This window comes from Cavia porcellus, unplaced genomic scaffold (genome assembly GCF_034190915.1).
Source record: "Cavia porcellus strain 051 isolate PalLab524CR breed Dunkin Hartley unplaced genomic scaffold, mCavPor4.1 scaffold_23, whole genome shotgun sequence".
NCBI lineage: Eukaryota > Metazoa > Chordata > Mammalia > Rodentia > Caviidae > Cavia > Cavia porcellus.
In genome coordinates, this window is record NW_026947506.1 from 46,287,660 (window position 1) to 46,426,622 (window position 138,963).

Consider the following 138,963-nt stretch of genomic DNA (forward strand, 5'->3'; position numbering starts at 1 on the left):
ATTGGGCAGCCACAGCGGAGCTACTGAAGACACTCGGGAGCTGGGGTGGGTGTGCTTGGAGCCAGGGGAGGGTTCTCAGGGGCATTCATGACAATGTGTCATGCTTTTTTTTCTTTTCTTTTCTTTTAGAGACAGGGTCTTGCTATGCATTTGAGGCCGGCCTTGAGCTCACTTTGTAGCCCAGGTTGGTCTTGAACTTGTGATGATCCTCCTACCTCAGCCTCCCTAGTGTTGGGATTATAGGTGTGTGCCACCATGCCTGGCTGACAATGTGTCTTTACTGTAATGAATTTTAAAAAATTTAAACATTCACTATAATTTTCTTTTCTTCATTTTTGTGTGGGGAATTGAACTCAGGACCTTGCGCTTTCCAGGTGGGCGCTGTGCCGAGTGAAGCCAGCAATGGGGGTGCTGTTGGGAAGCCCTGTCACCTGGTTGGTGCATCACCTGCAGAGTGTGCCTGGGGTGCTGTGCAGGCAGAGGGACTTCTGCCTCAGATCCAACGTTGAGCGTTGCCAGCTCTAAGCACCACCTGGACAGAGGGACACTGCTGGCAGGTGACTCAGTGCTCCTTGAGCCTGCCACACTGGGCTTCTCCTGACCAGCAACCAGGACCAGGGCTTCCTGTTAGGATGGAAGGGCTCTGTCAGGCCCTGGGATGTGGCTCAGTGGTACAGTGCTCGCCTAGCATGCCCAGGGCCCTGGGTTCCATTCCAGCACCCCACATGCACACACACACGTGCACACATGCACACACAAATTCACTCACTCTGCATGCTGCACGGCTGCTGAGAACTCCTGTGTGCCTGGGGCTAAACTTTCCCTCACATCATGAGGTGAAGTGTAAGCAGTGACCTGTGACTGGTGGTGTCATGCTGCACAGAGTGTGTGCACTGAGGTGCATACCATCTTCACGGTCATCCTGGATGCCTTCCCAGCAAGCTGCTCGGTGACTCAGGGCCCACCTTGCCCTCCCAGCAGCAATGTGTGTGCCAGGTCTCACAGCTTCTGCAGGTGTGTGTGTCGAGCACACAGGGCGGTTCCCGGATGTCTGCAGGGATTGGTTTATAGGGCCCCCCATGGGTACCCAAGCCAGTGGACGCCCCACCTGGGGTACACATTGAAATCCCTCATGCAAAACACTGGGTCAGCACAGAACTTGCATGATCCTGTGTACTTTAAATCATCCCTAGGTGACCCCTGAATCCTAGTGTGACACCACTTACTAGAGAGGGCCCCCTCCTCCAGTGTGTGCTTCTGGCCCCTGTGTTGAAGACCACACAGCTGAATGTGCCTGGGGCTGTTTCTGCATCCTCCGTCCTGTTCCATTCAACAGTCTGTTTTGTGTCAGTTCCATGCTGCTTTATGACTGTAGCTTTGTAATATAACTTCAAGTCTAGGAATTAAGATGTGCTATGCACACGCACCAACCCCACACAATGAACGTAAGCATTACACACTGCAAATGTGTCCTGATAAAAAGTGACGGAGAATACCACCATGGGGTGAATGCTGAGGAAGTGTTTGACTTGTCTGGCTGAGCATAGAGGTGACCAGAAGGCCCAGCTGTATTGGCAGTGGGGAAACAGCTCCCCACTCAGTGAGACCCACTGGTGGGAAACGTGGGGACACAGGACCACCTGCTAGCACACTAGGGTTTTCCGTGTTGAAGAGAACCAACCATAACATTGATTGCAAATGACAAACCTTCTGTCACCCAAAATGCCACATGGCTGAGTCACAAGAGAACAAACAAAAACTGTTCTGCTGTCAGTGAGGCAGCTGCTGGTTCAGGGGCCCCCAGGACAGCGTGTGACAGTGGGACCCAGAGGGGCAAGCCTGTGCACTTGACATGGCCTGTGTCAGGCTGGCTTTCTGCCGTCACCCCATCCTCCTGTCCCGTGTCCCCCTCTGCTGGGTCTCCGGCCTGGGGAGCAGCGCCATCCCCTACATGCTGGTTGGAGGCAGGATGTGGAGTGTGGCCTGGCAAGAGCAGGGTTTTCCTTGTTTCCTGTCCAGCTGTGAACACCGCCTGACCTCCAAAACAAGTCTGCTCTTCCATCGAGAACGGGATGCTGTGCCCGACCTTACACTTAGCAGTTATCACTTAAGACCCAGGTCCTGCCTGGGATTGAGGCTATAGGCCGGGCTCCCACCGTGCTCTGAGGGTCCGCTTTGCAGAGTTGCCCTGCATGGGAGGGACAGTCGGTGCACCCTGGAGAGTGGCCCAGGTACCTCTTGCTCTGGCTCTGCTGGCTCCAGAGAGGCTGCCCAGCACAGGGGACTGTGATACACCCTTGTTTTGCCACAAAGTCCGGCTGTCTTTTTAGGGGCAGCTGTAAGAACTCAAGGACTCAGATTTTAAAAACACATGACAGGAGTGCCCAAACACAGGTGTCTAGTGTCACAGCTGGTGTGTGGGGACGCACTCTGGCTCTCTGGCTGAGGGGTGGGCAGGGAGCAGGTGGGTGCATGAGGTCCCCCAGGTATGGACGACAGGGGCGCCCACCCTCACCATCATGGATTTGATTTTGGGTGGTGGCACTGGGGGCCAAGCCCAGGGCCTTCACCCTGAGCTACCCCAACCCCTTCCTTGGTTTTTGAGACATGGTCTCACTAGTTAACTTGCCCCAGCTGGGTTTGGACTTGTGTTCCTCCTGCTCAGCCTTCCCGAGTGCTGGGATCACATGTGTGTACCATCATCCCCAGTTCGTTTCTCATCTGACCAGAAAATTCAGGTTCTTTATACTTCCAATGTGCCATTTCAGGGGGGAAATGTCACTGGTTTTATCAGGCAGCAGTGTCGTTTCCTACACCCGAACCACGGTGGGTGAGTGACTCAGAAACCTAGAAAGGCCTGGGCTCACTCTTGTGGGAGCGGAGGGGATCGGACGGGCCAGCTGAAAGGGCCCTTGTGGGCTGCACTCCTGCCCCTCAGTTGCTGGGCCACCAAGCCAGCTTGCTGGTGTTCAGGAGATGTGCTGTTGTGGGTTTTGCTTTTTTTGTGCGCGCATGTTTTGTTTTTTTTTTTTTTTTTTCCCAGACAGGGTCTCACTCTGCATTTTGGGCTGGCCTTGAACTCACTTTGTAGCCCACGCTGGCCTCCACTTTGCAGTGATCCTCCTGCCTCAGCCTCCCAAGTGCTGGGATGACAGGCGTGCGCCACCACGCCCGGCGCCAAGCGGTGTTTTTAATGTGGCTGAGCTGGTGAGGATGTTTCTAAATACAGACACAGACGGGCCAAGCAGTAGAAAATGAAGAACACCGTAATCATGTTTATTTCTGGTTACAAGAAACAGAACATCAGTCCCTTATTTGTACAAAAATACCTGAAAGTGTACAATTAGGTTCCACGAGCCAAAGAGCTATGTACAGAATGAGGCAAAGCACACGGAGTCTAGGTTTTGTCTCAGAATCCACGCCATCTGCACCCCCTGAAAACTCGGACACGTCAGCCACTGTGGCTCTCACTAGGACATCACAAATCTACAGTGAACTTGCCCACCCCCATGGGTGCAGCGGACGGTCGAGGTCAGGCGTGAAGTGCAGAGAGGAGACAAAACAGCTAAGCTGAGGCACATGGTTCTTCAAGGTTTAGCAGACAGAGCTTGTCTGGAATTCTAACACCTACTGACGGGGCTGCCCCACAGCCGCCAACACCCAGAGCCCTGGGTGATGTCCTTCTCTACTCCGTCCCGGTTGCTACACGGAGTTCCCCTTCAGAAAAAGCACAGGCAGAGATCCCAAAGTCAACAGGCTCCCAAACAACCCTGAGCTGTCCCCTTTACATTCAGGTCAATTAGGTATAAAAATAAAAGTCTGATGTCCGCTGTCCCTGCCAGGGGGCTGGACACATGCCCACAGCCCAAGGGACAAGCCATTGTGGCATGGAATTCCCAGCCACCCTGCAAGCAGGCCGGCGAGAAGGGGTGCAGGACTTTACTTTGGCTGGGGTCTGAGAGACTACATCAACCAGCGACACACAAACCTGTGAATCCCAACCAAGCTACCCTGAAACGCACACTCAGAGACACAAGCACTGTGATCCCAGCCGTCTATGCAGCAGTGTGCTGGGGGAACTGGGCTACGTAAACAGAACAAGCCCCTCGGGTTACTTTTTGTTTGTGTGTTTTTAAAGATTTTACCTCCATCCAGTGACATAGGGTGGAAAGGCAGCACTGCCACCCCCGCCCCCAGCACCCAGACTGGTGGAGGGATGCAGGCTGCCAGGCACGGACTCGAGGACCAGCTCAGGGTCAGCAGCAGCGGCGATGATCACCGGGCCACGGCAGGAAGGAGACGCCATGGAGCACAGATGGGCAAAAGCACGCTTCGCAAAAAGAATTCTTCACTTGTATACAGAGACGTTTCACAGACACAACTGGAGTATGGGCTGTAAACTAAGGTACAGTGTTACTACGCCAGAGATTCACTGGCGGGAGTCTGTCACGGGTCCTGAACTACGCACAGCACCATCACTGTTACCAGGAGGGCAGGGAAGCGGAGTGGGGAGCGGGTCAGGGGCAGGGCTGGGCTGGGTGATCCAGTGCTGGCTGTCACAAGCACCAGTCAGGCACAGCCATGGGGAAGGACTGAGATTTGCCGGGCACAGTGGTCCTCTGCTCGTGCAGGGGTCCTGTCCCTTGCCCTCATACCTGGTGACTCAGCTTGAGGGACATGACACAGGAGCCCTAGAGTTCTCAGCCCCTGCCTGGCACCCATGAGCCGAAGCCTGCAGAGGACCTGGGCCACCACGCAGGGGCCGCCAAGCAGAGGCCTGTGCCCCAGCCTGTTCCATGGCAACCCACAGGCTGCAGCACCTAGCCAACCAGGTGCCAGCTTCTTCTCAGATCCTCAAGTTCCCCAGGAGACCTTGAGAAACGATGAGGGGTAGGGGCCACAGGGATGGGACTGGGCCATGTGGGGACCACGCGTTTCCCGATGTGCTAATTCTCCAGCACCACAGAGAATGACACACCTCATGACACAAGGACCAAGACCGGCAGCGAGACTGCGTCCACACAAAAGGCCGAGGGCTGACCGCGGCTGACACCTTTTATTAAAAAAAAGCTTTTCAAGTATATTGGGAAGGGCAAGGATGGTCTGCAGTGGGGGAGCCGAATCCACACGGTTACAACCCGCAGGGGTGGGGGCCACCCCCGGGACCTCGGGGACCCTGTTCAGCCTGAAGCTTGCTAAATGGAAATGCCTGCTGTCTCACACGCGTTGAAAAGCCACATCCCCTCCACCAGAGGCTGAGTACAATACCGACAATACGAGGAGGAGTGCAAAAGTGATTGATACAAAAAAGTAAACATAGCAGATTGAATTGTCAAGATTATCCCAGGGCAAGAGTTCGCTTCCGCTTCCTCCGCTCTGTGGCTTCCGAAGGGGCCCAGCCAAGTTGCTCATTCCAGTTTCTTCCGGGCTTGCGCGGGACCCCTTGAGCCTTTCCCGACGCAGCGGGGCGTCGGGGTCCGCAGCCAGCAAGTCGCCGTGAAGCCCATCAAACTAGTCGCTCTTGGTCTTGGCACTGCATGAACTTGTGTCGCCGCGCAAGTCCCAGGGTGTGGGGTGGGGGGGTCCTCCGCTCCTCCATCCAGTGTTGGCTTGCTGCGGTGTCGCCGGGCAGGCTTCTGAGGTCATAAGGCCACGCGGATGCAGTGATGCTTCAGTTTGCAAGGCAGCACACCCTTGTTGAGCTGGTAGAAGTCGACCAGCTGGATCAGGTCGGAGAACCTGGTGTTCCCGTCGTCCAGGGTGAAGAAGATCTGCCCGTCATCCTCGAACTGTGGAGGCACAGGGGACACACGCCTGGTTAGAGCTTGACCCCTAGGGAAGGGAGGGCGCCCCAGTCCCAGGGCCTGGGCAGGGAGGTGCACAGTCTCCCCCGGGCTCCAGACCTTGGTCTGCTCCAGGAGGGGCTGACATGTCCTGGGGTGGGGGTGAGGGGAACCTGTTCCCAGCTTTCTTAGGACTGTGTGGTGGCTGTGTTTGTTAGAATAGGAACTCCACACTGTCTCCCAGATGGAGCTACACTCATTTTATTGGCACTGGAAATCGAATCCAGAGTGCAACAGTAACTGCAGTGAAAGTATGGTCTCTGATCTAACCGGGCAGGAGGACACCACTTCTCACCGGGGCCCACGGGTGAGTCTGCACTGTGTTCTGGATGCTTGGGAGTGGCTGTCACTCTTTATGTCCTCCCGATCCCCTCAACCTGGGTCCTCCTGAGTGGAGGACATCCCTGTCACCCCCAAGAGTTGAATTATGGGCTCAGAGCCCAGGCCCAGAAGCCTTTGGCACGGCATCGCCACACTCAGCAGCATTTCCACGGAGATGCTGACCCTCAGTTCAAAGAACAACTCTTTGAGCTCCTGAAAACATCTGTTTATCTATAAGCTCACACTGCCCATGGGGTCACTTGCAGAAACCGCATTGAAACCGAGGTGGGGGTGCTGGGGCTGTGGTACTCACAGGTAAGATCTGGAAATTTTTAATCTTCTGGTGATGACACAGTGTGAGGACAAAGGCCTTTGGATTACTCTGACTGTCACGGAGGAGAAAGAGCCTGGGGACAGAAAACCAGCAATGGGGCGTTAACACTTCTTACAGCACAGGTGTAGTGACACACATGCTTCCTAACCCTGCCTGACACGTCAGGACATAGGGCAACCAAAATGCACTGACCCCCTCGAAGCCCTCCCCGTGCTCTGAACACAGCCCTGCATCCCGGCCACTTTCTGCAGCAGCTCTGGAGTCCTGGTTCCTGAGTGTCTCATGAGGTATGATCAGAAATATGTTGAATGCCACCCCCCAGTGCCATCCAACAGAGGGTAGCTCACGCGACAGGACACGTCCTCATCTACCTATGACCAGATCGCAATGAGTGACCCTGGCTCCTTCTCAAAGCCTAAGTGACCGTGGAAGGCCAGTGTTTTGAATCGATTCAGGACACGGTAGTGCAGCTGAAGACCCTCAGGAAAGAGGGCTCCAGAGCTGCTCTGGAAAAGCAGCAGAGACAGGAATTGTGTTGGAAGCAGGGTGGGGGATTCTGAGGGGGACTCACAGCAATGTGACTCTTACTGTGATAAATTAAAGAATTTTAAGCATCCGCCTGGGTGTCCGACCACGCCTCATGCTCTGGTGCTGCAGCATCTGCGTGACTTCAATGGCAACAGCAGACGCACCCATGCCATCAGTCTGAGGTGTCTCTCCCCACCAGAGGGAACTAGGGACCCTAGGTTATGGCTGACTGAGGGATAAAACAGGAAGTCACACAGGGAGGCTGGGATGCTGGGTCCAGAAGCCTCTGGGAAGTGGGCAGTGTGGCCCTCGAAGCAGCTGGGTTCAATTAGGGAATCAAAATGGATCACAGAGGAAGTACAGCAGGACCTGAGGTATCCACACAGTGCCAGAAGAAGAGCACATAAAGGAGCAAAGGAGAAAAATCCCAGCCACATAACTCAATCACGGACACATGTGTACCTCACTTGGCCATTGAGTCTTCTGGAATACCAGCAAGCAGAATTTTGACAGAATCTGACACCAGAATGAGGGTATAAAAGATGGCAAGCACAGACCTTGTGGCCACTGTGAGCTTTTGCACCCTGTCCTCCACCTTTAATGGCTCTACACACACACTGCAGAGTGCGCTTCTTCCCAACTTTAATTTCTTTAATAAATGGAAAGTCTTATTTTGTATCTGACTCTTTATCCAGGACAACAAAAGCCTGGAAAAGCCCTCTGGGAAGAGCACGACCCCCCAAAACCGTGGCAGCGGTGGTGCACAACCAGCCTCTTCTGTCCACCTCTGTCATATCCCAGCGTTCCATCATCCCCAGAAAAACAGGGTTCTCACAGAAGAATAGGATTTTGCAGGCCTCTGTCTAACCAGAGGGGAGAATGACTGTCCCCCTCTCTGTAACTCAACTCCCCGCTCTTTCCTTTTGTAGAGAGAATCAAGGTGCACACAGGAACACAGCCCGGGTCCTGCCCCAGGCTCCAGACCCCATCTTTTGCCTTCCAGTTTTAGGACACCAGAGGCAGAGGGAGCAGCCACGCATCTGGGTTTGGGCAACATCTCCCAAGCCAATCCTGCCTCAGCCGCTGTCATTTAATTAGTGTGACCCTGGGACACACACACTTCGGAAAGGCTGAGACTCAGGATGACTCAGCAATCTGTTAATCACTCCCGTCAATCTTCCCAGGACCCAGGAGAGGAGCCCTGGAAATCTGGAAGCCTGCATTTAGCTGTGTGCTTTTATTACAGACAGTGAAGTTAGATCAAAGTGAACAGGCAGTCTGAGCGGGACCAGACCCTCAAAGAATGAGACGCATCAGCACTGTAGCTGGAGACAAACCGAGAGACCCAGGCCCATAAGCCTCCCTAGAGAGATGCCATCGTGAGATTGCACTGTTATCAGTGAACCCAGATAAGCGACAGATGCCTGCATGGGGGCCAGAACACCCTGACCCAGGCTCCCATCCCTCAGTGAGAAGCCTCTCTGATCTCTAAGCCAGAAGTGACAGATAAGCTGAAGTTGTCTCCTACACCCTCACTAGTATTGCACTTCCCGCTGGATCTGTGAGTTAAGGGACTCTACTTGTCACCTACATGCTGGCCTCGGATGGCCCAGGGTGGCCTGAGATGCACTCGTTTTTATTTTTATGCATAAAAATCCAGTCTCAGCAGCAACCGCTTTCTCCTCCACCGTCAGTCTCTCAACGGTTTCTGTCACACTCTCCTGCTCTTAATGCCCCTGGACCTTGAACCCATTTCTCAGTTGTCAAGACACAAGAACTTGGCACCTCTGATTTCTAACACAGGGAGCCACTTCCCTGTTTGCTTTTCCTGCCATCTGGGCACCATTTAATTTTTCTGGCCAAGATCTGCCCCAAGCACCTTTTCCTTTATCTTCAATACACATGGTCGGTTCTCTGTCACCCCTGCATGTATGCAGGCAATTCCTTGCTGGTATACACAAGAGCCTGGAACCCATCTGCTGGGTCTATCTGGCAGTCACAGTAGGACAGAAGAAATAAAAATGGGTAAGAAAGGTGACATGATAAAGTGAAGTCTTAAACACGTACTTTCAAGACAAGCTACAGCTGAAGAACATAGAAGTCACTTAAGCCTTTTTCCTACCCAGGGAATGTACAGAAAATTATTTGTAAGAGTCATAAGGACATGATAAGCCTGTAAACTGGGCTCTGGGTGGTGTTTTCCCCTGCACATTACGCTTCGTCTCACAGATCTCTGCCTTCAAAGCGGCACTGTTAACGGGCTTCTCACACATGTCAGTGGCTTGTGTTGTGGCCCAGCTTCTGGCTAATGTGACCCCAAGAACACAAATCCCAGGGTACCCATCTTGAGGAGAACTCCTCCACTCTAGGTCTGTCTCAGTCTGTCTTTTCCATCTTTCAACCCTGACCCATCTCTTTGAAGGTATATGTTAAATTTCTGCCTAGTAAGTCCCCTTCTTTCTCTCATTCGAGTCAGCAAACCTGCGACTTAATTCTATGAGACGCGTAGGGTTAGGAAGCTTCTAGGACCCTGCCTGGTGACAGGTGATGGTGGGTAAGTCCCAGCGCTGCCCAGGGCTCTGACTGTACGGACTGGGCCTGCGCCTGTCCACCTGGTAGGACCACTAGGCCAGGACTACACGAGAGCCCGATCAGCTGTGTAAGTGGCTTCCTACATGTAGTTTAGGCTGGCCCTAAACTCACTCAGTAGACCAAGATAAGATAGTTTGGAGGTTGTGGAGATCTTCCTGCTTCAGCTGCCCCAGTGCTGGGACTGTAAGTGTGCACTACCACTCATCACAGCCTGCATTGCTTCCAGCAGCCGGAGGTGACAACCTGTGGGACCACACAGAAGCCAGGGAAGATAGAGGAAAGCCCGCTTATGATGGAGACACATGCCACCGGAAAGGCTGACTCAGGGGATGGCGGGTCACGGAGAAGAGGAGCCTAGGTCTGCACAGGTAGAAGGATGGAGCCTTGCTGGCTGGGACTCTACCAGGGTGAGCTGGAAGACAGGATGGCTGGGAAAGGGGCCGACAGGGTCCCCTGGCAGAGTTTTCCAGCATGCAGGATGGCTTTGTCTCCAGCAGAATCCCCAGAAGCTTCTTTAGCACGTGAATCTGGCCCTCCTCCCTGAGCTCCCATAGCCTGTGCCTCGAACACAGGCGTCCGTCACTGCCCAGGTCAGGGCACTTGGAGGCCACAGCTCTGTGATGTCACCTACGAGGGACCAGCATGCCTTCCTAAGGAGTTCCACAGAGATGGGGGTCCACAGTGACCCCCACAGATCACTCTAGGCCCACTTCTGATGGGGTTCACACTGTGAACAGGTCTAGGAAAACACATCCCTAAGTTTAAAAATGTCACAGAACCAAATCTCAAGAGTTTGTCTGTTCTCTCCTTTGACAAGACAGGAACCTCAGAGAGAATGATCTTTCTCCACAGCTTGGGGAGGAGTCTTCTGGGATGGTTTGAAAGAGACAGCACCATGATACCAGTGACAGTGCAGGCCAGCAAATCTGTAACAATTTTATAGCCACAGGGGAAACAAGTAAGACCCATTCTTCACCCAGCAGATGGGGGAAGTACGCTCTGATGTATCTCAGGATGACACACAGAATAAAGAATCAGGAGGGAAAGAAGCAAGGACAGAAGAGAGAAGAGGAAAGAAGCAAGGACTCCACGTGCTACAAGGTAACATGAATCAACTGCATGACTGAGGAGCAGGAAGCACAAAAGCATCTGCGGTGCCTAAAAACTGCTAAGAACCGCAACAAGAAAAATCTGAGCACCTCGCGCACACAGGACGGTCTGGGTTCTTCCAGACAAAGAACACATGCGACAGCCTCGCTGTGGGATGGAAGCAGCTATGGGAAAACTGTTGCAGACCACTGTGGGGTGACCAGGACACAAACCATGCAGAGGGGAGCCAGGGACTATTTCATGGCATTAGATGAGCATTTACCCCCCAGTAATCCCACTTGAAGGACTGCTCCTCAGAGAGACAGCACAAAAACATGAAACCATGGAGCCTGCTTGGCATAACTTAAAGGACAAGTTCTACTCCCATAAAAGAGAAGTTGAAGGAGGGAAGGGAACGTGGAAGCTTGTCATACACCGCGAGGGGCAGTCCTTGGGACAGGGCGAAACGTGTGACCCCATACTTTACCTTCACTAACCCATTTAGGGAAAGAAACTCCTTGTGTTTATAATTTTAAAAAGAAATGAGAGGAAGAGACACACTAATAAAACGATTACCTAATGTGTTGGGGTAGAGTTGATAGGCCATATGTCTTATTTTATAGTTCTGACTTTAAAGCCAGGTGAATGTTTTACCTAATTTTAAAAGTACCAATCAAAAATAATTCAGAATTCCTCAAGACATCGGACATGAGCTGGACCAACAGATCTGACCAAGTTTGGTGGCAGAGCCACAAGCAAGAGCAACGTCAGTAACTTGAAGAACGCTGCTGTAATGTAACCTGTCCAGAATGTCCTGCAGCGGGTGGAAGCCTGCCAAGAACCTCAGCGGAGAACTCGTACTAAGTTACTTCCTGAATTAGTATTTTCAAGATGATCCGTCCATCTGTCTATTAAATAAGGTAATGCCCACCAAGATCTTCAGAGTAAAAGAGAAACAGTAATCCCACCACTCTGGAAGGCTGAGGCAGCAGGATCACAAATTTGACCCAGCCTGGGGAACTTAGACCTTGTCTCAGAATTGAAAAGGGTGTGTGTGTGTATGAATGCGCACACACGTGTGTAAAGGTCAATGCAAAGGGCCTGGCTTCAGTCTGCAGTCACACACACAGACATGGGAGAAACTCAACAAAATTAGAGAAATATTGAACTGGTAGTCTCAGTAGGAATCCACAATTAACTCTGTGCTTTTTACAAAGCCCAGGGCTGGATGGAGGACAGCTGGGTGGCAGGGCCTTTCCTAGGCTGTGAGACCCTGGGCCACAGCTCTGACCTGAAGCCTGTAGCCCCTGGAAAACCTCTCCACTGGGAAGGATTAGGGCTTCCACAAGGACTGTGTCAATGAGTCCCACTCCTCTCATCTCACCTGAAATTAAACCCTGGGAGTGTTGGATGGGGGTCCAGTAGCCAGTGTGGGGCAAACTGAGCTTGAAGAAATTTTTGCTGAAATAAACTAAATGCATGAAGGTCTAAACCATAGTGACTCCTAACACACACACACCCCAGCAGAGACGGCCAAGCAGCAGCAGCTTATGCCTCTGCAAACTGACCAGCAAAGGGGACAGGAAGTACTTAATTACTCTGTCCAGGACACTGAGTATCTGAAAAGTGACCCAGCTAATAACAATGAGGGCACTGCATGAGGAAAAGGACCATTTTAAGCCACCAGGTAGACCCTGAGCAGTAAGTACTGGTGAAGTCTCAGCTGATGGTGTGTGAAGCAACTTTGCAGCCGTGAAGTGACCTGGGGGGCAGCCTGACCTCACGTGCTCGTCCGAGAGCCAGACTGGGCACAGCACTGAACTTCTAAGCCTAGGATTCCTCTCTAATGAGGCTAAAACCACTTCCTGGCCCAGGAGGACATCGGAGGGATGAGGCAACTGCACCTGCACAGTGCCAACGGGGGGTCCTTACCCGTCCACGAGACCCTGCTGCTTGATCAGCCTGTGTGATTCCTCTCTGGTGATCTTGCCATGGAACCAGTGCTGGGTCTTGTGAATCACTGCAGAGAGGAAGGGGGATGGTGCTGCACCACCTGGCTTCCTTGCCCCGGGCCTCGGTCCCCCAGCCTGGGCAGCACTGTGAAGCTCAGGGAGGGCAGGAAGGTTTCCCTGTCTCTATGTCCAGCAAGGTCAGGCAGCTGGCATGTTTACCTGTGTTCAGGCTGGAAAGATGAAGAGGACTTTGGCTTCCCAGAACATTCATCCGAGTGCTTCTCTTCTGCAAAAGAAAGACCCATGTCAGAACACTCAGAGTGAAGCGCTGGGCTCGTGGTGGCTAAAGACAGCTCAGGGCGCCTGTGCGTCTGCAGCCACCCGGTGGAGAGGCAGAGGCTCACTCCTCTCACACTGGAAGGCCATGGGTCAGGGAGAGCTTTCCCAGCCAGAGCCCGGGTCTCGGGAAGATGTGCAAGATAGGATCCTCCATCTGGAGGCGCCGGCCCTGTGCCTGCTGTGGACAGCCATGGACAGGTCATCAGCGAGGGCATCTCTGCCCCTGAGCCAGAGCAGAGAGGGCCCTGCTCCCCTCTTGCCCATCTGCAGGGCCAGCAATGGACGCCTGGTGCCGACATGGAGAGATCCACAGGCCAGCTGCTGCAGCAGCCCCTATTCTGACCCTCCCCACAGCTGTTCTGGGAGGAGACCAAGCTGGCCTAGCACCTGCCATGCGGCCTGTCCAAGCAGTGCTGGGCTACAGTCTTACCCGCCAGGCATGGCCCTCTTCCAGGGCAGCACTCTGGGCTTCAGCTGGGTTATCGATCACTCTTCCTGTCTGCCCAGAAAAATCCATTGCCACCAGGGAGTTCTCAGAGACACTGCGCTAGAAAGGAAAGGCCACAAGTTCTTGAGGTACAAGAGTCAGCCGTGCAGCACACAGGCGACTTGGGGGGACCCCCCCATCCCGTTTGCTAAGATTCAGGTTTCAAAGTTACTGGTTCAGCTTGAAAATTCAGTGGTGAGAGGGCCACTGTGCTCAAAATGGTTTCGGGTTTTATGAGGAAAAAGCAGGAATTCTTCCCGTCTTATCATGGTGTTCAAAGGTGGCTTGCGGGACCCTTTGGTGCCAGTAGATTTGGCTGTGTGCTCCTTCCCTGGCTACTAAGCCTGTCTGGGACACGGGGACAGCAGGAAGCCTCACTGTCCCCTATACATCATGCCCTCAGCTGTGCAAGCTCCCGTCTCCAAGGTGGGACCCTGCCTGTAGCATCGAATACCAGGGACACACTGAGGCCCCACAGTGGCCAGCCCTTGAGGGCCCCTGGCCTAAGGACCAAAGCCAGAGGCAGGAAAGGTGGAAGGCAGAGCTGTGCTGGACATTTCTGAGCATGTGAGGAGCCACGTCTCTCAGTAACTATGTACGTGGGCTGGGAGACACCACTGGAGAGGTCCCCCTGCATGTCCTCGGTCAGCACGCAGCCTACGTGTCTGGGAGCTGGGAGCCCCCAGTCCAGCTGGCTTCCCCGGACTGTGTACCCCTTTTCCCAAGCCCCTCTTGGCCACCACATGTGAGACGGAACACAGTGCCACAGCAGCGGGAAGGCACCCGGCCCTACTTACCACCGGTGTAGAGAAGGGAGACAGCGCTTTTCTCTCCACAGGGACACAATAGTTCTGGTACAGGAGCACTCCGTACTGTGGGGGGAAAGGCAATCAGCACAGCAAGCAAGGGACACGGCAGGTGCCAAGGCTGGCACAGGACAGGGAACAGCGTGGGCAGCAGCCGCCATGAACCGAGGCAGGTTCAGGACAGTGCACTTGTCCACGTTCTGCTCACTTCTTTGGAAAGGCAGGAAAGAAATCATCAGGCCAGGAAGAGCTCCCTGCAGTGAGCACCGCTACAGGCCCTCAGTGGTTATGACACCCACCTAATCCTCGCCCACCAAGGAGCTGCGTCCTAGGATTGTCCCCATTTTACAGAGAGCAGACGGAAAGCACAGAGTAAAGCAAGGATCCCGGGGATACCGGAAAGGAAAGACTGGGCCTCCAACATGTGCACCTGTTCCCACAGAGTGTCCCCACTATGATTTAGACCTAAAGTGTCCCCCAGAGCCTCGTGTGTGGAAGGTGACTGTGTCACAGGAGAGGTCAGGGCCAGCTGTGCTGCTGGAAGGCGGGGCCTAGCTGGAGGTGGGCATGGGCTGTGAGCTGGAAGGGTGGGTGTGTTCTTGTCCCCAGGTCCCCTTCTCTCTCTGCCTTGGCTGCCACAGGTTGAGCACCCCATTCCCACACCTTCTGCTGTACAATTCCTGGCTTTGAGCCCCCTGGCTCAAACTAAACCTCCAGTTTCAGCCGCAGGTGCCACCAATTTTGTTATAGCAACGGGCGAGAAACGAAGAAATCCTGCAGGCACCAGGCCTACTGCTCTGCCAGCTTGGCAGCTGGTGTGTCACTCGTCTCGGCCGACCCTCCCCAAGTCCCACCACAAACCAGGTGCTCAGAAATGAAATTTTAAAAGTTCCTGAAGAGGAAACACAGTTACGAGGTGGGGTGCATCTTCCCTTGACCTTGCTCCAGGGGACATAAGCTCTGCTCTGGCTAGAGGCCTCACAGCCACATACCACGTCTAAAATAAAAGCTTGCGGAATGAGGTGAAAGGGCAATGCTGCTCCCCAGGGAGGAGGAGGGGAGGAGAAATGTTTACAGGGCATGGCCACTTAAAAAGACATCAGGCTCCAGTTGCAGGAGGAGGATGACAGATCAAAGGCAGCACACCATGGGAAGACTCAAGCAACAGGACAGAGGGACATCAAGAGCAACCACAGAAGAAGTTCTGTTATCTTCACAGAGGCAGCTGGGGACGGGCGGCCGACATCTTCCCACAGATGACGAGACCCAGAGGCGATGGAGCGGCTGAGGCTGCAGAAGAAAACCAGTTACGCCAGCGAGAAGCTCCTGCCTGTCCGGGTCCCACTGCACCAACGCCACGTTCGGGCCTGGCCTGGCCTCCGCGAAGACGTATCCTGCTGCTGTTGGCATCTGTGGATCACTGGGTCACAGTGTTCCCTGCGAAGTGTCCAGGGCACAGCAACTACAGCAGAAGTGGCTCTCAACTCCCCGGCTGCTGCCACAGTCTGGCAGCTGCGCCTGGGTCTCAGTGCTGCCATCTGTGAATCGGACGGTGACACGGTGCACAGCGCGGAGCTGCCACGGGAGGCGATAGGTGACAAGTGTGCAGAGCAGGAGCGCCCCCAGCACTAGCACTGAGCAGGGGTCACTGGGTTCAGGCCACCATCAGCACAGCATGCAAGCCAGCGTGCTCCACAGTGACGTACAGGCCGCCCACTTCCTGTCCTGTGACTAGTTCCGGCACAGGATAGCAGGGCCGAGAGGGGACCTGGCTGCTGTGCTGCTCACGAAGTGAAGAACGCGCTGAGTGGACCGCGTGTCACCCAACGCAACAGAAAGTACAGCTTAACAGGGTGCAGTGTCACTCTCCTTGCTTTTAGAAAATGAATTATTCATCGGCAGCTTTAAAAAATGAGCTATCTGCACAAATGTAAAACTTTCTCTCTGCCCTATCTTTATCCTTCCCTAAGTTGTCTTATTTCTTGTAGAACTCACCCTTCTTTCCACTCGCTCTTTCTTTTCTTTGTTCTCGCCTTTCCTTTCTCACTGGGGATTGAATCCAGCCAGAATCTTCTGACTGAGCTGGTTTCTTGTCAATTTTTTATTTTTACGTTTACAGATAAGGTCTCACTTGTTAAGTTGCCCAGGCAGGACCTGAACTTGTGACCCTCCTCCCTCGGCTCCCAGAGCACCAGGAGCACAGGGTTGCGCCCTGCAGTCTCACATAGTGTTTCCACACACATTGCAGTGGAGATAGACACTCTGATCCTTCCCACGGTGACGCACTCTCCCCCGGCATACCCCTCCCTGCTTCTCAGCCGGTCACAGTTCTCCCACAGCACAAAGGCCAACCTCATTTTTCCAACAGCTGCAGAGAATTCCCTAGCGCCTGCCATTCTGTCATGTGACCTGCTCTCCACTAGGGACAGACATAGACTGGCTGAGAAGCCAGGAACGTGCTAGGAGCTCAGATATCCTGACTGACACCAGCAAAAGAGAACAGTGATGTAAGGCTGAAGGACAGCCCCAGGCCCTCTGAGGACCTCGATCACCTCCTGCCTCCCCCCGAACTGGCTTCACTGAAGGAGTGGAGTTTCCGTAAAGTAACCCCTAGAACACAGCGTCCATCGCCTCAGGAGACTAAAAAATGTCTCCTCCAGGGACCCCAGGCCCTCAGCCACATCCATCTTAGCCAGCACATGGCTCCAGGGGACCCATGCTGCCTACTGACCCCAGCCTTCCCAGTGCACTCATGGCGCTGTGTGGAGCTGTGCTGCAGAAGGCCATGACACAGCTGTCTGGGCATTGCCCCGTGGGGCCCCATACGGTAATACTGTCCCGGCCTCACGGCCAGGGGACGCTGCTCTGGAAAGCCCCCGTCCGCTGTGTCTTCACAGGGTTACAAGTCTGGGACCTCCCTTAAAGCTCTCTAGCGTGACTGTGGTCCGTCCCTGAGCTTGGTGCTTGGGACCTGGTCCCCTGGGAGAGGAGGGACATAAGTGAGCAGGCACAACCTTGCAGGAGGACTGTGGTCACTGGGGCCTGCCCTCCAGGACAGGGCAGCCCTGGGCTTTCTGCCTTCCCGTCTGGAAATGCAACTTCCTCCAGCCACATGTGCCCCCGGCACTGTCACCTGTGATTGCCTGACAGCAAGCACCACTGCACGGAGGCCAGTTTCGGACCTGGGGACCACTAGCCTGGGCAGCGAACATCACCCCTTTATAAGGAAGCTTGTCTCGGGTAACAAAATTCAGAGAGACCCAAATATGGTGGTTGGGAGGCTGAGGAAGGATGATTGCATGCTCTGCCCCAGCCTGGGCAATTTACTGAGACCCTGTCTCAAAATAAAAAGTAAAATTGGCTGCAGAAGTAGCTCAGTATGAAGGCCCTGGGTTTAACCTTCCTGCCACAAACAACGAGAAGCAGTAATACAGCTACTGTTTCCTGTGCCCTAGGCTTCTCAGCCAGGGGCAGCACCTCAGCTCCCCACACCCACAGGACACGCAGCGGTGTCTGGAGGCATCTGTGGGTGTTACAAGGCCCCCCGCAGTGAAGCCACTTCCCCCAAGAGCCGCTGAGGTTGGAGGTCAGGCTCTGCCTTTCCAACACGAGGGCCTTTGGCCGCTCCCCAGCGCTTGCTGCGAGGGATGCGTCCCCTGAGTGACGGAGCAGGGGAGAGTTATGGCAATGTCCACAGGGCCCTGCCAGCCCCGGCCCTAACCCTAACCTCTACCCCGCACACTACCTTGAGGAGCCTGAAGGCCATCAGCCAGCATGCATGGCTCTGCTCATCCTCGGCACACAGCAGCCGCAGCTCCTTGGGTTCGTTCTTGACCCTGTTTGGCTGGAGGTCAGGAAGTCCAGTTAGCACAGCCCGGGGGCGGGGAATATACCACACAGGGCTCTCAGCCGTGTGTGACACGCCTGGTGGTGGCTGCTATCCCAGCTGAGGCTTGAGACACCCTGGCTGGAAGGAGCAGCAAAAGCCTGTTTCCTGGAAGGTGGCGGCTTTGGGAGTGACAGAAGAAAAGGTCCCCAAGTCACCTTGGGGAGGTCAGCGAGGGGCACCTCAGAGGGCTCCAGGGTGCCCCTAGCAGGGTAGGGTGAGAGGTGGACACATCCCAGCTCCCGCAGTCACAGAGAGGTGGTGGGTCTTCCCCAAGCAGTTGGGGCCAGGCTGTTAGGGGGACCTCCTGGGCATCCATGTGAACCGGGCCCTATTGGTGCTGTGGAGGGCACCACTTTGGCCCCCACCTCGGACACCCACACGTCCACAGCCTCCCAGGGGTGAGGAGTGCAGCCCTGCCCATGCACTTGTGCAGGTACATGCTGCATGGGACGTGTGTACCACTGTGTGGGAGCACATGTTTATTGTTTTGGCCACATGCACACACACATGTATGTATGTGTGTATATTTGTATGCTTTTGCCCACACACACTGAGGGCAGGCAGTGCTGTGGGCACTCCTGTGTGACTATGCTTGCGACCAGAAACCCACAAAGAAGGTGCCAGCCACACACTACCCTGACCAGCCCTCCCTTCCCACCACTATTACTATGCAGAGGCCACAGCGCAGTCCCCAGGCCATGAGGCACCTGGCCCCACGGCACTCAACGACTGACTTTTGGAAAATACTCATGTTTTTACCGGAACGGAGTAAGTCCGGTGTGGAACTGCACTTCTGTTAAAAGATGAAACGGAAGAGTAGAGGGTGTGTGCTCATCACCCCAGCACTGGCAGGTTAGGGGGGCCCTGGGACCACATCCGATATAAAAAGGGCCGGGTTGCAGCTCTGGGCAAAGCATTCAATCCCAGGGGCTGAACATAAAAAACAACAAAGAACAGCAGCTGCCCGGCGCCAAGGAGGCCAGGCGGGACCCTGCCGCCCCAACCCATGTCCACGTTGGGTGCGTGTGCGTACCTTGATGCAGAGCCCGTGGTCTGTGGGCGCGTTGTACTGCTTCTTCCCGGTGATGAGCGAGAAGACAGTGCTGTCCTCCAGGTCAGCCAGCAGCTGCAGGTGACGAGGTTCCTGCAGAAACAAAGCCAGTGTTGGCGCAGGGGTGTCCCCAGCACAGTAGAGCGCAAGGCTCCGCCGCCACGGTGTCTTCAAACCACCTTCCTCCTGCCAGTTCCCAGGCTGGGCCCCAGGTATGAGGTCAGGGCTAAATCGGACCTACACCCGCGCAAACCCTGGCTCCCAGTTCCTAGGAGTCAGCAGCTGGGACACAGCCCACACGTAGCCGCCCTCGCGGATGGTGATGGTTGTGGCGCGCCGCGGCGCATCCGTAGGTCATCCATGGATGAGCTCCTGGCTGTGCGCACAGCTGGAGGCAGTCGCTGGGTGTGACCGGAGGCTGGGTCCCCAGCTCCTCCCTTCTCTTCCTTTCTGGCTGCCCAGGGTGGAGCGCCTTTCTCTCTCCTCTGCCTCCTGTTCCTGACCATGAACTAAACTCTTGAGCCAAGATAAACCTGTGCTCTGGGTCGTGGTGTTAGGTGTGCTTTTCAGACACGCCACCTTCCCGACCGCTGCAGCCAAGGCTGCTTCCTGTTCGGGCCACAAACTGTTCCTGGCTCCGGCTGGGACGGGATGCCGAAGAAGCCAAGCCGTAAAGCAGAGAGGGAAGGCCGGAAAGCTCCTTGCTCCGCCCCCTCTCGGGATGCCGCCCCTTCTCTCTGGCGTCTAACCCAGAGGCTTCAAAGGCAAAAGCTCTGCCAGCGCGCATGTAGTGGCCACAAGAAAAGCGTTTGTACCAAGGGCAGGGAGCCACCATGAAGAACCTGGTGAGGCCTCAACGTCCCCAGTTCGTACCTACCCTCCCCCTGGGCTCTGCTGCGGGTCTCTATAGCAACATAAGTGGCCTGGGGGAGCCACACCCCTGCTGACAGCCTTACAGCCCGCTGATCCCCCAACTCTCAAATCCGAAAACCAAGTCTGTCTCAGTAGTGGATGAGGGAGACGCGGCCCAAGGTCCCAGTCTGCATGGGGGAGACCAGCAGCTGCTGCCTGTGCTCAACTCCTCCACACCAGCCCCACAGGAAGCCCTCAAGAGCGGGCAGGAAACCCACCTTGGAGGTTCCTTTGGTGGAGAAGTACAGGCCGGATCTCCGCAGGCACACATAGAGCTTCTTCCACGACTTTCTCCCCAGATCCTTCACATGCATAAAGCCTTGGATTTCAGGGCAGCTATTGGAATTCAGGAAGTTCTATGGAAGGGCAAATGAAAAAAATCAAGCACAAAACAATTAAACATGGTGTCACACATAGCTGGTATTTTCCAATTCATTAAAATACCCTCTCTTCTCTCTGCCTCAGTCAGCGCGTCCTCACTTTCCAAAGTTGACCCCACTTAGACCGCTTTGCTGGGGACATGGACAGTCCCGAGACACAGGCAAGCGGCTGGCACCCATTGTCATCAGTGAAAACACACCTTTCCTTATGTGAGAGGACAGCGTGGATTCCACACCTTATTTCACACTGCTGGGAAATATCTCATGTTGGGCCAGCGTGAGTGGAGAGAGTTGGGCCAGTGGACAGAGCAGAGCTCTGTGGCTGAGCAGCTCACTGCCCACATACCTGACCCAGAGGCTGGCCAGCGTACCAGTCCTTACAGGAAGGGCACCTTGGTGACACTACCATCAAGCAGCAGTGTGAATAAAGGTTTAAAAAACCCCACGTGTATATAGGAAAGAGAAGCCAAGGACCAGGCACAAAGGAGTCCGGGCAGTGACCTTGGTGTGTCCTCTGCTGGCTGGGAGCACACAGCTCCCTCCCTGCAGAGGGGCTGGCCTCTGGGAGCCTCCAGGGGTCAGTGGCTGCCCTCACATGCACAGAAATCACCTCACAGTCAATGCAATGCAAAGGACATGGTCAGGAGGGTCTAGAGGGGGGATTCCTTTCTTCCAGCAGTCAGGGAGGCTGAGGTGGCTGATAGCACTTAGATCTCCTCTCAGAGTACACACAACAAGGGCTGGGAAAAAGCTCAGTCCAAAGGTTCTGGGTTTAACCCCAGCACTGAGAGAATAAAGTGGGTGGCAGCTCACTGAGGATGGCTGCACAGCTGAATGCCGTGCTGGGGGTAGGGCGGGCGAGTGGGGTCTGAGAGACCCCAAGAGTGCAGCTCCTGATGCGCTTAGCACTAGATGTTAAAAAGTAGGCGGGGGGCAACTACGTGGGAAAGGAAGAGTCTGGGCAAAATTTACAGGAGTGAGTTTCCGGATTTTCTCTCACGTGATGTAGTTTGGCAGCCAGGCCTCTGGTGTGTCAGGGGTGGCTTCCTGTCTTCCTTAAGTTGCACAGGGACTCAAGTGTGGGGGTGGCAGTGAAACTCCCTCTTCCCCTCCTTATCCCCTAGAAGGGACTCAGTGAGTTAGCATTGACCCCAGTCCTCTGTCCCTGTCCTGGCAGACAGGTGGAAAAGACCAGTATTCCCAAACTTCAGACAGCAGCAAGACAGTTCAAGCTGCTTTCCTAAATTTGAAGGCGCACTAAGTTACTGCTCAAAGGACTGCAGAAACACAGTCCTTTCTATGAAGAGGGCTCCGCTTTTTCGCAGCGGTTCCCCAGCGGCGGCAGCGCCTGTGGGAGGAGCCAGGCTCAGGGCAGGATCACAGCGCTGCATCCCGCCCGGGGGCAATGCAACAGGCGGTGGCACCACTCGGGTGGTCGCTGTAATGAGCCCAGGTGCTGCCTCAGAGGGGCCTGGCTGCGCACAGATGTCCAAAGCACACCCCAAAACCCGCGAGGCGCCAGGGGGAATGGAGGCGCGGCTTCTTTGGGTCTCTGGAGCTGCCACGCAGCTGCAAGGGTTCCACCTGGCGGCCGCTGTGCGGAAGCGCCTGTGTTTGCACAGTACCTGTAAGAGCTGAGCCTGATTTCCATTGGACTGCTGGCACCAGGTGACCATCTGTTCTGGGAAGAAGGTCTATGGAAAGGGAAAAACCGAAACGTGCACAGTTAGCACCCCTGTGTGCAAGGCTGGGGCGTGGCAGCTGAAGGGTTAACGGTTCCAAGCCAGGCACAGGTGTGCACGTTTAAGCCAGACCTCTCGGTTCTCTCCCACGCCAGGGACACGTCCGGAGCACCCGTGCCCAGCTGCGTCATGTTTTGGATGCGCTTTGGGGACCTCTCTATGGAATTCATGCTTCCCAACAAGGGCTGTGGTGGAGAGCGCAGCAGAGACTTCATCTGGTGGCAGGGGATAGAATTCCTGAGCCACCAGGTGAGCACTGCTGTGTAGAAAGCCCATTCTGCCACACGACCCGGAGGGACCCATCAGGTGTCTTCGTCAGGGAGGAAGCAGCTAACTTAGGGTCTTCTTTCCCAAGCTGCTGCCACTTGGCTGCGTGACTCAGGCTAGAAGCAAGTGCTCCGCACTTAGGAGGGTCACAGGACAAGCAGCTACACAGGAGGCAAGAAAAGCCAAGGAGGTGGCAGCTGCACCCTGCTCAGTGAGATTCATCCACATGGAGCCATGAGATGCATTTGCAGAGAATAAAGAGTATTTGTTTCCTCGTTATTTGACCAATTTGTTTCATTTAACTAAGAACTTTTCAAATAAAAACAGGTGACTGTGTAAAGAAATTGCGGTATCTGTACACCATGGAGTACTACCCAGCTACGAAAAAGGGTACACTTGAGTCCTCTATAGGAAGATGGATGCACCTTGGGGTCATAACGTTAGAGGAAATAAGTCAGGCACACAAGCTTAACTGTCACATGATTCTCTCTTACATGAGAAACCCAGATTATAAATACATTAAAGAGCAAAATGAATGGCAGGGAACAGGAAACAGAGAGATAGGTCTTTTGCATAGGGAAAGAATCTAGAGTCGGAGGTGGGAGGAAGGAGAGTGAGCACCAGATGGGAGCACCTGCGCCACCGCCACGCAAGGAATGTGGTCATATGTGTAGCACACACTGAGTAATGAAAGGTTTTTAAAAAGAGCGTTCCAAAGAACCTGGGAGCCTGGCCCTTCTCTATTCTGTGACTTAGTGACCAGCACCCTCCCTGTCGATGCTGCTTGAGGAAGGACGGCCCCCTTTAAGGTAGCCTCAGCGATGCTCAGGTAAGGGTCCTTCCTCCTCCAGCAGCAGCCCAGGCCGGTCGGCCGCCCCGTGCACCTGGTTAGTTATGTCACGATCCAGTTCTCTTACTGTCAAACACAAGAACCCCAAGCCCAAGTGCAGAGAGCGCACACTCACCATCGGATTCCTGAAAAACTCATATTTCCCATAATTCTTCCTGAAGAGGAACTTGCTGTCACTCGGCATGGTTCCCTCCACCTGGACCACGAGCTCGTGGTCCTCCAAGCACCGCTCTGCGGGGGAAAAGTGACATATGAGGTGAGGACGGAGGGCAGTGTCCAGGCAGCTTCTCTAACCAGTGACGAACCCGCCCTGACTCCCTGGCCTGCGGCAGGCAAAGGCAAGCTTGGGAACTAAGCTGGGTTTCCATACCACCCAGTGCCTCAGAGATCTTAAAATATAGCAGTTCCTGAATTCGACTGTACAGACTTCCACAGTCCCCTTTTCACCCCACAAATGGTTCCACGGTGCTTGGCAGCCTAAGTGCCCGGGGCACGTGACTTGCCCGCAGGCCCATGAGGGCCAGCACCAGCTGCGCCATGCAGCGTCCACACTGGACCAGTGCAGTGTGGTCAGACACACAGCAAGCACTGCAGCAAAAGGGGAGTGGGCACAGCCCCCCAATCCCTCCCACTTGCTTCAGATGCACTCATCGTTTGTCCCCGACACTTTCCGAAGCAGCTCTGGAGTCCTCTTTCCTGTGAGTCTTTACAACAAAACACAGTGAGTGCTGCTGCCCCTGCTGCAGGGTGGGCAGGCACCACAGCCCTCCAGCCAGAGCCACCAGCCCTGTCTCCGTGAGAAATCCTGATGTGTACCTGCCTGAGAGTCCCCACCTTCTGCCCGGCAAGGTTCAGGGAGCCCAATGTGGCACCAGAGGACCCAGGCACATCTGAGACAGGTCCCCCCAGAGTGGCCCCCACTCCCACAGCAGGGTGAGGCTGGGACAGCCAGGCCTGTCTGTAGCAGATCCGTGGTGCCCATGGCTTCCCTGATGTGGAACACACACTAAGGAACCCCAGAAGAGGACCTCCCTGTTTGCAGCACGGCTACAAATAGCAGTCATCTAGTGGCTTGGATCACACTCATACACATGCACACACACTCTCGTACACAGATGGAGCGTCCTGGGGCCTGTTCCCTACAGAGGTCCTGGCCCCCTCTGAAACACAGCCCAGGGGACAATAGGCTCACTGGAGCCCAGCCGGGATGGAACTGGTTTCGGGGCCTTCAGCTACTTCCAGGTTCCAGCCGCCTGATACTTGTTAATTCCTTCTTATCAAAATTGACCCAAGAAGGGCTGGAGATTTAGCTCAGTAGCATAAGCACCTACCTGGCAAGCACAAGGTCATAAGTTCAATCCCCAGTACCAAAAGAAAAAAAAAAAAAAAAAAGACCCAATTTGAGTCTGTTTTCTCCTTTCTCCACTTTCCCCCTTTAAATTCTAAAAAAAGCAGCATCTCCTTTACAGTGTGCCAAACCCGCCTGTGGGTGGGGAAGGAACATGCCCAGAAGCCTCTGCCCCACCCAGCTCTGTGGGCCTGGACTGGACAGGCACTTCCACCTCAAGGAGTGACCATCATCTCTGCAACGCCATAGTTACTTACTAGGCCATACTGTGGGAAGCAAGGGCTGGAATCAGCCCTTGTGAGTCACTTTCTGAAACATGCCTGGTATGCATGTGTACCCATTTTCTACACATAGTAAGTGTGCACACTTACACATGAAGTAACTGCAGAAGTTGCCTGGGGACATAGTTCTGTGGCAGAGAGTTCATCTAACAAGTGCAAAGCCCGGGGTTCGATTTCTAGCACCAAGAAAAAAATCTGGGGTCTTTGCAGTGAGCTCTGTCCTCAGCCCATTTTAAGAAGTTTTTTATTTTGAGCCAAGAGCTTGCCAAGTTGCACCGGTTAAACTTCAACCTGTGGCTCTCCAGCCTCAGCCTCTTGCTATGCTAGGATTCTAAGCATGCCTCTACACTGCCAGCATGTTAGATTTCTGCAGGGCCGTTCCAGAATAGTTCCTGTGTTTGGATCCAGCCTCACAGACCCACACTGACAGTGAGCTCCCTCCACGCATCCTTCCTCTCAGACCGAAAGAGCATTCACGCTTTTGAACAGCTTCCCATGTTTGTGCTACTTGTGTACAACTCTGCAGACTCGTTCTTACACCAGTCTCTCCGGACAATTTACACACACACACACACACACACACACACTCACGGATACACCCCTGCAGGCTCACACAACTGTGTCACAGAAGCACTTCAGGATCTGCCCCTGGTGTTCCAAGCTGCCATGTGTCTGTCTCCTTGATAACAGACATCCCAGGCGCTTACTGTGAAACAGGTGAGTGAGCCTAGCAGGGAAGGGCGGTCAGTGATAATGGAGAAGGCTCTGCTGATGCACAAACAGGTTGGTGACTGAGGAATACGTAAAGGAAGCCCGAGTAAGTCTGTCCACTCACTCTAAAGGTGTAAGGGGCAGGGGTGGGGCTGGGGTAGTTGTTTCCAGCACTTGCCACCACCTATGACTCCGCTTCTGCAAGCACCAGCTTCATCCAGCAAGATTTTAAACCTTGTTTGGCAAAGCTGAGATGCTTCTGTACCAGACACAGACCCTTTGAGCAAGACCAGCAGCACACTTCCACTCTAGCAGGAGTATGTCTTTTCGAACAATCAGTGACGTAAAGTATTGTCCTGCTCTCTGGGCGTGATATGCATGCCACCCAGGCTTCAGTGACCAGTTCAGAGACAGCCACAGAGCACTGACCTCGGGAGTAATTGCCCTTATTAGCTCCAGTCCCCGGGGACTCCCCCTCTCTTGCCTCTTGCCCTTGGTACCTGGGCTCCTTTCTCCCATCCTCAGGATGAGCCACACCCTGGTGCCCGGGGTGCCTGCCCCTCCACTGCAGCCCACAGTGGTGCCGGATGCACCTTGGGCTCTGACAACTGACAACCAAGAGCAGCGGGACCACGGGACCTCCTCACAATCTGAGCCCGTAGGACAGGGCAGGACTCCCGAGGCACCAGCAAGGAGAGGCCAGGCAGGAGTGAAACTCAGTAGAAAGAAGAGGCAGGAGGCATCAGGGCAGCAAGGAAACCACCTGCCAGCGGTCGGGGACAGCGTGTGCCCCTGGCAGCAGCAGCAGCAGCATTAACAGCCTCGGGCAGCTCCCTACCTAATCCCAGCTGTGGGTGGTACTCCACAATTGTCCAGCTGTTGTCATCCACAGAGTGACTTCTATAAACCAGCAGCTGGCACAGGTCCCTGGCCGTCATGTCGGTTAGGATCTCCACCACTTTGCTTGACCCATCTTCGGAAAAGATTTTAATTTCCTGCAACACACAAAGGAGAGATGTGTGGAGGAGTGATACTGCAGTCCTGAGAAATAAAAACAGAGGCAAAATACCACAGAAAAGGTAAAAGCAGCAGTGCCCCACCTCACAGGAAACCATTCTATGCAACCCCAGGAAAAGGGTCCCTCAGCACTCCTCTCCGGCCAGCCGGCCGTCCTTCCCTGCCCTACATCGGACAGGCGGGCAGGCAGACAGGGTGACGCCACAACCTTCTTTAAACCCCCACAGTCACCTCGAGGGAGCATGGGCCGCACAGCCAAGCACCCCCCCATCCCATCTCAGGGAGCACGGGGTCCACTGAGGTCACAGCTGGTCTCGGCAGGGGATGTGTGGCACTTGAAGCCAGCACGGCAGCAGAAAGCCCAGCTGCCAGAACTCCTCTTCCTATGTATAGGCGCCTCTACTGGCTGGGCCTCGGGACAAAGTGGGATAAAGGAACTCAGAGGTGCCAGCATGGCAGCCAACCGAAGTGGCTTCGGGAGAACATGGTCGGAAAGGGCTCAGTCTGCTCCCCTCGCTGCCTCTCTCTTGCCCTGTCAGACCCTGGAACTAGATAGCTCCAAGCTAGGATCCACAACACAGCCTCGCCCAGCTTTGTCACCGGTGGTGGTGATGGGACTGTGTCTTAGAAGTCAAACTCTTACCTCAACCGCATGAAAAAAGCAGTCGCAAAGACAGGACGGCATTTTAAACTGTGTCTGCTGTGAAGAAGTCTGTTCTGACCGCTGCCTACTGACCCAGCAGGCTGGGCTCCCCGTCCCGGACTCAGCTGCCAACCTAGGCTGGCTGTGCTCTGACCGCCCGGCCGCCTTTGCACCCGCTGGGCTGCCCCACACTTGCCCCTCAGGTCATAAATCAGATGGCTCCAGTAGCACAATCCTGTCCTCCTGGCTGATGCAATGGGCCTGAGGCCCGTATGCTCCTCCACACAGACCCGGGGCCAGGCCGAGCACAGTGGCGGCGGCAGCATACAGTCAGCTGACCGGCTGAGGAATCCTGGCTCCTGGTTTGCTCCGTGCAGTAAGAACCCAGTGGGCAGCTCAGGGCCAGAGCACTTGTGGCCTTGGGGTTCCCCCCCGAACCTCCTACTCATCTGTGTCCCCTAGGCGCTGACTTCCAAGCAGTGGCAGAGCTGGTGCCCCAGCTGAGCCATGCAGCGCACAGTGCCCCATCCTCCCCTCCCCTGCCATGAGCCCAGGTTTCCTAGAGGGACGTCAGACAGCAGTAGGTCCCCACTGGAAAGCCACCGCTGCCCAGGGGTGAGCTGGGCAGGAATTGGCACGCACATCCACGGTCACCCTGGGTGGAAGGAGGTCTCTTCCCTGAGCAGCAGGACTGGCCAGGGACACCAGTGCTCTGCAGGGGCCTTGCCGTCCCGTGGGACTTGCTTCCAACCCCTGTTCACTCCTAAGGGAACCTCCCACCTCTGCAGGATCTGAGCCCTCATCCAGTGATGTTCGCCGCCACCTAACAAGTCAGCTGTTCCAAGGTGGCCAACACACAAGGTCAGTCTGTGATGGCAGAACACCAGGGGAACCCACAGAGTGTGCCTCTGCTCTCCTGGTAAGAATGGTCCCTGTTAGAATGCTCTGACACAAATGTGACATGGAAGTCCGGAGGACACAAATGCCTTCAAACCACCCTGTACAGGCGCCGTGTGACAGCACCTCCTGTGCTGGCGCCTGCTGTCGCCCCGAGTTCCTCTGTGGCTGATGGCAGCCCGCCCCCTCAGAGAGCGCCACTGTGCTAAGTTTCAGGTCCAGAGCAGAGCGAGATGCCAGGTACCACATGTGTGCTGTGGGCCTCTCACAGGTACCTACAGCCTTGGACTTGCTGTCCCATCTGTACTGAGGGCAGTTGGGGGAACCTGTGCTCCTCCCTGGGGAGGCTGTGCTCAGCATGGGGTGATTCTGAGCAATCAGTTTGGGACTCTGGGTGACATGGGGCCTCAGTCGCCCATCTGTAAGGTGGGTACCCTTAAGCGGCCTCGTGGTGCAGGTATGTCCTGGCCTCATGAGACAGGTCCTTGGATAGCCCCCCGGCCACCTGTGCCTGCCCACTCTGGGGTACATGTGGATCTATGGGATCCAGGACAAGCCAGGCTACAGCCCAGTAGGACCCTGGCCCCCTCTGACCTGGGCCAGCAGCACTGAGACAGCAGAGCCCTCAAGAGGAGGTGGGAAGGGCTTCATCAGGAAAGCCGCATCCAACAGCCTCAGTCTCCCTTTCTCCATTACAAAAACAAAGACGAAAGCAACAAACAGTTAATTGCATTTAAAAAATAAAACACAGAAAGCATAAAACTCCTCTGGAGGGGCTGGGGATTTAGCTCAGTGGCATAAGCACCTGCCTTGCAAGCAGACGGTCGTGAATTCAATCCCTGGTACCAATAAAAATGAAAAAGACCAAATAAATAAATAAAGCTCTTCTAGATTTAGCAGAGGACACTGGGCCGCCACCCCCAGGAAGGTGAAGGCAGGTACTTCACCTGCTTCTCAGTCCGGGAGGGTAACAGGATATCTGTCCTGTCGCTCCCGATTCTGTTCCTATACACCCTCCACATGGGGCTTAAAGTAAGCCCTTCACTCGCCTCGAACACAAAGCCAGGACATGGGAACAGCTGGAGCTGAGGGGATGCCGGTCCTTTGGTCCCTGGGATACCTGACTTCCTGCGATACTGGGGATAAACCCAGGGCCTTTGCACGGAGCTACCTACCCAGCCCTTTCAAAGTTTGTTTACTATTATTGTCTTGTTGTCACGGTTGGGTTTGATCTGAGACACATGACCCTCCTGCCTCGCCTCCCAGAGTGCCGGGCTTCTGGTGTGCTCCACTTCGGTGGCTCTGGTGCTCTGCAGTGGTCTCAGTGGGACCTCACTCTGGCTGCATGAAGCAAGCACACGAGCCTCCCCGCTGCTGTCCAGACAGGCTCAGGAACTGTGTCCCCAAATCCCAGAGACTGCCTGACTCGGCATCGAGCTCCACCAAGGGCTCAGTGACAATCACCTTGTAAAAATAGAACAAGGCCTGTTTTCGGCCTCCCCACCCCCGGCTGTCTGCATAGCAAGAAGTTCCTGGGCAGGCAGCCTGGTCCCTGAGGTGCCCAGTCTGACCCTGAGTCCCCTCCCAGACACCTGCCTGGAAACTGGGTCCCCAGACCGTGTGCTAGAAGCTCCTGGGCACAGTGACATCTTTTCCCAGTAACTTCCTGGGACAAATGCTCCCGTAAAAAGCACATGGCTGGGATTCTACAACTCCAGGAGCCTCTTGTAAACATGGGTGCAAGCCGGGTTATGACCCCAGGCCCAGGAGGAGGTGTCCTGAGAGAGGGAGAGGGACAGGTGCCCACAGGACACAGCTCCAAGGAAAGGCCTGTGAGCTGTGACTACCTAGAGGACAGTTCCTGTCTCTGCCATGGGCCCTGTATCACCAGGAAGTTCTGACTCAGGCTAGCTGACAGCCTCCAGTAGGGATCTGCGAATCTACCTGTCTTCCTGTCAGCCTTGCTGCAAGACCAGCCCTGTGGGGACACTTCGGCCTCTACTTTCACGACAACAGGAGAAGATGTGGTCATTCTCCTCTCTAAATCTCTAAATTTCCAAGTCTCCTCTTTTTCCACCAGTGTCTTAGGCCACATCTCCAGTGTCCTACCCAAGAGTGCGGACTGGCAGACTCCCTAAGTCACAGTCCACTGCCCGGTTCCTGCCCCTGTCACTCACTGCTCAACCTGCACACCGCACCACCTTTCCTGAAGATGGGTGGCAAATTCGTGTGACAGTGACAGCGAGGCCAAGACTCCGGACCCTCCTGTGCTGCCCCAGATCTCTTTCTCTCAGCAGCTGCAGAAAGGCACACTAACCCTAACCCTCCACTCCCCAGAGCTGCTCCACGGGCTCGCTGTGACCCGGCCTCCCCGTGGACACTCAGCGCCTCCTGCTGGTGCCACTGGAAATGGCAGTCACATCCTCTCCTGAGGAGCTGGACTGCAGGTGACACCTTTTTACCATTCCTGTCTGCATGTAGCCCAGCTGTCCCGCTGTCTGCTGGACAGACCGAAACACCATGTATTTCTGTCTCTGAGGGAACCCACGTGGCCATATGGACACAGGCAGAGCAGTATACAGGGGCTGGCGAATTGCTTCTTCCCTTCCTAGAAAAAGTTCAGCTGTGGCCTCCATGGAAACCACAGCACTGTCTGCACTGGGCCAAGTCGCTCTGCTGGTGGCCACTCAAAGCTCCGGCCCACAGCACGGTGCTGTCTGAGTGGCTGCCCTGGCATTAAGGGATTGCAGGCTGGGCTGCACATGCCCGCTGCACAGGGCATCCTGGAAGTCCTGGCTGCGGACAGCACAGACACCAGGGTAGGCAGGGCACTCAGAATGTGAGGAGAGGGTGTATTCAGGGTACAGACAGCGTAAGGCCCCTCACTGTCCATACCCGGTGGTCCCTGCAGCCAGGCACAGCAGAGGGGCACAGCCTCACAATGCAGACTGCCACAGATACCAACTTTGAGTGGCTGGAGAGCCAGGAAGCCGTCCCTGGTGTTGGCTGGGGCTGAGCAGGCATCATGCAGCATGGGGACAGCCCACAGGGCCTGGGACAGAGTGCAGGGAGCTCAGGATGGGATGTGATGGAGCCAGGAGGGGCTGGCGAAGGGCTAGGTAGGAGTCTGCCTCTGCTGCTGATTGGAACGCAAAGGTCTCATGGCAAGAAAATGGGTCTCATGGAGGTCAGGCCAGGGACCACCATGCAAATGGAACACTGTCTGCACCTTGTGAATGTTCCCCTGGTTTTCATGATTGTCCCAGGCTATGAAAGCGAATAACCCAGTTTTCAGGAGCAGACCTACAGCTCAGGGGTGAAGCACTAGTCTCCAGCAGTTCAGAGTAAGCACACTAACACACGCCTGCATCGTGGTACCTTGTACTCTCTGTGCACCAGCTCTGAGATTTGAAACACGTACTAAACAATTTGGGTTGGGAAGGGAACCATGTCACAGGGCCATCGGTGGTGCCCAGGAGCTCTGGCTTGGTCATCCTGTTCCTACGAGTACCAGACAAAACTTTTGAGTCAAAACACATCAAGCACCAAGTTTTACTAGCTTCAGAGCAGTGAGTACCACACTGTGCCTTCAAGGGTAAAAACGCTGGGCACAGTGGTGCATGACTGCAGTCCCAGGCCTGTGGAGGCCGGGGCGGGAGGCCAGCCAGATGAAGCCCGGCCCTAGCATGTTGGCCACAGGGAGAGCCTGGCTCAAAGTCAGAGGCCTGGAGGTCCTGCACCCAACCCCCAGCATTAGAAAGAAATCAACAGATAAATACATAAAATAAAAGCATACAGAAGGGATGACTGTCTTCAGGATGTTCTCCAGCTCTGTAAAAGGAGGACCGTGTTCCAATTCCTAAAGAGAGCAGAGAGCGGCTGTACGCTTACTTAATTACTGCCCTCGAGCAAACATGTTTACAGGTACAGTTTCCATCCTGAAAATCCCAAATCATCTCTAAATTGTACTGTAAATCACAGAGCTCATGCTATTGACTGTCAGTCACAATTGCTTAAATTTTTGAAAAATGAGCCTTTTCACCATTAAAGGGAGATTATAGCCTCATGAAAGATACAATCGGCCAGTGTGCATCACACCAAGCTTCTCTGAAGAAGCTGGACATGGGCACGGGTACCAGGCGCCCTTGCGAGCCCATGAACAACAGCACCCACAGTCACTGCTCCCTGCAGGAAGCAGCCAGTCCCAGAGGGCAGCGTGTGCACAGTGCCTCTGAGGCCGGGAACCCAGAAGGTTCCCACGTGGGCTTCACGGGCCCAACACACAGGAATTGGTACCCACGGCCTGAGGGGCACACCTCACCAACCCGCCAGTTGCACACAGGCAGAGCAGTATCAGAGGTTCCCAAGATGGGACAGCAAATGTCATATCCCTCTGGGTTTGTCTCTGCTGCTGGACATGTGCAGCAGACACCTTCTAGTTTCCTGAGCCTCCAGGAAACAGCCAATCTACATGATAAACTGCTTGTGGTTCTGCCCTGACCCTCACTGGGCCACTGTCGCTAGAGTGTCAGTACCACAAAGCTCAGTGGTGATAAGAACTTGTCCAAAGCCAAAATACAACCATTGACTACCAGGGCTGCCATCCCATCCAGTTAAATGCCTTGTTGTTTTATCACAAAGTGCATAAAGCACTTCACAGTATATATCAAATGGATGCTCCTACTTATTGACACCACTACAACAATCACCCTTCTGGGATCCATGCATCCATCTCTCCATCCATCCATCCATCCATCCAGCGGTCCATCATTCTGTCCACTCATCCATCACTCCATCTATCCATCCACCATCAGTCACTCATCTTTCTATCTATCCATCCATCCATCCCCTCATCCATCACTCCATCCATCCATCCACTCATCTTTCCATTCATCCATCCATCCACTCATCTTTCCATCCATTCATCCATCCATCATTCCATCTATCCACTCATCCATCTATCCACCCACTCATCTTTCCATTCATCCATCACTCCATCTATCCATCCATCCATCCATCCATCTGTCCATCATTCTATCCACTCATCCATCTATCCATCCACTCATCTTTCCATTCATCCATCACTCCATCTATCCATCCACTCATCTTTCCATTCATCCATCACTCCATCCATCCATCCATCCATCCATCCGCCCATCATTCTATCCACTCATCCATCCATCCATCTGTCCATCATTCTATCCACTCATTCATCCATCCATCCATCCATCTCTCCATCCTTCCATCTGTCCATCATTCTATCCATTCATCCATCCATCCATCATTCTATCCACTCATTCATCCATCCATCATTCTACTCATCCATCCATCCATCTCTCCATTCATCCATCCATCCATCTCTCCAACCATCTATCTGTCCATCATTCTATCCACTCATCCATTACTTCAACCATCCATCCATCCATCTACCACTCCATCCATCCATCTATCTTTCCATCTATCCATTCATCTCTCCAAGCATCTACCTGTCCATCATTCTATCCACTCATCCATCACTCCATCACTCCATCCACCCACCCACCGATCCCTTAGGTGACCAAAGACCTGTGTCTCGGAACATTCCCTCCAGCTCTTTGATAATATAAAGGAATTGCAGCCACAGAGGACTTGGCTAAGTAAACCTGGATCCCTCCAAGCAATGGAACAACCATGAGCCCCCAGGGATAATATGACAGTAGACACTCTATAAAAAAAAAGACACCAAGAGTGCTGCTCGCATTGTTACTGCCAGGAAATGGGGACTAAGGAGAGGTTTGTATCACACATGTTCTCATGATGTCAGCTTCCCTTCCAGCTGCTATCAGGGATATTTCCTGGTCTCCTGGCTGGACACAGATGGCTCAGCCGTGAATTGTGGCTAACTAATTCTGACTATGAACCCTGCTTCCACTGCTCACATTCACCAGCCTCCCATGGCCGAGCTCCCTGGGATGACCAGGCTTTCCGGGAGGCACCAGGTGGTGGAAGGCAGAAGTTTCTGCGTGAACGAAGGTGGGAAGGGCTGGGTGCTTACGCATTCCACTCCTCAGAGGCCTCTGCCCCCAGCAAGCAGGTGGCTGTTGGATCAACTAGTACAGAGATCTGATACCAACTCTAGATGTCATCACAGGGATGGGCCGACTCCCGCTGCCATGGGGACACTGCCACCCAACAGGACAGAAGGGACAGGGGAGGAATTCTGCAGTAGAAGCAAGCTCAGGGCTTCTCCACTAGGCCTGGTCACAAAGCCAGCCACCAGGCCTCTCCACATGGGCCGCAGTGCTCTCTAACTCCAAACACACTGGGCTGGGAGCACAGTGAACCGCTCTTGGGCGGTATAATTGTCGCACAGTTGTCTTAGCCAAGCAGGACAAAATCCATTTACGATCTCTCAGCTTCTGTGCTGAAAGTGTGCTTAGGACACTGCACTACCTGCTAGGCATGGCAGTGCGCACCCTGGATCCCTGCTCTCTGTGAGACTGATGGGTGTGCTCCCAGTGAGAGTGCATTTGGGGAGCGTTAACGGCAACATTTCTTTTGCTGTTGCACGTTTTTACTTATCACACACTCCTGTCCCCATATGATGCACTTGCCCATGCTCCCAAGAAAGTGGTCATCTGATCTTGCACAGGAACACAGGCCTTTATAATTTTATACTTTGAGACAGGGTCTCATTAAGTTACTAAATTATCCAGGCTGGGCTCTAACTTGCAACGCTCCTGCTTCAGCCTCCCTAGAGTGCTGGGATCACAGGCTTGCACTATCATACTTTGTTAAAATACTGCTCTAGAAACATAAAAGCACCCAGCCACGAACTTTTGGCTCTTTCCGTGCAGGAAAGTAAGAGCCAGCACAGGGTGTGCGCTCGGCAACCTCCTGAACGGGTCACCATCTGCGTCCTCTTCCTAGAAGTGTGGAGACTTGGCAGTGCGAGGCGGGAGGCTGTTTACCACATTCTCTCTTCCAGACACCCGTGCCCGGATTCCTCCAGGGAGTCCTTTTTTTACTTTCTACATTTTTACGACTCAAGTTACTTTTCCTCAGGCTAGTTAAGAGACTGAGGTATGCCTAAGAAGGAGAACAGAAAAAGTCTAGTGCAGGACGGGAGGCGGCCACCATGCTGGGTCAGAGGTGGCTGTGCCCACAGTGGGCGGAGGAGACTAGGCCTGGCAGGACCCCCGGGCTGGCACACCTGCTGGTCATCGTCCTCCATGACAGTGCCGGGCACGGTGTGAACACTGAGGGAGAGGGGCAAAGACCTCATCACAACATGCAACGCCTCCACCAGGCACAGAGCTCTGACCCATTTCAGTCCAGTAATTTCGCAGAACGAGGACTGACCACAGGCCCAGGCTGAGGGCTCCTCACCCAGATTGCTGGACTCGGTATTGTTTTGGGTTTTAGACTTTGTACATGATGAGTCTGTATGCAGGATGGGACCCAAGCATGAGCATGAACATGACTTATGTTTTATTCACATAGTCTTCACTGAGTCTTAAGGGTATTTTAGACCTCTTCAGGAATCCTGGTTAGGAAGCGCAGTCCTGTGGCGTGCAGTCTCCTCCTGAGGCACTGTGTCTGCCCTTGAAAGGTGTCAGATTTGGGAGCATCCTAATGTCCATGCTGTGGTCAGGGATGCCCCATTCGTGTGACGCCAGCACCAGTGTGGAGGTGCTGTGGGCATCATCGGCCACCTCTCCACGTGGTCATGCACAGGCTCCCTCACAGATGCAAATTGAAGAGGGCGAGGTATTTGATCACACGCACCAGGGAAAAAGTGCTAGTGAAATGGCCGTGCTCCAGTGATCTGCTGTCTTTCTATGAAACCTCAAATGAGCACACTGAGCTGGACTGCACATCAGATTGGTGGGCCATGGCAGGATCGGGGGGTCAGGTGGCTCAGTTTGGAGGGCGCCAGACCCCAGAGCTGGGCAGTGACCCTGCAGCCCACCTGGACTCTGCCTCTACAGATGCTGCCTGTCACACTGGCTGCACATGGACAGGACTCACTTCTGGGAAGAGCACAGCCAGACTGCCTGCAGAGACACAGAGGCTTCACTGACTCCTATTTTCAGTGCTCCAGAGAGTCAGAGACATCTCCGGCTGTAATAAAGGATCCGTAGAAGTCTAGAGAATCTGTGTCTCAGGAGATATTTATAGTCCAGAGAAACATCAGTGGGTGGGATTTCACATGAAGCTCCTGGACCATTTCCTGTCTCGAATTTATCCAACACACAGCCTGTTCCAGGTTACAACTCGAAGCTGCAATTGCACCATTTCTTCAGAGGCAAATGCAGAAGTTCGGGGATTCCTCTCTGTCCAGTGGGCTTGGAGCGCTCAGCAGCACTGCCTCAGAAGGTGTGGTGGCCAGTGATGCCTGAGCCACTTTTAGCACCTTGCCCAAAGTGGGGTCGGGAGACCCCGCCGCTATGGATACAGGGGGTTTCAGAGGGGACACGTGAAGAGCTGGAGGGTAACTGGGGCTGACAGCCTATGCGTTGCCATCTTCTGGTCTCCGAGGACACACAGAGTGCAGGGGCCAAGAGCAACACAGCGACCCGGAAACCTGCCACATCCTGAGAGCAAGGAGCTCGGGGACACACCTGCCTAGGGACTTGCCTGGGGCTGCCAGGACTGGTCTGTCTCAGAGCATGTTCCTCTCTTTGCAGTCAGAGCCGGGGACCCGTCTGCTCCTTATTCAGTGTGATTGTGGAGCCCACATGAGCCTGGTCCCTCACAGGGCAGGGCTGTACCTCCACAGACAGCAGAGACGCCCTTCCCTGCATGCAGGCGGCTGCCTCCGCCACTTCCCTTCCCCCTCACCTCTTTCCGGCTGTCGGGAGCTTTGGTCCCCAGGCCCTTCTCCTGACTTGAGCAGAATTACTATTATTGCTATTGTTTCTCGCAGTTTTCGGAATTGATCCCGAGGCCTTTACACTGAGCTGTATCCTCGGGCCATTTCTGTTTTATGAGACAGGGTCTCACTAAGTTGCTGAGTTGCCTGGGCCAGTCTCAACCCTGCCTACCGCAGTCTCAGCCTCCCAAACAGGTGGGATTCTAGGTGTACAGCACCACCCGAGCTTGAGAATTTCTGCTCCATGCAGCCCGAGATGGACTCTCACAGGAGGCAGCAGCCACAGCGCCCAGCTCTCTGGGGACCTTATCCTGCTGCCCGGACAGAAAACCACCACCCCTTCTGGACACCACTGCCCCTGTGAGTGCCGTGTGGGGTCCTAGGCTCCCCGGCTGAGAGCCCTGAGTCTGTGCCTCTGAGGGAACCCGGCACTGTCCTGGGACAGTGGAAGTCCACACAATGGTTTCAGAAAACAAAGCCACACTTCAGATCGTTAGTGTGAACTCTGACCCTCTGGGTCCTCCACAGACCTGGCCACTGGGTCCCCAGATGGACGGGGCTTGTGCAGCCTGAGGTCCTGACATTTGTCCTTGCGGCTTGAGCTGTCCCTCAGCTGAGTTCTTAGGGCTTCTGTCATCTGTGGTCACAACTGCAAAGCACACAGCAGGCGCTGAGAGCAGCAGTTAAGACCAGCTCATGGCCCAGCAGCAAGTGCCTGCTGGCTCTGGAGTCTGGGCCAAGAAGCCCTGAGGGTCTCACTCAAAGGGGACCCTTGTGACCTGGGTTCACTGAGGCACAGAGAAGCCCAGGACACCCCACAATGGAGGATGGTAAGCCCCGCCTTCCTAGCCAGCAGAACCAGGGGCATTATGACAGGAATCTGTGGTCTCCTTCCAGAGTCTGTCATTTCCAAGCAGGCCACGGAGCTGTGGAAAATGTCCTATCTAGCCTGAGGCTGGTGACACTCGCCTGCAACTCTAATGCTCTGGGAGGCTGAAGCAGGAGGACTACAAAGTTTGAGGCCAGCCCTAGTGACCCTGCCAGATTCTGACTCAAAATGAAAATAGAGCTAGGGACATTAGCTCACTGTTAAGGCCATGGATTTGATCCCAGGTATCTCACACAAACACACAGACATGCACAGGGACACAAAACAACCCCTCACACAAGCCGAAAACACTAGGTTAAAACTAAGAGCAAAGACCAGTAGCTTCATACAACCTGTACCGAAGAAGACCCACTGCCCACTCCTGCCAGCCCCAGCCAGCGTGACAAAGACCAGAGAGACCGCAGCACAACATCTTCCCATGGCACAACTCGGGCACCAAGAGGAAACCAGCTCAGCAGGGTTCCTGGGTTGCTCTGCTCTGTGGCATTGGCCAAACCATGGGGCAGAGGCTGTATCCCCTACCATTTACATATAACACTGAGGGTTGGGGACTCTTTGACCACCCGTCCCATGACAGGGGCCCAGGCTGGCTGTTATGCTTTAGATCTAAAATGCCCTCCCCAGATTTGTTCCTGTGTGGAAGGTGAGGGGTCCTGGGGTGCTGGGACTCATCAGAGGATTCATCATGGTGGGTTTCAGGCTGACTGGGCAGCAGAGCCTGGCTGGAGGTCACTGGGGTGTGACCAGAAAGGATCCCCAGTGCCGCCTTCTGTCTGCTTCCTGGCCCCTCTGCCATGCTTTTCCCACCTTGAAGCCAGCGAACCACAGACTGAAATCCTGAGCCAAAGCAGCCTCTCCTCCTTGAATCGTGGGTGTTGGGCACTTCTGTCCCTGTGCTGAGAAAGTTAACTGATGCCTGAGCCCAGACTAGAGTGTGACCTGGCCACAGCATTTCTTTTAAAGAACCAACATGCATCTTTAATCACTAAATCATTATTTTTAAACAATCACGGCTATGAGACTCTTTCACAAACAACAAAGTCTTGGGAAGTAAACATTGAAAGTCTCACACGACAGCAACCCAGCAGCCACAGGGAAGGACGCACGGAGAAGGTCTCCAGTTCCCCCACTGTTGGCAGCACCATGCCTACGTGTTTGCCCAGATCCAGGCCGAGCACCCATGGGCCAGACAGGGTGTGCTCACCTGCTTCATGATGACCTGGGTCGGAGGTAGAGAGCCAGGTGCACTCAGAGGGGGGCTCCGAGTCCTGCTGAGCTCAGGAAACGGGTTGGGGATGGCCGGCAGAGACGAGGTTCGGAACTGCTGGTCTTCCTCCTGAAGGCGCCTGTGAGGACAGAGTCCACAGGGTTAAAACCTGCCATTCCTGGCACAGCCCCGGGGTGGGAGTGACCTGAGGTCCCAAAGGCCCCTCCACCTCCCAGCACCCAGGGCACTGGACAAGAAAGGATGTCTCAGAAGCTTCTGAAAATGAGGGGACAGAGACCCACAGAGACACAGTGTGAGCAAGAGACAGTGACAAGCCATTGATGCCCAGCAAGGCCCCCATAGCCTTGCAGGTCTCCAATGAGGGGTGGCATCCCTTGCCAGGGACCGTGCATGGCCAGTGCCACAGAGCTCACTCCTGGACTCCCCAGAAGGCTGAGACAAAGCCAGCGTCACTGCACGTTGTTCCTGTCCCTTGCCTGCCACCAGCACAGGCACCAGGAAGCGGCTTGTCCTCAGCTCTTTCCTATCTGGACACCACGGTCCCCTGGTCCTCTGCAGCTTTTTGGCCTGGGGACACTTGACAGCAAGGGTGCCTTGTGCCCTGCAGTTCCCCATAGCATCCTCTGGAGGACACACCAGTGCTCAGCACCCGGGGGAGGACGCATTGGCCCTCAGCGCCTGGGCAGGACACACAGGCCTTCTGTGCCAGCCCCTCACACTGAGCTGGCCCTCCTTTGTCACCATGTGCTCCACAGCCCCCACCTTTCCCCACCTTCCCAGCCATCCTCTCCAGAATCCCTGCTTCCAGCAACCCCTCCACTGTTATTCCACAGGGACTAAGTCCAGAACTCCCCAAGGTGGGGTTTCACCAACCTCTGGGGCAACTCTGTCACTGCCCATGGCCTCATTCTGGGCAGTGCAGTCCTGGGGCACTTAGTTACCTACCTCAGAAGTTACATCACATCTGCCCGCATACCCCTGCACCTCACATGTAGCAGGTACTATAGAAGAGGTTGGGCACCATGCTTAGCCCTGAGCACCCTGCAGTGGGCCCACCCACACATCTGCACACACACCGATATCCACCTGCAGTCGCTGCAGCCCCTTCCCACCCAGTACCGCTGGCACCTTGGTGTCACTCACCTGACCGGAAGGATGTGCACTGGCTGGGAGCGCTGCACCCTTGGCAGGGGCGAGGGAGGTGGCTGCAGAGGCCTCGGGGCCGGGACCGGCGGCTGCAGAGGTCTCGGAGCCAGGGCCGGCGGCTGCAGAGGTCTCGGGGCCGGGACCGGCGGCTGCAGAGGTCTCGGGGCCGGGACCGGCGGCTGCAGAGGCCTCGGGGCCGGGGCCGGAGGCTGCAGAGGCCTCGGGGCCGGGGCCGGAGGCTGCAGAGGCCTCGGGGCCGGGGCCGGAGGCTCCAGAGGCCTCGGGGCCAGGGCAGGCGGCTGGCTTGGAGCAGGCGGCTGGCTCTCGGCCGGGGCCGGCGGCTGGCTCGGGGCCGGTGGCTGGCTGCGGCCAGTCTGGCTGCGGCTAGGCTGGCCATTCTGCAGGAGAGGCACCGTGTCCGAGTGCATGTTGCCTATGTACAGGCCCTCCAGGGATGCCTTCATGTCATCCACCAGCGACGCGAAGTCGTCATCCTCTGTAGGGGGCAGGGCGAGAGCAGAGAGGGGTGTCAGCAGCAGGCGTGTACCATGGGGATGGATCCCCAGACTGACACTGAGGCTCAGTAACAACTGACACCCGAGATGCAACTCAGAAGGCACAATCCCCCTGTCCCATCACCCCGGGGCAGGCACCCTACTGGGCGCTGTCCCATGTGGACAAAGAGCTAGAAGTAGGCCAGTTGATCTTCCTGCTGAGACCCCCAAGTATGACAGAGACAGTGAAGGAACACAGCCTAGCCCAACCTCGTCCCCGTCAGACCCCACAGGGACACAGCCCTGGCGTAGCATGACTGCATACTGCTGCTGACATAGGTGCCCTTGGGCCTCACAGCAGTGGTGAGGGCACAATGCTCGCCTAATGCAAGGTTGACCAGATGCTGCTCCACAAGCAGGCCAGAGATGCGACCAGTTCAATCACCTTGTAGGAATCAGGCCACTCTCTAACTGGGGTGGGCCTCATCTGATCGGGTGAAGGCCAAAACCAGCCTGGACTCTGGCTGCCGAAATGACATACCATGGCTGTGGCCCATCCTGGAGGCCAGGGCTCTGTCACACCCTGGTGACCACAGGGGCTGTTGCTAACCTTCACCTACTTTCCAGATCCTGTTGGCTCTGTCTCCCCTGAAAGCCAGGACTCACAAGCTTTGGGATGGGGCTCAGTGCACACAGACGTGGAAGGGCTGGGCTGGGCCACAGAGCAGACTCCTCACTCCAGGCCATAGACGGTGCCCATTGAGATCTGTTAGGAGCCAGAGCGGCACTGCAGGGGAGCGGGAGTCCTTGTCTCTGGCCGCTCCCCAAGGCTTCAGCCTACCAGGTGTCAGAAAAGGGGCATCCGACCGCCTGGCACAGGGCACAGCCCCACGGTGAGCTGCATGTGCGATGGACCTGGGTCCCACTGTCATACTCTATGAGAAGCCAATGATCGCGCGGTGGTGGTGGTGCCCTGAGACACAGTAGACCTCAGCACTGAGGTCTTGCTGCTCTGAGGCTGAGGTGAAGCCACTGCTGGCAGACTCAGGTTGAGACCCTTCCAGGGAGCAGAGGGCAGTTAGGGATGGGCCAGCTACACCTGCTGCAGGCCAAGAGGAGATCACAGAGCAGACTGGCACCAGTGGCACACTTCACCATTGCCCTCACTGTCACCATCACCAGCTACAGAAAGCAAGCTGGGCCGGGGATTCTGCACACTGGTGAACTATGCGACTGTATCTTTGTAGATCACAATGCAGCAATGATAGAAATAAAACATGCAGCACACAAACTGTGCTTGAGCCGGTCCCAAATACCACCATGGCCCACGGAGTCCTTGGAACAGTCTATGTCAGATGTCCCCCAAAGCCTCATGCGAGGGGCAGGGGGGCTCTAGGGAGGCCGCTGGTCATGGTCATGGATCCTGACAAGCCAGGTCCCCATGTGTGCTGGCCTGGACACAGCAGCCTCAGAAGGCATGTAGGGACACAAGGCAGAGGTAGAGGGCTGGCCTGGCATGCACAAGGCTTTAGGTCTGGTCTCCAACATGGCCAGACAAGTTTCCCATGGCATCTGCCTTGGCTTCCTTGCCTCTCACATCTAAGGGGCATCATGAGATACAACTAACCCTCAAAAACAGCCTGCAGAAGGCCTGGCACAGAGCGTGACTGAGGGAAGAGGGGATAGGGGACCCAGTGGTCAGCGTCTGGGGGTGTTGGGAGCTGGGAGAGGCAGAGCCCATGGGCCAGGGTCTCCAGCTTGGCATTTATCCGCCAGCAGTGCTGTCCCGGCAGGGGCCTGATAGAGGCCTGGCAGGAAAGGAATACAGGCAGGCTTCAGGCAGACTTGCCCAAGGTCAAAGAGGACAGCCAGACAGCTGGCCACTCAAACAGCCACCAGAAGGCCAGGGCGTCTGCCTGGCACAGGTTCTACTGGGGACAGACTGAGCAGGGAGGGCTGAGTGGTACAGGGGCACACAGGCATGGAGGTGGCCCCAGGCGCCGAGGCCCAGCGGGCAAGGAGAGAACTGGTGGAGGAGAAGCTCAGGAATGAGTGCCGAATATTTATCCTGGGTCCAGAGAGTAAAAGGCTGAAGTGCTGAGCCAGTAACTAGCAATTCCTGTCAAATCATGATGAGTGCACCGAAAGTCAGCAAGCAGGACTGTTACGCATGGCTAGGGTGAGGGGACAAGCAGAGGAAAGCTTAGGGACAGATCTTCAGGACACATGCAGGGTCCTGTGGCTGTACCATGGCCAGCTGTGTGGCTGAGGAACCCTGGGGACACCAGAAAGGAATGGAGGCCGGGCGATGGCCAAAGCTCTGGGTCCTGCACGTACGAGGACCTCAGCATGGGCCCTGCTGGACAGCAAAGGTCGCAGGTCCCGTGCAGTGCACCAAACTGGAGCTCTGAAGGCCTGGACCACTCACTGTCCCTGAGCGCACTTGCCCCGGCTGTTGCTCTGTTAGCAGCAGCTCAGTCTCAGGCCCATAAAACAATGAACAGCATGGCCATGCTCAGCTCCCCTGTAGATGACACTGCAATTCTCCCTCAGTGGACCATAGAAGAAGAGTGGACCCTGGGTGAAGGGCAGAGTGCACATAACCACACAGCAGTGGTCTGGGGACACACAATGCCGGACCCCAGGCAACAGGGGTGGAGCTGCCTGGGCAGGGAGGATGCTGAGGAGAAGCCCAGTGGCACACAGAGATTGCTGCCCCATCGCTGCTTCCCACTGCCAGGCGGGTCCTCCCTGGCTGCCCTCTGCTGTCAGGTCAAGTGCAACGCCATTTTGGTTTTGTCTTTAGTAGTTCTGGGGAGTGAAGCCTAGGCCTCTGCGCTGAGCCACCTGCCAGCCACCCCTCTCTCTTTTTTTTTTTTCTTGCTCAGTAGCCCAGCTAGGCTGAACTTGCTGTCTCCTCTTGCTTCAGCCTCCCAGGGTTCTAGGATTACCAAAGTGTACCACCCGCCCTGCTAAACCAAATCAATAGACACAGGTCCTCATAATGACGCTTCTCTGGGTAGGGTTGTAGATACAGCTGCTTTTGCTCTAATCATTTAATCAGGTATCTTTTAAACCAAGCTAGTTAATCTGCTATCAATCACAGAGCAGGATATAATTTTCAGGAATCATATCCAACCAGCGTATCTGGGTACCTCAAATAATCCCTTCCATAGCTGCTAGAAGAAAAGGAAACCTTTCTAAAGGGTCTGGAAATGCCCCCTCCAGAATCAGCTTCCAGGTGTCCCCTGGGGAATCAGCATTTCAATGATTTTAATAATAAGATCACTACAGTTATCTCACTGTACTTAAACTTTCTTAGGTTCTAACATGGACCAACAATTAAAAGCCCAAACAGGGATTTCTAAGGGCCAATTCTAGACAAAACAATTCACGTTCTAGACTAAGGTAGTTTTGCTTGCTTGTTTGAAACTCGTTTTTCGCAAACATCATAGCTTCGGTCCCATCACCCAGTCCACCTCCAGGGAACCCCAGGTCTCCCCCTGTGTGACCAGCTGCTGAATTCTTTCCCAGTCCCAGGAATGAGTAGAGATCAAAAATCATCCACTTGTGAGCAGCTTTTCTGCCAGGCAACAGAAGCAGATGAACAGGACACAAGGGTGTTAGTACTAAGTCCCTCCTCCACACTAACCTAGTGCAAAAATCTCTCCCTAGGCTGCCCCTCTGGAGTGAAGACCAGAAGAGAAACTCAAAAGCGGCTTTACATCTGAAATCTCACCGTGCACAGACTAGTGAGAATGTATTTGTTGCCCAAATTCAGGTCAGACGACATGGCTGTCCATCAAGCTGTAAATAGTTATTTTCTTTCTTTAAATAGCCCAGGACAAAGCTGGGCATGGACTCTGCCCCAAATATCTGGGGCGCTCATCGAATCTCAAATTCACATCTCTCGTGTTTCACTGTCCTTAGCAAGTGGAGCCTGGTTTCACCCTGAGACAGATGAGGAATCCAGGAAACGCGTTCAGATCTGGTGTGTAGGATAGCTGACAGGGTCTGCCACGAACCAAGCAAGGTGCGCTGACCAGGAAAAGGTGAAGAGGAAGAAAAGAGACACACAGGGAGCTGGGAACCTGCTCGTCCGCGGGGGAGACGCGTTTCCTAGTCTGCAGCACCATCTAGCGTCCGCTGTGTGTTAATCTGGGATGGAAGGCAATGGTGGGTTGGTGGGTTTATGCCCCTGAAGTGCGCATCTCAGAGGTGCACCGCATTTGAGACACAGCTGCTGGGGAGCCTCTGGTACCCGGCAGCGCTTTACCCGCGTCTTCTCTCAGCGCCTTTCCCGGTGATTCCGAGAAGACACATGGGCGGTCCCACAGCGAAGGGTGCGGGCAAAGCAATACGCTGTGGATGATTAAGAAAGTGCAGTCTGCGAAGAAAACCCACAGAAGTGGGCCGCAGGTGCAAAGGCCGCACCTCCCTCACGTGACCGCTGGCAGGCTGGCCCGACTCCTACTATGGGCAGCGGCGCAGCTCCGTGCAAATGCACGGACGCAGCGGCTCACTGGCGCGGCTTCTCCGCTCAGCGACCTCAGCTGAGCGCTCTGGCTCCTGCACGCAGAGTGTGATGTAAACAGTGAGACGCTCAAGCGGCACCATGAGCATCTCCTCTTCCGTGCTGTCCAGATGCTCAGCTTCTGCGATGTCCAGAAACTCAGCCGATGTAAAAGTGCACTGCTTAACTACAACGCGAGTGAGAACGCACATGCGCCAGCGGGTCCTGGGCATCACTTTCACCGCGGCTGCAAGTGAGGTGGGCGGGGTGAAGGAGCAGCCAGAGACCTGACCCTCCGTAGGGACAGAGCCGCGGAGCCGCAGTGGGGCAGGGTGACTGGTGCTCTGCAAGTGGACGCTGTGGGCAGCTGCACATCCTGGCACTGCGCTTAACGCCAACGAATGGTAAAATGTTTAAAAAGGCTAAGATGGTAAATTTTATGTTGGGTGTGTTTTACTACAATCAGAAATATGTTTTAAAAAATAAAATGATTTTAGATTGCATTTGTCCATATCCTCAAGCATAGTCAATGCCAGTCGTGATCTTGCCAACTTGCTTGGTGCTTTTGGAACCTTCTGCTATCACCTGCCTTGATGGAGCCCCGTGCCCCTGGCTCGGACCCCAAGGACAGGAGCCCGCCCACTGGATGCTGCCTTCACTGTCTCCTCATCCACTGTTGTAGTCACCTTTCTGTCACTAGGCACAATAATCTCAAGACATAGTGGCTCCCAAGTCTTCCTGAGTAATTCAACCTGCTTCTTCTCCACCTTCTGATTTCAATTCCTAACTCTTCCGTTACACCCTAACACAAGCGGAAGGCCGGGCACAAAAAAACTAAATAAATAAGTGTCATTCTGGAAGGTTCCCACTTTCCATCAAAACTAAAAATATGATTCCAAGAATAGCAGCATTGAAAAGGGAAAATTCAGGCCAGGGTCCAGAAGTCTGCCACTCGCTGGCACCCGGCCCTGGGCATTCAGCAGCACCACCCTGAAGATTCCCTGAGCTGCACTCCATAAATTCAAAATCCATCCACTCAACCAACATTTCTCTCCATCTACGCAGCGAGCATCTACTGACACTAACCACATATCCTGTATTGTTCAGGTGCTGACAGACTTCAGCGCAACAGACAAGATTTTCAGCCCCACTCACCAGCCACACAATAATATCGGACCAAGACAGAAAAGTCAGCTAGGTCCTCCAGGCAAAGACGACATGTAAATTCATAAAACACACTGTGTATTTACGTGTTTGCACCACACAGAAATGATCAACATCGCACAATGTATGCGTGCACCAAAATGTTATACCGTATCCCACGCATACACGCTAAGACCATTCTATTCGTGAGGCTTGCAAAACGTAGGATGCACATGTGCGGTGGGGACTGGTGAGCACACACATTGTGTGCCGGCCATTTCCACATCCGGTTCCACCTTCCCATATCCGGTCTATTTCCCTGTTTTCTATCATCTTATTTTTTCTCTTTATTTATAATAGTCAAAAAAAAAAAAAAAAAACCCTTTCGTAATAGTAAAAAAAAAAAAAAAACTTTTGTAATAGTAAAAAAAATTATTTAGAATTTAGAATTTGGGTTACTCATATGAAAGAACTCGTGTGACATTTAACCTGTTTGATTTACTTTGCTGTAATATTTATATGTAAATTTAAAATAATTCCTGCCAGCTAGATGGAATGAAGCCTAGAGCTTGGAAAAGGATTATGGCACTAAATAAAAGTAGCAAGGGAGGATATGAAACTTATTTTGCTGCCTCTGAAAAATAATTCCTTCTCTTACAAGACTTAAAACCAGCCCCAGTTAGGTAAGGACTAACAGGGGAATCCCCTGGAAATAAGACATGGGGCTCCCGATGGTGAGGTAGGGGGCACAAGCTTCGGGGAGGATCCTGGATCCAGGGCAGTGGGAAGGGAAGGACGTGAGCCCTGTCTGTGTCCTCAGACCAGGCGGCCCTTGGCAGAGTGACCACAGCGTCGGGTCTAGACTGGCTCCCGGCGGCCAGGAATTCTCCTAGCATGGTTATGCTCGCCGCCAGCCAGGCAGGGTTTAAAACTCGAGTTCTGTTTATGGAAGCCGTCACCGGGAGCACTTGCAGCTCTCAGAAGAGCCAAAATTCCAAGGCACGGGAGGCAGAGTCACCCCAGAACTCCCCACTGGGGCGACTCTGGGAAACGGCCCAGGCCCCAGAGGGGGAAGCCCGGGACACAGCAGCAGATGGGAAAGTGGTGTGGCCAAGGCAGGATGCTAAGGGTGGCCAGCCCTGTCTGCTGCCCATGCCTGCCAGTGGGCACCCCGGGCCTGCTGTGAGTGTGAACTGGTTCTTGGAAGGCGCAGGTCTGGCCCATGTCTATGAGCTGGCTCAGGGAATGAACATGGTTTCCACAGTGGTTTGATATCAGTGGGCCCCACAAGCATGTGATGAAACCTCACTGCCAAAGGGAATACAAAGGGGGTGGCACTCAGAGAAGAGGGTGGGGCCACTACACAGGGATTAGTGCCCTGCCCTATATGGGGGGCAGCTGGGTGCTTTGGACCCTGCCACCTGGTGAAGCCCAGGAGAAGGTGTCTCTGAGGAAGCAGATCCTCCCCGAGCACTGCCCTTGCGGGCCTGAGTCTCAGACCTCTGGTTCCAGATGTGACCGTAAATGCCATTATTCACCCATGGTATTATGGTATAACAATTCAAAGGACTAAGACCACTCCTAGTTGAATGCTTGTGATGCTCCTGTTAACATATGTCAATTATGAGAAATGATTCCAGCCCTGGCAGAAGGGAAGGAGCCCTCAGAACTGGGGTTCACATGCAGCCAGCCTGGGGCAGATGGCGCAGGCTACATGCACCACGCATGATGCAGCTCCCTATGCGTAATGACACGGTTACAGATGACTATAGTACACAGAGCTGTCCTTTTTCAGTTCCAAAAGATGCCACATCCTACATTGGGCGCCTCTCACTACTCAAGCTGCTTCCCAAGCCATCGCTCATCTCCCTACTGGAGCAGCCAAGCAGGAATCTTTCCAGACCTCAGGTGGAGAAACTGAGACACAGAATCATCAGCCTCCAAGCTGTGGTGGGGAGAGCCCATGAGGTCCAAGGTGGATGCCTCACCTCACCTCACATGCATGCACAGTGCCTTCGGTCTTGTTCTCACCAAACCTATCTCCCATGTCATTCACTGAATGTGCTGCAAGGCTGCGACCCTAGGTTCTTTCCCTTCTGCCCCGTTACCTAACAGTACAGGGGAAGCACCCAATGCATGCTGTGGCTAAGTGGGGAATGGCTGTGCTAAGCTCCACCTGCAGTTGTGTCTGCATGTTCTCCCCAGCCCGGCAGAGCTGCCGAGCTCCTGGAGCCTGATGGGCCCCAGTCTGCACATCCCCGGTGAGGCCACCAGGTTGCCAAATTCCATGTCCGAAAACAGAACCCCCGTCACAGGGGTCTCCTCCGCAGCTTGGGCCCAACCACTGCAGGCCTCCCTGTCACTCACTGCTCCAGTGTGACACCCAACAAGCCTTGGCCTGAACCCTGGGCTGCCCATCCAGGCCACCTCCATGCTGAAGCAGCAGCTGATGTGTCCCTATCCCGGGCACAGGCCACTAACAGGCCCTGGGCCCCAGCACTGGCCAATTTCAGAAGACAGTCTGGACACGCGACGGACAGCTGCACGTAGCTCCCCACAAGCCAGTGCCCTCGCTCAGGTTTCCAGCCCTTCTGAGAAGTCTCCATGTTGAGATATCTTTCAAGATAGAGTTTAAAATTATCTAAGAAAAACCAGTCACCCCAATACTTTTTTAAAAAAGTTTTTGTTTCCTGGAATTTTTAGACATTGATTCAGTGCTAACTGCAGTTTTTACTTAAAGGTTAATTTAGATACAGTATAATAATGTGGACAAATGATATTAACATTGCATTTTAGGTGAGAAGAGGTGTCGCTTCCTGCCTAGGGGAAGGTTGAAGATACTTTCCTATCACTAACTGTAAAGGAAGGATTCCTTATTTCTGAGTTCTAACCCTGCCACATATAAAAAGGCTTCACCTTGCTCAGATGGAACAGCCCATGTGAGAGGTACCCGCTGAGTTAGACGTGAGGAAGGCCGTGCTGCTGTACGAGCCACAGATACTTGTGTAATGAATGAACAGACAGACCAATGGGTACATGGATAGGCGGATGGACAGATGTCACAGACAGCCAGACAGATGTCACAGAGGAAGGATGGGGGAAGCAAGCAGATGAAAAGCAAGCCCACCAGGAGGACAGAGAGAGCAGCGGATAAAGCCCTCTATTGAGCCTCTAGCATCCTGATGGCTAAAGGAAACAGGGAACAACAATGGAGCCCAATTATCTGCTCAAAGGGACCAGACAAAGGAGTGGCGTGAGCTGTCAGGGCACCGGGAAAGCCAGGCCGGAACAGCCCAGACAAAAAAATGACAAAAGACCTCAATGGCTGTTTCAATTCTGCTCCAAATAAGGATGGGGAAGGGGGCTACCGCTCGCCCGACGCCGCCTTGCGTCTCAATGCGGGTTTTGTTCCCATCTCCTTATTAAGACAAACGACCATGGGGTGGAGAGGAAGGAGGAGCGCAGGCAGAGTTGGGGGGCGGGGGATATCCCGGGCTTCCATGCGGCAGATCCTGAGGCCAGGAAAACTCGGTCCTTCCCTGGAGATCTCAGTTTGCTCCCCTGAGTCCTCAGCAAGGAATGGCAGCCAGCAGGTCTATGTGAGGGAAGAACCGCTGATCCAGGGGCAGGGCTGCAGAGGGACGGGAGGCTCTGAGCCGGAGCCCACTGGCTTGGGTTTGAATCCCAACTTTGCCACTCATGGTGGGTGTGGCCACGCAGCTCCCCTCCTCTGGCCTGGGCTCCCCCATGCATTTGGAGGTAATAATGCTTAGCTCCTTAATTAAGGTCATGATGGACAGAAGGACGGAGCACACAATCTTAACTAGTTTAAGAACCTACTTTATAACAGAAGACTCACCCAAGCACACAAGAAGATGGAGAAAAGTAACAAAGAAGACAAGATTCAACATGGTGGAGCAGAGACCAGCCGCAAGATACACCCTGAGAGCTGGATTTGAGGCACTAAAAACAATTAGCTGGAAAAAAGGAGCACTCCAGGAACCAAGAAAAAGCTGACAAGAGAACTAGAAAAATTATGCAGAAAAGCTGAAGGTAACACAAGAAAGAACAAAGCAGGCCAGAAAACTAACCCCAGCTCCTGGGGAAAAGAACCAGCTCCCAGAAACAGGAGGAAAGGGTCTGGAGAGGGTGGGTGCCCTGGGGAGAAACACTGCATCCACAGCATTAACCCCAACAAAAGCCCGTGGTATTATAAGCTGCTGCAAATGCACTATTGGGCTTTCCACAGTGACCCCTTCCACACAAGAGGCTGGAGTGGCAGAATTCCACGGCAGCATCTGTCACACTGGGGCTCTCAGGGGTCTCTTGGGCAAGGAGCTAAGTGTTTCAGGGCAGGTGCTCTGGGAATCAGAATGCACAGTGAAGTAACTGGGTGGGAGAGGGCCATGAGGGACAGTCCCAGGGGAAGGGAGGCTGGGGACAGATCTCCCAAGAAGTTAAAACAGCAGCAAGCTCAGTTCATGAGGGACACGGTAGTCCCAACCTCTGTGGAAAGATGCCAGGAGGAATCTGGGCCTAAAAGTAAAGCATAGACATTGAGTCCAGTGGCCTTGTTGGCCACTCCCAGAATGGAGCTCAGTGGTCCGCTGTTCCCATCTACCACTGTGAACAGGGATTCACCTCCGCTGGGACAGCTGCCACTTCCTGGGGTGTAGGAACAGAGGGGCCTCCACAGTAAGGCAGAAACCTCATGAACCAACAGCCGGTAAACACAAACAGCAGTGACCTAGGGCACACAGAGGGGCATGAGCACTGAGAGTCACCGGAGAGAGCACAGCCCTAACACGTCCACGCCCAGCGGGAACCGTAAGGCAGGACTCTGCATCCGTACAGCAGAAAGTGAGCAGGGAAACAAAACAGGCCTCGGTGTGACTCACCGCCCCCACCCCATCTGGTGGATTCCAACCACAGCCCTGGAAAGAAACCACGCACCCAAACACAGCGGAGTATTTTGGACTCGCTTCTTTTTTTGTCTCTGGGAGTTTCTGGTTTGCTTTATTTTTGTCATTTTTCTAATCTCTTGCTCTTTGTTTCTGTTTTTCCTTTTCTTTTTTTTTTTACTCTGACCTAATTCTATTAACTTTTATTCTTTTGCGGGATTTTTTACATTTTTCTCTCTTCATCTTCCTTTTCTCTTTCCAATATTACTTCTTTCACTTCTACCTCTCCACTTTTAGCATTACTATTATACTTTATTAATTTGTAGCTATGTAAGCTGACCATGCTATTGTGGATTCTTTTCTAATGTTAATAATGGCACAGTTGGTTTTAGTAGAGATTCACTGCATGCTGCTATTTGATTTATCTTTGTGCACATACTACTGTTGCTCATCTCTTTCTTTTCTTAAGACTGGTGTAGACTGTAGCTCTTATTGTATGGTGTGCCAATAAACCGGGTAGTCTTCAACAATATTATTATTGCTGATGTCTCTTCTATTGTGAATGGTGGCACAGTTGTTGACTTTAATTGGTTTTTACTAGATGCCAATTCTTAGCTTATCTTCACAGCTTCTACATTATTGCAATCCATTTTCTCCTCTCTGAGTGATGATAGGGATCAAGCCCCTACCAGAAGATTGGACACTAAGAAGAACCTCAGCTATTCACTGAGTAGGTTGAAGAGGTGTATCAACACCAAAACATAAACCCAAGGATTTAGGGATACAGAACCAAACTAAGGAGATCTCTACAGTAGTGATAATTTTTCCACTTTTACTGAGTCTGTACTCCACAGTGCAAAAACTGTAAAACCACGAGAAAGCAAGTTCCCAAGACGACGGTCCCTAATGGGTAGAGGGCCAGGATGTATCTAACAACAGCACACACATTTTCCTCAACAACATACAGGACTTTTCCAAAATAGACCATCTCAGGTCCTGTCATAGCTTGTGTCTAGATGTCCCCTCAAAGCTCATGCAGTCATAGGCGACCGAATGCAGAATGTGTGATGGTGGGTTAAAGGTGTGTGCTTCCTAAATTAGTCTCCTGATTGGTTTGGCACAGTGCTGGGTGTGGATAATGGGAAAGACCCTTGGGTGTGAGTGCTCCCTACCAAGGGTGTGGAGCCTGGAGGGAAGATAAGGAAGGGAAAGAAGGCCTCTGACCTTGCCTGCTGCTGACACTGTGTTCTACCTCCTGCCTTCCATGCCATGAACTGTTTCTTCTCCTCTGTGAGGCCTCTCTTCTATGCCATTCTGCCTTGGAGCCAATGTACTGAGGACTGAAACTACTAGAAACTGTGAGCCAAAGTAAATTTTCATCCTTTAACTTCAGGTGTTGCGTATTTTGTGTCAGTAATAGGAAAAGTAACTGAGGTCATACTTACATAAGTATAAAAACATTTGGAAGAATTCCCTGCAAACTATAGAATCATAGTGGAATATAGCTAGAAATTAACAGCAAAAAGATGCCACAGACACTATGCAAACACAAGGAGATTAAACAATACATTGCTGAATAATCAACGGGTCACAGAGGAAATCGGGGTGAATGTATAAAGTTCCTAAGATCAAATGACATACCAAAACCTACTGCACACCACAGAAACAGTACCAAGAGAGAACATTACAGATATGAATGTGCAGGTAAAATAATACAACTTCAAAGAAACAGCCTAATGGTACATCCGAAGGACCTAGAAGGACAAGAACAATCCCAATCTGAAAATAAAGCAAAGAAATGAAGACAAGAGCAGACATTAATGGAAATGGGACAGGAAAAACCATCCAGGGGAACAGTAAATCAATGAGCTGGGTCTCTGAAAGGAATGGAAAAGGTTTAGGGCTAGAAAAGACAGGAGGGTAAAGGGAAAGAAAGTAACAAGGATCAAGACGTGCTGATACACCTATCTACCAATACGCCCAGAATGAACATATTTACTGGCTAGTAAAAATACAGCAGAAATCGAGAAAAAAGAAACCACGACAAATCTGACAGACGGCCCCACCTTGACACTGGGAAGATCATCAGTGATTTGTGCGGATGCCACCTCATCTCCCAGAGGCAGGAGGAATGTGGGCCTCAGTTAACTTGTACATCCGCTCCGGGGCCTCACCCCTCATCCTGTGCGCAGCGCAGCAGGAAGGGAAGGGCTGCAGGAGCTGGTTTTATCTCTGCTTGCTAGAAATAACAGCACATCCCGCGCGCAGGGGAGAGGCGGACTGGGGAGCTGTCTGGACAGCACCGGTCTATTTATGACATGTGAGTTCAGGAACTCACGAATCAAGTATCCATGATACATGACTCCGGAAGAGCCTGAAGTAGACATTCAGGATAAATGAGGTTGGGCGAATGTCCTCAAGAAATGGACGATCCTGCTGGGCATGGTGGGCAGTGCCTACAATCCCCACTCCTTGGCATGGTAAAACAGTGTGCAAAACAGCACTTGTCTCCAGAGCCTACACCCACAGGCACTCACTTTGTGGCCCTCCTAACTAATCTCAATCCTGGGGCAGGCTGCACTCGGCTTTGGTTCCCATCCTACCACTGAGGGAATCTCAGGACCTCCCGGCTCCCCTCTTCTGTCTGTGCTCCCCAGCTGCCCTGAGCTCTCTCCCCAGGCCCTTCCATCTTGGAGCCAGCCACACACAGACGGAAACCGTGAGCCACAATACAGCGCCTGTCCTTCAAGCTGTGGGTGCCGGCTCTGTGTCATTCCATTGAGTTACCTGGAGCCAGCAAATTCCTGGGCACAGGAAGCACACCCCAAGTCACCCAGGGCTGGGGGAAGGAAGGACTGCTCAGTGGGTGCGGACGTCCTATTTGGGGTGCTAAGAGAGTTTTCAGAACAGACAATGGGCTTGGGTGCGCAGTGCCACGAATACTACTCCCACCACCCAACTGTACCCTGAAAAGTGCTTGCGGCAGCAGATTTTGTTGTATATATTTTTACCCCCATGAGGAAACACTTCAAAGAAACTGTCCACAGTACTCACAGCTCTAACCCACCCACCCGCTTTCAAAGGAAAACGATTCCCATGCTGTGGACTGCTGCTAAAAAATGTGGGAAGCATTTTTAGCAACTGTCACACAAAAATAAGCAGCTTATGCTAGGAATGAGGTAATAAAACAAGAGCAATAAATCCTCTTGAGCAGATAGAAGTAACAGGTCAAGGAAAGTCATGGCTAATCTTCCATGCTGGACATCGGGTCCTCACCCTCACACGGCAACCCAGATGCCAGCACAGGCGCAGCAGACAGAAGCCGTCTGTTTGCGGAGATGATCATGCTTTGCCATTATAGAAGGACGACACCCAGTTGGGGTGAACGCAGGCGGGGGTCCCCTCCTGCTAGAAAGGACCCCGCGTACTGCGTGTGCCTCGAGGCATGGAAGAAGGAGAAGAGCACAGCGCGCAGAGAGGAACGCGAGGGACCATGAGCCCCGCAGGCTGCCACAAACCTGCTCCACACGGCCAGGGACCTGGTGACATCTTCCTGCCACGCTCCAGCAGTCTCCAGAGACTCCGAGTCCACTCGCGACGGACGCCTGGGGCAGAGTGTGAGCCGGGAGGGGATGAGCTGTGCCACCAGCTGCATGTGCAGGGGGCTCTATTCTCTGTCCCCCGAAACAGCCCATGGAACCCTGGGCTCCCTCAGCCTCCAGTTCTGTCATCATCCTTGCTGGTCCTGTGAAGGCGGCATCCAGGGGGAGGGGACAGCCTACCGACCCTGTGTGCTCCCCGCAGCTTCTCCATCGGACTTATTCTGCTTGTGGGATTTTTTTTTTTTAAGACAGGACACTAATAGCATGCCTGTTACATACATTATGATCTTCCTTGCTGCGGCTGAAGTGTGCCTTTATAAAGTATCATCAGGGCTGGGCACAGTGGTGCACACCTGTCATCCCAGCACTCTGGGAAGCTAAGACAAGAGGATTGCAAGTTCGAGCTTAGCAGGAAAACTTAGCAACTTAGCAAGATTCTGCCTCGAAATAAAATAGAAAAGAGACAGAGGCTGTGGCTCAGTGTGCGGGCCATGGGTTCACTTTCCTCTGCATGTCCTTGTAAGGAACTGTACACTCAGAGTTCACCGAAACCCGACCATCTTTCCTTCGCACCTGTGCTGGGTCTTAGGAAATTCTGTCTTAGCCTGGCTGCAGGAAAGCACTCACGAGTCATCAATTCTTATTTCTCAAAGGCACTTTGGTTTTTTGCCTTTAGTCACTGAAGTGGCCCCAACGTGGTTACTGGGCTCAGTGAGTGGGACCCCTGCCCCATACGATTGGGCAGCCCTAGGTCCCTGGACCCCTGCCCTGTGTGGCTCCTGTCTGCCAACCCGTGTCCCTCTAGGGTGTCCTCTCTAGTCCTGGTCCTGGGCCATACTCGCAGCCTGCCTGAGAAATCTGCCCTTTCCTCCTCCTCCCCAGGAGTCCTAGCACCTGACTTGCAGGCCAGGCCGCCCTGCCACACAACTCCCTCTTCCCCACCTGCCCTGGCTGGTCCTCGGTTTAGTGCTTCCTGGTTAAAGCTGAAAAGTTCTTGCAAGTCACACCAGAACTCCGCTGGGAAATCAGTACAGCAGAAAGGTGCCAGGTGAGGAGGGGTCATTGCTCGCCTTCAGCTTCCTGTCCACGGCCACAGGCAGCTCTGCTTCTGCAGGGATGAGTTCTTGGCTTATTTCACCGCACCGGGGGTTGAATCCGGGGTCTTCTCACTGAGTAACGCCCGCAGCCTTTCTCTCATTCTGAGACTGGGTCTCACACAGTCACTGAGTTGCCCAGGCTGGCTTGAACCTGCGATCCTCCTGCCCCAGCCTCCCAGAGTACTGAGACGACAGGTGTGTGCCACCGTGCCCAGTGTATTACTTCTTTAGCGGCATGCTGTCATGTCTGGTCCTCTTGTTGCATTTACACCCAGATACCTTATAATTTGTGTCACTGTTATGAATGAGATGGCTTTTTACATTGCATTTCCAGTTTCCTACTAGGTCTGAAGTATTATTAAATTTTACATGCTGTTCTCACACTGTAGCTGCTATCTTGAGAGTATTTACCCAGTTACAAAGCTTTGTCTCTATGGACTAACTTTTGGAAAAATAATATTATTTGAAAATAGGTACAGATTTCACATCTTCCCTGTTTCTGTTTCTTTACTTGCTTTTCACATCTCACAGACTAAGATCTCTCGGGATACCAGGCATCCATGTCTAATTCTACATTTTCTAGGGTATGACTCTAGTATTTCTCTGCTTATAATGTGTGCTTAGGGCTTTGAAAAGTGAATTTCTGTAGATGCAGAGGGCTCTTTTTGGCTGGGGATGTAGCTCAGCGGCACAAGCACTTGCCTGGCAAGCACAAGGTTCTGAGTTCGATTCCCAGAACGAAAAACAAAAACAGGAAGGCTCCCTTTTAGAACTGGCCTTGTTGTTATCTGTCCTGTACTACCATGAGTGGGAAAATCCAATACATATTCTATGTGTATCTAGTGAATTAATCACTTATTTTTCCTTAAATCTCTGAGCATGCTAAATGTGTTTTTAGGCAAGCATGATGGTACATGTCTATAATCCCTATGAACTCCTGGACGCTGAGGCAAAAAGAGCACAAATTTAAACCCAGCCTGGGCAACTTAGTGATTGAGGACCTATCTCAAAAAGGAAAAAGAAAAAAGAAGAAGAAGGCAGAAGGAAAAAGGATGAGGAAGAAGGAAGAAGGAGGATAAAGGAAGAGAAGAGGAGGAGGAAGCAGCAGCAGCTCTGTGTCTGCAGCTCAGTGCAAAGGCCCTGGGTTAAATTCCCAGCACTGCGGAAGATGGAAATAAAACAGGATGGTCTCGCAGACCATCCTGGTGTGACTCTGACAAACTCAGCTTGGTCGTGACATTTGTCTTCTGCTTATTTAAGAGAAAGTGCCTCTTTCTCTTCCACAAAACTCACTCTCAAGGGCTGGACCTGGGCTTCCCTGACTTTGTTAGCAGGTGAAATGAGCCCAGCACAGCGGCCACAAAGCTCTGTCCGCGGAGCTCTGGTCCCTGGCCCTCTCCTTTGTGCCCTGACACTGTTTGTGCCCTGAAACTTTCACAACTGAAAGTTCCTGGGCGTTCCTGAGGGTGGCACAGACTCACTCCCTCTCTTTCAGAGTCATCTGTTCGAGATTTTTGATTCCTGGCATCTGGGGCTGGAGCTTGTTTCCCACGGACAGCAAGCCCAGGGTTCAACTCCTAGTACTACCGCAAACAATAAAACAAAACAAAACAAAGACCCGTTTCCTCCATTTTCTTTCACTTGCACATTTTTTTGCAGCAAACGACCTCCTTTTTTGGTTTCCATGCGTACTGCTCACAGGTTTTTGCTGTTTTGAAATCTCCCTAGCGGCTCCTGCTACCTCCTCCCTCGTGTCACCTGGCCTGGAAGACTGGAGGTCCCAAGGCTTCGCCAAAGACCATCTTGACTTTGTCATTGTTTCCCGATCTTTCCGGTTCAGCAATTTCCTGTTTTCAAGGGTGTAATTCCTGTCTCCCGCAAGCCCGGACGTCCTCCATCTGTACTGCTCCCCTTCCCGTTTCTTCGAGGCTTAGAGATCTGCCTTTCCGCTAGCTTCCTCCGCGGTCTCCTCTGGGCATTTTCTCCTTTCACATTTTATTTCTTCTTCCTTCTCTACTTGATAATGTTTGTTTTTTAAAATATGGATCTTCTTGTATTTATTTTCCACTCCATTTGACACATGATGACATGGATATTCTTAGCAACTAGTCAATATTTTAATTGTACCTAGCACGTTAAAGGTCTGTAATTAAGCAGACTTTCTGCTAATGTGATCTCAAGTTATTTTTCCCATTTTACTTGTCATTGCAGCCTTTTGTGGATTGAACCACGGAGTAACTCCCTCCTCTACACACACAGCCCCTCACAGCCAAGAAGTCGGTCTCCGTGCACCTGTATGTTCAAGGTGCATTGGGTATAACATTCTCTGCACATTACTATCCGCTCTTCTTCCCTTTTTTTTAATCTTTTGGCTGTAGTGGGGCTGCACCCTGTGATTTCTCACTGAGCCACATTCCCAGCCCCTTTTTGTTTTTTGAGAAAGCCTCTCATTAAGTCACTAAGTTGCAGCTGAATCTCAGGATCCTCCTGCCTCAGCCTTGCAGAGTGTGGGGACTTCTGTAGAGGCACCACACCCAGCCCGGGCCATGTGAATTCTAGGCAATTCCCACAAACAGGCTTTGAAGCACTACTCACAGAAATGTGTTCCCAGAAAGGAAAGAAAGACATCTTGTTTTCAAATCTACATTTGGAGAGAGGCAGACTCAGCATCTGAGTCTGACTCTGTGAGTGTCCGGATCAACCTTCTGGAACGCACAGCTCCCCTCCCTACCCCGGGCTACACCTGGAGAGAATCCGCACCTGTACCAAACGTGCAACGCAGCATTCTCGTCCTCCCTCCCTGAGTGCAGGGTACAGCACGGCTTCCAGCAAGCTGTCAGGATCTGAGTGAGGGCTCCCACTGTGCAGCGAGACCCTCAACCCAGCCCCTGCTCGCACACCAGGGGCTGTGCAGCCCAGCCGGGCACCCTGCACTTCCTGTAGCCCCTTACCTGGCTGTTTGGCATGGCGCGAGGACTTCTCTGGCACCGGAGGCGGAGCCTGGTCTCCGGGGCTCTGGGCTGCAGGCTCCACTTTGTCCTAGAGGAGGAACACAGGGTCAGGGGGCTGTCATACTTCCCAGCACGGCACTTTCTGCCTCCTCCTCATCCTCGACCCATTCCTTTCTTCCTCCCTCCTCCACTTTCTTCCCATTTACCTCTCTGGCTGTCAATGACACTGAGTGACGGTTTGAATTATACCAAAAGGGAAACCTATTCTGAAAAGGTGCATAGGAGCTGGAAGGAGAGTTACTGTTGTCTTTTTGGCTTAAGTTGCTCTCTGAGAACAGGGACCAAGAAGGAATGGAGGCCCAGGGTCGGCTCGGGCGGACAGTGGAACCAGTCACTTTCCGTGTAGCCCACAGACCTGACCAGGCTTCCTTCTGAGCACTGCCGACCACACACGCGCCTCTCGGCCACTTCAGCTCTCCTTTGCCCTCCAGTCCACTTCGTGTCTCTCAGATGCCTACCCCTCTGCTCCCTTCCATTTCTCCTTATTTGCTCTTCATTTTTATTTTCTGATTTTTTTATTCTTTTAGGAGTCTATGCCTGTAGTACGTAATGACGCGGTTTATCAGGGGGAGTTTGTGCATGATGCACCCTAATTCTTTTCTCATCCCCTGTCCCTTCCATTTCTCTTGTTCCTTCCAACTCTTGGTCCTCTTCCCATTTGCAAAAGTTTTATTTCCAAGTTTTCCTTCAATGATTTTTTCCCATCTCCTTTCCCTCCCCTGTGAAAAACTTCTTCCTCCTTGCTATTAGCTAACTTTTATTTTGCTCGTTGGTTAATACTTTGGGCTTTTCCTATAAGAGAAGTCATGTGGAATTAAGCCCATGTGTCTGACTTATTTCATTCCCTGCACCATTTTGCGTGTGTGACAGGTTAGCAGGGTTGAACCCTAAGCTGAGGGGTCAAATTCAGGTTTATCCTTCTTTATGGCAGAGTAGTGCTCCAAGTATGTAAACACGTTTTCTCTATCCATTTGTTGGTGGGCATAGAGCCTGCTTCCGGGACTTAGCTACCATGCGTTGTGTTGTCCCAAGGGCAGATGTGCATGCATCACCGTGAAGGCACCCACAAGGACAACAGCGCGCTGGCTCTTGAGACCATACCCCAGGTGAAGTAAGTCAGACACAGACACTTAACCACCGTGGGCTTCTCTTCTGGAAGCCCACCGCTTTCTGCTACTTGAGACAGAGACAGCTTTATGAAGGGTCCCCTCTGCATCAGGAAGGGGCTCAGTGCCATTTCCCAGACACCAGAAAGAAGAGGAAAATTTCAGGTGACAGCAATATTGAGACCCGATATTCTAGAAAAACTTTCGCCAAGAAACACAATCCAGCCACTATTCAATCCAGCAAAACCATTCAAATGTGTGGAAAAGATGGCTTTTCATGTGTATATGCTTATGAAAAATTCCGGTGATTCACGTGAGGTGGGAGGATGCCAATTCCTTCCCTCGTACAGATGAAAGAAATCTTTCTGTGAAGTATTTATAACACATATGTGACTAGAAAGCCCTGGATCTGAGCCAGAAGGATGAGATGTGCTCTAAAACCTACCACCTAGAATTATATCCGTATCCACCCGTCTCTCCATCGTCAGCAGCACAGGGCAAAGACCCTTCAGCTTAGGGTTCAACCCCGCTAACCTGTCACACACACAAAATGGTGCAGAGAATACAACCATTTTCCCTAACCTACCGACCATCACCCTGCAGAACAGCACCGGCCACAACAACCTGGTGGCTCCCCTTTCCCCCAGCAGGGGCCCACAGGGAGCTGTGGCTCATCCCACTGCCCAGGGTCATGGGAGAGCTTAACAGCCCAGCATCAGCCTGGGGAGAGATCCAGACTCAGCACAGTTCCTCCTGAATGTGAAGCCCTCTCTCACGACTGTAGGTCACAATGTCATGAGAATGAAGCAGCAGAAACTAGGACTGGCCACAGTGGACAGGAGCACCCCAGCCCGCCCACCTGTCTCAGATCCGGAAGCTGCAGTATCTTACACATCCTGTGTGCTGGCTGCAGCCCCACAGCTCAGTCAAGCTGGGCTCCCGTTTCCCAGAGGGAGACCGTGGGGCACAGGAAGAAGGCTAGCTGTCTCCACACCCACCACAGCCAAGGGTTGGGGCTGTCTAGGGTCCCACGGTGCTGGCAGTCTGGCAGCACAGCTGAGTCCTTCCCTCTCCGGCTAAAGGGGAGCCACCTCGGGGTTAGGACCTTCAGATGTCTCAGGAGGGTCACTTGACCTTGGGGATTGCTCCCCGCCCCTTAATCTCTGGTGCTGTCTCTCTATCTGCTTCCCAGATACCATGAACTATGCAGCTCTGGTCCCCTGTGCCCTTCCACCACAATAGTCCAGCCTTGGAGCCAGCTGTCCATGGACTGAATCCCCTAAAACTATAAGCCGAATTAAACCTCTGCTCCTTTAAGCTGTGGGGCTGAGTACTGTGTCTCGGCAGTGAGAAAGCTAAGAAATTCCAGAAAGCACAGTGGTTTCTCCAAGGTGTCACTGCAGTAGGACATAGGCTATGATGGATGCTCTGTGGCCTAGATGTTTACCAGCAGGGGCTGTTGTACCCGGAGCCTTCTGGCTCAGGTGAAATAGGCACGTGCTGTCTGCCGGCCCTGAGACAGGGGCTGCATGCAGAGGCACAGGAGAGGGCCCCAGGGTAGGGGGGGATCCTTTCAGGGCTAGCTCACTCTCACCTACACTTGAGCAGGGGCAAAGTCACATTCACACGGTCCTCAAGAGAATCTAGAGAAAACGGCAAAGAAAACCCCAAGGGATGGGAGGGAATTTTTCCCTGGCACTCCTCTCTCTCTGACTTTTTATCCGCACTACCAAAGAAATGGCTTTCTTTTTATTTAGTAATCATAATGGCGGTCTTCCTGGTATTAAAATCTGAAGATGTTGAAGAAAAAATGAAGTAACAGCTCAAATTTCCCTCTGATGTCACACCGAGGGGATTACATAACTGGTTTCCCAAATGTCTTTTCAGAAAAAGCAAAGAACAATGAATTATCATGTGCACATGTCTGAAATGTGTGTGGTATTTGGGGACCTTGCAGGCTGCATTTAAATCACACAGTGGGCTCCGATGATCCTGGCTTTTAAATAGGAATCCCAATCGTAGGCCATACACGACTCCTACTTCATACATTGCTAGGTTTTCACAGCAGTCTTTGAAACTTTCTAGCTCAACAGTGAAACCTCCGCTGGCTAAGCACTTTCATGCTCTTGCAGAGCTCTTGAGTGCACGTGGAGATGGTTAAGGCTCTCAAGGCTATGGTCTAGGTCTGGCGACCCCAAGGGTCACCAGGGCTGGGGCACAGTCCACAGCACTGCAAGGACCTGGTGGAGGAAGCAAGGCGATCCAGTGGCCTGTGAAGGGGGCGTGGCAACCCCAGTCCCTTACCTCTCTTGCTTCATGGCTGCCTCAAGGTGAACCAGCCCATCTACTATGATGCGCAGTGGCACCGTAGGTGCAGAGCACACAGGCCAAGGGACCATGGACTGGAACCTCTGTAACCGTGAGCCACAATAAGCTCCTTTCAAGTCATCACCATGAACATCTGTGACGCTAATGGAAACCTGACAGCACAGGTGGCTTCCCATGAGGCAGGCAGAAGCCACTGTTGGGGGACCACTGTCCAGGAGGCAGGGGACACCACCAAGAACCTGCGCAGGGGTGCTGAGCAAAGATCCAGCTAGGAAGGAGTAAGCTCCTAGACTCCCCAGTTCACCAGGGTCTCCCTGTCTGCAGCCACCCCAGCAACTCCCTGCAACTCCACGGCAAATGTCACCACCCAATCTGCTCTTCAGTACCTCACTCTTTGCCTCTTAATTATAAACAATATAAGAAATATAATTATAAAACGACATTGGAAGTATAGAGTGGAATAAGATCAGCTGCTCCAAATCTGCTGACAGAGGGCTGTATGCGTGTGATCTTTGCCCATTTTTCAGACACAGGGATACACTGTGGGAATCGGATTGTGTAAACTGTCTTGTGTTTTGCTCCCAGCTGCCCTCACCCTTTGCAATGAACCTAAGAAGTGATTTTTAAGCCTTGGTAAATATCTTTTCATACTAAACCTACCATCCTAGGCGCTTTCTGGCAGTTTGCGACATCCACATCACATAAATAACGATCAAACAAATGCCTCTGGGCATAAATCTTTCCCACATTTCTGATTATTTGCTGCCAGTCCCTAGAAGTCCCAAGGCGAGGCCAAAGGTTGCCTGCGCTTTCTGCAGGACTCTGGCCACATGGGGTCAGGGTCCTCCTCACCTCACACACTCTTCTACCTGAACAGAGGTGAGGTGGCGGCTTGGTCCCACTGCCTTCCAGGAAAGGTGCTTCTTGCCAGCTGCAGGAGTGAGCTGGGTGTGGTGGCTGGAGTCCCAGCATGCAGGGTAGCTGAGGCAGGTGGAGTCAAAGCTCAGCCTAAGCAATTTAGCATGAGCTGGGCTGGGGATGTAGCTCAGTGTGAAGGCTCTAGGTTCAAGCCCCATAATCACACACCCACCCATGCACACGCACACACGCACACATGCACACACATACAAGCACGCAGAGTTCCATAGATCAATAATGGAAGTGTACTTCTTAAAACTTGGTAGACAGAAGTTTAGGATAAGAATTCTATACCCCTGAGAAGCCAAGAAAGATTTAATTGTAACAGGTTCAGCATCCTGTACCCAAAATGCTTGGGACCCCAAGTGCTTCATCTTTGTTTTTTTTTTTTATTTTTTCTTCGGATTTTGGAATATGTGCAGAGACACAGTGAGGTATCTTAGGCACGAGCCCCAGATCTAAACATGAAATTTAGTTAGGTCTCACACATACTTTATCCGCATAGCTTGAAGTCAAAATTCTTAATAATTTTGTGCCTGAAACAAAGTTTCACGGTGTGAAATTTTTCACTTGTGGCTGTATACTGGGGCTCGAAATGTACCAAATTTTGAAGCATTTGAGATTCTTGAATTTTGGGATTAGGGATCCTCAACCTGTAATCTGAAATATGATGATATTGGGAAAATAAAGCCAAAACATAAAAGACATTAGAGAAAACTCACCAGTGATCGTGGCATTAAAGCGTAATTCTTAGGTGGACGCGGTAGCATAGGTGGTAATCTCAGCACTCTGAGAGGCTGAGACAGGAGGGTAGCAAGCTGGAGCTCAGGCTGGGCAACGCAGTGACTCAGCGAGACCCTGTCTCAAAATAAAAAGCAAACAAAGACGGGGTTGTAGCTATGTGTAAAGACTCTGTGTTCAACACCAAGCACTATGGGGAAAATACCAGAAAGAATTCCTGAAGCATGGAGGGCCTGGGACAAACATCTTCCACCATTCAGAAGCAAAGAGGCGCCTGCCACGAGGTAGAGGATCAATTCCCAGACAAGACTAATAGGCCCTCTCTGCATTGGCCTGGCTCCCCATGACGGTCACTCACTCTAGCCCTGGTTGGCTTCCGGGGAGGGCAGGGCAGCCCTGTGGTTAGTGCCATCAAAGCCTTGCATGCAGGAGTCGGGTGCTGGCAAGGGCAGATGGGTCCTTCTTTGAAGGTGGAGTTTGGATCAGAACCCTCACTTGTAGGTCTGGCCCTCCCGGGAAAGGTGAAAGGGTCCCTGAATACCCCAGTCTGAGTCACAGGCCTCGATCACCACTTAATGCCAGCCCTTCCCATGGCCCCATGGTCCTACACACACTCGCTGAAGTAGACCTGGCGGCTCAGAGGGTGCATGTGGCTCTGGTCACCAAGAAGACCCAGGGAACCAGCTCTTCAGGGAGACCCAACCTTCACACCACGCGCATGAGTGCATGTTGTGATGGTTTCGGTGTCTGCAGGAAGCGACCCCCCACCAAGACCTGGGTTCCAAGATGGCCCCCAATGCATCGATGACCAACATGGCCAGAGCAAGGGCAATCTGTCACGCAGGACCCCACAGCCAGCGCAGGGTGGGCTGCGCAGGAGGACTAGGCCGCAGTGGCCCCTGCATGGGAGACCATCCCACTCGTCCCGACTCTGCCTGCTTCTCGGCTGCCATGCATTGAACAGGAAACCCGGGGCCAAGTAAGTGAGGAGACTGCTTGGTCCTAGGTCTCTGCCTTCAGGGCCCTCCCACCCAATTGGTACCCGCTCTGGGGTCAGTGTAGCACACCAGGGGTGGTGCAGGAGAGACCTATGCCTTCCCCACCCTGCAGCTGTGTGCAGTGATTCACTGGGCAGAAACATTCATAGGACAATGGTGAAGTTTGCTCTGGGACACTGATGCCCGAAGTCCATTTCTTTCCTCTTCCAACCTGTCCCGGGATGCATCTTGCCTTCACCCTGAGTGCAGCTGGGGCAAAGCACAAGGGCACCCAGCCCATGGTGTCACCAATCTAATCCCTGGGTGTGGATCCCCAGGAGACCAGAGAGCAGGCTCTCGACTGCTGGGGGGTGGGGACACAGCGTCCGTGGCTCTGTATGGTCAGTTTTGTCCTGCAGGGCAGCTGGCTCCTTCAGAATTTCAGACAGCCCTGGGAGGGAGGCAGTGGGATCTGCCATGGGTTACTTTCTGTCCCAAGCAACGGCGCCCGCTTTACTGCACTTATTACTTGTGGTTATGTTCATTCGTGTTGTGAGCCAAACACAGAAAACCTGGAGCCTCTGTGATCACAAGGCAAAGAACTTTTCTCCTGAACCCCGAAGAGGACTAGTTCAAAAGTGAAAATCCTACCGCATGAAACCTCCCAGTTTTCCCTACTTTTCTTGTACCCAGGCTCAGTGCTCTGAGGCTACGCACAGCCTCCAGGGGCCGCTGTCCTGAACTGCACACAGCAGCACCCCTGGGCTGGTGGAGCAGGGGACCGCGTCCGTTATTCGGGAGAAGGGGATCCCGCACTACAGCCTGCCTGAGCGGTCCCGTCACACACCTGTCACCTGAGGGAAATGTGCAACCGGTGAGTGCGGGGACAGCCACAGAGCCTGCCTGCATTCGCCAGGGTCTAATTTTAGAGCACTTCCATCACCCACAGAGCAGCCTCGCCCGCCCGGGCCTGTCAATCTTGACAAATAGTTTTCCCAAAATAAGCCGCCTCCACCCAGTCGGTGTGTGGCCGGGTTTCTCCGGTTTCCCATTCCAGGGAGACAGAGCGGCCTGGCGCAAAGGTGAGGGCCGCAGCTTCGTGCTGCAGGTGGGCAGCATGACCTTCGTGGGCTTGGGCTCCAGGAGACCTGGGCGGGGTGCAGGAGGAACGCGGAGCTGCGAACGCACTGGCTGCTGAGCATGCTCCAGCGGCCCCTGCCCCACTCCCTGTTACCTCCGTCTCCCCTGACCTCTGCTGCCACCTACCCCAGCCTCTCCTCCAGTGCCTCCACCATCTCATCCCTTGCTATCCACCCCCTCACCTCCACCATCGCCTCCTCCATCATCTCCACCTCCACTGACTCGTCACTTGCACTTTACCTACCCTGCACCACTACTTCCTCCTCCATCATCTCTACCTCCTCCCAAGCCAGCATCACCTCCGTCACCTCCACTGTGACTACAACCCTCCCTTCCTCATCTCCTGCCTCAACCTGCACTTCTGTGTCCCTTCCATTCCTAGCCCTCACCTCCCCCACCCCCTGCACACACCCCGCCCTCATCTCCCCCATGAGCTCCACTCACTCCCCTCCCTACCCCACTCCACCCTCTCCCTCCATCTATTCTTCCTCACATCTGCACTCTCCACCTCTGCCTACTCCACTCAGCCTTCACAAACCTCCCCTCCAGCAAAGGCTTAACAGCTGCCATGCCCATGGGCCTGGCGCCAGGCTGCTACCTGTCAGAGAGCAGCACCTGGTGCCCAGTGTGTGATCTCCAGCACCCACAGGCTGGGGAGGGGGGCGCCACGATCACCCTGGCAGACACAAGTGCAGTCACTGCACTGCAGCACATGAATAGAACTCAGAAAACAAGCAAAAGATTTCCAAATGCAATAAAATGCATTTTGATTCAGGGCCCTGAGACCTCTGGCCAACTGTGACTCATGGGCCTGCAAAGCAGGAGATTCCTGGTTTTGTCCCCTGAATATTTCCTCTGGTCACTGGCCTCTCCCATCCCAAAGTGTCTCTGCACATCCTGACCACCAGAGCCACCCGCAGGCAGAGGCCCTCCGGAAGGCAAAGGGAATCCCTCGATCTTCAAGAACCAAGTGACCCAAATCAAAAGATCAGCACACAAAATAGTAAAAGGGCAGTGTGGCATGGCAGCACGCACAGTTCTGAACTGGGAGGGGCATCTGGGGTCCTGTGCAGTTGCCATGGAGACAAGGCCCCCCATCTCTTGAGCTACAATTGCTCCTCTAAAACTGGGGTCACCCTCAGCTGGCCCTTCCCCCTGGCACCCGAGCCCCTGCAGCCAAACCAAACCCAGCTCCTGCTCACAGCTTTCGTCTTCTCTCTTAGTTCCCCAACCCTCTGCAACCGCTCCAGGAGAACCACAGCCCAGCCACACAGGTGACCCTCGTGGCAGAGCCAGCAGCACAGAGGCCAAAGGACACACTGCACTCCTTCTGCATGCAGCAGAGATGGACCTGTCCTCCTTGAGCTAGTCCAGCGACCACCTTACTACCTGTGCTTGTGTCCTAGTCGACTCGGAGAAGCCCCCAGGCTGCATCTAACAGGACCCTCGGAGTGACTCTTCCTCACCTGCTGGGCCTGAGGTCAAGGGACCATTATCTACCAGGAGCTCAGCACTTCTGAGGGAACCTCACTCTCTGCCAGATTCCTCATCTGCAAAGTCAGGCTTTTCACAATGCGAATAAACTTTCTAACTCTTAAGGCTGAGACTGTACCCCATAGAAAAGTGTTCCAAAGCTAGTCTACACCTGGAATCATGGTTAAAGACACAATTCTGGGTGCACTCTATGCATCCAGCCAATACAGAATCCAGAACTGAATGTGCCCTGTACTCCTTAGATGGCTACGACATTGAAATGGTATTACTCCCTGACCACGGGCAGGATCGGCCAGTGCCTGCTGCGGAGAGGATACAACGGGGTGAGCCATGCCAGCACCCATGCAGGTCTGGGGAGAGAAGTGAGGGGAGTTCAAGCAGACCCAGGGCTTCCAAAGGGCACAGAACTCAGCACTGTGAGGGCCAAGGTGGAGAGCCTGATGCTCCATCATGGAGCCATGCTCGGGAGATTTGCAGACAGCTCTTCAGCAGAGTGCTGGCTGTGCATGCAAGCAAAGAAACCACCACAGTCAGGGAAAGAACCACCAGAAAGAGGAAGGCAGAACCACGCCCAGAGATCCACACCCAGAGATCCAGCCGGGAGGTGGGAAAGCTTGTCAAACCTTGGTACATGACTGCTTCGAAACTCACCCAACCTGGTACTCAACACATTCAGATGGGAAAATTCTGTCCTGGTTTCATCATTTGCCTGCCTCAAGATGGGCTTCCCACTGTAACTGAAACTTTGCTATTCATCACACTGCTGGGAACTAATTAACAAATACCAAGGTGTTCCTACCACCCCACACGCAAAAGACCCTTCCTCATGATTCACTGAGCAGCTGCCAGAAGGGTCTTGTTCAATAGTGACAGCACATCTGTCCCACACTACAAGTGATTTCCAATCCAGGTAACAAAGCTTAATTACAAGCAAGCCTCAGCAGAATCAACCTGTTTCCAAGACACTTAACTCTGCCCAGAATAAAGCCCAAAATTATTATTATTTTTGAGACAGGATCTCACTGTGTAGTTCAGGCTGGCTTTGAACTCACTTTGCAGCCCAGACTGGCCTCAAACTCATGGTGTCCTCCTGCCCCAGCCTCCAGAATGCTAGGACTACAGGCATGCACCACCATGCCCTGCCTGTTAAAGCCCGAGATTACTGAAAGAATTACCTACCCCACAAAAGCTATGTGAAACTCACAATGCCTGGCATCCAAATGAAAATTACGAGGCATGGAGAGATACTATAACCCCATGATAAGAGGAATGAAGCAAGGGGGCGGATCTAGAAATATCACAGACAGCCAAAGGAGAAGACCCTATGCTAAGGCAAAAGTGAAAAATCTCTTCTGCAAGACCAGGAAGGCGGAAAGAGGAGCATGAGGCCACGAAGGGGAGAGGAGGAAGGTGATGGCATGCCAGCTCAGCCCTACAGAGGAGAAGCAGATGAGGGGGCACCAAGCACAGATTCAACACCACCTCTTGTCCTCCATCCCCCAAAACCGCCTTCCTGGACCCCACCTTGGAGGGGACCCCACCCTGGAGGGGTGGTACAAGCCAGTGCAGCAGTGAGCACTGCCATGCAGGGAGAGAGAGCTGGAGGGCTCAGGGAGGCAAGGGGCAACCCCAGCCTTGCCAGCCCTGTGTTTGCAACACTCCAGCCCCTCTTGGGCCCACCTCACAACCACACTGGGCAATGAGCTGGGGACCACAGGGCTGGCCAGCATCATCACCTGCTGCGGGGTCCAGTGGGACCCACAGAAGCTCCCTTGGGAGACAGTAGGGCAGAGCATCTAAGTGCCACAGGCGGAGAGGTGACATAGCCCTTGGATGACTGTGGAGCAGTACAGGGTGCCCACCCAGAGATCTGTCACTCAGGCAGCCCACGAAAGACATGGCACACCCACGGCCACAGGCTGCCAAACCCCCCCCACACAGGGCAGGCACAGCAGGCCAGGCCAGGGGACAGCACCATGAGTGACAGAGACAGGGCTGAAGACAGGCGCCATCCCTCTCCCCATGCAGGCCGCTGGTTTCCATCAAGCTGCACCTCGGCTCGGGCCCCTGCACCCCAGAGGGGCTCCGTCATCACCTGTACCGTCTTGGGGAGTGATGCACCCTTAGGACCAAGCCATTTCCTGGGACTCCTGACACATGGCCCTGCCGCTGTCCACCCACCGACAGGCAACACTCCGGCCTCAGAACCCCTACACACATCAGCCGCCCCCCACCCCGGGGGAGAGGTTCCTGCACAACCTTTGCTTTTTACTTTTCTTTCCTGTAATGGGGATTGAATTCATGACCCTGTGCTTGTCAGGCAGGCCCTGTGCTGCTGAGCTAAATCTCTGGCCCCCTTTATTTTTTTATTTTCTTTTTTATTTCACCCCTTGCATTACTGGGGACTGAGCCCAGGGGCTTTGCACCAAGCTACATCCTTGGCCCTTTTTGAGATAGGATCTCACTAAACTGCCAGGTTGGGCTTGAATTGGTGACTCTCTTGCCTCAGCCTCCCACAGTGCTGGGATTACAAGCCCATTTATCTTTTCAAGTGAATATTTCACCAAGATTTCCAAGGCTTGAAAAGACTGGAATCTCAATTTTACATAGAGATCTTAAAAATCACTTTAAAAGTCTCAAAAAATAATTCTACACTGCTTCAAAAAAAAAAAAAAATCAGATGGAGAGCTCATGCTAATACCCACCAGAACAGGGGCTCCCAGGTAACGAGGGTCTTTTACTTGCTAAGTGCATAGCCCAGGGCCTCACACAAGTGACCCCCAACTCTCTCCAGGATGACGCTATAAACAGAAGTGGAGAGACAACCCCCCCCCCCAGGGCCTCTGGCTGGGATATAGAGCAGCAGTGCCACCCGCGTGAGTGTGCCTGTGTGTGTGAGTGCCCGTGCGAGTCGCCCGCGGGACGTTCACGCTTGGTCTGCAGTGCTGCGGCTGCCAATCTCCTCTGATCTGTGAAACCAGGCTCCACACGCTTCCTGCCAGCGGGGACAGTCGAGTAAAAGCGAAAGTGAGGGAGGTTTCCACACCCTCCCACCTCCACGCTAAGCCTGAAAGCTGCGGCCGCAGCTACCTAGGAAGTTTTTGCAAATGGAGTTGAGCACAACAGTGCCCTTCTTCTAAGCGCTAAGGACAACGAGAAGGAAAAGCCGTAGAATCACCGCCACTAAGAGAAGAAAATCACTGGAAGAGGGACAGAGCATGGCCACGGACCCCAAACCAAGGCTGTGAGCCCAGCATGCTGGCCAAGCGGGGCCAGAACTCGGGCCCCAGGAGAATCAACAGACAGTGCCATGGGAACAACAAGGAGGAGCAGGCTGAGGACTCGGGCCGACCTGGCCCTGACCATGCAGAGGGCGCCATGTCCCAACACGGGGTCGGCTGACCTTCCCCATCAAGGGCCGAAGACCACAGTGGGTCGACTGAGACCACTGAGCTCCAACAAAACGTCATGGGCAAAACCAAGCCCTGTGCTCCGCAGGAAGATTCAGGGGCACAGCACCAAGACAGAGACGAAAGCTGCACCTCAGTACCCTGGAGCTGGAGGGGACGTCCAGTGCCCGGACGGAAGGATGTGGCCACAATATGGGGAGAAGATGGCAGTGAGTGGCTGGGACACTTCATGTCTAACAGGGCTGTGGCTGTGCCCAACTCAGAGATCAGCAGGGGAATATAGAAAGATTCCTTTCAGAAAGTCAGTAACAAAAATATTCTCACAGGTAAAACTTGCACTCAGGTTTCACTGGCATGGCATAGTTGCATGCCCCCCATGACAGTGTCTGAAGAACCCCTTCTGTGTTCTGACAGAGGAAATGCTGCTGTGATTTACAGGCATTCTAGACTTGAGGGTGAGGTACAGGGGAGTAAACCAAGCACCTTCACACTGAGCCACGGCCCCAACCCTTTACTTTTTGTTTTTTCATTGGAGACAGGGTCTTGCTAAGTTTCTATGTTACTGAGGTTAAGCTAGAACTTCTGCTCCTCCTGCCTCGGCCTCCCAGAGTGCTGGCATCCTAGGGGTGCAGCTGGAAAGTGAGCTCAGGTATGCGAAGAGAACCCCAGACGCCACTGCTCCCACACAGCAGGCTCTTGCCTCCTAGCATCTGGCCCTCCTGCCCTGGGCCCCTACCCCTTACGCCTCTCCAGAGGGACAACCTGGTCCCACTGGGGCCACCTCCTCTGCGCATCCCAGGTCCCCGTGTTCAGGTTGCTGTGGGGGACATGCCCACCCCTTGATCCTCCGTAGTTTCCAATTTTCTCCTTTTCCAACGGCTCCATGTCACCTGCCCCCACAGATGTCTGTCGGCTGGGCCCCAAGCTAGACCTAGGCGACACATAAGAATGAAATTCCTAAACTGTGGGAACCCTTGTAGAGGGTAATTTCCACGAATTTCCTGCTATCCCCACAGCAACCCCAATGGTATGAGCCCTTTTCCTACCAGGGGGAAACTGAGGTATAGGTGAGTTGCAGGATCCCTCTGAGATAGCAGAACTAGGAAGTCAGGTTAGAAAGGGCCAGCCTACACCCCACCTGGGAACTGAGTTCTCTTCCCACTGCCAGACCTTTGCTCCCATGGTGAAAGCAGAAAGCAGAAGGAACATGCATGGGTGCATTAATAGTTGCTAAAAAAAATACAGGCTGCTGGGCCATGCCTGTGGCGCTGGCCCTCGGGAGACCAGCCCCAGTTCAAGACCAGCCTGAGCAAAAAAAAAAAAAAAAAAGACCAGCCTGAGCTATAGATCGAGACCCTATTTTGGAAAAAATTAAACAAAACAAAGCAAAGCAAAAAATCACATCCCAGTAACTCCATGACTGAGCCACGTATGCGATCCAAGGAAACACTGCTGGAATTAGAAACCATTTGTGTGCTCAAGATTTTAAGAAGAATTTTTCTCTATAAAACTCTGGAGATTTCTCTAATTGCTATAATTGCAGATTGCTCAAGAATGGAGCCTACTGTAAATCATCCCGTTTTCTCAGAAATTCTGGAACTGTCATCTGATTTTCCAGGAACTCGCGATGAAGGCTGCCAAGTCTCGCTGCTGGGCTTTTACGAGAGCAACACAGTTGCCTTCAGAAGCCACCAAGGAGGAGCTCTGTCAAAGTGTGACAGATGACAGCAAGAGCCTCGTGGCATCCGGGGCCCGCAGGCCACAGCCTTGGGCACAGCGGGCCAGTCCCAGCCAGCCCGGATGCCAGTCCCGACCTGGTGTGCAATGCGGAGAAGGGAGGAGGAGACTTCGAGTGGTCAACCTTTCCTACGCCAGGATTTGTACCCGGATGGTGGCGACAGCCCCACCAGAACTTTCGGGAAGCCTCCCAGACTCGGTCCTCTGAATTTACTGGGACTGGCCATGTGGGGGAAGGATCTGGAGCTAAGCATCCCAAGGATGTGGCCCATGCCTTCCTGTCCACCCCAGTCTCGAAGAAAGAGAAGACCCTTCAGCGGGCAGCAGAAAGCAGAAAGGACGCCTTTCCTAGAGACTGCTGGCAGAGGGGACTGAACCTCATGTCTGGCAGGCTGCTGATGGTTGCTTTGTGTCTCCGGGGGAGACAGCCAGGAACACAGTGCCTCCACTCCAGCCGCTCCCCAACTGCTGGCTCCACCAGGAAACCAGAGTAGAGAGCAAAGAGATTCCTCACTGCAGCCAAGACCCAGCGGGTAGACTCTCATTGTGGTCCCCAAGACTGCAGACTCGAGCAGAAAAAGCACATGCAAGCAAGCGCACGAATCTAGGGAAGGCTTGAGTGTGCAGAAGGTGTCAAGAGTGAGGACTCCTCCAGTGGGCAGGAGGGAGGCCCTGACAGCAGGAGGTGCTGACAAGGGGAAACTGAGGCTTGCTCATCAAGCTCCTACAGGACAAGAGGAATTGAAGGGAAGGACCTGCCCAGGCTGCCAGGGAAGGAGGAATCGGACTGTATGAAGGACTCCATCCACAACAAGCAGGGGCCAGCTGGGTCAGGAGGCCAGCTCATGCCCTTTCCCGCCCCTGCCTTCAGACCTGGAGGCTCAGGTGCCCAGGGGACACCTGATGCCCTTGTCTCTACCCTGACAGCCTCACTACCAGTGGGACATAAGTCCAAATCCCTGGACCTTCGAAGGCAAAGCAAGTAGACAAGAAAAAGAAGTAAAATGCCCCCAAATTGGAAAGCTGGTTCTGTCCATAGTGGAGATCTTATACACAGAAAATCCTAGAGTCCATACTAAAAAACCATTGGAGCCGATAAATTCGGTGAAGATGTAGAACACAAATATCAACACACACACAGAGCCAGCTGGGTGTACAGATTAAGAGCAATCCAACGAGTATCTAATAAAACAATTCCATTTACAGCAGCATCAGGAATAGTAAAATATTTAGGACTAAATTTAATGTAAGAGGTATGCTGACAACTATAAAATGCTGCTAAAAGAATATAAAGACGACATAAATAAAAACATGCCCCACGTTCATGGGTAGAAGATTTAATTCTGTTAAAAGGATCTATCTACAAAGTCAATGCAATCTCTTAGTAGAATTCCACTGGCATTTTTCACAGAAATAGAAAAATATTCTGAAATATATATGGACTCTCAAGAGATCCCAAATAGTGAATTGTGAAAAAAAAACAACATTGGAGGAGCCACTGTTCCAAACCGGCTACAAGGCACAGGGCAGGGAGAGGTTGTAACATCAAAGAGAAAGCCCAGGTAGAAATCCTTGTGCCAATCAAAAGCTTTCACCCAGGCACCAGACTAGGCACTAGGGAAAGCTCACTCTTCCCGCAAATGTGAGGCTCCAGAAAACCTGGGTAACAGCAGGCGAAATAATCAAGTTGATCCTAACTGTGCCTGATAACTAAATTAACATGGATGAACCACCTATCAATAAGACTGAAAATGATGAGACTCCTACAGAGAACACAGACAGACCTTCACGACATCGGAACAAACAATGATTTTTAGGACAGGACACCTACGGCAGAGACAACAAAAGCAAAATATAAATGACACTATGCCAAAATTCAAAACTTTGGGGCACCGTTATGGCTTTAGATTGAAAATGTCCCCCGAAGTCTCTGTGTTTGCAAAGTAACTGGATCACAGGGCAGCTTACTCTTCAATGAAATTAACCCACTAAAGTGCTGTCAGGTACGGGTTCGGGGGCAGTCACCGGGGTGTGTCTCTCCATGCGTCCCGGCCGCCATGGGTTGGATGCCTTTGCCTCCTCCGCACCCCTCTGCCATCTTGCTTCTGTCTGGGAGGCGGCTGACCATGGACTGCAACTGGGACCCACATAAGCCTCTCCTCCTTGGTTGTGGGGGTCAAGTATTTGTGTTCTAGTGACAGGAAAGCAACTAAGACATGGATTGAAGGCCACGATCAAGAGGCTGAAAGAATGGTGCACAGAGTGGGACTAAATATTGGAAAACCCTTGATCCGGTAAGCAGTTAATAGCCAAAATACATAAAGAACTCTAACAACTCAGCACCGAAGCCATCCACAAACCAACTCGAAAACTGGCAAGGGACCTGAACAAACATTCTGCAAAGGACACACACGAATGGGTGGGACACGCACGCACCGTGCTCACAAGCACCAGCGACAGCTTCCCAAACCAGCAGACCCGTGCATGGCAGCTGCTTCCACAGTGAGGAGGGTTCCTCCCAAGCAGTTGCAGCATGACCAACAAAGCGTGCAGCCCCTGACTGTCCTCCCTTGACCAAAGGGACAATGCTGCCTTGCTCTGTTGGTCTACCACGTCCTTTTAATACTGCAGTATTAAACCTGCATACATTACAAAAAGTGTGATGTCTGCCGCTCTTCACTGACCTTATAAAAATTTCAATAATCTTCTTTATGAAGTTTGTATTCCTGCATTAGACTGCAGTTCAGGAAAACAGTTCACGCAAAGTCAAAAGTCGGCGGATACTAAAGTCAACATTTTGCTTCGCAATGTCAATATTTACCCTGCCCCGTCCAGCAGCCGAACTTGAACGCGGCTCTGTTCTGCTGCTATGTTTAGTTTTCCACACACAGGGCAATTCGTGCCCGTTGAGTTACAGCTCTCCCATTGTCATAAACTTGAGAAATGTCGAACTGAGGGACGCTTCTGCTGCAAAGTCCGCTGGGCGTTGCTTGAGGGACTCTGAGACCCAGAGGGCTGCAGGCGGCATTCTCTGGGACAGGGGAACTGCTCCCTGTGGGGCGCGGGCTGTGCTGGGGGGCTTACCCTCCTGCGGGAGGAGGGGCACCAGCAGGGCCCATGGGGCAGCACTGCACCACCTCTCTCCTCCACTAAGTCCCACACCAGGCTCTCTGCTCAGCTGACCAGCCACCTTCAGTGCCCACAGAGCGTCCCCAGTCTCCACTGAAATCCCACTTTGCTGACCAACGCCTGACCCACACAGCACCACCACATGCTAAGCCTTGCAATGAACCACCTGCAAACGGCTAGGCTGGGGTCTGGGTTCAAGGACAGGGACAGTGTCAGGGCTGCCCGTGCCACTCTGAGGTCCCCATTTGGCCCCATCCCTGTGGATGCCCCCAAGCTCGAGGACTGTCATCAGACCCAAGTCCCAGCTGACATGTGGGGACAGCATGGGACACTGCCCACCCAGTCCTGAGTCCATCCTGCTCAGAACCACAGTCCCCAGGCCTGTCTCACTCTCCCCCCGAGCAGCTCTGTGCCTGGCCTTCTAAGAAAAGAACCACTCAGCACGGAGCAGTGGGGCATGGCCACGGTCCCAGCACTCTGGAAGACTGAACAGGAGGCTGTGGTCTGCACAACCTGGCAAGGACCTATCTCAAAAGAAAAAGTTTTTTAAAAGGCTGGGGATGTAGCTCTGTGTGAAAGCCCTGGGTTCAACCTCACAGAAAACAGCAAAGAAAAAGAAAGCTAGAAAACCCACAGCTTGCCTGCTTATACACAAACCACTCCCGGGGGCCTTGCTGCAGTTCCCAAGCGAGACCCTGCAGAGGTCTCTGGTCACTGGCCATCTCCATGTACCCAGAGGGACACAGACCCTGTCCCTGGCTCTGTCACTCTCACTCAGGGATTCCTGAGGTCAGCAGCTTTGCTGCCCAGCACAGGCCCCTCCCTGCAAGGTCCTCCCCACTACAGCCACAGCACCCAGGCCTAGGAGCCCCTCAGAGCAGACCCTGCCCTTTCTCTCCAAGCTGCCCACTGGGGCCGGAAAAGCCCAGGGGCACAAGTGACCTTGAAATCAGTGGTTGCAAATATCATCTGCAAGAATGGGACTCATGCTCTTCCCAAAGCAGAACCCAGAGACAGAAACTTGTGATTTGGAATCAGTAACACAAGACAGTGCAACAATCAGAAGCTGAACAAGAAAAGTTCATTTCGCTGGGGATTTAGCTCAGTGGCATAAGTGCCTGCCTTGCAAGCAGACAGTCGTGAGTTCGATCCCCCGTACCGATAAAAAGGAAAAAGACCAAAAAAAAAAAAAAAAAAAAAAAAACTCTTAACATTTTAAAAAAATAAAAAAAGAAAAGTTCATTTAAAAAGGGAAATTAGAAAGACGATGCATAGAGGCATAAGCGCCTGCCTGGCAAATGCTAGGTGGTGAGTTCAATCCCTGGTTATCCCCACTCCAAAAAACAAGTCGTATAGACACATGGGACTCTGGGTCGAGGGGGCTGGGGAAGTCAAGAAGGTTCTGGAGGATGGTTACAAGGTTTCACTGATGCAGGAAAGAGAACTTTCAAATCTCAAAATAAGTCACTGCAGGATCTACCAAAAATCCTGCACCTACCATAAAAGCTGGACTCCCCTTTATATTAAGAAAACTTGGGCTGAGTGCTTGCCTTCCTGCATGAGGTCCTGGGTTCAATCCCCAGCATCACCAAAGGGAAAAAAAAATGTGAGTAATCCCCTCAATACATTAAAATAGTCACATGTAGACCTAACAACCAAACATTTGCATTCTAAATGCTAACTGCCATAAAACAAAGCTAATAGTTCAAACACTGAAGGGAAAAAGACTACAAATGAAAGGAATGAAACAAAAGTAATTTCTAACAGAACGGATGATATATGGCAGAAAATGTCAATGGTCCATTACCTCCTATTCGAGATGCTACTCAAAAATACTCTAACGCCCTACAAGAAAATGCCCAAGTCAAGCTGAAATAGAAAGTCTATTAAAAGTAATTACACAAAGGAGAGACAGAGACAGAACGGCGAGGGTATCAGAAGTGAGCACAAACATGGACAAAATAAATGCCGTGGTGGCAAAGCACCATCCAAGGCAAATGGAGACCACTGTGCGTGGCAGAAGCTGACGACAGCATGCCTGGGAACAACCAGCACACGGCCTTTCTTCTCCAAAGCGCAAACACCAAAACACGGGCGCCTGAAGGTACCAGGCGAGGGGCGTGCTTCCATATGAAGTTTACACGAAAAGCACACATGAACTGTTGGGCCTGCAGCAGAAGCAGACACTTCCTCTCCTTGTTGGAGACTCTACTCTATCCTGCAAGAACAAAGGGATGCAAAAACTGGGTAAAAAGAGCACTTAAGACTATTTGTAGTAAGGACAGATTAATGGCTAGTTATGAAAAACTGGCATTTGCAAACACTTACAAATACCTGTGAGATTATTACTGTAAAAATACTGGAGTAAACTGGCACTCGACTATAATTCCAGCACTCTGGGAAGCTAAGGTGGGAGGATCATGAGTTCAAATCCTGCCTGAGAAACTTAAGGAGACCTTGCCTCAAAAGTCACCTCTTCCTGCTGGGCTGGGGTCGCAAATCGTGCTCCACAGCACACGCGCTGACGCTGGGGCCACTGGGCATGGTGCAGGGGCTCCACACCACCACACAGCTGGAAAGTAATCACACATATGCTTAAGAAAAGCTAAACAGAGCCACTCGAGAATGAAAATCAAGCTCTGGCCTAAAGAGCTGGTCCAAGGAAGAAATGAAGACACGTCCTAGTTCAGTAATAGCCCGGGCAACCAGGACAACACAGGTGTGCAGGACTGGCAGGAGGGAGAAAGAGGAAGCGGAGGGACCCACGCCAGGATCCCGTACCTCTCATGAGGAAAGGGCTCCAGCACCAAGTCAGAAGCCCCCGTGAGCCGGAGGGAAGGAGCTAAAACTCAAGGAGAGAGCCAGACATAACTTGACTACTAAACCAATAATGGAAGACAGATCTCTTTACGGCACAACCAAGAGAAACGTACAAAATCTTGCAAAAAAAAAAAAAAAAAGCATGATTTTTTCATCAAAGAATTACTTGATAGACATTACCCAAAAAATAATTCTGGAACCTTCAGCATAATCCTAAGTCTTGTTAACCGGAACCAGAATCAACAACACTAAACCCTCAAAGAAGGAAATACTGAAGATAAACCAAGCCTTGCCCAACCTCTATCCCAAAGCAATGTCAGCCTCTAGGCTCGGGTACTCTGATCTGTTCAGGACAGACAATGGTCCCATGTTGGCTACACAGGCCCCAGCGAAGTGTGCAGATGGGCATGGGTGTGCAAACACACTCACACCCACACCACAGCCTTCACCAGGTGGGTAGAGAGGAAGGGCCGGGACTGGGCCCTGCCACAGGGAGGGCAATTGCTGGGCAGGGTTGGGGCTGCACCAAGCTCTAGGGGATGCTCGCTGTCTCCATGATGTTCATGGGGGGAAACTGGGAGAAAGATGCAGGAGAGGTCTGGGAAGTGACAAGAGGAACTAAGTAGAGGTTTAAATACAAATGGAAATGTAAGTCTCAACATAAAAAAAACTAGTTTCTCAGAATGCCGCTGGAATCCTAAGAGCCAGGCGCTCAGCGGAAACTACCCCTGCTCTGCTGTATTCCTTTAAAAGATCTTCATTTCTTCGCAAATATAAAGGGTGCCTGGCCTGACCCATTTTGGTCTTTTTCCACCATGTTATCAGCAGCTGTATTTCAGTGCCTTGCCACAGAGAGGGGCTCCATTGCTTTGAACCCCACAGTATCAGACATGAGGATCTACAGCTGACCACATGCATGAGATCATCTTTGGTTCCTGGGGTCCTTCCTCCCCAGTAGTACTGGGGATTGAATCCAGTGCTTTTTCACTGAACTCCATTGCTAGCTCTTTGCATTTTTATTTTGCGAGAAGGTCTCTCTAAATCACTAAATTCCCCAGACTGGACTCCCAGCTTGGAATGCTCCTGCCTCAGCCTCCCGAAGTGCTGAGATCACAAGTGCACAGCACCACACCAGGCCAACCTTTGGCTTTCTATTCTCAGCAGGTTGAAGAACATTTCCTTGGCATACACTCCTCAGTCGTCTATCAGCTCCTTCCACCTAAATGGCCTGGCAGCTTCCTGGCAGGGAACTGCTGATGTTCCGATCCTGGAGTGACCCTGAGTCACAGGGGAACCGGGAAGGAGCAGCTCGGTGAGCACAGCGCCACCCTGTGGCAGCCACACACCACCATCTGCCTCTGCGTGAGTCGAGCCCTAGGCTCACACTGCCTGCTACGCTCACTCAGCCCACCAGAGGACACAACACAGAAGTCGTGCCTTACCTGGGTCACTCCTGTCCGACAGCTACATAACCAGCACCCGAGCTCTGCTCTCCAAATTCCAACTGGACACCCACTGTTCCTACGACCCTGGACCCTGGTACCTGAGCCAGGTCTGCACCTCCAGCCTGAGAGCAGGGACACCAAGCGCTGCCCTGGGATGAAAATCCCAGCTACCAAGGGTTCCAGGGAGCAGCAACCATGTATCCTTTTCTTGCTTGCTCTTCCTAACAAAGCTGGGAGGCAGCCCTGACCCACAGGGACCCAAGACACAGACCAATAGATACACCCAAAAGTCAGAAATTCTATGCTAAATTAAACTACCATCGAGGTGAGATGCTTTCCCACCCACAGAGGTCAGAGTGGCTCTAGAATCTGCAATCCAGAGACTGCTACAGTGCCTAAAACTAATGCTCTCGACGTTTACCTACCTGTGAGTCCTTGTGTGAAATTTGGGTTTTTACTATGGAATTCTCTAAAGTATAATTATGGATTAGAATTTCAAACGGTTTTATTTTTTAAAAGATACATAGTAGATTTTTGTCTATGCCTGGCATACCACTCTGATACTCCTTGAGTCCAGAGCTGCTATGAACAACCTCTAGGAGTGTTTCCTAGGAACTCTGCAAAAGCTGCAGGATCCATCATCTTCCAAAGGGCACTGTTTCCCCTCTGCAATCTGAAAACCTCAGAATGCAACAGACCCGCAGTCCTTCACCAGGAGACCCAGTGCTCGGGGAAGAGGGAATCCTTCTTCCCAAGGACGGTTGGGAGGCTTGGGGTCACAGGAGGGGACACAAGGCCCTCAGGGGGAAGTACCCCAAAACAAGCTCCTGTTACCTCAAGAGTTTGACTTCCTGAGACCAGAACTGAGCTCACCATAGATTTCCACGAGGGTCACACGATGATGGTGGACATTGGCCACTGAACAGCTGGGCCAGCTTCCAAAGCTAGGGAAAGAGCAGGCGAGGGCAGCCTGGCCTCACCCTCCCCACCTTGCCAGCAGGTGCCCGCTGGCTGTTCCCACCCATGATAGTCCTGCCCTGTGATGACGCTTCCCAGAGCACAGCAGGAGTGGCCCTGGGGATAAGTCGTCTAAGGTCCCAGGGCACGCACATGCCCTTCTAGTGTCCTAAACAAGCCAGAGTGGATGGGGTGGGAAGGTGAGCATCCACTTGAGTCACCCTGCTCCATCCATCACATGCCCACCGTCAGCGCCTAAGGGTCAAGTTCCCACACCACATAGGATCCAGGGTCCCCTCTGAGCACCTTGGCCCCCACAGCTGAAGGCCCGGGACAGCAGACACCGTGCAGAATGAATCACCCGGCCCCACAGGCAGGCCTTCTGGTCCCAAAATAACTCCTGCTGACCAGGAGGACGGGCCCTCCGGAACCGCAGCCCGGGCCATTTGAGGACAGCGTGCCCAGGAATTATCTTTAACCATCTCGTGACACGTGAGGAGCCCTTCCCAGACAGCTAAGGGGTGCCATGGTACTGGGGCACCATGGTGCTGTGGCCCACACTGTCCACCAGACTCGGCGGGGTTCACTCAGAGGTGGCCCATGTGTGCCCAGCGCTTCACCGACCAAGGACACTGCCTCCCTCACAACCTCACTACCACGATCCATGCAAGAGGACATCGCGCCTAGCAAGGGGTCAGAAGGGACAGCAAAGGTATGGGTTCAAAAAGGAGGAGCCATCTACGGGGGCCGGGAGAGCCATCGCCAGGCGGAGGGGTGCTGCGCCCCCTGGGAGCACAGAAGCAAAGTGAGGCTCTGGGCCCCAAATCGACAGCCCAGGCGGAAGAAGCCATCGTTCCTGGACATGGTGCTGCGGAAAAAGCACCCTAATCTGCCTCGAGAAAACTCGGACCACAAGAGGGCAGTAAGATAGGACCCAGGAGAGGAGAAGATGAGGGGCGGGATACTGTCACTGACGGATGGGTGACAGTCTCACGGGCGTCAAGATGCAAGCTACTGCACACTGGCCATGTGTGCCATCCTCGCAGCCAACGCACGACTCTCGGGGAGAGAGCAGCGGAGGAGGAGGGAGAAAAGCAGGTGAGATGAGAAAAGGAGATGGACAGAAGGGGAGAAAGAGAAGACCAAAGTGACCAAGAGTGAGAACAGTGGGTGCCCACTCGCCGGGCAAAAATGTCTTGGAGGTCACCATGAAGTGACATTGAGCCTAGGGTCACAGTGCCCATGGGAAACTCAAGGCTGGGAGTCTGGGAGCCTTGGGTCCTAAGTCTGCCAACCAACCGCCTGCCACCTCAGCTTCTGCATGTTTCTGTTTAGAGGCACTCTGTTCAAACAGGACAACTCACGGCCAGCAGGACCAAAACTACACCAGCTCCTAGCTCATCTCCAGCGCCTCTTTCCTGGCTGAGGCGCACCGGGGCTTTCTGAGATCAGGAATGCTCTGCTGCTGTAGGCTGGGGACTGAAGCCACGGCCTTTGTATTGAGCTGTGTCCCATTTCTTTTTAGAGACAAAGTCTCCCTGCATTGCCCAAGCTGGACTGGAACTTGTGACCCCCCACCTCAGTCTCCTAGGGTGCTAGGAGCACCATAATACCCAGCAGCATTTGTGCCATTTTAAATAGAAAAATTCATCAGCTGAAAGACACAGAAATGTGGAAACCATAATTGCAACCAGACCACAGAAAGGACACCCTTGCTTGCACCCTGAAAGCTCTTCCTGGCCTGTGCTGGGCACATATGTGGTTCTCATGGCTTTGCCCAATGTGCAGGAATGACCCTGGCCAAGGTGATTCAAGCCTAGGCTTGGGAGTCACACACGCTGGAGCAAGTAGGTGACCTCCAACAGTGAGAACCAGCAAGCCCTGGCTTCCCGCTGGCTCGGTGGCCCCCGGGTAAGAGGCCAGGGAGACATACAACAGGCCTCCGGCAAAAGTCAGGGAGTGACTCCATGGCACAGGAGGACAGCAGCCTGCACAGGTGGCACAGTGAGCTCAGCTGTGTCCCTCGGCCCCACATAGTCCTCACCCATGCTCTGTGCCCAGAGCAGTCACACCCCCAGCTCCCTACAGCTGTGCTCTGACTCCTCACATCCTCCCCTGTTCACCACTCCTGTGCCTGTGGACCCCATAGGGACCAGGCCACATGTGGTGACATCACAGGCTTCACAAACAGATGCCCTAGGCTTTGGGGTCTGCAGCTTATCTTACACCCCACACCCGTGGCTTCATGACCTGCAGGACTCTGGATACAAACATATGCCTGGCACTGTCACCACTGACAACCAGCCTGTGACCGAATCCCCAGATCCTCTGACAGAGAGGGTCTTTTCTCAATTCTTATGGACAGGGAAAAAAAAAATTGGAAAGAGATCATTGTTTTTGGTTTTCTTTTGTTTTGAGTTTTTGAGAAAGAGACTCTGTGTAGCCTAGGCTGGCTTTCAACTCACAGGGATGCTCCTGCCTCAGCTTCCCAAGTGCTACAATGGCAGGCGTGCGCCACTGCACCCAGCTTGTTTTGGGTTTTGAATCTGCAGAGAATGGCAGAGAGACAGATGGGCAACTTGGAACAGGAGCTGGCAAGTTCTCAGCTGTGTTGTAAACTGTGCCCTTCCCTTTACAAGTGCCTGGTTTCTAGCAGGAACACAAAATTCTGATGATTATTTTCATCTCCTGGCTGAACTTCCCCAGCACCCGGTGACTCATTGCTAACCCTCTTCCTGAGCTTGGAGGCCACACGGGAAGAAAAGCTCCCAACCAGGAAACTTCAAAACCAACGTGGAGCCATCCAACTCTGCCCGAACCAGAGAGATGTCATTCCTTGGGGACCCAGCCCCTGCTACTAAAATCCCTGGGACAAACCAAGGCACAAAGAAGACTGAGAAATGGCAAGAGGCCAGAAGAGGTGGTGCAAACCTGAGATCCCAACACCCTTGGAGGCTGAGGCAGGAGGAGCCCGACTTGGAGCCCAGCCCAAGTGACCTGGTGACCCAGGGAGACCGTCACAAAATACACAAAGCAGCAAGCAGGTAGCAGACTGCCCAGGGACTGTGGACATGAGGTGCCACATGGCAGTGCTCCTCTATCACCTCACCCTGCCCAGGTTCCCAGGAGCCCAGGTGGGGTTCCATGCCAGTGGGCTCAGGGAAAGACCCCAGAAGCCTGCCCTGTGTCAAAGCATCAGGGAATTAATAGGAGGCCAGGAGTGGTGGTGGCTAGAACTGTGGGTCAGTGCCCATCCACCCCCAACACCTGAAAAACAAAGCTCCACCACAGGTTTAGGGGCCAAGTGGGGAGCTTGCCTAACCCCTCTTGGATACACGATGGTCGGTCCCCAGGGCAAGGCTACTGGTCAAGCAGAGCTGGCGTGTGACTCGTCTTCCACTGGGGGAACTGGGGTGAGCTGAGCCTCTGCAGGGGGCAGCCTCTGAGGGCAGCAGGGAGCCGCACCACACCCACTGTCCCAGGGAGGACCTGGGGGGTGCCCGGCATCACCTCCCCTGACCTCTGGGGTCATGGGACCAAGGCAGTAGATGGTTGCCTCCAGGTCCCCCAGTCAGACATCACCAGTGTCCATGGAACAAAAGGAACTCCACGCAGACCCATGCTCTGCGGATGGAGAAAAAAAATCGCATTCTGGGAAGAGGAAGCGGGGATCCTGCCTGCCTGGACACACCTGAAGTCACAAGGGAGACCTTGGATGAGGACATTAGCCAGGGGCCACCCCAGTATGACTCACATCATAACCATCTGACCAGGGCTTCAGCAGCCTCCAGAAAGATGTTCCCGCAAGAACTACAAACATTGCAAGGTCAGAGAGAGCTGGTGGCCACAGCTCCAAGCTACACACAGGAGCCTGAGATAATTTCCAGGCTCAGTGGTGCTTTACATTCTGTGGGTTGGTGTTCAAACTCCAACACATCTGGAACCAACACAGGGAGCTGTTCTGTCCGAGACAGAGCTCCTGCCTCACCAAGGAAAGCACTGGCCAATCAGGGGTCACCAGGGGACAGGTGCAGGGACCTTGTTCTGAGAGGGGCTGGGGAAGCACCTCAGACAAGACACAACCAGTCAACAAGAGAACCTCGCAGCAGTGCAGGTACCCCAAAAGAACTTGAGGCTGCTTTCACAGGGCATGAGCAGCAGACACGGGCAGCAGGGAGAAAATGAAGGTTTCAGAGACAGAAGGATCAGGGCATTTGCTATCTAAGAAGTGGAAAGACGAGAGGACATGAAGAAAGGCAGGGCAGGAGAGAAGGATGTTCCAGAGACCCGTCTGCAGTGCATGGCCTCACAGCCTACGGTGGGCAGCTGTAGAAACAGAAAGGGGGAAGTCCCATCGCTAGTTTAGATTTGGACACTCTCTGGTTTCAAGTGTAGGGAAATGGGAGGGAATTGTGAATTACCACAACTGGGCAGAGAAATGACCTCTGCCCTTCATCAAGCTGGCTAACCTGGTAACAACGGTGATGGGAGTCACAGTGCAGCCTCCTCTGACCCCCACAAAGTGGGCAGAGCCTTGGGAGACCCAAGCCCGCCCCGCACAGCAGCCCTGCTTACTCAGCTCCAAGGAGTCCTTCCGTAGACGGTGGATGCCGCAGACACGGTTCATTCACTGGAGCACAGGTAAGGCACCTGTCTCTGGCTACACCAGCAGCCCAACTCTTTAAGCCGCCCGCCACCCGGATCCTGTCCTGCCCAAACCAGGAAGCCCCCAGAGACAGACAAGCTGTCCTTTCCACACCCGATCCTGCCCAGCAGCCCCGTAAAGGAAGGCCCCAAGCATTGCTCCTTTTGAAAAGCGCCTCCCATAAGGAATGAGTGAAGCGTGGTGCTGCTGGTGAGATCTGGTGCTCCAGAGGCAGAGCCCGGAGGGGCCGGGGGCCACTTTCCACCCCTATGCAGGTCTGTTTCTCAAACAGTTCCTCACTTACAGCTATCTTGATCTGTGATCTGCACTGTGGAGAACAGACCTGGGGCCGTGCTAAGGGGCAGGAGGGTCTTAGATCAGGGATACCTGCACCGCTCCCAGCCACGTCCCGGGGTCCTCCCACCTCCTTCTGCAAGCATCTGCATGACAGGCAGGCAGGCACCACTCACGGTGCACAGCAATTGGCAGGAAACTGCACCAAGGACCAGCTTACCCTGGTCGTCCCCAGCCCCTGAGCAGTGACAGGGGTCTGTGTGAGAAGGGGACTCTCCTGCGCACAGCTGGCTCACTCTGGGGCTGCCCCGACTGACCTGCTTTCTTACAGCTATGCCCCTGGGGATGAAGGCTCTTCTGACTCAGCCCTCTGCCCAGGGTACACCATTGGCCTCCCGAAAAGCCCCAGACCTCCATACCCTGCAGCCTCATTACCTGTGCAGACTGAAATTGCCATGCTCTGCATCAAGGCAGCGGGCTCACCCTCAGCTGGCGCTTCCCCCCTGCATGCAGGGCAGCAACCATACCTGCACTCATGCTGTAGCACTGCCACCCCAAGTTAGAGGGCGCCAGGGTTCTCCCAGGCCCCGCCCGTGCCCCCTCCCACCCCCACCCCTCCACCCCCCGCCCCCCCACCCCTCCACCCCCCGCCCCTCCACCCCCCGCCCCTCCACCCTCCACTCCCCACCCCCCCACTCCCCGCTGCTCTGCCCCATTCCAGAGCAGACTAAAAAAAAAAAAAAAAAGCCAGAGAAGCAACAGAGACTGATGGAAACAGCTCAGCAAGCCCAGAAGCAAGCCTGGTTGCTGACTCTGTCCACAGCCATGTGCACGTAGCCCTGGCCTGAGGACCCAGCAGAGGCAAGTGCATGCACAGACTCACCCCTCACCGTCGGCTCGGAGGCCTGGCTACCAAGGCAGTCACCAAGGCTTCGCAGGGCACCTTGATGCTCACTGGGCTGTCACTCCGTGTGCCTGTGTCTATGCTCTTGGCATCAGCTCCAAAGCTGGAAAGTCAAAAGGAACATAACTGAACTCCTCGGGTCCAACTGGGAAGCTGGGATTTTCCAAGAACAAAACAAGAAAGTGAGCCACGTGCCGCGGCTTCCGCTGCCAGTCTACTAACAGCAGGAACAGATTTCTACAGAACCCCGAGGTTCCCGGGCCAAGTGGCCAGGCCTCAGCTCATGCCTAATGTCCCCACCCTAGCCCGAGGCGGACAGCATCCTTGGCACACAGACGCAGCCCTGCAGGGAGGCGAATCCAGGCTGGAGCCCAGCCCACAGCCTACGTGCTTCCCAGGGTCCTCTATGTCCACTTGCACAAGCACATGGGCTGCGCCAAGGGCAGCAAACCCTGGGCTGTGGATGATAAGGGGGTTGGTGACCAGACCCTTGTCCGCAAGGGGGGGCTATGGAGGGAGCTGGGCAACTCAAAGTTGGTGACCAGACCCTTGACCGCCAGGGGGTGCTGTGAAGGGAGCTGGGTAACATCCATTTCGGGACCCCAGCTTCTCAGCAAGACAGGGTTAGCCGTCTCACTGGGGGGTTCTGTGTACCCCATTGGGGCCCTGCTGTGTCACAGTGCTCCTGAAGGAGATATGCTGCAGGGTTTGCATCACAGGGCACCCCAGGGCCACCTGAATCACAGGTGCTGGACCAGGTCACCCAATTGTGCTCTCATTAGGGCCATTTCTATCTTCATTAGGGACTGGAAGCAAAGCCCCTCCGTGTCAGGGAAGACCCGGGCCCCCAACTTATATACCCACCAGGGTATACACACGGCCTCTGGCAAATCCCATGGCCACTCTGGCTTCGGACCCAGGGCGTTTCATCTACCCTGACGCAATTCTAGCTTGGCGGGAAAATTATCAGACTCACCTAGCCTCAGAGTCCCAGGAATAAAACAAGCGGAGAAACAGGACCTCCCTTCCAGGGCTTTTCCGAGGATTAAAGGACTAATGAACTTAAAGACAGGCGAGATCCAATACAGGGTGATTGCTACATAAACACTATTTACTACCTAGCCTGCCTCTCTGTGCTCCCCCTATCAGCCGCACGATCTGCCGCCCACAAACCGCTGCGCTGCCGCGTAAAGGACGCCCGCGGGGGATGCGCAGTCCAAGGCGATGCTGCTGGCTAAAGTACAGCGCCGTGCTTTAGGTGCACAGCTTCTTCCTAAGGGCACCCACTTTAAAAGGATCAAAAACTCTGGGAAGCCGCCGCCCGGTGGGACCTTTTTATAATACACTAGGAGTGAAGCTGAACGCGAAGCACAGATGCGCGTGCGCATGCATGGTGCAGGCTCACGGTGCCGCGGGCGCGCACCCTGGGGAGGGGCTGGGGTGACCGTCACCGCAGGGGGCAGGAGCCACTTCTGACTATTCCAGAATTTCTGTCGCCAAGGAGCCATATTAGTTCCTTAGCCGGGGACCTTCCAGCGGGCACAGGCTCGAAAGCGCTGCTTCTGTGACCACGCTTGGGCACAGCACATTCCTCCAGAGCAAAGGTGGACTGGCCACCATCGTCCCGTCACCCACTTCTATCTGTTTTCAGAAAAGTTGTTAGTAAACTTGACAGATGACTCGAGGAGATACGGAGGGCAGAGTGACAAAGCCCGGGCTACAGAGAACCGCAGCAGGAACCCGCTGCAGCCTGGGAGCCTGTGGCAGAGCTGGGCTGCCTGGCCACACCCAAGGAGCCGACCAGTGCCCGTCCCCTGCTGCCCTGTACTCTTGCAGCCCAGCTGAGACTCACTTATTTGCCCAGGGTCCGTTTCCCCTGCCGATTATGCTGAGAAATCGCTAAAGATAAAGGCGCGAGATATCGCTAAAGATTATGCTAACCCGGGCTAAAGAGGACCGCAGAGAACACGGCCAGAGTCGCTCACAAACAAAGCACCTTTTGATCTCTGTTTAGTGTCTCTGGTATCTTCCAGAAAAATTCCTGAGCGCATATAAACGTTTCCTTCTCTCTCACTTCCTCTCACTAAAAGTTTGGAGTCATAACAGAGACTATTTAGACACTCAACAACTCCTAAGGTTCCGCACAAAGACGTCAACCCTGCTCAGCCAGAAAGCCGGGGTGAAGTCCCAGCCTTTTTAATAGGCTGTCGAGAAACTTTCGTTTTAGATAACTATTCTCCACACTGGACTGGGATCACAGACCCCGCTGTGCCTTCCCAAGAAGATACAAGGAGCCCGTTCTGCAGACGAGTTAAGACCTATGTGGGCAGGATACAATTGACGGAAAGGCTTTTGAGACAAGATCTCGTTATGCAGTTCAGGTTGGCTTTGAAGATGAGGCAATCTTCCTGCCTCAGCTTCCTCCGCACTGGGATTACAGGCACGTAACACCACACTCGGCTCCATAAAATATTGTAAAACTTCAGAATGCTTATCACCAAAACCCGTACACAGTTTAAAAGCGAGTTAACAACCCAGATTTATCTGGTGTGGGGAGCCTAGCTCAGGGGCCGAGCACTTATCTAACGTCGATGAGATGCCGGGGGGTCTAGCTCAAACACCACAAAGTAAGAACACAAAATGGCGCACTTCTCAGTCTCCTCGGGGCATCTCCAAGCCCCGCGAGCAAACCCAGCCCCCACCACCCACCCGTGCTGAAAGTAACAGAATGGGGACACGAACAGAATGGGGACACGGGAGGAGAGAGCCAAGGAAGTTACCTGATGCCACCAGGGAGAAGGGAGGCTGACTAGCTCACAGTTTTGACCACTGGTCGGGCAGTCCACGGTGGGAACAGCTCGGCGCAGCGAAGAGGAGAAGATCCTCAAACTGCAGCAGCCAGGAAGGAGGGCGAGAACGGAGGCTCCAGGGACGGGAATATATCCAGTCTAGAAGGTCACTCCCAGTGCCCACCTCCAGCCTGACCCCGCCTCCTCACGCCACCATAAGCTCATCCTTAAGGAATCCGCCCATTCTCCCAGCACCCCCGTGACCCCTCACCTTCCATACACAGTAGACTCTGCGGGACTTTCCAGAAAGAAGCCATGACACACATGTCACCCGCCACGTACACAGTAAAGCCAGGGGTACCCTGGCCGTGAAGGCCCCATCCGCCTGGCCCAAGCCCCAGTGCATCCTTATCTTGGTGCCTGTCCACTCACAGACCCCACGAAATGCCCACAGAGTGAGTCCAGAACTATAGGGCATAGCCCACATCCCCCCAGCAAGATCCCACACTGGACACAGTCTCTGAAACCAACAGAATCACCCCAAAAATATAAAAGGGCCAGGCCCAGCTGTGTTTCAAGCCTAGACTCAAAACAGGACCAACAGTCCTAAGGCCCTTGCCGCAGGGCTGCCAGGAACCCCTAACCCAGCAAGCTCAAGCCAGTTCATCCCCTAAAGCCATCCTGGCTCCATAACCCAGAGATGCACCATGATAAAGACTCCCTGCTGAAAAGAGGCAAAAGATTTCAAGACAAACGCCCAGAAACCCCCTCCCGCGGCGGGGGAGTCACGTAGGCAAGCTAGCTCAGCTCCAAAACAGCCAGGCGCGAGCCGCACAGTCCCGTAGCACGCCAGCGGGACTCCGAGGCAAAAGAGCTAAAAATAGGATGGTACTGGCATACAACACATACGCTGCTCAGCAGAAGAGCTGAATTTACAAATACGAGCAGGCGTGCATCGTGGTGCCATGTGCCATGCGCCCTTCGCCACGTGCACATGTGAAACGGCAGCGGAAGCGTGGCTGCCTCCCCACTGGCCCAGCCTGGGCCCCAGGAACAAAAAGCCCGGTCCCCTGGGCAGCACCCTGGATGGGACAGACACTGGGCAGGCAAGGCTGGCTGCCCCTGGCTCACATTTTACCAAAGTGCTGTGTAGTCTCTCCTAGGAGGTTTTTGAAGATGAGGAAAGAACTTGAAAAACCACTGCAGGATTGCTGTGCCTTCCCTGGAGGGAAACCTCTTGCTCCCTTCCTCCCCTGAACAGCGGGTTAGGGTGACCCCTGTCCACACCCAGGCTCTGAGGGGCTTGGGAGCTGCTTCCAGGTACGATCTGAGCAGGGAATGTTTAAGTTACAACCTGATTGAGTAAGGAAGCCTCGCCATGAATCCTCTGCAAAATCCTCCCCTCACTCAGCCCATCCTTGCTGCTACTTTCTGAAGCAACTCTGAAAGTCTCTCTCCTGAGTGTCTTTACCTAGGGCAACCAAAGCTACGGTGAACACTGCTGCCCAGTGCCACCTGACAGAGAGGCCAGATCATCAGAACACGACACTGTGTCCTCTTCTGCCTTACTCACTGGATCTGGCACCACGTGACTCTGGCTCTTCTCCAAAATCAAAACGAATGGGAAACATTTTGAATCCATTCAGGCATCCAGGCATTTTGAATCCATTCCATCCATCAAGGCAGCCAGGACAGCACAGCTAAAGACCCTCAGGAAAGAGGACTCCAGAGCTGCTGCAGAAAGTGCCAAGGACGGGGAGATGTGTGTGCTCAAACAAGGGGGACTTTTGAGGAGGGTTATTGGCAAGGCATCTTTTACTGTAATTGTTTTTTAAAAATCTTTTTAAATATTCCCCGTAGTTTTGGACCACACCACACAGAAGAATTTACAGAACACATCAAGAATGTGGACAGAGTGTGAACGAAGACAGAGGAATTAAAACTAAGTCCCAGGATAACTGGTGACAGGTGCTCAGTAAGACACAGACAGCCCCCTCCGCCCACGCTGCTTGCAGGCTAACGATTCAAACCCTGCCAAAAACTACTGTGAGAAAAACCCAACGAATAAAGTCAGAAAAACCAGGGAGGAACAGCTTCCCAAGCAAGATTCTTTACCCCCTAAGTCAGGAGTGATAAACCGATCCTTTACCCTACTGCTGAAGACCCTGCGAGCAGAAATGCAAAGACAAGCATCGACCTTGCACAAAATGCTTGCAGGGGCCCGTGTAGGCTCCACACATCTCTCTGCTTGTGAGATAAGGGAGAGATAATCAGCCCAGCATGGATAAAAGGGAAGAAAAGGGCACCAACGGACTGAAGAGATATGCAAGACGTGTTCAAACTCACTCCGGCAATGCAGCATGGGCTGGACAGCAATGCAGGCACCGTAACCTGTGACCTCTCCGATCGCGGGAGATGAAACCCCAGAGCCAGGGCGGGTGGGGGCTGGGGTCCAGCAGGAGACTCCTGGGCTGCACATGGTCCTGGTGCTGAGGGCCAGGAAACACTTAACATGGCGATGGGATTTTTAGTGGGACTTTTTGAGACTCAAGTGCAGGCAGGGGACAGGAGAGGTGGTCAACAGTGCCACGCTGCCCCCTCCTTAGAACACAAGCACATAAGACATGACACGCACGTGTGCAAACTGGCACCTGAAGCACAGTGGCTCCTGAGCACAGTATTCTGACCCATCGCCATGTGGGCAGGCGAGCCTGGGAAGATGGGGGTTGGCGTTCCTAAGCACACTTGCAAGTCTCTTAATTATTAAACCTGGGTTTGCACTGTTTTGTGCATAAAAAGCATAGCCATAAAGGGGATTTTGTTACCTCTGCATGTTAATGTTAATGTGACATATTTCACATGTGGTCAAAAGGTTGGACCCCATGTGCAGGGGAGCCAGTGGCCAGGCTGGGTGACACTGCATGCAGAGTCAGCCCGCACTTTCCACAGCTTATTCTACAGAAAGATACACACGCACCACGTAGCCCCAGATACGGCAGCATGTGGATTGCTACGCTCTTCAGTACAGAAAATCCACAGCCAGATGCATGCTGCAATCCCAGGACTCTGGGAGGCTGAGGCAAGAGGATCACAAGTTCAAGCCAAGCCTGTGATACTAAGCAAGACTGTATGTCATATAAAAAAATTTAAATGACTGGGGTATAGCTCAGTGCAAAAGCCTTGGGTTCAATCTCCTGCACTGCCAAAAAAGAAATGCACAATAATGTAGCTCATGCCCTTATTCTGTTTTCTTCATGAAACATTATTTCTGCTTGACAGATAAGTTTATTGTAGTTGTTTTAAATGGAAGAATAAAGATGTTTAAAATTTTCTCCATTAATTTTCAAAGTGGTCAAGATCACTGCAGGTAGCTGTGTAGCCACAAGCCCTTGAGGTCCCCAGAGGTTCCTAGAGTTACAGGGTCGGGACACCAAATGGCTTAAAAACCATGGCTTCCAGCCTGCTGCGCCCCTCAATCTTCCAAGCCCTGGGCTGCCCCAGGGGGATGTGGCCTTCCCTAGCACCAAGACTGTGTGCCCACCTCGACCGCTGCCTGCAGGAGCCCAGCCACCACCCCAGCCACCCTGGCTGTGTGTGGTGAGACCCAGGAGACGTCCCCATAGGAGACACAGAGTCTCAGGCAGGCAGTGTGGCCAGGTCCGAGGGCCCCGGGGGGGCTTGTGCTTCTCTCTAATCTGGCCCTCAGGATCTTTGCAGGGGCCTGGAGGGTCAGCACTCCAGGGCACGGCATGCCGGTCCTCCGGGAGGCCTCTCCCACCTGTTGATTCTGGCAGACAACCGACCCGACCCGTCACTCACTGTTCCCCCAGTGCTGCTGCCCGGCCAGGCCGTTGCAGGGCTCAAAGGAAAATGTCACGCGGCCTGTATTTCCAGTTCCCAGCACAGGACCAGCCCTGGCCCCGGGTGCGGACAGCTGCCAACACTCAGGTGGCCGCGGCTTCCTGCTTCAGTCCCCTGCACAAAGAGAGGGACACACACTGCATGTGTCTGTGCCCAAGAGGAGATCGTCCTAGTCATAGAAGGACAGTGACCTCAGCCCGGGCTCACTATCCACACCTGGGGGGACGGGCCCAGGGTCACAGAGAAGGGCAGGGGCCCCGACCTTTCTGGGGACCCCAGGAGAGTCTGTGCTGTCGTGCCTGCCAGGGTTACTAACATGACAGAGCCTCAGTCCCTGAGGAAGCCGCTGTCTGGTCTGGGGCTGCATTTCAGTCACCTAAGTCCTTAAAACTGGGACTATAGTGAGAGTGACAAATGGATGCGATCTAGTCAGGTGAGCCCACTCACAGGCAGCACACTAAGGTCTCAGTGGTCTAGAAAAATAAAAAAGGAGACCAGACCAGGGCGTGGCTGGAGGCAGAGCCCTTGCCCAGTGTGTGCCAGGCCTGGTTCTGCTCAATAGCCAAGAGGACAGTGAGGAGGACAGCGAGGAGCACCTGAAGGAGCCCGCGGCTCCCTCATGTCCTGCAAAGGTCACTCAACACTCCAGCCCCGGCCGCCAAGAGCCTCCGCTGCAGGGAAAAGGGGAAGAAAGGGCAAATTGCTGGGATGTCGTAACACAGGAGAAATGTCATTATTATCCAGGGTCCCAAGCGTCTAGCCTCCGGCACTTTTGAATCTGCAGAACCAGGACTTCACAAAGAACACAGAATCTTTCCCGAAAAACCTCAAGGAAAAAAGGAACAAAGTGGCTGTTACCCAGCTGTGTATCCAGCCCCCCAAAACCTGTAATGACCTCTTATTAACAGCAGGAAAGCTAGGCCCAAGAGCCCCAGGCGCAGGAGGGAAATGGGGCTCTTGCTTTGGCCTCCTGTATTCCACAGTGCTGGAAGTACCAGCCAGAACAATTAAGCAAGAAATATTAATAACTTTATAATAGGCACTCAAATTGGAAAGAAGTAAACGTGTTTCTGTTCAACTCACATAAAACACAGAAGTGAGATGCAGTGGTGCACACTTGTAATCCCAACACTCAGGAGGCTGAGGCAGGAGGACCACCATGAGTTCAAAGCCAGCCTGGGCCACACAGTGAGTTCAAGGCCAGCCTAAACTGCACACCAAGAACTTGTCTCAAAAAACAAAACTAAAACTAAACACACACCACCACCAGCAGCAGCAGCACAAGAAAAAATCTTGACAGTGGGTCTGACAGGACTCCTTAAATACAATTCCAAAGCACAGGCAATGAAAGGAGAACATAAACTGAGAACCATCAGCATAATAAAACCTGTGTGTCCCGGGATGCTTTCAAGAGAATGCAAAGGTAACCAACAGAAGGGATGAGACATTTGCAAATGTGACACCTGGTACAAAATTATCATGAGGAAGACCAATGCCCCTCCTCACTTAACCGCTGCACTGCTCAAAGACTGCCTAGACTCACAACCAAGGTGCAGGGCCACTGCTTGGGCTCGCAGCTTATGCATCTGTCCTGTGCAGTTCTGTTCACCCTTTGTAGAGCCCTGCACTGAACTGTGCAGCACTGTGGATTCACGCTGTTACCCATTACAGTGCTGCATGCAGAGCTATGCAAATAAAGCCACCCACAGCATCAGGCTGGAGTTCCCTTGGCCTGTTTCTCTGTGCTGTGATGCACACACTAGTCTACTTCCTCACGCAGTGACCCATCCATTTAATGGCCTACTCATTGCTGGCATAGCTCAATCCTTAGCTAAGGAGTCAAACTCACAAGGAATCCAATGGGCTAGCACAGGGACCCTCACCTCACAGGGTGCAAGGCCGGTGGTGCCTGCAGCTACCTGAGCCACCACCAAGGAGTAGTGAGGAACACAGTTCACTTCCAAAGGCCACAGAGTTGTTCTTGCACTAGATGGCGGCACATGGGGTTCCATTCCCCCTGAAAGGCTGCCATTGTTAGTGGGGCCATGGCAGCACTCAAGGACATCCCCCCAGCTCACTTTCCCGGCTGGGCTGAGCTGCCAGAGCTGCCAGTCCACCTGCCAAGTGGCTGGGGACCCGACCTTCCGGCTTTGCCCTCTTCCTGCAGGCTATGTGAGCAGGAGGTACAGGTGAGCCCACAGCTCTGCCCGCAACCCAGTCACCACCCTTCCCCTCTGTGGACTGCTAACCGGGTAGCCCTGTCTCCAGCAGCCAGCAGACGCCAGTGGCGTCTGCCAGCGGCTCTGGGGAAAGGGTTTTACTGTCCACATTTCTACCAGATTCCGGTCACAACCACTTCAAGAAATGGCTAAAAAGACCACGGGTGTCCCTGTAGCACTCTTCTTTTGTTGTGTGTGAGGGGCAGGGCCAGGAGTGGGTATTGGGGCTTGAAACAAGGCCTTCACACTCAGCTATAGCCAGCCAAACTCTTTTTATTAAGTTTCTGAGACAGAGTATGGCTGAGTCACTGAATTGCCTAGGCTGAGCCTGAATCCTGATCCTCCTGCCTCAGCCTCCCAGGGCTGCTGGGATGACTGGCCTGCACCATCTGAGCCTGCACTAGAATCACCTGAAACACTCCAGTCTATACAGCATGGGATACCCCAGCACACAAGTCCATGCTGTCCCAGCCTCTGTCTGCCCAGGGCCCAGTGTCCTGTCCACATTCTTAGGTGCTTCTTACACAACGCCAACTGCTCCCTCAGTCCTTTTGCCTGGGCATCCAGGCCAAGTCTCCTGAAGGTCACCCTCTGCTTCCATATGGCCTGCTGCGACCTGTGGAGGGGACAACCCGCATCCTCAGGGGGCTCAGCGAGGTCAGATCCCACCGTCCCATCTGTGGTTCCATCTGTAATGTGTTTAAGACCCCGACCTCACCTTCCAGCACCCTTACATGACCGGTAATGCCAAGAGACATTTTAGACCACTGCGCTGGGCATATACACACACGCAAGCACACACACTCGGAGTACACACATCTACACATACACTGTGTCCACTTTAAAGCTCAAACTATACACTTTCAACTTAACTGCTTCTTGGTGCAGGAGTTACCGCCAAAGTTGTGGGTAGGGTATGTTTGGTGCTGTTTTTGGGGTGTCTGGAACTGAACACAGGGCCTTCGAACTGTGACCGTCCCTCCCTCTGCATTTCACCTTCCAGTCTCATTTACCTGCAGTCCACCAACATCTGAAACAACTGGTAGGAAAATTCCAGACACGAACAAGTCCTGCGCTGTAACTGTGCGTCCCCCTGAGCAGTCTGACCCAGGGCCCACACCAACTCTCTTCGTCCTGGGCACCAGCTTGTCAGGGGTCAGCCCCGCTTTGCCTAGGTTCACATAACATTCATTCTACTTAGTAAGGGCCCCGAGGTGCAAAGCTCCTTTGCACTGTACCATGACATTTTAGTTTATAACTTGTTAACTTGCTACTGGGTTCATATGCACAGGATAAAGCAGCATATGAGATGGGACCTAAAAATATGGCCAATATTTAAATTTAAAATTTTATACAGTAAAAGACAGTGGCCATGAATCCTCCTTACACTTTGAGCACACTCATCTCATCGTGTCTACCACTTTCTGCAGCAGCTCTGAAGTCCTCTTTCCAGAGCGTCTTTACTGGTACCATCCCAGCCACTTTAACGTAATGACCTAGCTCAAAATGTTTCTTTTTCCAGCTTATTTTGACACTGGGGAAGAGGTGGAAGCTACACGGTGCCAGACTGGGTGAATAAGATGGATGAGGAGTCAGTGCTGTTTGTAAGAGCAGTCTCTGGGGGGCTGGGGATTTAGCTCAGCAGCATAAGCCCCTGCCTTGCAAGTGTGTGGTCCTGAGTTCGATCCCCTGTACTGATTAAAAAAAAAATTAAAAAAAAAAAAAGAGCAGCCTCTACACTGAGTGGGGCTTGACAGCAGCATCTGCTGTGTTTTTATCACAACTCATAAAGGCTCCCAGGAAAAAGGACTCCAGAGCGGCTACAGAAAGTGGTGAGAATGATGGAGTGAATGTGTTCAAAACAAGGGGGGTGTGCCAGGGGTTTGGCTCAGAGGCCTAAGCATCTGCCTGGCAAGCTTGAGGTCATGAGTTCGATCCCTGGTACCAAAAAAAATAATTTAAAATTCTTTAAAAAAACAAGGGGGGGTGGAATTTTGAGAAAGTTGGGTGGCAGTGTGTCTTCCACTGCCCTGTGATAAACTCTGTTTTAAACACCACACTTCTCCACTCCCTGGTCTGAATCTGAACATGGAGTGTGTCTTAAAGGCCACGTGGAAAACAAGGGTTTGGTCCACAGCTTGACAAGACCAGATGCTGGAAACTAACCGTGAAGGGGATGGGGCCTGGAAGGGGGATCCAGGCCACTGGAGCTGCCCTTGGAAAGGAAGATGGGCCTCCGCTCACCGCATGCAAGCTTGTGAGCTCTCTCCCTCAGTCCCTCTCCACCCCTTCATGCTGACTGGCTGTGAGAAGCTCTGCTCTTCCACAAGCTCCTGCCATGACGTGCTGTCTCCTAAGAGGCCCCAAAGCACCAGGGTTGTGCTGCCGTGGACTGAAGCCTCTGAAACCATGACCTCACAGAAGCCTTCCCTGCCAAGCGATCGTCCTGGGTATGGTTCAGTCACAGGAAGCTGAGTGACACAGGTCCTATCCACAGTTCCTAGCACTTGGAGGCCTTGGGAGACATTCCCTGTGGGTGCGGGTCACCACCCCAAGGCATCTTGCACTCACCCTCCCTTCCCAGGCAGAGGGTTTTTGCTATTTTGGATCTAAGTGGGGCAAGGGCAGGGTAAGGACACAGCTGGACTCCTCCAACCTTGGCTGAGTACGTGACAGGAGGGGGCCCACATCAGCGCCCTCCTTCCAACTGCATCAGAGCCAGGTGCGGGGCCAGCATTCGTATCCCACGGGTATGGGCAGAGAGGGAAGTCTTCAGCCTCAAGCCACTTGGGAGGCAGTGGTAACACCCACAGCTGCCTCGAGGCCCCGCAGAGAGAAGCCCGAGTTCAGGGTAGGTGACTTAGAGCTCAGGATTTTCTCCCCCCTAACAACAGGCTTCCGCCTGGGGCAGCTTGAGTTCAGCCTGGACTCTTACAGGCGCCAGCAGGCACCGCTCCACAAACCAGGAATGTTCCTGGAGTCGGCAGTCCAGACCCTCTGCCCAAGGAGGACGCAGGCCAATAAACGCCTGTGGGCCAGGACTCAACAGCTCCCTGGCCCTTTCACTTAGACTTTGGAGTGCCACGAGCTGATGTATATCGTGCACTAAGTGGCAGGACGGACAGCGTGGCAGTGCAGGCACTGTGGTGTCTCCTGGCTGACCTGTAGCTGCAGTTCCCTGAAGCCCAGAATCACGGCAGAGGCCTGGAGAGCAGCTCCTAGGCCCAAGAGACCCACGTTCGGAGCTGGAAAGAGGTTTCAGCTTTCACAGCACACTAAGGTCAAGCACCGTTAGTCCAGGCATCCCCGCCCGGAAGCCCTCTGCAGTGAATTCTGTGGCCTGGCAGTAAATACAGTCCATCACAACAATTTCGGATGTGACCCGTAGTCATGCCAACCACCGGATGTGTGTTTCCCTGAGCTGCAGAAGCCCCAGGGCCCGGGCCAACTGCTCTCAAGTCTGATGGAATGGAGAGAACATGAAGGCCCAGAACGGCCTCTTCTGACACATGCTCCAGCCCTCCCGGGGTCCGTGGGGTCACACTCCGCCTTCACACCACCCTCAGCCCGCCCTGGTCTGTGAGGTAGTCATGCCAACTTCTGACCTAATCACCAGAACCTGAGTGTTCCCAAGGCGGAACACAGCAGCACGGGCCCAGGGCAAGGGAGGAGGACTCCACACGCAGGCCCAGCAGGTCAGCAGCACGGAGGCCGAGCCCACAGTAGGGGCGGGGGTGTCCACGTCCCGCCCGCAAACCTCAGCGCTTTCCTGCACATTCTGCACCCCCGCCCTACACTATCAGAGAGCTGGCCTGGGTCTGGAGGGGTTATGAAACGGGGCGAGTCCAAGCCAGTTTCCTAAGACATTCCTGCTCAGTCACACACACATGCGCGCCAAGACGCTGCCTGGCTTTTCTGGGACCGCAAGGGCTGAACATCCCTGAATTTAGGCTGCTGCCTAAATGTCACCTAATACCAAGATTCAAAGGAGGCAGTGTTCTCTTAAGTTCACAAGCCCAGCTCTGGGTGGTAATTACACCACGGCCACAGAAGGATCCGGGGATGGAAATCCTTAGGAGAGGACTTAGGCATAAAAATAACTCACTTTTTCATGCTACCCTCCTGGAACTTGCCCCGCCCCCTTAGAACCAGCAGGGAAGGAGTCATTAAGTCCATCTCCTGCAACGTTTCATAGTTCCGGTCCCATGCCCTCCACCCCTCTGGACAGGAAGTGTCATCCTGTGTCTCAGGTCCAGATACAGGGGTGTGGTCACACACTGGGATCACCCTGGGTCCATACCATGACATCACACCTTGCCCACAATGAAATCAAAACTGGGGCCCCTTCCACTTTTCTTTTTGGGACTGATGGAAGAGAAAGGGGACGCTTTCCGTCCATCACCATCACCTCCCCACCCTACAGGCTCAGGGCAAAGCATGATACAGTGGCCCCCGCATCCACTGTCCAAGGCACAGCCCAGCAGATGCTGCCAGAGCAGGGCAGAGCAGGTAGGACCTGAGGCCTGTCCACCCCAGGCCAGACTCCTTTAGCGATCTGACCCACTCTGCTTGAGAGTCAAACAACAACAGCGAGAAAACACCTATTTCTTTTCACCCCCATGGGTCAAGGGGACCATCAGTTGGTATAGATGGTGGCGCCCGGCAAACTACACTCTGGACCCCCAATCTTTGCACGGGGAGACTGCGGTCCAGGACAAGGACGTCAACATATTAACAGGTGACCAGCTCTGGGCTAGGGGCAGCTGATGTTTGCACAGAGACCGTCTGTTGAACTTCACTAAAAACCACGCAGCCCGCGATAGCACGCGAATTCTCCATCCTAAAATCTGCTATTTTCCTTCCACGGAGCAGAAGGTCTCCACGGATAATGATACACTAGGGACAGGACTTATTTATCCGAGGTTTTTACACCAGTCCTTATGCCATCAAGCTTTATAAAAGATATCCAGGCAGACCTGAGTAGGTCATTATTAAAAAGAAACCAGAAAAAAAAAAAAAAAAAAAAAAACGACGCTGCGGTCACCCCAGATGCCCGAACCCCGAGTCCGCTGCGCCCCCGTCCTCGGCAGAGGCTCAGGACGCGCGCATCTGAGTTGCCGCGGCAGGTTAACGGGATGCAGGGTTCCCGTTACATAATAGGGACGATTAGGATCGGAAGCGGTTACATAATCCTGTCCTGCGGCTACACAAGCTGAGGATCCGCTATGAGCCGGGCGCGGCCACAGCACTGCAGCCGGGAACCTCGCAACCCGAGCCCCAGGACCAGACCACGGCAGCACTGTGCCCCCTGACCACCCCCGCCCAGCCTGCCCGACCCGCGCCCCCTGCCCACCTGCGTACCTGCAGCGTGGCCTGCAGCGTGGCCGCACGGGGTCGCTGCGTGCGCGCCACCGGCCTGGCGCGGTGCCTGCCAGTGCCTGGCGCGTGGACAGTCCGGCCCTGCGCGCACCCGGCCCAGCCTGGCCCGGTCCAGCTCGGCCCGGTCCACAGAGGGGTACCTGGCCCGGGATGGCGCGAACACGCGAGGCCGGCGTGGAACGCGCGCGCCCGGCCCCGTGCCCGCGCCCCGCCCCCTGCGCCCGGCCGCCCCACCCCAGGGCGCGCAGGTGCCCCGGGGCGGTCCAGCCGGCCGGGGCCGTGTGCGCTCTGCAGCCCAGGCCCGGGCACCGAGCTCGGCGAGCACGGGGACGTGGCCGCAGCCGGGCCTGGCGAACCACAGGAACCCCGGACCGAGCCCATGTGACGCAGCCACGCCCCGAGCCCGCGGAGGCCCTTAGCTGCCCAATCCCCGGATCCCGTTCTCATGGCAACGGGAGAACCTCGGGCAGCAGTATCGTGCCCCTCCCCCATGGCCCTGCGCCTGCGGGCAGCACGCGCTGAGTCTGGTCTGTCTTCCGCGTTCGCCGCGATCCCGCGATCCCGCGTTCGCCGCGATCCCGCGATCCCGCGATCCGCTCCGGTCTGGTCCCGATCCTGGCCTCGGGCAGGTGCAGCAGGGGCTGAGTGACCAGGGCCAGGCAGCCTGAGCCCCAGGGTGGCTTTCATCTCACCCTCCACCCCCTTCCCAAGATGTCAGAGCCGCAGCCTGCAGTCAGGCTGCCTGCAAATCGCAGGCAGGCAGGATGCAAGGGGACGTCCGCGGGCAAGTAGGGTTCCATGGACACCCAGTAGGCGAGGGAAAGAATAGATACTACATGTCAGGCATCTGCTGTGAGCTCGTCACAATCACACACGCGCACACACGCGCACACGCACGCACACGCACGCACGCACGCGCGAGTCTGCAACAAAGGATGCAACAGAAAACAAGGTCGGGAAACATTCGCGGACTCACAAACACACCCGGTATTCTAAGGGGATTGATCGCCGACCCCCGCAGATACTCTGCGCTCCAGCCTCGGGGGTAAAGGACTTCCGTTCACGATCTCCTAATCCTCTCTGCGCGCTCCTCGTAACATTCAACACGGGAAAGCCGCGTAACTAAGTGAACCGATTTGTTTGGGAATAAGGACACGGACCGGCGTCTGTACAACGCTCGGTAAGGACTCAATTATTTTTTCTGAATATTTCTGACTCCAGGGATGGGTGAATTTGTGGATGCCAGGAAACATGTATTTTTTAAAGGAACAAAGGAAGGAAAGCAAAGGAAGCGAAACACAAGGTTTGGCATGATTGTGTGTGGTTTGTACAGTGTCAACGGGGCCAGGCGACCATAGGTTGCTTGCTCCCCTCTGTGGGGAATAGTGTGGGAAAAGGGACTGAGACACTACAGAGGCCGGGCTGGGAATCTGGAAGCGCCAGTCGCCCTCCCACCTGCGGAGGGGCGGGGCTGCGCCTGGAGGGGCGGGCTCTCACCCGCAAGGGGTGGGGCCACACCTACGGAGGGAGGCGGTGTCTGCAGCTGAAAAGCAGCACTAGTGCGAGCTGCAGGAGCTGCAACAGCCGCTGGAGCTGCGCGAGCTGCGGGAGCCGTGGGAGCCGTGGGAGCCGTGGGAGCACTTGCGCGTCCTCACGTTCTAGGAACTGAGGCTCCAAGGTGGCCATGACCCCGAAATCCAAGACTACAACAGCCTGGATCAAACAAAAGCAGACGGAAGCAGGCTCTGCGCAGCTCGCCGCGGAGGGTAAACCGAGCCAAAGCGGGCTCGGACCCGCGGGCTGCAGAGCTCGGACCGTCCGCTGCCGGGAGCGCCGCATTCGCGCTGTCACTGTCCGCCCCACTGCGGAGACGCCAAAGAGGGCAGCTGCAGCTCGCAAGGAGGCAGCAGGGACACGCGATCTGCAAGCGAGCCCGCGGACGCTGAGGATCCGAGCTCTCCCGAGCCAGGTTTGACTCCGGCCGCTCCGCGAAGCGGGCTGAGCTGTCCCGGGCCTTGGTGACTCCGCCGCTTGGACCGCGGGGTGAGCTCACCGTCAGAATAGCATACCTGCCCTGCCGGCTCTGCATGGGACAACAGCTTCCCTACCACACTCCTGACTTCGCAAAGGGGAAGAGGAAGGAAAAGAGGAAGAGAAAGGAAAGGGAAGAGAAAGGGAGAAAGGGGAGAGGGAGGGAGCTAAGCGAAGCTGTAGGTTTCAGCACAGTGAACGGCTGCTGACTGCTGGTCCGGTAACAGGTGAAGGACCCAGAGGGACCGTGTCTTGTGCCCAGCCAGTCGCGAATCCTGGTCTGCTAGGACAATAGAAAGTGAACTTTTCTTTTCTGTCTTTTAATTACCAGGGATCCCATCTAGCACCTTCACACTGAGCTACCTGTCAGCCCCTTTTTATTTCCAGGTGAGATCCTGCTAAGTGCTAAGGACTCAAACTTGTGATCCTCCACCCTCCACCTGGCAGGGCTGGGACTAGAAGTGTGCACCACAGAGCCTGGCTAAAGAAGCAGACTCTTTCAGTGGCATGAGGTGCGAGTGCACGGGTCCAGGACCTAGCAGATGCCTAGAAGCAGGACACTAGGACAGCACAGAGGTGGAGCTGGAGTCAGTGCCGGCCGGATGCCAGGGAGGCAGGGAGCACAGCTCAGCGTCAAGGCCCTGGGTTCAGGCCCCTGTGCCACACACAGACAACCCAAAAGCAGAAGAAATATTTCCTTTGGTTGTAACTTGTCCACACACATTCAGGGCTATAATGAATGAGGTGCCTCTGCCTGGGGGAGAGCACTCTACAGTCTACTAAGGCAATAGCCAAGTAGTAGCGAGCCCTGAAAATTAAAAGTGACGACAGAAACTTAAAATCCAGCAGCAAGGTTACAGGGTTAAACTGAATATTATCCAAAATCCAAAAAGCAAAAGAGATAGAATGAGAGATAAAATAATAATAATAATAATGAGGGAGCCAAAATTAAAAACCACTGTAGAAAAAGAGAAAAATGGGAAAGAAAGGAATTAATTTGAACATCTATTTGAGCCTGCAGGATTTGTGTTTTTGGCTTGATAGGGCCCACGAAGTACCCTGAGTGACACACACAGTCCACAACAGGCCACAATGTCACAGAGCATCACAAGAGACCCACCAGGAGAACATCCTGACGCAGTCAGACGTGACCAATATGGAAGCCAAAAGAACCGCTGTGGGATTCTTTCCTGCTAAGATCAAGCGTCCCCAGCCTCACACTGCCTGAGAGGTCAGCTTGGTGCTCAGATATCTAAGGGGAAAGTGATCTGCAGATCAGGAGTGGAAGCACAGACACGTGTTACCTGCCAGGCTGCAACAGGGCTACCACCAGATGTGCGTGGGCTCCCGGAGCGACATCCCAGGTACCTGTGACTCGGAAGCTCTGGTTGAAGGTTTTCCTCTTGCACATTTTGGGAATAAACAGCGAAATGAGAAGTCATGAGATCTGAGAGAAAAGCAAAGAGACTTTCGGGATGATTCAAGGGGCGACAGCTGCCAGGAAGCCTCCAGTGACCGCCAGCCACAAGGCCAAAGGGCACCCGAAAGGGCAGCTTGGGAGAGACAAAGCTGGCAGATTACCCACGACATCTGAGACTCACACCCGGGTGCGAGTTTGGGGCAGGGCAGTGGGAAATACGTAATAACCCCAGAAACAGCACAGCTGGGACAAGAGTGGCATTTAGGGGATGGTGCCCACCCTGCACACAGATGTCGGATGTCACCAAAGTCACCCAAGTGAAACACATGAAAACCCACAAGAATAACAGTAGTTACTATTCAGACCTGTGTTTGGAAACATGAAGGTAAACATGGGGCAAAAAAAAAAAAAAATCACACCAACTACTGACAAGCTCAGATACTCCTGGAGAATTATCTAAATGTAAACTGTGTCTAGCATGGCTATGATCAAAAAGAGAACCTGAAAACCAGTGTGCTCTGGGTGGGGCAGTGGCAGAACAGGTGGTCTGTGGGTGACCGCAACAGAGACTCCTGCACACAGGGACAGTCCCCATGGGGGAGGGAGGCACCACATGGTCAGCCCGAAGGGCCCGAAGCCTCAGATGCCCCAGCAAGGAAGCAGGGTGCTCCTGCTTTCACTTAGCCCTCCTCCCAGGCTCCGCCACCCCAGCAAGGCATTGCAGGCCGTGCGCATCATGTTCTCATCTCTCTAGGAACGTCCTGGACCGGCTGCTGTGAGACCCACAGGATTTTCATCGAAAGAGAACAGGCAGCTCCCTAGAAATGGCACCCTGGAGGGCCACGGGGAACAGCTTGCCCGGGCCAGGTGGCACGGGCACCACAGGAAGTCAGGCACGCGGCCTCTGTCTGAAGTGGCCTGAGGACAACCACAGGCCCCCCGAGGCCCGGCTGGCCTCACACCTCATACCCACACAAAGACCACGGTGCCAGGCAGGGCCCAGGGTCACCCTGGGAGTATCCTGCTCCGCGGGAGATCATGTGGGGCCCCCCAATGAAAAGGAGTCACCTCAGAGCAGCTTTGGTCTTTCGAGGTCCTTACTGCAGGGATCTGGAAATCACTGCTACAGGTTAGAATCCTGTGCCTGTACCTGGGATCGGAAATATTTTAGACTTTTTTGAAACATTAGTGCATACATGAGATATCTTGGGGCCAGGGCCCAGTTCTGAAAATGATCAAGATAAATTGCATGCAGGTACCAGTTCCACTAAACAGACATCACCATGAGTAACTGCAAACATACACTGATAACCAGGAGCCCGAGGGGCGGTGAGGCACTGGAAATGCATTTGTGTTACACGCTGTCTGCCTGAGGCCTGAAGATCATTACCCATGATACTTTAAATAATTTTGGGCATAAAGGTTTCAGGTATAGAGTTTTCCCACTTCAGCCATCAAATTGAATGTCTAAAGTTTGTGACTCTGGAGCCTTTTGGATTTCCGATTTTCACATGAGAGATTCCTACAGAGGATGAGAAGTGTGGTGTTCTACAGCTGCTCATGGGAAAGGAGGTTCAGAATGGATGGCATGCACTTTCAAGGTCAAAACAGTTCTAGAAGGGCCCTGCGCACAACCTGTGGGAGTAGCACATGCCAAGGCGTTGGGCTTCGTGGCCAGAGGCCGAAGGCCCCAGTCACAGGAAATGAGGACATGCTACTTGCACTGAGCAGCCCCGACAGTCCCTGGAGGCTCTCACATGACAGGGTGGGAGCAGGGCCCCTTAGGCACCCCATGGCTCTCCCTAGCCAACAGCTCACAGATGGGACCAGACAGACAGACGGGCACCACCATGCAGCTCCCCCCTGCACCCCGAGAGCCCTGGACTTTGCCTTTCCTGTGTGACAATAATGGGAGCAGGCATCACACTTGTGGGGCTCAGTCATTCGAGAGCCCCAAGACAATAGAGGGGATGATGACTGCTGGCACCAGGCCGTTTACCTAGCACACAGCACCCTGAGGGCTGCAGGGATGCTCCCGAGGGCACAGCCACCTGGTACCAGCAGCAGGGCCAGTAGTGGCCCATGCTCATGCCCTGATGAAAACAAGGGCTGCTGCAGAGCCCGGGTGGCAGCCCCAGGGACCTGAAGGCAAGCGCCAGGAGCTCTGCAAGCTGCAGACCGAAGTCCTCTCCACATTCCCCATGCAGGTCCCAAAACCCGTGCTCTGCAGGGGCCTCTCTGTTTGTCCTGCTCTAGGTCACGGAGCAAGATTTGGGATGCCTGCTGTACACCACCATCCTGTCTAGAGGTTTGCAGCCAGGACTAAAATACCATGCTACAAGTGTGCAAACTGTGACCCTGGACTAAAGAGAATGCAGATCAGTTCCACAAGGTTTTGCACAACAAACACTCACAAAGATAAAAATATAAAAACAGCAGAGTGATAGGAAAAAAACGTTTTTAACAAACACGAACAGAAAGGAGAATGACCCAGTGCACAAATGGCTCCAAGATGAAGCCAACCGTGCACCACGCACTGCCCAATGGTTCCCGCAAGGCCCGCGCCACCTGGCTTTCAGGACAGCCCCAGCACGGGAAGCTCCGACTCCCACTCTGGTGGACCTGTTGGGGCCTGCCAAGCTAATAAACAGCAGAACCAAGAGGCCAACTGAGGCAACAGGCCTCACGGAACTGTCAGTGTTTGGCCGCTGCCTTGATCAAACAAAGCAAAAAAGGGAGGGACACAGGGGCTCCCTTCTAGCAATTCCTGTTTCCAAAAGGCCCAGCCCAAAGACAAGCTCCTCACAGGCAGGAGTCTGGTTTCCATGCACTGTCAAATCTCTAATCCAGCCAGGGCACTGCCATGGTGTCTATCTGATGTTCCCTCAGGCCTCAAGCAGGCACAGGCTGGGAGGTGACTGGATTAGAGGGCCTCAGAGCTGACTTCTGGAAAGGAGGTAGGGTCAGTCAGAAGAGGTGGTCCCTGGGGGCGGGGCCTGGGAGGATTCATCTTCCTCCCTGGCTCTGCTCTCTCTCTCTGCTTCCTGGCTGCCTGGCTGCCACGCAGTGAACAGCTCTCCTCCTCCGCCAGGAGGCCCCTCCACCAGGAGGCCCCTCCGCCATGCTGCATCTGCCTTGGAGCCAGCCGACTTTCAGCTGAAACCATGAGCCCTCACCAACCTTTCCTCCTTTAAGCTGGGGGTATTGGACACTGCGCCCCCGTGACAAGAAAGTGATTAAAATAATCATCAAGGAAAATCTCCCCCCAAATCCAGGCATAAAGGAGACGGCTGAAAAATTTCCTATTCTAGCATGGGGAAAACAGAAATTTCCTGACTAAAGCTGGCAGCATGAGTGCCACTCTCCTCACCTCAGAGATGATTTCTGATAACCCTGGGAAATGCACATCACCATGCAGACCCTGGAAAAGGTGTCCCAAGCCCACAGGACCTGTTGCTGAGCCCCGCTGGGCAGCTTGACTGTTTTGATCTCACCCACAATTTACCATGCTTCTAAACTGGGTTTCAGCAGAAACGAATGGCCACCTCATCCCAATCCTTGGGATGTAGCCAAAGCGGGGCTTAGAGGGAAGCATCTAGCTTTAAATGTTTACATTAGAAATGAAAAAAAGTCTAAAATCAGCACCTTATGGTTTCACCTTAAGAAATTCCGAAGAAACCAAGAATTTCTGCCCTCCATGATGAAGCACAATAGATGTCTTTATTGGAGCAGGAGTTTGGTTTCTATACACTATAAAGTCTCTAACCCAGCTGGATTATCAAAATAGAGAGAGAGAAAGAGAGAAAAAGAGAGAGAGAGAGAGAGAGAGAGAGAGAGAGAGAGAGAGGAGAGAGAGAGGGGGGAGAGAGAGAGGAGAGAGAGAGAGAGAGAGAGAGAGAGAGGGAGAGAGAGAGAGAGAGAGAGAGAGAGAGCAAGAGAGAGCGCGAGCACCATTTTGGCAAAAAATAAAACAGATAAAAAAAAAACCCTCCACTACCAGAAAAGTTAAATTTTGAACACATAACTGATTACTTAAACTAAAGACAAGGCAAATATTTCCTTCTCACAAGCCCATGCAACTCCCACATGGGTTTCACAGACAGAAGAACGGCGCAGCAACACGTAAATAAATGCACAACCAGGACCCAAATCTGCCCCTGCGGTTAGCTCTGCGTTCTGAGAGGCCAGCACCTACCCCTGCATGAGCTCAGCTATGATCTACTGCCCAGTGGGGCCTCTATCCCCTGCAGCTAAGACAGAATTCCAAGGAAATGGGTCCTTTCAGTGAGGCGGCCTCTTATGCATGCCTTCTTATCACACTGACCAAGAATTTCCACCAGTCCAAGATGAAGCTGAAGTTAGGCTGATGCTTTGTGCAACCACGAATTTGGTTTCTGCACTTCATAAATTCCCTATCCCGACTCGGTTATCCAAATCGAAAGTTCTGAGCGAGCTCTTTTAGTCGTGGGACCTGAGATGGGTTCCAGTCCCACCAGCCGCCACCAAACAAAGCTCCGGAAAATGGTCTGCCATGAACCTGCCAGCTCTGATCTCCCATTCCACAAACGAAAACCATTTTAACTGCCCCATGCGGCCCCAAAAGCCATACAGACCACAGGCGATAGGCAACAGGTGACCTTAGCAGAGGACTGCTTTTCTATTTTAATTACAGTGAACATAACTACCATATCCAACTCATGATTTCATGGCTACCAAAGTTTCTTCCCAAAATAAATGTGTTTAAGTATATATAAAAAAAATAAATAAATATCCACAGCGGCCGGGTCAATACACGGCATTGATCTTGAAGGCCGTGGGCCTCTGGACTAAGTAACCACCCCAGAGCGGCCGGTCCTGGGCCCCGGGTCTGCCAGGGTGGACTCGTCGGTGCCATGCCGCTTTGAGAAGCGGATGTACTTTTTGCAGAGGCATAAAACACACAGGATTTAGAAGAAAAAAAATACCCGAGGCTTAGGCTCCAGTGACAGCCTCGCGGCTTGCCACCGTGGGCCCTCAGGCATGCCAATTAACCCCCGGAGCCTCGTTTTCTGGACCTGTAAAATGGGGATCAGGGCGGCTCTCCCGCGGATTACAAGCAACGAGGCCCCTGGCCGCCCCTGGAAACTGCGGAGCGCTCCGAAGGCTCCGTGGCCTGGCTTCTCAGTTACCGCCACGCCGGCCGGGCCTGTAACCCTGTCCCAAAGTCCCCTCCCCCACCCGCGGGGATTGGCCGAGGAGCCCGGGCTGTCCAGTGCGCCCAGGGACGCTCGCTCGCTGGCTCGCCCAGGACAGGACGTGCGGGAAGCCTGGCGTTCCGATTTTCAACACGAAAGCCTGCACATCCAGCACCGTGGCTGGAAGCGCCTTCGCCTTCGGGTTTTTCCTCCGCGAGAGGCACTCAGGGGACCCGTCCCGTCCGGCCCCGCGCGCAGCTCCGGCCCGGGTCCCGGGCTCCGCCCGCGCCGCGCTCTCGCCACGCCATGTGTTCGCAGGAAAACCGAACGAAACGCTCAAACCCAGCACCATTTATTTCTGAAACTGCAAACGGCTGATTCAGCACTCCCCCGGCAGTCTTCCGGGCCCGGCCTTTTAAACATCGCGAAGAGAAAGTTGTGCAATAGCCACGCACATCCACGCCCGGCGCGACCGTCCGGGTCTTTTCTTTGCATCCCCGAGGGCGCCCGCGGGGGGCCGGGTCCCTCCGCGTGCATCCTCCGCGCCCGGGCCCGGAGAACTCACCTGTGGCTCCCCTACTTTCTAAACAATCCCGAACCCGCGCCGCCCGAGCAGAGCGGCCGGAAAGTTGGCGGCGCCTCGCTGCCGTTCCCGTTCCCGGTCGGGACGCGCGGGGTGGGCGCGGGGTCCACGCGGGGCGCGGGCCGGCGTCGCGGGGCGCGCGTTGCATCAGACGCTCCCGCGCGAGGGGCCGGGCCGGCTGGGCGGGACCGCGCGTGACACCCGTGCCCCGCTCGTTCGGGACGGGGACGCGCGGCGACCCGGGCGCGGCCTGGCCGGGGACCCCCGCCTCCCGGCGACGCCCTTCCTTCCTCCTCCTTCCTCCTCCCTTCCGCCCGCGTCCCCGCGCCCCGCGTCCCCGGCCCGGCCCGCGCAGACAATGCCGGCTGGGACCCGCCCGGCCCGCCCGGGCCCTCGCGCGCGCGCTCGTACCTGCGCGTCCGCGTGCCCGTGGAGACAGCAGCCGGCGGGGTCCGGGACCGAGGGTGCCCCCGGCCCGCCGCGCACTGAGCTGGGCCCCGCCACCGCCTCGCCCGCGCCCCGCCGCGGCGGGCTTTAAACGCCGCCCGCGCGCCCCGCCCCGCGCCCTTCCTGCTCCTCCCGCCCTCCTCTCCCTCCCGGGCTGGGGCGCGGGGCGCAGGGCGGGGCGTGGGGACCCCCTCCGGCCGCCCCGGGATCCGGGACCCGCGCCCCGCCGGCCCGCCGAGGCCGCGGGCGGGCGATCGGACCGTCCCGAGACCACCGGAGCGGACTGTTTGAAACTCACCATGTCCCAACTGCGCCGGCGACATCCTCCCTGCCCAGGCGCCCCAGGAGGAGCTGCGGCCGCGGAGCGCGCTTGGCCCGGAACGGAAACCCGGGTCTGCGGCCTCGCCCCTCGGACCCCAGCTCCCCTCTGCAGGCCCTGCATCCTCCCCCAACGCAGCCGAGCCTCAGTGTCCTGATCCGGGAAGTGGGCGCACAACGCCTGGCTGAGTGGTGACCTGTCCGAACTCAGCTCAGCCTTCCGCGCCGGGCCGGGACACAAAGGGACCGCTCTTCTGGCAGATCCCCATCTAGGGGATCATCGCCACAACGGGCTCGTGATGTCTCCATCGTGCCAAACTCGCAGCAATAGCTGTCTTTTTCTGGATCTTGGAGTTAGAAAAACAGCTACAGCAAAAGACCCCTGAAGGAAGCGCTTTGTCCCGAACACTCGCGAATCCTCACATGTGGCCCCACGCTGGCCCTCTGAACTTCTCCCCGGGATGCCCACTTGAGGGACGGAAGTCGCATCTCCCTGGGAGCCAGCGACTTCCCCCGAGGCGGCGTAGCAGGGTGAGTGCTGCTGCGCTGGGTTGAAAGCCAGGCGTTGCCCTCAGCTGTTTTTGTTTTTCGCCACGTTTCTTTTAGCTTTCTGCTTCTAGCCCTGGTCTTTCGTACCTCAGGCCGATCCTTTCTCTTTCCCAGAAGTCCTGTCCCCTACGGTGAAAATCCAGACCCAGAGCTGTGGGAGGCCTCAGAGTGCCCAGGGGCCCTGGGAGCACAAAGGATTGTTGCCGCCGCGAGGACTCCGCTCTGAAGGAGCTGCCGGCCCAGGCCCGCAGGTATTTCAGCTGGGACCCTCTCCAGGTGGGCTCAGGCTGCTGAGCCAGGCAGGCCGGGCCTGAAAGCCTGGGTGAGTTGTGGGGTCTCTGGAGAAGTCCAGAGACTTGCTGTGCACTTAGACGTGTGATTTTCTTTCTGAATCGTTTGTGAGTGAGCTCAGCACACCGGAGCCCTTCTATTCTCTGATTCTCTCCACCTAGATGTGTCTTTCTTGAGAGCAAGGACTTTATCTTGCACAACCACAGTGCAGTTGCCAAAGTCATGAATTTATAGCAGTAAGATGCTGGTATCTGGTCGATCCATATTCCAGTGTTGTCAGTTGATCTGATAAAATATTTTATAGTGTTTCCTTCCCCCTCCTCCATTGCAAAATCCAGGCCAGGGGGTAGGATCAGGCCTGGCTTTCAGTTGTCTCGGACCTGTGGGTTTTCACATAGTCCTGTGAACTGGCATGGAATGGAGGTAAATGTCCCCAAGTGTTTCTTGCTGGCATAGGCCCCGAGAATTCCTGGGGTGGGTCTTCATCCCCACATTGCCTGGCTCTCAAGAGGCCAGGATCCACCCCATACACTTTCTGAAACACGTTCATGAGCTTGCTACTCTTCCCTACACCCCCACCCTGAGGACTGGACCCATGGATGCTACTGCACTGGACCCTCAGCTTACCCTTTTATTTTGAGACAGCATCTCACTAAATTGCCCAAACTGGCCTTGAACTTGAGACCCTCCTGCCTCAGCCTCCCAAGTAGCTAGGATTACAGGCAGGCACCCGCACCCCTGAACTTGCCACTCACTCTTGTGGCTGTAGAAGCTGCAGCTGGCTCCAGTGTGGTGACGCAGGCTGAGCCCTCCCATCCCCCAGTCCTCTTGAAGGCCCCTCACAGAAGGGTGGCAGTCCCCCGTGTTGACAGCCGGGCAGTGTGTAAAGGATCCCGAGCACACCGCCTCTTGGGTGAGCATCACACAGAGAGAGCTGTGCGGGCTGCAGGTGGAGGTCAGCACAAGGGCAGCGCTGGGTGATAGCGAGGGATTCCGTCCTCCAGCATGAACTGGAAAGCTCTCAGAGAATCCCAGGGATGCTGATTTTTAATTAGTAATGAATTGATTAACATCTGTCTCCCCTGTTGATGCTAAGCACGAGGACATAACCACAGTGCCTTCAAGGGTGCCTTCCTGCGCTGGAGTCCCTGGCATGGGAAGGGCACACACAGGAACCAGTCATTACTGCAAACTGCCTCATGCAAATGAATTGATTGGCGGTGCAAATGGACAGCATAATAGGACCGTCCACTCTGGGCCGGTCTTCACTCAAACTTTGCCAGCAGCCTTGGCAGAGGAAAGGGCAGGGTGAGTGGCTTCCTGTCTGCTGAGCTCCGGCCGGCTGAGGGCCTCACTACTGCCCAGAGGGACCACACAGGCCACGTGGCCAGCCCTGGGCCATGCATGGTCACGTGCATGTCCCCCAGCCACAGAGCTAGAAGCCAGCCACGCACACAAAGCATGGCCCACTCTGCTCAGGAGCTGCTGGCCTTCTCACCACAACCATAGTGCAGTCCCAGAGCCCGAGCAGCCATCTGCAGCATTTGTCCTGGGCCACTGGTTTGCACCTTGTTGTACACCTGTGTGTTGGGTACTCCTGTCCTTGAGCTGTCAGCCCGAGACAGATGCCCAGGCTGCCCCCAGAATCTAGGATGAGCACCCCAGTGGCCTTCTCAGAGGACCTTGCAGGAGTGGCAGTGTCCCGCCGTCCTGAAACATCAGCCGCCGTCCTGAAACATCAGCTGCCGTGGTCTGTAAGGGACCTGAAGAGAGGGCCCAGGAAGAGCAGTGCACGCTGAAGCCAAGAGCGACCGAGGTTCCTTGGGGAGCAGCCCCTGCAGCTCCATCCAATCGGAGAGGTGAGAAGGAGCACAGTTGCAGCTCTCCATAGGTGGTTAGGTTACCAGCTCGGCCCCGCCCTCCTGGCTGCCGCTGTTGTCTAGAGAACCCTAACACTCCTGCCTCTTCCCGTCCATCCCAAAGTACAAGTATTTCTTGGAGTTGTGGCCCCAGGCTTCCAGCCCCATCAGCAAGTTGGCGGCTGGAGAATGAGTTGACCAGATGCCCGTGCCTGAGATCTGGAACCAGAAACTCTGGAGGGGTCTGGACAGCGGAGGCCAAGTGAGCATCAGAGAACTGGCCCAGTGTGAACAGGTTGGGAAGGAGGAGCCCACGTGGGTGCTCTGCCTCTCGTTTGGAATTCCTGTGAAGGTCCCTGTTCCTTACACAGCATTAACACTAATACCACTTCCCTTGAATCAGAATGCCTGACTCAAATAGCTTGAATAAAAGTGACTTTTCCACCAAGCGCTCCCTCCATTTGGTTTATTGGTTTAATGTGTCCCAAAAGGCACACGGTTATGTGACACAGAGCCCAGCGGACACCAGAAGGCTGCTTCTCCTCGCTGTGGGTCATCCCTCCCTTGTCCAGGTGAACACCTGTCTGCTTTCAGTCTGGGTAGCTTGGAGGTCGCAGCTGGAACTGCACAGGGCGTAATGCGGCACAGTGGGCTTGCGATTCAGCCGTGCTGTTAGACTTTTGTTTTTGTTGTTTTGTTTTGTCTTGTTTTTTGAGACAGGGTCTCACTATGCAGTTCAGGCTAACCTTGACCTCACTATGTAGCCCAGGATGCTCTTGAGCTTGTGGCAGTCTCCCTGTCTCAGCCTCCCGAGTGCTGGGAATACAGGTGTGCACTACCATGCCTGTCCTGGTTTCTTCTGAAGGCAGAGAAAGGTCCCACTGGCTGGGTGGACACTGATTTGTGCAGTGGCAGGTGGAAATCTGGGCTGGCCTCAGTTGTAGATGATGATGAGGAAACTCCTGGAAATACTGGTGTAAAGATTTTTCTGGGAGCGTGAGTCCTCTGTTCCCCTGTGTACAGAAGAGTGCAAGCTGGGCGCCTCACCTTCGGGATGCGTCATTGTGTGGGAAACTGCCAGACTGTGTCCAGTGCCACCACACCATCCTCACCTTCACTAGAAGTGCCCAAGGTTTCCAGTTGCCTTGGTCTTGAGCAGCCCTCGGGGTGCCAGTCCTCTGTGGGGTGTGCAGTGGTAACCCAGACATGGCTACACTGCTCCCTCAAAGCTGGTGACGCTCAGCACTTGCCACCTCGCTGTGCCTGTGTGTTATTATTCTGTGTCTGTTGAAATCCTGTGTCCTTCATTTGTTGGGCTGTTTACTGTCCTGCCTTTGAATTCTGAGGCCCCTTATACGTTATGTGTTTCTCCTGTAGCAGATGTGTATTTTGCAAATATTTTCTCTCAGGCTTTTCATGTTTGCAAGCGCCTTTCAAAGCACAGTTTTCTGTGTTACACATTAAGTCACCAGCTCACCCTCTCTTGATTATGACGTTGTTGCTGACTCAATATGGCAAAGTTTTTCTTCCGTGATTCCTGCTGAAGGCGGGCTACAGTTTTAGCCCTTCAGCCTTTCATTGACAGCTCTGATACTCAGGAATTCATTTTTGTAGAGAGGGGTGCGGGGTTCTTTTCACATCCGATGTTTGCTTTTCTGCTTTTAGAACACACCATCTGAACCAGGAGTGGTGGTATAATGCCTGTTATCTTGGCTCTCTGGGAGGCTGAGGCAGGACAATCAAAAGCTCAAATCCAATGCAGGAAACTTAGTCACTTAGCAAGATTCTGCCTCAAGAAAAATCATAAAAGGGCTGGGGGTGTAGCTCAGTGCAGAGGCTTTGGGTTCAGTCCCCAGTACAAAAAGCAGAGGGCGGCTGGGGGTTTAGCTCAGCTGCATAAGCACCTGCCGGGCAAGCAGGCAGTCATGAGTTCGATCCCCGGTACCGATAAAAAGGAAAAACTCCAAAAAAAAAAAAAAAAAAAAAAAAAAAAAAAGCAGAGGGCGGGAGGGAGGGAGAGTCAATGCAAGTTCCACCCAGCTGCAGCTTGGGTTGGGTGCCGTAGACCTGGGGGCGCTGCAGAGCACATTGGCATGGGGCTGAGGTGCGGAATGGAACCCTTCCTCATGGGATACCGGTACCGGGCGGACTCACCCGGGCAGCCTGTGTACTTGAGCTCATAGGAGCTTGGGGTTTGGGGGTGGAGGTTGGGTCATGCTGTATGTGGTATTTTTAGAAAAGAATTCAAAGTCTGAGTCGCTCCCGTAAAACCATCTCACTTCTCTTGCAAAGTTAGCAGTTGGCTACATGGGGCCCAGAGTCGCATTCTCACAGGGCTCTGGGCAGTGTCCCCTCTACCCGCCCATCAACAGCAGCCTACTTTGCACCCTAGAGCCAGTGGCCCCTGGATGGAGGCCCAGTGTGGCCTTGCGTTGCAGAGGGGCTTGCACAAAGGCGCAGAGGTGGCCCTGCAGCCATGTGTGCCCTGCGGCCCTGTTTCCCCTGGAAATGGGGATGGAAAGGCTGTGGCCCTCCAGGGGCTTTGGGCCTAGAGGCAACCGTGGAGACCAGGACTGAAGATATGGAAGAGTTGGCCTTTGTGTCCCAAGGCAGGAAGCCCAGTGCGCTTGGCTCCTCCTTCCGGGGCTGCAGGTTCATCTCCACCTTGGCTGAAAGCTTTGCAGGAGCAGGCAGCCTCTCCAGCACTGCCCAGGACTCAGACTCAGACTCAGACCAGGTTTGCCCCAGTGCAGCCTCGGGGCCTGGCTTTGCCTGACACTTGTCCCAGGGTTGCCTGGATGACGGTGCGTCCACGGCTGTGCATAGGAGGATGCTGCTCTTTTTCCCTTACTGCCAGCAGCCTGCCAGAGGTATCTCCTCCCAGCCTGTCTGGGATGTGGCCCTGGCCCAGGTGCCTGGGGGAAGGAGGTGAGGACCAGTCCCATGATGCACTGTACTTCCACATCAGGAGAGCAGGAAGAAGTGGAAAGTAGACAGGCCCATACAGCATGGGACTGGGGGCCTAGCCCGGGCCCCTCTCGGTGGAACTCACATATGGGAATCTGCACCCAGGCTCAGCGTACCACCCCACATTCCTGGGTCTGCGGACTGAGCAAGTCCATGGAAACCTGAGATCTTCTGTAGACTCAAAGAGGAAAAAAGTCAACGTTGCACTGGACTCCATGAGAAGTCAATTAAGCACTGATGTGATTCTCACTTTGCTTAAGAAAATACACCTCCATCCTGTACCCTTCCTGGTTTGAATAACCTGAGTTCTAGAGCTGAGAGGAAATCAGGCGAGACCAGCTGGGGCAGCAGCACCCTGCCACATGAAGGCAGGGACGTGAGCAGCTCCTCGCAGTCGCCTTTACGGGTGCTGGAGAACCACTTCCGTTCATCCACCCGCCCCAGCTAAGAGGATTAACCTGCCCAGGGTGCCGAAGCGCACACAGAAAATAGAACCCATAATCCGAGGTGCTCAGGGAGAGCATGGTGTGAGCTCACAGCGGGAGGAGGAGCCCAAGCCGGGTGGGAAAGCTGCAGGTGGGGTTCAGGTCGCATAGCACCTCTGCTACTGTAGCACCTCTGCCTCTGTAATCAGCTCCAAGTGTGGCCCAGGGCCATTATTTCTGAAAGTGCATGGGCCTTGAAGATCCAGTGTGTCTGGGACAGGTGTTTGCAGAACTTGTGTTTTTTCTTCCTCCTCTTCTTTCCTTTAGCTTTTATTTCATTCTCTCCTCTTTCCTCATCACCCTCAAAATAAGCACCACACCAGACATAGTGGCCCTTGCCTGTAACATCAGCACTCTGGAGGCTGAGGCAGGATTGCCGTGAATTCAAGGTCAGCTTGGGCTATGTCATGAGTTCAACACCCAGCCTGAATCAGGGAGGTACGCTCCACAAACCCAACACAGAATAAAGATCGGCAGCATCTCTCTGTGCCTGGCTTGCTCAAGATTTCCAGGCAAATGCTGCTGCCTTAGTTTCATAGCCAACAAAGCAGCCCTAGGGCGGCAGCAGACTGCTCAAGGTCATGTCACGAATAAATGAATAAATGACAGGGCCAGGATGGAGGCTCGCTTGCCCCTCCCAGAGCCCCACCCACCCATTCCTCTATTCTGAGCTCTCCTGACTGCCAGCTCTTGTCAGCTTTTTATTTTCCATGGCACCAGTTATTTCGTGGCATGACCTCAAGGGTTGTCTTTGAGCAAAATTCTGGAATTAGACGATAGTCTCGTCGGTGCTCCTCTGCAGGAAAGATGGCCCCTTTATTTTTGGATCCTCGAATGTGAGCTCCTTTCTATTCCAAGCTGAGTGGTAGAACCGAGGGAGTGAAGAGTGAAAAATGAGAAGGAGCTGAGTCCTGAGTCCTGTACTAGGTCAGGTCAGAGCTTTCACCTGCCCTCCCTCCCACCTGGCCTCTTGCTTCTAAAAAGTTTCAGGGCCAGGCATGGTGGAGGAGCACTCAGGAGACTGAGGCAGGAGGATCGCCTCGAGTTGAAGGCCAGCCTAGGCTACAAAGTGAGATTCTATGTCAAACACTCCAAAAGCTAAGGGCAGTTTCCCAGCTGGGCTACTGTACTAGCTTGGGCCATTGGGAAGTCCGGCTTCTGGGAGGCCCAGGACACTCACAAGATGGGGTAACACCCTGCTAGACAGACCCCAAATGGGCTGTGGGAAAAGCCATTCTGGAAGGGGCTGGGGAGCCCCGGGCAGGAACAAGGGTGGGAGAGCCTACCCCCATCGGTGGGTGACACCAGCTGTCACCCCACTGTGTATCACAGGGCCAGTGGAAAGGAGCCTGAAAGGGCTCAGCCCTGGGGCAGGAGTGAACTGGATCGTCCAGCAGGATGGGCGTGAGCACGAGCCCTGCTCACACTGAGGTGAGCTCCTGCCTGCCAGCACATGCAGCTCTGTGGCCCCAGGGCTGAGGCGAGGGGTTTTTGGGGGGTCCTGGTGTGGCACTGGCACGACAGTCGGTGTTACAGGCATTCAGGGATGCCTGGGGTGGTGCTGCCCAAGCAGAGACCCCAGGGGTGCTGCAAGGATGCCAGCATGCAGGGCATCTGGAATGTCTCTATTGTCTGGGGTCCACTGGGCAGGGCAGCAGGGCTGAACCAAGCACTGCTTGGGTTCCGTAGTGTCCAGTCCACCAACAAGGTCCAGAGATTCTGAGGAGTGCGAGGAGGGTGTTTACTGGGGCTGTCTGGGAATTTCCTTTTTCTCTTAGACAGCCGCTATGTTTGGGAGGGAGAGGAGCTGCAGGTGCCCTGGCAGCCTTTCTGTGTAGGAAGGAAGCCGAGCTTGCAGGCCTTATGGCCCAGCCTCCAAGGAAGAAGAGGCACCCAGAGCAGCAGCTGCTCCAGGCCCTGCTCCTCTCCTTCCCTGCATGGCTGCATCCAGGTGATCCAGGTTTCCACCGCCATTCTTACAGACAGTAAGAATGCGAATTCGAAGCACAGCTAACTCTGCAGTTCCCTAGCCTCCAGTGGGAGGCACCCCCAGAGGGGAGAGACTCTGGGGCATGCACAGGGCTCTTGCCTTGCACCCCAGCACTCATGAGTACGGTGTCCCCAGAGGGCTGTGGAACCTGCTTCCTCCCCAGGACCCAGGTCAGCCACCAGCAGGGTCCCTGCCACAGAGGCTGGTGACTGAAGGGCGGGGCAAGCATCGTGCTCCCCTCTGGTTTACCAGAATTGGGGACCCAAGCAGAGCGCTGCACTGTGTCTCCCCTGGCTGCCGTGGTCCATGGTGTTGTCCTTCAGAGGACATGAACACATATGCAGTGACACCGCTTTTCAGAGGTGTTTAAGGAACATGTGAAGCCTGTGGGAAGTTTCAGGCACCTCCTGCTCTCCACACCACCCCTGGGTGTCCCCGGGAAGCCTAAGGTCCTCAAAGGGTCTGCGCCATCCCTGAGCATGTGGCCTGGGGCACCTGCTAAGGAAGGGGTTTGCGCCTCGGGGTGTTGGGGACACAGCTGCATGGCACTGTCTTCCTGTGGGAATGAGAGGGACAGCGCGGCAGGGCAGGAAGCAGGGTGAGGGAGAGCTATGGAGACTGCCGAGGTCCCTTCTGAGGCTGGGCTGGTGATCTGACCCCCCCACCACCACGTGGGGACCCGCCTGTCAACAGTGGGGTCGAAGACCCAGCTTGGAGCCATGAGAATTCAGGGCTTCCTAGGAGGACTGCAGCCAGCGAGGCCACAGTCAGGTTCTCCTGAAAGCCCAGGCCAGTGCAGGTGACACGGTGGGTATTGGGTGGCCACAGCCTCCAGGCAGGGAGTCGCAGCCCCTCCAGGGTGCCTGGCCATAGGTCCTTGTACAGGCCGTGTGGTCACCTGCCGAGGGCACACACAGGCAGGACTGTGGGTCATTGTGCTCAGCAAGACGCCAGGTGCCAGCCAGCTTCCCTTTGTGCCTCAGTGTAGGCACTGCGGTCCTCCCAGTCCCTTAATGTCGGCACTGATGCCCGGAGGGACACTTTCCAGGATGGCAAAGTCAGCGCCGGCTTCTGAGGGCAGTTCTGGGAATTAAACAACGTGTAGCCAGGTGCCACAGTGCCCCTCTGTCATCCCAGCACTCAGGGAGGCCGAGGCAGGAGGGTCACGAGCTCAAACCCACCGGTGACTTAGCAACTCAACAAGACCCCATCTCAGAATGAAAAACACAAAGTTTTGAAAGGCCGGCATGCAGCTCAGTGCAGAAGCCCACGGTACAGCCTCTCTCGTGCGGCATAAACGGAAGCGGGTATGTGCCATGCTTAGTGTGCCCACCACTGGGGATGTGGGCACCCATGGCACGGCAGCATGAGCTTTGTCAGTGGGGACTCCCGCTGAGGCTTCATTCCCACCATAACTGTCCCACCAGGGATGAGACTGGGCGATGGCCGCCTCGGGAGGGGTTTGCACTGGGGTCCTGAGACAGCAGAGGTCCCGAGAGGGGCAGCAGCAGCAGGAGAGCTGGCTGGCCAGCTGTGCAGTCTCGTTTTCCCTCCTCTCTCACCCTGTGCACTTGCCTCCCCTCTGTCCCCTCTCCTCCTCTCCTGTCATCTCTCATCCCCTGCCCTCCCTCTCCCATCCCCCTCCTCTCCCTTCCCTCCCCTCCCTTCTCCTCCTTCCTCTCCTCTCCCCTCTGCTCCTTATCCCTTCCCTTCTCCTCCCCTACCCCTTCTCTTCCTCCCCTCCCCTTCCTTCCTCTCCCTTCCTCCCTTCTCCTCCACTTGTTCCCTCCCTTCCCCTCCTCCTCTTTCCCTTTTCCCTTCCCTCCTTCCTGTGTCCTCCCCTCCGCCTCTCTCATCCCCTTCCCTTCCCCTTCCCTCCCTACCACTCTCCAGTCCATCGGCCCCACATGTGTCCTTTAACTCCACTCTGCCCAGTGCCTGGACAGTGCTCTGTCAATGTCAGCTACATGGAATCCTCGCTCTTTGCCCAGCCTCAGTCTCCCCATAGGAGGCATGGGACCGCGGTGACCAAGTCAGCTTACACTGAACCTGGTGAGATGTAACAGGAAATTACAAATCTGGGGACAAGCCCTGCCACCTCCAGAGGTCCCCAAGTGAGTACTGTCCGGTCTGCCCTGTGTCCCCAGCTGCTGCGCCGTGTTTTGGCAGAGCCAGGTCCCCTCTGACCACGGCTGGCCTCTTCTGAAGACACCTGGCCCTGGCCACATCGGTGGGGCTGCCCTGCTGAGAGACAAGCAGTCCTGTCTGCTCTACAGGGCAGAGGAGGAAAGACTCCCATTAGGTTTCTCTTCAAGGACTGGTTTTCATGCTGTCACTGAGCCCTTTGGAGGCGAATGCCTCCAGCTTGCCAGCACCAGGCACGCACGCAGGATTGTGATCTTCCCTCGCCTGCCTCCTCCTCTCCTGCTCTGCCACCCTGCAGCCGCCTCTGTGTCCTGTGCGCCCGCCATCCCTTCACAGCTCTCTCCTTGTTTCGGTTTTATGCCTTTCTTGATCTCTCAGGAGCCTCACATTTCCTGTGTGTTTCTCTGGATGGCACCTGTGGTCCCTGCTTTATGAATTTCAGTTCAGTGTCATTTAGTGCATACACATTCATCACGTGAGATTTCATTGTGGATTGGACCTCTCGGCTCTTAAGTGACCTGGGCCTCGTCGCGTGCTTCTCTTCGTACCTTGGTGTATTTCAGGAACAGGCGAGCTAAACGGGATTGCTGAGGCCGGTTGTCCGTCTTTAAGGAACTCACTGTCCTGTCCTTTCCACTTCTCCGGAGGGCTGAAGCCCTTTCATACTGCACAGCTTGGTGTGGGAGGACGGCATCATGAAAGCCACGTGGGAAACCCTGTGGGTGGGGGCCGGGAAGGGAGTGGTGGAAAGTTTTACACTTTCAGCCCCAAGAACTCGCATTCAAACCCAAATCCCTAGATGCTTCACTGTCCCAAAGCTTATCACCTTGATGTAGGGGCAAATAATATCGGGACCACTGGTTCCCTGCAGCCTGTTGTTCCAGCCGGGCCTGCGCCCCCCTCAATGGTCTTCAGGTGGAAGAGAAGCAGAGTCTTTTCTTGCAACCATCGAGGCAACACATGTGGCAGCACAAGGTACCAGGGGACCTGAACAAAACCAGCTTCCGCGTCTCCTGAGGTGTCGTGAAAGCACAGCCCAGGTGTGGAGACACAGATGCTGCACCGATTTCTCAGGTCTGGCTCTTTCTGTAAAACAACGCATGCATGGCGGGTTTTTACTAGATATTCTCCTGTGTGTGGAGGACTGAGGGTGGATGTTTAGCTGAAAAGCTACTACTGTCGCAGAATGCCAGGGTGTGTGTTTGGCAAAAACATAAAACAGCAGTTACTGTATGCCGGATAGCATGCCTATATTTCTCCAGTACTCATCCAGTTAACTCTCAGAGCAATCCTGTGCATATCACAGTGATCTCACTTCAGCTCCTGAGGAGATAGAATTGCTTGCCAGAAGTCACCCAGTTGGTCGGAGGGAGAGGCTGGACCCACTTGGCGGGGCAGCCCGGCCACAGCAGCTTGCTTCGTTCACTGGAGACCTGTGTGTGTCTCAATGGGCAGGGCTATTGTGCCCGGGCCCCCGTGTGCCACCAGCATCCCCTAAGTGCCACCTTCTGAACTCCTGGACCTCTAGACCCACGAACTCTCTATCCTGCTTTTCACAAGCTGGCCAGTCTTAGTATTATGTTACAGGAAGAAAGACAAGACTCTGCTTCTCTTCCACCTGAAGACCATCGAGGGAGGGCGCAGGCCCGGCTGGAACAACAGGGTGCAGGGAACCAGTGGTCTCACCCCTGTCTGGCTGCATGGGACAGTGGCTCTGGCTGCCCATAAGCTTCGTTTCAGTTTTCAAGGGTGACAGACTATTTGACTAGTGACACCCAAGAGTGCCTGGGCTTTGGAGAGGTCAGCGTGGGGTACTGACTGCTGAAAGGTAATGACTGAGCTCAAGTCTTGGCTTCATGGATGTCCCACAGGTGACCACTGCCACACCTCACACCTGTCACATGCACACAGATTTGGCCTCAGCCTGCTCAGGCCACTCGCTGACGCTGGTCCCCAGCTCCACTCTAAGAAAAGTGGGGCTGGTGAGGAGTTGCACTGGTTATCACGGGGGAAGGGGAGCAGAAAGGTGTGGAGTCTCTAATTTTTCCACCTGCAGTAAGAGATTCGGATATAACTCTGCCCTCATAGTGGAGACTGAGTTTCCTCCAAATAAAGCGTCCCGGGAATTCTTCCTCAGGTGTCACCACAGCTCCCCACAAGAGCAGAGAAGTTTGGGGTCCTCGGTAGAACAGGACCCTGTATCAGAAGGTGTTAGCTTGTGCTGAGATTTATTGCAAGAGATTTATCAACTCATGAGATAAATATTGACCAAGTCCAAGTCAAGGTTATTACTTATCTTGGGAATAATAAATCTCAGTATCCTCAGTGACAAGAAGTCAATATATACCGCGTGGCATAAATCCCAAATGAAAGTTTCACTGAAACATCTGTAAATCTCTCCACCCCAACACCAAGAGCAGCTGTTAAGACCTGAAGTTAAAGACAGAGCGTTGCCCAGGTGTGAGTCAGACGCACCCTGTCACGTCTCCGGAGTTTGCCACCAGCCACATCCCTGTCCTGAGGGTCTCCTGTGCATCCAGGGGAAGCATTCCCACCATGGGTCCTTGGTCCCTATCTGAAGTTTCTGCCTCTAAGGAGAAGCAGAGTGGACCCCTGGATTCTTGACTATGGGTGCATCTCAGGATGAAACTTGATCCCTTGTTATACACATGATGGATGGATTCTAGCAAGATCCAAGAGAAAGAGCCACATGGCGTGGATCAAGGGCTGCTCTTGGGATTTGTCCCCCACCCAGGTTCTGACCACCGTAAGCACTTATCAGTCACTCAAATTAAACATGGTTGGTGACACTGGAAAATGGGGAGCTGTGGAACCTGCTGGGACCCCTCCTCTAAGCAGTGCTGGAGCATCCCAGTCCCGTAGCATTTGCATGGCTGCTTTTCATCGCATCCCATAGTCACCTCTGCAGAACCTCCGCCTTGGCATGGGAGCCCAGCTTTTTGGCAGCATCTGCTGTCACTTCTCACCTGCCCCTTCTGTTCCCCCAGGAAGCCTTTTCCGGTCCACTGGCTACTTTTGATTGACTACTATTGCAGTGCCAGGGATCGAATTCAGGTTCTTGTGCATCCAGGGCAAACTCCTGCCAGCCCATCCTCCAGCTGCCAGTGCTGGCACAATTTGACCCAGCTCTCTGCGAGGGCACTATCAAGCCCCCTCTGGTGGCTTCTGCAGTCATTATTTGGAGGCTACCGGGATAGAGGCCGGTCTTCCCTTCCTGTCCACATGTTCCTCCTCTACAGACTCAGAGGATGGAGAATATTCTTTAAACAAAGATGGCTAGGAAGTTCCAAACGCCAAAGCTTGAATTTGCCATGCACTGATCTCCAGGAAGATGCGCCGGAATGAAGCCACGTTCTCCTGCTCGGATGGAACTGCCCACTGTGGAGGACGGGACGCTCCAGCTGCTGCTGCTGTGACTGACCCTGCCCTGACTGCACCTGCGCTGAATGCGGATTGATCCTGACCACAAGCGCTGGGCAATAGCACTGAGCCTGCCTGGTCAACACTCTGGATGATCAAGGTGTGTCCATGGCTGGTTCCAGGAATGATTGACATGCAGGCCAGCAAACTAATGGAGGAAAATCCACCCTGTTTGTCAGAAGTCCCAACCAATAGGCTCACAGGCTGGGTAAAGCCAGAAGGGGAGGGAGCAAGGACATTACCACACTTGGAAGTTTCATTTTGCTGGAGTCTTTGCTGCAGCCATGGCCTGTAGATATCAGACTCCGCCTCCTTCAGCACAGTACTATGGACTTGGCTTGCCAGGGGCTTCCAGGCCTTCAGCCTGGGCTGCACAGCATCCTTGGTCCCTGTTGTGCTCCTGCACGGAGCAGCATGGTCCGGCTGTCCAGTGTGCAGATGACCGCCGTGGGTCTTCCAGTGCTGTGAGCCTTTGTATGCAGGGAAGAAAGCAAAGATGCGCGCTGATGTGCACCGGTAGTGACAGGAATATGTTCCTTCAGAACGGGAAGGACTCTGAGGGCTCCAGCCCCCTCTCCTCACCCGTCCAGTGACTGCTGCGGTGTCTCTGACGTGTTCTCTCAGTCCACACTGTGCTCCCGTGGACTTCAGCAAGGCCTCGCGAGAGCCAGGAGGCCAATCTGGTCTGCTCCCTGTTGTAGGACGCGTGTCACATGCACTGGCCGGGTTCTCGCTTCAGTTCCTGTAGGGACCCCCACCTCTGCAGCACCCCACCTCCGTCTCCCTCGGCGTTGGAGCCAGACCCCCTGCCCTGTGTGGCAGTCCCAGCTCTGCACTTCCGCCTCCACCCCCAGCGTCTGCTCCACTCGCCCGCGCGCCTTCCCAGACCACGCAGAGCAGGCCTGGCCTCTCCCCCACTGACCCTGCGTCTCGCGGCCTGGGGTTCGAGACTCCAAGGTGACCCCTTGCACTGCCAAACTCTGCCCTGTGACCTTTTGTTGGCCACGTACCTGAAGGGTGCTGATCTCCGTGTCTGTCACACCATTCTTTTTGCTTCTCAGACTTACAGCCAGATGAAATGATTTTTTTAAAAAATTTATCTTATTTCGTCTCTGTGAGAATGTGTGTTTCCAGCTGTGAAGAGCACAGCTCTTGCCTGTCTTGCTCCTTTCTTTGACGGGGAGGAACTAGGGATGGACCCTGGGGCCATGGTGCAGAGCCTCACCCTCAGCCCTGGCTGTTTGTAAGCTGAGGCAGGGTCTCAGTAAGTTACTAAATTGGCCAGGCTGAGCTTGAACTCGTGATCTTCCTGCCTCAGCCTCCCAGGGCATTGAGATGACAGGCATGCACCGAGACACCTGCATGCCTCGGCCTTGTGTCCCCACGAGGCAAATTCAGTCCGCCTGTGTGGAGAGGATCTGATCTGTGCAGCTCACACACAGCATGTGGGTGTTGAATTGTGTTTTTCCATTGGAGAAAAATATACTGAGACTCTCTTTTTACCTCTCACTTATTAAATGCTCTTTCTTTCTTTTTGAGGAATAATCTTGCTATGAATTCTAGGCTGGCCTCAAACTCATGGCAGTTGTCCTGCCTCAGCCTCCCAGGTGTGGTGGGCATGCTCCGCTGCGCCCTGGTATTGAAAAGCTTTTCAGAGTCGATTTCACTCTAAAGTTCTATGAGGGGAGTCCCTTTCTGGAGTCTTCATTTTTCAGTCACTCACAAAACAAGCCAGACCCAGAAACCTCACAAGAAAGACTCCCGAGCCTCAGTTCTTAGGTCTCTCTGGAGTCCCCTCAGCTGTGTAGGGCCACCTGGGTTAATGGCTCACCTGCTACTTCCTGTCCTCGAGGACTTCGGCACATGCTGTCTCCTTCCCTCTCCTTCCTAAAGACAGTGCTCTCCCACCCACGGGTGACCTGTCCAGCCATGGCATTGGATCCCCACAAGTGAGTTCTGCAGTCTTTCCTGGCCTCAGTTTCCCCTCTGTACTCATGTGCCATGGTTAGAGGACGGGTGGCCTGTGGGAGATGACTGAGTGAACAGGAGGAAGTCTGATCCTGCAGGGCTGGTGCCCCGCAGCAAGGCTACCTGTTGTCCTTCCAGCTTGCCATGCCCCCTCTGGGGCCTCGACTGTAAACCTCTGTCCTTTCGACCTCTCCTGGTCTCAGGTGTTCTGGGACAGTAATAGCACACAAGCTAATACAAGGGTTTGGCCAACTTTTTCAGTGCTGAGGATTGAACCAGGGGCTTCACACAGAGCTGTATCCTCAGCCCTTTCTTGTATTTTGAGACAAGATCTCAGTAAGTAGCTAAGTTGCCCAGACTGACTCAAACTGGCCGTCTTCCTGCCTCAGCCTCCTCGAATGCTGGGATTAAAAGCACATGCCACCAAAGGCTTCAACAACCTTTTATGTAGAAGACTAGATAGTAGATGTCTTAGGTTTTTCCAAACTGTGTGGGCACACTCACCAAAATTTGAATTAGCAATAATTTTTGTGTGTATAATATTCTCTATTTGGCTTCTCTCAATCATCTAATCATAGAAGAACCATTCTTAACTCACAGCCACATAAAAACGGGGTGGATGGTCTGATCTTTGACCCTGCCCTATTGGGGGTACAGAGAGACCTGTGAGATTCAGTGAGCACCTGCTTCAGAGGGCAGCACCAGGCTTGTCCCGTGGTAGCCATTCGATCATGTGTCGCCTGAGCCCTGTCCCAGAGGAAACAGGAGTGCCTGTGGCAGGATAGGGCATGTGGCCGGACCTGCCATCCAGTCCCTTTTGCGTGAACTCCTCCCTCTCAGATGCCCTGGTGACTTTGTTTGCAATCCTCTCTCTCTCTTGCTGTCTTTTTCAGTACTAAAGATTAAACCCAGGGCCCCCACACTGAGCTGCATTCCCAGCCTTTTAAAACATCTTTTATTTTGAGACAAGTTCGTATTAAATTGTTAAATTTAACAGGTTGGGTTCAAACTTGGTCCTCCTGCCTCAGCCTCCCAGATTGGTGGGAGCACACCTAGTGATACTGTGCCTGGCTTACAGCCATTTTCATATTTCCCCTCACTTAATTTTGTTTTGCTTTCCCTAGCTCTCCCCATGCAGCCTTCTCTTTGCTAGGATGCCTGCATTTACCTCCTGGAAGTGGCCAGGACTTCAGGGCACTGGGCAAGCAGGGCTAGACTCAGGACATGGGGGAATGTGGCTGAGTGGCTGGTGCTGTGGGAAAGGCATGAAAGAGGAGTGCCGGGGACATATGGGGACATGAGCTGGTGACCTGTGAGGACGGGAAGGTGGGCGGGGACAGGGCCTCGTCCATGGAAGCATTTGCATGCAGTTTAGAGGACAGGTCACAGGCTGTGGAACCGGAGAGCCTGACCTCTGCTCTCATTTCTACCCGTGCCAGCGCCGTGTGCCGGCCAGCGGCCTTCTCCGGACCTGGTGGCCTCGTGTGAGCAATCAGGGTGGCAGCGACAATTTCCAGGGCTAATGTTCCGTGAGCCCTTGCCTGGGCACCTGGGATGTGATGCTGGCAGAAGCCAGTTGATCATTAAATCAGCGTTTTATTTTGCAGCAAGTTTAGATTTACAAAAAACATTGTTAAGAAACCCAGTAAGTTCCTGTAAGCTCTCCCCTCTGGTTCCTGTCGTGGCTCCAGGAATCCTAGGACCGTAACCCTGGCCCGCGCTCTTCACCGATGTGCAGTGTTGTTTTGGGATTCCACTCGTGTCTTTTTCAGGGTCACACACATTCTGTCTGTTTCCCCTTAATTCCCATGATAGGTGACGATGCCCGGGAGCTTCTTTAATTCTCAGGACTATGAGTTTGGAAGAGTCCTGTAGATGCTGGGGTTCTGCCCTCTGTGTGATCCTGGTCTCAGGCTGTGGGGAATTTGTGGGGTCATCCAGGGGAGCCCCTTCTCACCCTGCCACCTCCCTCCCAGGATGCAACTGAAGGCGGCGTCACCTTGACCCGTGGGGCTGCAGGTTACAGTGCTGTGTGTGGACTTTCCCATTGTCCAGGGGCTGCCTCCCCATCCTGGCCCTGCAGGAAGTGAGTCCCCGGCCTGGCACTCTCTAGGCAAGGAAGTTAACCCTTCTTCCAGCAGGGGAAGTAGCTTGGGGGCGTCCCCTTTTGTTTGGAATTCTCTCACAAGAAAGATTTCCCTCTGCCCCATTTATTTCCTCCTCCAACTGTTTATTCCTGTTGGGATAGAGTTGTGGATCACTCTGGCTTTAGTACTGAGTGCTTTTCAGGGAGGGACATAGGAGATGTCTTCATATTTTTAAAAGCATCTTTATGCTACAAGATGCTCCAGGCTGGACTAAAGCAGTATCCCCCCACTGTTGTTCCTGATATGGTCAGAGCTTCACCCCCTCTTCGGGGAGCAGAGGACAGAGGCTGAGTGCGGGGAAGCTTCTCTGCCCTGTGCTGCTGGCCCAGGGAGCTGTGAGTGGCTGTGCCCTGCCCCAGGAGGGTTCCTCTGAGAGGGAGCCAGTCCCTTGGGGCAGATAGAGCCCGCCCACAAGGCTGGACTTCCTGTCCTCTCTGCTTGATGTCCGCCTGTCCTCCAGGTCACCTGAGCCGCTTCACCCGCTTCGCTCAGGCTCGACCATGGCTGGACTGGATGGATGAGTCACCGCCCAGCAGCAGCCATGTTGCCCCCTCCAGAGCAGACACCACAGCCCCTTCCCTAGGTTATGGGTGCTGTGCATCAAGGAAAGTGACCAAAACGCCTGAGAGGAGGACAGCTGTGGCTCGGCCACCATCCAGGTGACAGGTGCACTGTGGCCTCAGTGACGGTGGCCAGTCAGTCCTGGCTGTCCGTGTCAAGGGCATCTGAAGGTCTCCATGGCTCTGTCCCTTCTGCCTGGCTCTTGCTTTTTGACTGGTGGCCTGTCCACACCTGTCACCATCACCGCCCACCACAAGTGTGGGGCCACAGTGGGGCGTCAAGGCAGAGTCAGTAAGCTCAGCCTTGCTGGTACAGCGGCATCGGTCATTCTGGCTCCCTGTGCCAACCTCCGCCATCGATGGGCATGACATGGGGAGAGTGGAGGAGGATGGGGTGGCTGTGGGAGTGTGGGGTGTCTGGGTGGCTCCGCCTCTGCCCAACAGGATGGGCTGTGTGCCAAGTGCCTAGAGCGGGATATGGGGGCTCACTATCTGTGGGGAGCACTGTGAGCTGGGGACTTCAGGGTCCTGCTGATCATGGAGAGACAGCACCAGGTCACCCTGCTCCTCCCCTGCACCACCTGGGGCTGCAGTGGACACCTTCCCAAGGCCAGGGGTTGATCTGTGACTTCCCAGAGGGCTCCATGTGTAAGGGGCTTTGCCCACCCGGCTCCCTGGCCCCAGCCTCGCTCACACAAGGTGCAGCCCCAGACTTAGTCATCGCCACGGAGGTAAATTACACACTTCCAAGAGTGCGGCTTCTCCCAGGGACCCCGTTCCCTCCTGTAATGAGCCTGCACTTTGCGGCTGAGAATGACTTCAGGGCAAGTGAACTCACTGTCTAAAAGGAGAGTTTTTATCACCGCCAGTTGCTCTGGGACTGGCAGGGCTGGTGTTTCTCTGGGTAAGAGAAGAGGCTGAAGCTCAGGGAAATAAACACAGTCTGCACAATGGCAAGGCTTGTGTCACCTACGTCCAAAGAGCAAGTCCCTGAGAGCGGAGCCTCGTGGACTCTGGTCCCATTTAGAGTGGCTTCGTGTCACCAGAGCCAATGGAAGGCACTGTCACAGCCTCCCGTGACAGCACTGAGCTGGGCTGGGAGGATTCAGGAGCTGAAATCCCGCCCTGTGATGCAGGGGCTCAGAGTCAGACAGGAGCCTGGCAGCAGAGCCTTGGCGCTCTGTGCAGCCTGTCTTCCCATGCGGGGGCCATGTCTGGCTTCCTGGAAACAGAGAGTACAGGATGGCCCCCAAAGGCTTCTCAGAGGTGACACTGGTGGTGGGCACTACAGAATGCAACAGAGCCATCATAGGGCAAGAGGACTTGGAGGAGGGAGGAGGAGCACAGATGGTGACCAAGAACCTGACCGGGTGGGAAGGAGACCAGAGGTTCTGTTGGGAGAGGGATGTAGAGGGGTAGGGAACGCCCTGCTGGGGTGTTCCTTAGCAGGAGGGCTGCCAGCTCTGGGATCCGGGAGGTCACCTTGGCAGGGCAGTGGAAGGCAGATGTGGAGGACGGGGATCCTGTGGGAATCAGGCTGGGACATCCCGCACGCTCTGTACTTCTCCCTGGTCTTGCACAGCAAACAGGAAGTTCAGCAAGTGTCCCCTTTCCCACGTTTGCCCGGCTGCTAATTTTACATCGTCACTAGGAAAATTCTTAGAGGCAGCAGCAGAAGGCACACTGCAGATGGCAGAAATATTTTTCACAGCTTTTAGGGTGGATGACAATATACTTGACATTTTTCTCATTAAATGTGAGCTTTGCTGTATGATTAAATGCGCCAGGCATCTGCGATCTAAAATTACAAACGGGAAAAGCAACAGCTCGAATGTTTCAGTCAATAAACACGCAGGAGACCGTCAACAGGCAACGGTGTCCTTGCTGTCTTGGAGGAGTGGCCCTGCCAAGGGTGACAGCGCTTTTGGCAGTGACTCACCTCCGCCTAAAAGAGGAGGACAAGGAAGCAGGAGTCCCAGACTCCTGCTAATTACAGCCTGGGACTCCAACGGAGCGAGTGGTTTCCATTAGGAAATCTCAGGGCTGGGGCAAACAGCGTGGGGAGAGAACGAGGCTTTAGCGAGCAATTTGGAAATGAGCAGAGGGGTCCGCAGAGGGGAGGATTGTGCTCAGTGCCCGGGTTCCCCCTCAGATGCCCCAGGGGTGTGACACTGTGTAAGCGTAGAGTCTCCCACCGAAGGGAAGACAAGGACCCGGGGGGGACACCGCCCCCCAATGCGCTGAGGACAAGCAGGAGAGGCCTCGCCTCCCCCGCAGCTGCTTTCCTGCACCGGTAAGAGCTGCCTCCGGGCTACAGCCACTGCCAGAGTGTCCTCCAGGAAACAAAAATAGAAATCCCGCTGGTTGCGGCTCCACCTCCCCTGGGCACATTCCCAAAAGAGTTAAATCAGCACCTTAGAGCAATCCACACAGCCAGTTACAGTCGCTAAGCTGTGCAAACAGCCTGGATGCCCATCCGCAGAGGGCTGCCTGAAGGAAATGTGGTACATGTGCACAGTGGCGTACTACTCAGCCATGAACAAGAGGGGAACCGCAGCACGGGCAGGAGCTGGAGATGAGCATGTGCAGCCAAGAAAGCCAGACTTGAAAGTTAAATGTTGTGTGATTACTCTGGTGTGGTAAACCAAGAAAGTAAAAGAGAAAGGAAGCGAGGGAGGGCGGGAGGAGGACAGGAAAGGAGAAGACAGGGGAGAGGAGAGGGGCTGGAGGTGGGGAGGCAGGGTAACGGTAAATGCAGGCACCAGTTTCCCGGAGTGAACCTCAGCCTTCTGAGTTGCCAATAGGATGGACTGAAAAAGAACAACTGCGCTTTTTGTGTCATCAGCTTCCTAGCGGGGGTGGCCTTCGCTCTGACTTCTGTCACCAGTGGGACAGGGCACTCGAGGGGTATGGTGGGTGGAGGAGGAGCCACCCCCAACCTCGGAGCCGACCACCGAGTCCCAGCAGCAGAGCAGGTCTCGGTCTAGGTCTTGGGTGCGGATCGGGGAGGGGAAGGACCTTCCCGCGCAGGCACAGCACAGCATGTTGGACAACAGGTTGCCACAGCCCAGAGCTGCCCGAGCCTGGGCGCCCTCAGGGTCCTCAGGGGCAGAAGTTCGAAGTCAAGGTGCAGGAGAATGAGGCCCTGTCCTCGATTGTCACAGCGAGTTTCCCTGGTGCCCTCGCCAGATCTTCCTTGTGCCTGTGCCTCTGTGTGTGTGTGCATGAGTATGTGTGTGCACAAGTGTGTGTGCGCGCCTTTGTTCCCTCCCCTAAGAAGAGGACCCTGCTCAGCTTGGCTGAGGCCAGTGCAATGAGCTCATTCTGGCCTCTTTGCCTCTCCAGAGCCCATGCCAGAATGCAGTCCTGTGAGACGCTAGGATTAGACTGTCCGCCTGTGGATGTGGGGCAGAGGACACCACTGAGCTCCTAACCATAACTTCAAGACCCTGAGGCCATCGCCCAGGGTGTACTCAGGGTGCTGGGTCAGAAATCCCAGGTCTACCTCCCTCTCAGGACCCTGAGCCAAGAGCTGAGGCCTCCAATTCAGTCTCTCCTGGCTGGAAGCGTTCATGGCGGCTCATTGGCCCCCAGCCCTCTGGGACGGGTGGCACAGGAGGGACACAGGTCACCGCCCTACAGCTGGTGCTGCCTGCAGTTCGGGTGGGAAGGCCCGGGTCCTCCTCTCCCTTCCCTGGAACGGGTAGAAAGGTGGGGCTGAGGACCTACAAGAGGAGGTGAGCGCCACCACCCGGCTAGGGATCCCAGGCTCCTGGATCAGTTCCTGTCCAGAGGCAGGGTTCAGCCCCCACACATTCCAATGCACTGAGTGTCCCTGCAGGGTTGGCCGCACCTCTGTCCTGTGGTCGGCTGCTGAGGGAGGGCTCCATTTAGCTGTGACCAAACAAGTCATCTTGGGGTTTCCAGCCCCCAGGCTGCCACTGCAGACTCACAAGCACCTCAGTGGCTCAGTGCCACTGTCGGCAGGGCCCCTAGTCCCCCAGCAGGAACGAATCCTGAGACTTACTCTGCTCATCGAGTGACCCGGGAGGAGGAGCTGGAGAGGAGCAGGATTCTCACTCCAAGCTCTACCTGCTCTGAGGATTTCACAGGTTGTCATGACAATCAAAGAATGCATGTCCTGTGCCTAGAACTTGCTTCCATTGGCATGAAGCCAATGGTCAAACACTGGTCCGCCCTTCTCTCTCCTTCCGGACCAGGGATCCGGGCTGGAGGTCCTGCCAAAGCTGAGGCTGAGGACGGTGGGGCTGTCTGGCCTCAGGAGGTTCCAGCTCAGAGGAGGGAAACAGACAAGGCTTTGAAGCCCCAGGAGGCCACTGATTAGTATAATTTCTTCTGCCTTGAAACTCCATGAAACTCCTTAAAAACTTTTCGGATTACTTTTGTTGCTTCATGCCCAGCATCCCTGACTTGAAGGTGCCTGTGCCTTGAGATGGACGAGGCCATTGGTCCCGCTCTACCCTTGTCCACTCAGCTGCAGGAACTCTGAGTTTGGGACTGAGAATGGCCGAGCAATCCATGAAGGCTGTCCATGTCCCACACGATGGAACCCATGTGGTCTCTGGGACAGCAAACATGACTCCCCCCATCACGTGTTAAATAGGAAATGTTCCTTAAAGACCCCAGGGCACAGTCCCCAGCGCAGCAATGTTCAAAAGTGGGGAGACAGACACGTGGGATGTGGGGGTGCAGCCTCACCCACGAGCGAGCCCACTGAGGAATTCACAGTGGATGCACTTACGAGGAGGAGGTGGGACTCATGGGAGAAGAGAAGTGAGCCCCTTGGAGGCGGGGCTTTGTAGGGTGTGTCCTGTCTCTGGCTTGGTCCCCCAGTCCAGCATCCTCTGCTCTCTGCTTCCTGGCTGCCAGGAAAGAGCAGCTTTCATCTGTCCTCTCTTGCTGTGATGTTTCTGGCTTGGTGCCACCTGCCCATGGACTGAAGCCTCCAAAGCCAGGAACCAAAATCAGCCTCTCCTCCTTTAAATGGTGCGTGTCAGGTATTTTTCCCCAGCAGTGGAGAGGTGACCAATATACAGCAGGCAAAAATAACAGCAGCGATTTATGGGGAAGGTATGATGGCCTCAGTGGATGATGGAGGTATTGGGAATTTAGCCTCTATACCCTCATTGGATGATGGAGGTATTGGGAATTTAGCTTCTATACCCTCATTGGATGATGGAGGTATTGGGAATTTAGCCTCTATACCCTCATTGGATGATGGAGATATTGGGAATTTAGCCTCTATACCCTCATTGGATGATGGAGATATTGGGAATTTAGCCTCTATACCCATGGACAAACATGGGGAAGAAGTAAGAAAGATGTAAGATCTGTCCAGTGATCCCTGAGTTCAGGTGGAACAGAAAGAAACTACAAAATTATAAAATGGTGGTATCAGAGCTGGGGATTTAGCTCAGTGGCATAAGCACCTGCCTAGCAAGCGTGGGGTCGTGAATTCAATCCCCAGTATGAAAAAAATGGCAATATCATAAAAGCAAGACCCTCAAGAAAAATCATGAGCTCACTCCAGGCCCAGGTTCTTGGGCGTTATTAGAAAGAACCACGAAAGCAGGGCTACATGGTGTGGGCCCCGTGGAATCAGAACTAAGCTGTCCTCAGTCCCTGCGAGAGACCAGAGGCGGCCCTTCTTAGGGGCACTGGGGGGAGGGGAGTTTTACAGTGACGCCCCAGGCCCTGTGCTCTGAAGATGAAGGCCACATCTGTCCTTGGACTGCCAGACTCCCCGGCTCCAGCCCAGAGCCTGGCTGTCACAGATGTCCAGCCAGTGATTGTAGAAAGAGTTCAGGCTCAAAGTCAGGCTGCAGGGCCATCTTTGCTTTATTGTCTATGCGATTTTTTTGTTTTGTTTTTTGTCTTTTTGAGACAAGGTCTCACTATGTAGTTCAGGCTGGCCTTGAGTTCACTTTGTAGCCCAGGCTGGTCTCAAACTTGCAATGATCCTCCTGCCTCAGCTTCCCAAGTACTGGGTTTACAGGTGTGTGCCACCACCATGCCCGGCTTCTAAGCTCTTTCTTGAGAACCCCGAAGCGGAGAATCCTGGCACTCTGAAAGTGCTTCTCTGAGCAGCTGCCACAGTCTAGAATGAGTTTGGGGGCCAGGTTCCCAGTTGCCAAGGTTCTGAGTGGCTGTGTTGGCTGTTTGGTTGTATTTTGTCTTCACAATCACCTTTGGTCAGTGAGAAAAAGTGATCCGATGTCCAAGGGTTTGGGCCTTGCAGTCCAAGCTCACATTTCAGACAGCAGAAAAGTGTCCTTTCCTCATGGCAGTAGGGAAGTCAGTCCACTGCCCCAGCCTCAGTTTCCTCATTTGGCTCTTCTCTCCTAGTCCTGAGCTTAGGGTGAAGAAAGGAAACCCTGGTCATGACCTGCCTGGGGTACAACGGTGTGTGAGGGTCCCTTTTCACTGTGCCCTGTACCCAGGGAGCACAGAAGACAAGCAGCTCTCTGCAAAGACAGGATGCTGTCTTCTCTACAGATGAGTAGTTTGCACTTCTTTTTCTGCTCCTCTGTCCACGGGCACAAGGTTGGAGCCGCGTGTCGGCTAGCGTGGGCATGAGCGTGCGGGTGACCTGGGCGAGGCTACCCTGAATTCCCTGGAGTGTTTCCCAAGGGTGGTGCAGCCGGGGCCGATGGAAGTGCTAGTTTTAGTTTGTAGGACAGTGGGTGGAGCTGGAGGACTAAGTCAGGCTCAGACAACTATGACACGTTCTCCCTGCTACGTGGGATCTCAGAAAGATGACGTGAAAACTGAAGAAGACAGGAGGGGTGGTGGGGATGTGGAGGGGCCTCGGCGCTGGAACCCAACACTGGACAACTGCAAGTACAAGCAGAAAGGTCCATTTGGGCTCTCGGTGTGTAAGGTTTCAGCCCATGGCCAGCCAGCTCTGAGGCAGAGGGGCCTGGTGGGAAGAAGACGCAGAGAGAGAAGGGAGGGATGGGAGTCCTGTCCAGCTGTGCACCCCTCATTGCTTGTTTCTTTGGATTCTCTGTCTCAGTTGTGGTAATAGTGCTACACTAACACAGGAGTGTAAGGGGGGGGGGCACTGGTTCCTGTGCTGGTGCTAGCTCACTGTTTGAGAGAACTCCATCCTATTTTCTGCAGCACTGTCCTAATTTCCATCACAGTGGCAGTGGCTGAGAGTCCCTTTTTCCCCTCCAGCCCTGGCTTTTTGTCTTTTTGGTGATGGCCATCTATCTTGGGCAAGATGTACTCCCCTTTCACTTTCACAGTATCTACAGTGAATTTAGGATCCTAACAACATCTTTAGATTTTATACTAGAGCGACAAGATGTTTTCCCAGTGACTGAACCATTTCACCCATGAACATGACTCCAAGTTGTATCCACTTACCTACAAGCGCCTCAAGGTTTTCATTCTTCATAGCTGAGTAGTTTTCCATTGTATTAAAATGCTGTATCTTTCTTACATTCTGCAGTTGATGGGCAAGTTACCCTACTTTTTTCTGGTTCTCTGTCACATAGAGTGTTGTTTTCTCTCCTTTGATTTTCTTTTCACATTAAATGTGTTTCTTGTATAAAGCATACTGATGGGTCCTGTCTCCTGATCCACTCTGCCTGTGTTTCTTTTTATTGGTGAATTGAGGCCATCTACATTAATGGTTATGGCCAACATGCACTGGTTTGTCTATGCTATTTTCCTGCTGTTGGCTGCCTTCTTTTCCACTCCATTCAATTGTCTGCCCCACTTGGTGATCCCCCTTTGCCACTGCTCCTGGAACTGTGGTCGTTTTTTTTTTTTTACTCTCTCTCTAGAATATCTTTCAGCATTCTTTGTAGGGTTGGTTTGGTGGTCATGAATTCCTTCAGTTGTTCTTTGTCATGGAAGTATCTTGTTTCTTCACTAATTTTGAAAGATAGTTTTGCAGGGTTCATCAATCTGGGTTAGAAGTTGTTTTCTTGGGGCTGGGGATTTAGCTCAGCAGCATAAGCGCCTGCCTTGCAAGCAGGCAGTCGTGAGTTCAATTCCTGGTACCAATAAAAACCAAAAAGACAAAAAAAAAAAAAAAAGAAAGAAAAAGAAGTTGTTTTCTTTCAGGATTGTAAACACTCCAAGCTCTCTTGACTTGATGGTTTGTGTTGTGAAGTCTGTTGTGATTCTCTCATGGGTTTTCTTTTATAGGTAATCTGCTTCTTTTTTCTAAACAGCTTTTAATATTCTGTCCTTGTGCTGAACTTCTGGGGTCTTGATTATTATATGTCTGGGTATAGATTTATTTTGGCTATGGCTAGTTGGAGTTCTATATGCCTCACTTATCTGTGTGCCACATCCTTTTCCATGCTTAGGAAGTTTTCTGCTGCTCTCTAAGTAGACTTTTTATGTCATTTGTGTTGACTCCTGCATTTTCATTGACACCTATCACTCTTAAATTACTTTTTTTTTGCACTGTCTTGCAGCCATTGAATTGTTATTTCCTGGTTCCTCGTTATTAAGAGATTTTCCTTTCATGCTCACTAGCTGCAAACCTGTCTTCAAGGTCTGAAGATTTATCTTCTAGCAATTTTGCCAGCTTTTAATGGTGGTTTTAATTTCCTGGATATCTCTTTGAATCTACTTCACGCATTCTAAATCTTTCTTATATTGTTCATTCAAGATTTCCCTCATTTTCCTATGCTCCTCTATTTTTTTTAATCTATGTCTTCTTTAGAGATGCTCAGCAATTCTTTTTATTATGTTTTTCATCTTGTTTTTTACGTGAGACAGTATCTCTGTTCCGATTTATTTTATAGCTTCAAGAAGTTGTTTCTTTACTTCAGTTGCCATTGCTTCAGAAACTTCAGGTGTGCGACTCCTGATCTCTTCCTGTTTACATCTCCTGTGCTTGCTCTGCTTGGGTTGGAGTCCAGAGACTGCCTTTTGCTTCCTTGTCTTGACATTTTCCTGGGTTCTTCTGGGCAGGTGAGTAGTGGGGTCCCAGGCACTTCCTGTATTGGCTACAATTTCTCCAAAGCATGACTGGCTGGTTCTCCTGGCCAGTGCTGGCTATGGGTATCCGATGGTGGCCACTGGATGTGCTGTTGCAGGGATGGCTTCTTTTCCCAGCCTGTACTGGTTACCTGCAGGAAGCTCCCTGATAGC

General features: G+C 53.9%; 1 protein-coding gene and 1 long non-coding RNA gene across 10 annotated transcripts; one reads left to right on the plus strand and one right to left on the minus strand.

Moving 5' to 3' along the window:
- Positions 1–5,037: 5,037 nt before the first annotated feature.
- On the minus strand, positions 5,038–111,536 carry Grb10 (growth factor receptor bound protein 10). 9 transcript variants are annotated; one of them, XM_013145407.2, is made up of 19 exons: positions 111,404–111,536; positions 87,182–87,305; positions 64,232–64,367; positions 59,098–59,185; positions 54,966–55,052; positions 40,394–40,892; positions 39,227–39,368; positions 26,561–26,717; positions 23,498–23,613; positions 22,149–22,217; positions 20,362–20,499; positions 19,214–19,324; positions 18,037–18,135; positions 14,283–14,357; positions 13,429–13,545; positions 12,879–12,945; positions 12,640–12,727; positions 6,478–6,571; positions 5,038–5,789 (listed from the first exon to the last, which is right to left on the minus strand). In XM_013145407.2, the coding sequence occupies exons 3-19, from the start codon at positions 64,277–64,279 to the stop codon at positions 5,643–5,645; spliced, it is 2,142 nt and encodes a 713-aa protein (XP_013000861.1). In that variant the 5' UTR covers positions 64,280–64,367; positions 87,182–87,305; positions 111,404–111,536; the 3' UTR covers positions 5,038–5,642. The 9 variants fall into 9 exon arrangements, with proteins under 9 accessions (XP_013000861.1, XP_063090431.1, XP_063090432.1 ...); XM_063234361.1 differs by lacking the exon at positions 111,404–111,536 and adding an exon at positions 111,070–111,202; XM_063234362.1 differs by lacking the exon at positions 111,404–111,536 and adding an exon at positions 111,070–111,196 and having other exon boundaries at positions 87,189–87,305.
- LOC134472532 (uncharacterized) lies at positions 55,050–57,763 on the plus strand. The gene is made up of 2 exons (XR_010042400.1): positions 55,050–56,097; positions 57,045–57,763. It is a non-coding gene; the product is annotated as an uncharacterized LOC134472532 (long non-coding RNA).
- Positions 111,537–138,963: the final 27,427 nt, after the last annotated feature.

What these genes read in the sequence shown, in the direction of transcription:
- Grb10 (XM_013145407.2), bottom strand. Translation starts at nt 64,279, where the DNA reads ATGCTACCGCGTCCACCTAAGAATTACGCTTTAATGCCACGATCACTG. An exon ending in TGGCCTTCAGGCTCCTCAAG is followed by an intron (nt 14,358 to 18,036) that starts GTAGTGTGCGGG and finishes TTCCCCCCACAG; the next exon opens with TACGGAGTGCTCCTGTACCA. An exon ending in CAGCAGGGTCTCGTGGACGG is followed by an intron (nt 6,572 to 12,639) that starts GTAAGGACCCCC and finishes TTCTGTCCCCAG; the next exon opens with GCTCTTTCTCCTCCGTGACA.